This window comes from Poecilia reticulata, chromosome 2 (genome assembly GCF_904066995.2).
Source record: "Poecilia reticulata chromosome 2, P_reticulata-male-v2, whole genome shotgun sequence".
NCBI lineage: Eukaryota > Metazoa > Chordata > Actinopteri > Cyprinodontiformes > Poeciliidae > Poecilia > Poecilia reticulata.
Window position 1 is genome coordinate 38,510,227 of NC_088831.1, and position 108,322 is coordinate 38,618,548.

The 108,322-nt window shown below is 37.8% G+C and overlaps 2 protein-coding genes across 3 annotated transcripts; both read left to right on the forward strand.

The window, feature by feature from the left end:
• The first annotated feature begins 7,316 nt into the window (after positions 1–7,316).
• On the forward strand, positions 7,317–39,303 carry wnt6b (wingless-type MMTV integration site family, member 6b). The gene is made up of 4 exons (XM_081604558.1): positions 7,317–8,638; positions 23,277–23,497; positions 34,126–34,430; positions 35,586–39,303. The coding sequence occupies exons 1-4, from the start codon at positions 8,559–8,561 to the stop codon at positions 36,045–36,047; spliced, it is 1,068 nt and encodes a 355-aa protein (XP_081460684.1). The 5' UTR covers positions 7,317–8,558; the 3' UTR covers positions 36,048–39,303.
• Positions 39,304–57,027: 17,724 nt separating this feature from the next.
• Positions 57,028–90,192, forward strand: wnt10a (wingless-type MMTV integration site family, member 10a). 2 transcript variants are annotated; one of them, XM_008402736.3, is made up of 4 exons: positions 57,028–58,406; positions 59,758–60,023; positions 69,199–69,575; positions 88,072–90,192. In XM_008402736.3, exons 1-4 carry the CDS (start codon positions 58,345–58,347, stop codon positions 88,597–88,599), a joined length of 1,233 nt encoding a protein of 410 aa, XP_008400958.1. In that variant the 5' UTR covers positions 57,028–58,344; the 3' UTR covers positions 88,600–90,192. The 2 variants fall into 2 exon arrangements, with proteins under 2 accessions (XP_008400958.1, XP_081460685.1); XM_081604559.1 differs by having other exon boundaries at positions 57,031–57,863.
• Positions 90,193–108,322: the final 18,130 nt, after the last annotated feature.

Consider the following 108,322-nt stretch of genomic DNA (forward strand, 5'->3'; position numbering starts at 1 on the left):
GCCATCATGTGTTTCTTATTTAGATCTAATTCAAGATGTCAAATAAAATATTAGTCCCTGTGGGATTTCTAATCATTTCTGATCATAATCGCCTGGGAATGTGTTTTGAGGACTTGGAGTATGGGCAAAGCATTTTCTATGGAAACAAAACGGCACATCTGTGGCACAGAGAGAGACAGAACATGGGAAGGAAAAATGGGGTGAAAGAGAATCACATCGAGAGATAGGTGGTGCATTCTGGCAAGCAGTAGGAATCTGTTTCACGCCCAGATGAAACCGATGTCAGAGGGGGAATGTGTGCGTAGCGCTAACATGATAGGTGTGGCAGGACAGGGGTTAGGCCTGTTAGCTTTTTCTAGGTGGAGAAGAGAGGGGGGGGACGCTTCATAATCCAAACCAATGCTCCGAAGATAAATTAACGACAAACCAAAGAGGACACCGCAAGTTCTTGCACGTGAATGTTGCGTTTTTTGTTTTTCTCCGCAGGTAAGTCTGCTCAAGATTTTTTTTACAAGACACAGTGATACAGTCTGCAGTACACTACAGGGTAATTGATTCCATGTGGGAATAAAAAAAAGTTACATTGAAGGACCATAAATTCAAAACAAAGATACTAAAATAGCTATGCCACACATTTAGATGGCATTTTGACATTAAAGACACTGAATGCATATTTGTTATACCCATTGACCTCTGCAACACTAAGAAATGATTTAAGAAATGAGTCATAACTGACATCTAGTTATGACTAATTTTTCTTCCTATTTATTTGTTTTTTGTAATTGTTTTAGACAGACTAAGGTATAAGAAGAGAAAACAGTTGTTTATGCAACCGCACCAGCAGGAGGCCTCTGAAAGCACTGAAGACGTTAAAGAAGTTAGCTTTACAAAAGCGTGAGTCGAACATCAACAGCAAAAGAAGCAATCTGTTTCATACCTTTCATTTAGATTTGTGCAGATTTGGTTTTACAGCAAATTATTATGTTTGTAATATTAGATGTATGCTCAAATTAATTAGCATTAATTAGCCTTAATATAGCATATTTGATGAGAGATGGTAACAATAAAATCTTCTCAAAATGTAGTCAAAATCATCCATCCATCCATCCATCCATCCATCCATCCATCCATCCATCCATCCATCCATCCATCCATCCATCCATCCATCCATCCATCCATCCATCCATCCATCCATCCATCCACTAACACTCACAAGATATTTCCAGATTGGTTCTATATTTGGTCTTGGGATCTTTTTATTTTGTACAGTGAACAATAAGAAACCTTGCACTACCACCACTCCTTTACACATGGTTTGTGGAATTCAGCAAATCCATTTCTAAAACAAAAAGCAAAAAGAAAGTCACAATGTTCAGCAACTTTTTGCAGCGCCCTCACCTCAGGACCCCAGAGTAAACTTTTACAAAGAGGCTAAGAGGTGTGACGCCTTAGTAGCTGGAAGACACTCTCTGGTCCCTTTCCTTAAAACTGGGGCCAATTCCCCTGTCCGTCACTCTACAGGTGTTGTTCCAGTCTCTCATGCAACAGTGAAGAGGCCTCTCAATCACAGCAAGCCAAGAAAAATATCAAGATTTTTTTCTTGAACATTTCTTGAATAGTTTGTCAAGTCTTTGCATTTGCTACTAATTTAAGAATTGCTGCAAATGCTTAGTACTGAGCATAGAATTAAAGTAAGGTTAAGGAGCCGTTTTGAGCCAAATATGTCTCCACCTTGTGGCTCGGTCTGAGTTGTGAAGTACAGCTCAGTTCGTGCCACTGGTAAATCCTTGTTCCACTCCTCCTGTTCTTTTTCTTTGTCAACAACATATTTTGTCTAGCAAAACCCCGAGTTATAAGTTTAATGTAATGACTAAAAAATGCACTGTTGGCAGGTCTTAGTAATGCTCCATATCCATCAGGGCGGTGTCCTCTGCAGTGTTGACCTAAGTCTCCACAGATATATTATACATGCTGGAGGAACATGTCACATATCTCCCCTCCAAGCTGCGTGATCAAAATGAAACAGTGGGGGAGTAAACAAGTCAGGGGACTCTGGCTAAGAAAAAGAAGGAAAGTGAGAGAGAATACACTATCTTAGATGTGGTCCCTTTTGCATTGCTAAGCATCAGCTTTGCATAGAGTGGAACTGATGTGGCTCTGTCTATAATTTTATAATGATAGCATTTAAGCTAACATTAGCTTTTTGGCTAATTTTGCCTCCAAAGCTATCCCCTCTTCAGATGATGATGATGGCAATGGCAATGACGGGGACTTTGAGGCACATGATGAATGAGACGACGAGTGGATCTTTTTTGTTGTTGTTGTTTCAGAGTGACAAACATTTATAGATTAAATGATGCATAGCACAGATTAATAAAAAAAAAACAACATAGGTGCAGCAAAAAATTTACAGTTGACTAATAAAACATTTCTGATTACTATTTCGTAAATATTTCATTAGCAAAAAAGTTTTGCTGAGTGCTCAGTCAAAGTTTGGAAATACTAATGCTGAGTCATTTTTAGGGACTCAGTGCAACTTGATGACCATGATGTCGACGAATGGATCTGCTTACGCACAAGCATTTCAGCAACACATACACAGGGAACAATACAAATCTACTGTATGTGGGCTAATGGCCATCTGGTTGGGAGCTGCACAGTGTCTCCTCCCAGCAGGCAACTAAAGCTGAGCCAAGACCCCAGGCCTAACACCCTGCTGGACTTTGAAATCAGATCTTTATTGTCCATAAAGCCTCAGCCAAGTATGAAGAATCAGCCCTTCCTAACTAAACACACTCACCCAGCAGAAAAGGGGACAAGTCGGGAGAGAAACCACAGAGGAAGGAGAGGGGCAAGGTGGTCGACAGAGATCATTTCGTACAGCTTTATAACAACCTTAAAGGTATTTCAGGATCACTGAGAGAAGGTCAAGAATCAATGTGGCAGAAATGTATTTTTGCGTTTGATTTACATATGATGCACTTTAGAGAAAGAAGGATGTGAGTAGCTGAATATATTCATAAAAAACTGAATGTGAAATAAACTGTAAAAGAGCTATATTAGTCTACGTACATCACAAAGTGTTGTATTTTTATTATAAACTCTCAAAACTTTTGCAACAGCTGGTTTGCAAAATAATACTGCAACCATTGAATGTGTTCAAGCAGCCTTCTCAGAGACTCAAAAACATTTTTTTACAAATCATCAGTAGCAGGTTTTGCTGCCAGGAGTGGAAAAAAATAAAATTTTAGGTTTGGGGCCTAAAAACTAAAATGAGTCTGACTATGAGTGTTTGATATCGTTTGGTATGTGGGTGGAAAAAATAATTCTCACTGACATTTTTATTTGCTATACATATTTTGATATGCATTCAGTGAATATTTTCTTCTCAGCACGGGGTATTCCAGAGAATTTCTTAGGAGACAGTGCTCTATCTAATGCACTGACGACACTGCAAATACCAAAGTGAGGACAGAAAATCGTTATCAAATTTTCCTTTTTCAAGCACATTAAACATTTTATAGTTGAAAGGTTTGAAGAACATATGCAGTTTTTCTCTCCTGTGAGAAATTACAGAGGGATGAACTTGTCTCAGATTCAGTTTGGTTCAGGAGGATCTGATACTAAAAAATATAAATAATGTGGACCAAGAAGAAGGGAACGGAAGAGCTTTTAAGACTCTTTGCTGTTAGATCTGCTGACAAAAATGCCAAACATTTTTGGGAGATTTTCTTACAATAACATTTGAAATTACACTGTTGGAAACATAGTTGGATTATTAATCCAAAACCTGAAAAACCTTGGATGGTTTGTTTGGATGTAGTGGGATTTCAAGAAAGAAACCTCAGTTTCTATACCTCTGCTACAAACTAAGTGGTTAACTCAGTAAAGTTAAAATACTTCAAGAACTTCAAAAGTGTCAACAGTGTAGAAGTTTGGGAGTGGGTCTGTGTCAGTGGCAGTGTTAGAGGTGGCCGCTGAGGTCAGCAGAAAAGACCCAAGAGTGAGAAACAAGACCTGCCTCTGCCTTTAATAAACCATTATTACAAACCCCTGCCGGACAAACCTTAAACCAAGACAGATTTGGATGATGCAGAGCCAACATTTTTGCCAATAAGGATAAATCCTGCATTGACTCTGTTTTCCAAGCATGTCTCTTTGACTACCTAGGCGTCTGTTTGTCTGTCTTATCTGTCAATCTGTCAATAGAAAAGGATATATCTGAGAAGTGTCTCTCTTCAAAGCCATAACTAAACCTCCAATAGATTGTTCAAGCACAGAACAAAGCTTTATTCTAAAGAATCAAAAAGGTCTAACAAGTATCGTCGTATGAATCCATCAATCAAGTTAACCTCGCCCTGCTTGGATTGATTATATGTTGAGGAAAAAAAAACTGCCACTGATTTATTGACTAATGTGAAGTCATAAGAATGAAATCCTTCACATCATGAAACGAACCTGATACGATGTACAGCAGGATAAATGATGTGTTGGGGACACACTCTGCAGTGAAACGTACCAGAGGTGAAGCTGAATAAAACCAGTGGCAAAATTGAACTGATCAGGATCTTCTGAAATCGAAGCTTTCTTAAATAAAAGAAGAACGTCACTTCACGTAGCTCATCATAGTTTGCATCTCAACAAATGGTACAATTGTCGGCAAAATCAGTTGCAGCTGTGTTTATTTGGTCACGTTGTGATAGCTGAATGTAACACTGAGTGCTGGCTAGAACAAACTGTGAAATATACAAAAAAAACATCCAGTGAGATTTTACTGGAACTGGTTTAAGTTATTAGAACTTTTATATGACACTCACTTTAAAGGGGGTCAATATTTAAGAAATGCTTTTTTATATTAAACATCTTTATTTAATTGTCATTATTTTCTAGAACTCAGTTTCAACTTTGACATTAGTGAGGTTTTTTTCTTTTCTATTTTTCTGTCGAATGCGATAAAAAGGGTAAAAATTATAGCAGGTTTTAGTAGGCACTGTAACATTTGAACATAAACAGCAGGGCCACCTGCACAAATACCACCATGATGAATTTTTGGGTAATAAATGCCAAAACTTCTGTTTTGGCAGATGCAACGTTTTGGTAAAAACAAAGTATTAAAAAAAAAAAGAAAAAAAAGGAAATTGTTGCATAGACTGTGTTTGTTTCTAGCTCATAAGTGATATTTCCTTGTGATAATGCAAATATACAAAACCTGATAGTCACACCTTCTGGACCATTTCATATTTTAGCTTTTAAACCACAAGCCTAAATGTATTTTAAGTCTTTTATGCAATAGACTGATAGTATAGCGCAAAAGGAATAAAATGGAAGGGGAATTATGCATAGTTTGAAATTTACAGATTCAATTTGAAATGTGGTGTGTATTTTTATTCACCCCTCTCAACTCTGACAACCCACAATATCTTGGCATCAGAAGTCATTAAAACAGACTCCACTAATTTAATCTTAATATAACTTTAAGCAAAAGCCTCAGAAGGGAACTGCTGAAAGAAAGCCAAAAGAAGCTTGCAGTTTTCTACAAACCCCTCTGATCTTTAGAGACCACATGCAAAATTTTAAATATGGCACAAAAAAAATAATAAAAAAAATAAACAAATAAATGCTGCCACTTCCATGGTAGTGGCAGCATTTTGCTGTGGGATGTTGGATCCTGCTGGAGAGATTCACCTCCTAGCTGCCTTCCAGAAGATCAGGCTAAATGTTTGCTTCTAAGCAGGTAGCTTCAAGTGTTCACCAGATATTTTTAAAGCAAGGCTAAATGGATACATTGACCTGTCATAAATATATATTTTAAGATCCATACTAACACCACATGTAAACAGTCTTCTCCTAACACATTTGAACAATGTCTGCATAGCGACTGCTTGGGGAGCCTCCAGCAAAGAAAGACACAGCTGATTGTAGCTCACCTGTTTTGATTTAACTGCCTGTTAGTAGGAACAAACTGAACTAAGCTAAAATTTTACTTTATAAACAGAAAGTGTCAAGAAGTTGTCCGTAAGTACTCAGAATGAGAAACTGTTGCATTTCAAACATTAAAACCTACAAATCTTTTTTTTTTTTTTCCCTAAAATAAATCCTAAACTTTCAATCAAAAGGTGAACTAACTATGGATTATTTAAGTTAAATATTTGTCTTGTTTTTCAATAAATAGAAAGAAGATCATTATTGAAAGACAGTGGTACATGTCTGAGGCAGTTTGCCAGTGAATGCTCTGCATCATTGCTGTGGAACGAAGTCTGGTGACAGGGCTTTTATGGACAACCACAGTACAGTGGTATTGAGTTTCAGTGCATTTGCCCTTGGCCAGATAAAATGATAGGCTAACATACCCTCATGTGCAACTAGTTATTAATACATGACATAGTACACGTAATTTGTAAAAAAAAAAAAAAAGAAAAAATGAAAGAGTTCTGTGGAATAGCGTTTTGTAAGATGGCCAGTGGCGCTTTTTGATATGGGTAACGTAGCTCAGTGCTCAGGGCGACACGTTGTCTGAGTGGCATCAAAGCGCAAAAAAAAAAAAAAGAATCTGTCTGTAGAGCACTGTGAAATAGTATATACTCTGTTCCAAGTTTCTTCTGATTTTGCTTTTTTTTTGTCACAGATACAAAAATATGTTGTCAAAAGATTTAATTGAAAACGGAAGAACTTTACAAATCAAGCTGTTGCATCGTGACAAAGAAAATTCTCCATAAACCTAAAAACTGGTTGGAGTCAATTCCAGATTGATTGATAACAATGACTTTGTTTCTCATCTGTTCCTAAGTTCCTTTAGATCTGTGTGTGATGTCTAATTTTTAACAATACTTTGGCCTTCATCATTTTGTCGAACAGGTTTTATTTAATTTAGCTCATGCTTATTATACCTGTGTATCTGGGAGTAAATACATGTGGTCAGTTTGAATCAAAAATTAGGTTAAACACAATTACCTGGGTGTAGTTTTCCTTCCTCATTAAGACTGGATGGCTTTTTTCCCTGAAGGAAATCATCATTTGAAAATTACTTTTTGTATTTACTTAGTTTATCTTTGTCAGCTAGTACAATTTATCTGATAATCAAAAACAAGTGTGAAAAACAAAACATAAACATCAGAGGTCACCTGTAAGGGGCAGATACCTGTTACAGCACTGGACCACAGTCATTTCAAAAAGATTTTTCCTCAAATCAGAAGAATGCAAGAGGTGGAACAGATCAGAGGAGATTCATTAATCAGAGGAGATTCATTAATCTTCTCCTTGTTCATTGAGTGAATAATAAATTAAACATAGGGAACATAAGAAGATTATATTGTTTTTCTCCGTTGTTCAAACTGGTTTATCCTAAATAGTAGCACAATGTACAAGCAAAAACGTACAGGTGAAAAGGACTACTACTTTCTAGAAAGTTAAATTTAATCATGTTATTTTATTATGACATAAGGATCACTGCCTCTTTTTTCAAATGAAATTGAACGTGAACACCACAGAAAATGGTAACTATTAGCTGTTGTAGTTACTGTTACTGTGTCCTTCAAGCTCAGACAACTTAAAATGATTCCTCTGCTATCACAAATTTTAAGTTTTTGAAGATAAACATTTGCGAGAGAAGCCACGTGTTGTGTGCTCGTAAAGTTAGTTCGCATATATCTCAGGGCAGCACCTGGTTACTGAGTTTGCCCTCTCTGATCTCAGCCTGGGTTCTCCTGAAACTAATTGTAGTCTCTCTCTCTCTCTCTCTCTCTCTCTCTCTCTCTCTCTCTCTCTCTCTCTCTCTCTCTCTCTCTCTCTCTCTCTCTCTCTCTCTCTCTCTCCCTGAGTTACAGCGAGGATTTCGCCTCGCCCGGAGCGACGTCACACCAAGGTGGAAGAAGACTCATTTTTCCAGCCTGTGTTCATCCAAAAAAAAAACAAAAAAAACAAACAAAAAAAACACGCTGACAAGCTGAGCGGGAGGAGAGTCGCCTCTACCTGCAGCCGGTGGGCGCCGCCAATTATTCACCAACTTTTTCATCAGCGCGTCAGCTCAGAGCGCGGAGAGAGCGCTCCGCATCTGACTGCGCAGGGGCTTTTTCATACCTTCATCTGCGCTTCTTTACTTCTCCTGCCCGCACAACAGTTTAACTGTGACAGAACCCCCGAAAGAGAAGCGAGACTCTGCAGCTTAGTGTTGGATATTTTCCCCGGCGCAGTAAGTCCCGAGTGTGTTCCTCATTAGACCACCTTGAAACCATGTAAGTGCGCTGCGACAGACACAGCACAGCGATAATGAAGAGGTTAACCACACCTTTGAGAGCGGACATCACTTCTCCAGCCACTTGACCGACTTTGTTGCGCATTAAGATGCGCCCGACTGAAGAGGAGGTGGACTTTTGCGCACTCCTTGGCGGACACTTCCCAGAGAGCGTTGACTGATCCGCGCCGTCAGAGAAAAAAAAACAATTGGACCTCCTATGATTTTAAGAAACAATCCCACTCGGTGTTGGCTGAGGTCGTTACATTGAAGTTTGCTGAAGGGGGAGAAAAAAAAAAAATCTCCGTGTGGAATTGCAGAGATCAACATGACGGCTCGTCTCTCACGGATCCAGCTGGCCCTGTTCTTTATTTTGCTCTGTCCGGTCAACATCATCGGACTGTGGTGGTAAGTTAACACGTGGGTGTCCTGTCCCTGTTTCATTTCAGTCTGAGTTTATTTAAAGTACTTTAAGTATTGCATCTATCTATCTATCTATCTATCTATCTATCTATCTATCTATCTATCTATCTATCTATCTATCTATCTATCTATCTATCTATCTATCTATCTATCTATCTATCTATCTATCTATCTATCTATCTATCTATCTATCTATCTATCTATCTATCTATCTATCTATCTATCTATCTATCTATCTATCTATCTATCTATCTATCTAGGATGTTATGGATTTGTGTGGAAGTTCTTTAGGATCCAATGTTTTTTTTTTTTTCAGGAACATATGCTTATTTTCCATCTGATAAATAATAATTTCATAACTGACACAAAACTTTCATGGCAAATAAATATTGGACCGATCATTATTTTCCTACCAATATGTGGGTTTCTTTAAAGTCTGAGCTGCTGGATATGATTTTACCTGCTAATGCTGTTTTTAATTAATTATTCCCCATGAAAGAAAGGCAAAAATCTACTGCCAGTTATTTAAATGTGGCGTGAATTTGGAAGATTAGGTCTATTTAATAAATTAATTAAGGGCATTAAACTAAACTGATGATGCCTTTACTGACCAAGAATGATGGCAGTTCTTGATTTTGATGTATTTAAATAATTAGGAAGGAGGAGTGAGATGTCTTTATATGATGTTTTGATTATGAATTAGAGCCTCTGAGGAAAATGTTTATAAGCTCTGGGATATTATTATATTAATTAGTCTATTTCTTATCTGAACATTGTTATCATATTTTCAATACAATTTTCAAGAATGTTGTCCAATATATTTTAATTATTTCAGGATATGCATTATTTGTGAACTGATGAGTAATCTTTTCTTTTATTTTCTTTTATTTTTTTTTTATTTTATTTTTTTGACTAAAGAAAAATGACCATGACCAATTTCGACCTGGTCTGACTGACTGAATGTACTATTTCTATTTGTTATATGTCAGGATTATAACCCATACAAGAGAAACTATTTAGCAGAAGATTCTTTGGTAGCGGCAGTAGTTTTGCAGATTACCGAGTTTGTCCCTCAACGTGTGTTTCGGATTTTCTTCATCTTATTTTTGTTAAACTCCAATTGGTTAATTGATTGGTGCATCCCATATCACAGAGCGTAAAAGGAACAAAACAGGGAGGTAAAAAAGTATGTGTGTGTGCTTTTTGTTGCCTGCAGTGAGAGAGAGCTGTGAGGTCGGTTGAGGTGTCGTCAATGATGTGTGTGTCTGTGACGGGAGTTCAGGTTAAGGAATGTCAGGTGGCCCTCTAGGCACAGTGGATATGTCATCATAAAACAATCCATACAGGCTCAGCTCAGCAGGATGGGTGACAGTCGAACAGGCAGACGGGCATAAAACCCAGAAGATCTACCAATAACATGTTTTCTAATAATGTAAAGTTTTTCGTATGTGTGGTGCTTTGGGGGGGGAAAAAAAAAAAAGATGTGCACGTCTGCAAGTCATGGCTCCTGCAGACATGCAGAAAAACTTTTGCAACGTTTGATAGTGAAGCTTTGTGGTTTTGTTCTATTGAATCCTCCCACTGTTCATTCATGGCTCAGTCAAGGTCAGTGTGGGATGTAGTGTCATGGGGGCTCGGTAAGTGCACTTGCTTGTTGACTGGCCGAAGGCTCTGCTCAACTTAGAAATTTAGTTTCTCGTACTTAAGATGATAGAGTGAATGGAGGTAACTGAAAACGAACAGGAGTTCAAGACCAGAGGTCTCATTGAACAAAATATTAAAACTGCGCTCTAATAAAAAGCTTGAATGTTTGGAGCCTACATGGAATACACCTAATAACAATATTTGCCCACAAGGGTGCAGCATTATACATGAGCCTCTTGAATTTTGCAAAACCTCTTTTGTTTTATTTACTTGATAATTAAATATTTTAATGAGTGAAAAGGGAGCTAATCAGCTTTATCTTTTTGTTTGTTTCAGTTTAACCTTTGGTATCAAAAAGACTTTTGTTTGGTTCTTAGTAGACATTGCACTAAGACTTAGGTGCTAAAAGGTTATTGGTTTGAGTAATGCAGTAAAAACGTCTTGCTTGAGATTTTGAAAACATTAGATTTCAGACAAGCCTAATGGCTGACAAGTTCTGCCCCCGGGCAATTCTGAAAAAATGTGCAGGAGACAAAAACAACCTCTCCCTCAGAAATGCAGAACATTACTGTGAAAATCGTACTGGATGGAGGTAAAAAAAAATACAGACGTTAAGTTTTACTTTTTCTACTGAGAAGGTTGCTTTTAGGAGAAATGACTCCATCATCTTAGTTGGCATCCAGAACTAAAACAGTCACACACTTAAGTGAGAAACCACTTTCAATTGGCATGCACGGGAATTATTTTAATAAAATAAGTATCCCGATAATGCATTATTGTATTGCAGTATTTATAAAAAATAAAAAAATAAAAATATAAAGCATTACTTTATTTAAGACTGAGATATTTGTAACATGTCATTATTGCTATTCTGATGATAGAGTAAAAATCACTTAACTTAATACTGGTTTTTAAGGGTTTGTTCTAACAGGCTGGTGTTAGTTGGTTTATTAGTAACCCTTTCTGCTTGGTTAGAGCCTGCAGTCATTTGCTTCACTGTGATGCAGCTCATGGTTTGCCAATTACATTTCAAAATCAGCTCCTTTTTATGTATGAACAGTGATGGGTATACTTTACACACCATGGCTGTCTTAATCTTTTTCAATATATTAAAAACTTACAAACACACAAATGTATCATTTTCTTGTAAGCAAAGAAGAATCATAGGACCCTTCTGCTCTGAGGCAGAGGGCAGCAACAGGTAGAGGAGGAGGAGAGGTTTTGTTACCATAGTGCTTGAGAAAACTGCGGTCACTCCTGCACTTCCTGTTGCATTGCAAGTGATGCCCAAAATCATCAATTCTGAAACCAGGCTAGTTTAAATTCATTTAAGTTCAGTTTACTTTCAGACCTGCATTGTAATAGAATAGCATAATTTTACTGCCAAGCTGTTGAAAGTATGACTGAAGTCTTTTCTAGCACATCACTGAACTTTTCAGTGGAGTTAGAGCTTGATGTCCCATGTTTCCTGAGGCTGTCTTTCACAATTTGAAGCCTGATAAATTCTGGCGTAGCCAGCATGTTGATGAACCGTGTGATGTGGTTTTTTAGAAACCATCGCACGTGGGCGTTCAAGGAATCAGAAGCGATTCAATGAGTCATTTAGTGTAAAATAACATCTTGTCAGCAGAAGTATTTTAGTTTGTACAGTCCATTGCCAAAGGGAGACTCTCTTATGTTTCCTTTGATAAAATAAGTGTCCTCTTCACAAAGTATTAAAAGGTCTTGAGGAAAGAAATCTTATTATTGCAAAGTTGTTTCATTTTGTAAAGTAAAAGTATATATAAATAGGATGTGTTAACAAATAACTTTTAAGATATAGCGTACAATCTTTGATTAAAAGAGGGATGAAATTGTCTCAGTGTTTATACCATTCCATGCAAATTTTCCTAATTCACTGTTCATGTGAATGATTTAGAATATTTTAAAACTTTTTTTAATATGTTGAGCAGACATTGCTAAGATATTTTAAACATCTTAGCAAACCGTCCATCCATTTTTTGATTTCTTCTTGGAGTATGGACACTAAGACACAAAGTCTCCTTAAGGAGGGACATGCTCAAAAATGTCCCAAAGGTAGGGGGCGTCCTAGAGGCATCCTGGTCAAATGCCCAAACTACAACAAACAACTCCTTTAGATGTGAGACCACCTAAATCTACCTTCAATGCCCAAGCTCTGTACACTATTTCTTATTTTAAAATCTGTTTTTGGCTGGTGCTAGTGGCCTTTTTTTCCATTTTCTGACAGGAGGTAGACGGGAAATGAGGTAGAGAGAAGGGGGGAAGAGATGAAAGAGTCAAACTCGGGACAACAGCGACGACGTCTATGGCCTGCGCATATGAGGTGCCCACTATACCCTCTACGCCCCACAACGTCCCTTTACCCTAATTCTAAGGTTGCCACATAGGTCCCCACAAAATACCTTAAGGGAGACGGTAATAAGACCTTTCCATATTCTGAAAATACACATGAACCAGACCACCAAACAGCCTTTTATTAAGTTTTCGAATCATATTTTTCATTCAGGATACACCTTGCAAAACTCTATCATGTCCCACAGTTTATTGGAAATTTAAAAAAGGAAGACTAATGGACATATTGTCTGTCAAAATGTATTCAACTTCTTAAGAGTTCATGTCAATGTTCAATTGGCCATGCATTCTAGAGATTTATTTGAAATAAAGCAGAAGTGGATTAAGGGAATCAGCACTCTGGAATCAGCTACTTTTCTTTTATCCTCACTGACATAAATTGTCATCTTCTTTCACTCACCCTCTTGTTCGCTGGCTCCCTCACACACTCACTGACACATTCAGATACACACACACACAGACAGATGCGCACACACAGTGACCGACTGTGATGCAGCGCGGGGTTAAACCACACCTGTGGGTCGCTCGCCGGTCTGCCAGGACAATGATTGGCTCTGTTGAAAGAAGCTGGACATACCATCATACATCGGTCCTTCTCTGTCTCATGCTCATTCCCCTTCAATGTCTCTATCTCTGTATGTCTTCTGAAGGAAAATGCCTATCACACGGATAGGCTGTCGCTGAGGGAAAAGAGAGAACTGCAATGAGAGACGCAGAGTGAGAGATATGAAATGCTTGGAGATAGCTGTCCTTTCAGAGCCTCTCCTGATTAAAGCACTCTAATCATTTGGCCTGAGAGCAGAGAGCACAGCTCAGAGGAGTGAGGAATGTCTTTGCTCTCCTATACTAGTTTTGACTCCAGTGCTCAGCAAGGCCAACTGTGTTATTTGCGTGTGTCTGTGATGGGTCTGCATTGGTGGTCAGATTGCCAGGAACATGCCACAGTGACACAGGTGCTCATACACAGTGCGTGTGTGTGTGTGTGTGTGTGTGTGTGTGTTTGTTTAGAGTCTTTATATATAAAATCATGATTATCGAAAATGAAACATTTTCTTTAAATAAATAATTTTCATCTTTCAATGGGAACTTGTCAAGTGGGTGTACGGCCACTTATTGGGAACAGAAAAATGATGAAGAGGGCACTTTTGATCAATCTGTCATAATACAGAAATGTGAGTGAACATTGTAAGGAGTCTAAGGAAAAATAAAACCCATTACCTAAAGGAAAACAGACACAATGTAATTGGTTACTACTGATAACTTAAGCAGAGAGCAGGCACTCAGAACAGTGAAACTGTTGTTTGTGAGCATGACGTTTATCAGGCAGGAAAGTGCTTTCTTTTACTTTTCATGCGTCCTCTGTCAGAACATCTGCTGACGACCCAGGTAATGTTAAATCAATAATGGTTTTACAAATGTTCCACCTGCATGTTTTGACACAGTGGTGACTGTGTTTTTCTTTGTGTATGAGCCAAATGAACAAGAGAGTTTGACTGCAGCTTCAGTCGGGTTGTATATCAGTATTTTGACTTCATTGTGTCTTTCACCCGTTATCATATATTTAAATTCGGTCATGGACATGAATACAGATCTTATTCGATACAAGTCTGAACACAAAAACATGTTTTGAAGAAATGAAATAGGCTTTTTAAACTTTGTCCTTTGTAATTTTTTTTTGTTTGTTTGTTTTTTGTGTGTTTGTTTCAGTTTGCATTTCCAAGCAGTAGATCTCGGTTAATGTGTTTAGTATGCACTCATTCAGTCATGTAGTTATGGGAGCATGCTTGCACATACAAACTCATTGAGGTACAGTTACAGACTGTACAGTCAGAACCCCCATCCTCACTTGAAGAGGGCTGCATTGTAGCAGATCTTATCTTGTCCACTTCAGTGCTTCTCTGAAAAGCTAAATGTGTAATCAGGACCGGTGAGATGAGAAGAGATAAAGATTAAATGACGGTGCGGGTTTGGCAGTGGGTATAGCAAATACTGACGGTAAATTGTGTGTGTGTGTGTGTGTGTGTGTGGGTGTGTGCGTGTGTGTGTGTGTGTGTGTGCGGGTGTGTGTGTGTGTGTGTGCGGGTGTGTGTGTGTGTGTGCGCGTGTGCGAGTGTGTGTGTGTGTGTGTGTGTGCGTGTGCGTGTGCGTGTGTGTGTGTGTGTGTATTCATGTGCCTGTTTGTGTTCTTGCTAGATGGCATGGGTCTGCATTTTTGGACCATGCTTTAAAGATTTTTTTTTTTTGCCGTCACTTATAATTAGAAAGTTTAAGTTTAGCCCTCAAACATTGATTTCAGTGGTTTAATCTTGCAACTTTGGTCAAATTAGGTAATTTGAGGTTCTGGTCTTAATTCCACTTGCTTATTTACTCTGGCTAACCAATTTTAAATTATTCTTGCTAACAAAATCTTCCTCTAATGCAAAGTAGTATATGCTTAACACTTTGTTTATTTTCTCAAAACTTCATTAGATATTTCGGTTCCTGTAAATCTTTCCTCTTCTATCTGTCCAGCTTGGGCCTGCAGGCTTTAGCATGTATCTTAGCCTTCTTGTTTTTACATGCTTGGTGCGTCATATGTTTTGTTTATCCTGCTTTAGAGATGATGGTACATGCAATAAAAAGTTTGCAGTTTTGGAAAGAAGACCATCTGAATTTGAAGCACAGTTCCGCAATGTTGAAACCATGTCAGCAGATAGTCAGGCCCCATTAACCAGCTACAAAGATTATCCGTTAGCTTGTGCTCCAGCTGTTCCAACACACCTGCGACAAAAGACAATTTATAAGATGCTTAGTCCTAAAGTATTTTCCACTTAACCTATTTTGGTGCTAAAACTTTCTTAGCATCCTTTTTTTTTTCTTTTTTCCAAATTTGAACTTCATCATCAATAAATTGGTGCTACTAAGTTTTTGCTAAGTTCAGGTAGAGAACCACTTTTTTAAATGGTATAACATGAGATAATCTTCTCCTGTGCTTTTTGTTTTAGCACAGTATTTAGTGTTATCTGTTCTCAAAGCTGGCTGCACAGTGGCACAGCTGGTAGAGCTGTTGTCTTGCAGCAAGAAGGTTCTGGGTTCGATTCCCGGCCCTGGTCTTTCTGCATGGAGTTTGCGTGTTCTCCCTGTGCATGCGTGGGTTTTCTCCAGGTACTCCGGTTTCCTCCCACAGTCCAAAAACATGACTGTCAGGTTAATTGGTCTCTCCAAATTGTCCCTAGGTGTGAGAGAGTGTGTGTGCATGGTTGTTTGTCCTGTGTTGCCCTGCGACAGACTGGCGACCTGTGCAGGGTGACCCTGCCTCTCGCCCGGAACGTTAGCTGGAGATGGGCACCAGCACCTCCTGATCCCACTAAGGGACAAGGGTGTACAGAAAATGGATGGATGGATGTTCTCAAATCTTCTGCTTTGAAATCATTTGATTATTTTGTTCCTTTTTGATTTCGTACATTTGCCTTGTTATTCACCTTGTATTTACGCAGCTACAAAATTAAACCGACTTTTTATATAATCTGCGGGAAGTAAACTGTAAGTAAGTGTGCAAATGTGAGTAAATAATATCTTCTAGTTGTTAATTGTATTTTGGCTCATTGTTCATAACCCCTCAAACAGGAATCCAAGTCACCAACAAGGTGTAAAATAAAATTCTGAATTCAGAAAATGTCACAATCTTCAGAACTGATTAAAAAAATAAGAGGAATAAAATGAGATATGATGGTTAACAACATAGTTCAGCTTCAAATGCAATAGATTGGGATGAAATTACAACAAATAGATGGGAAATAGGGATATAATTTGGCAAAAATGCAAACTTAGAGGAAGTGCAACTCAGCTCAGATTGTTAGTTAATGATGACCTAAAGAAGTCTGTACTTTTAACCTGGATCACTCAATAAATACCAAGATTTTAAGTCATCTTCTTTCTGGGAAGAAAGAAGTTTGACCATTAGCATGAAGTGTGTCTTTCTAGATGTTTAGTAGTAACATCTAGAAAGACACACTAGATGCACCTCTGACAAGCATTACTCAGAGATGCTTGTCAGTTTGAGTATTGTCTGGCAACCCAGACAACTGAATAAGGAGGTAGCACCTTCCTTTTCAGGCCTAGGCACATCACAGCTTGCCTATTGGCACAAGGTGATGTCATATGTGCTTGTTAATTGGAAAATGATAGTGTTGTGTCCCCCATCCAGTTGCTATAGGCTACATTTATTTCGGTGATGCTGTGGTTTTATGAGTAGTTGAAGGCTACTCCTCTATCAGCCGAGTTACAAAAAAGCATCACCTTTCATGTCACTTTACAGTCTTTCCTTCTGTAATCTCTCGGTAGTTTTGAGCTCATCCGTGCAACTTTTTAACCTCTTGTGTTTGTCTGAAAATATCCATACTCCAAGTTTGATGTGTGTCTTTTGGCAGCTCAAGCAGTGGGTGTGCCACTGTTGTTAAAGCAGAACAAATGTTTTTCTCATGAGAGATTGCCTTGGTCTTGCTGCTCTCCTGCATGTTACACTAAATTGTTATTCTCTGTGGGGGCTTTGCAAACTGTAAGCGTTGAAACTTTGTTTTCTACAACCAATTTCATTATTATCATCCCTGCTCATCTTTATCTATGCAATAAAACATGTCTGACAGTAGGGACTTTGTTTTCGGCTGGAGAACTGCAAATGATTCATGAAGACATAAAATGTATTCCAAATTTCCTGGGGACACTTTCACTTTAAGTGAAAATAACGATTAGTCAGAAAAAGACTTTCATGTAATCCATATTTGTTGCTTCATATTATCTAATAACTGCATATATTATTCACATATTGAAATAAGACTATATTTGTAGATGTAGGTTTTCTCATTAGTTTATTCAACAATTAATGGAGCTCATATCATCCATCCATCCATCCATCCATCCATCCATTTTCTTGCACCCTTGTCCCTTAGTGGGGTCGGGAGGGTTGCTGGTGCCTATCTCAAGCTAACGTTTCGGGCGAGAGGCGGGGTCACCCTGGACAGGTCGCCAGTCTATCGTAGAGCAACACAGAGACATACAGGACACACAACCATGCACACACACTCACACCTAGGGACAATTTAGACAGACCAATTAACCTAACAGTCATGTTTTTGGACTGTGGGAGGAAACCGGAGTACCCGGAGAAAACCCACGCATGCACAGGGAGAACATGCAAACTCCATGCAGAAAGACCGGGGCCGGGAATCGAACCCAGAACCTTTTTGCTGCAAGGCAACAGTTCTACCAACTGCGCCACTGTGCAGCCCTGGAGCTCATACCACTTTGTTTTATTTTGTGGCAGCATTTGACTAATCCACAGGTAAAGTTGTTGTTGATAGAGTGAAAAAGTAAATACAGTGGATTGCTACTGCGGTTGAAGTTGGTATCAGATTTGAACCAGATATAGTTAAAAAATTTAAAACACTAAACTAAGACAAACTGAGCTGAATAATTCTACACTTTAAAGCATTAGTAAGTCTTGGACATTTTTTAAAGTCTTTACTTTATCTTCAAATCTTTATTTTAAAATAGAATTAAAAGGTGTTTCAATTCTGGGAGGTTTGAGGCGGGTTAGGAACAACTTAGATCGAATTAAGACGTTTCCATAATGAATATTATTATTTCAATATGGGAAGCTTTTTCCAGATGTTGTTTATGAATATTGTTATTTTTTTTATACAAGACCACATTCTTCCACATTTCACTACCAAGCTGAGGTTTTTGATTATCATGCAACCCAACATGTAATGTACCTGTTAAGATGAACAGGAAAATAGTTGCTACGGAAACTTCTTCTCAACTTTATCCTATCATAGGCTTGAAAGCTATGTAAATTTCCAAAACCTGTCCTTTTATTGGCACAATTTACACCAGCTGGTGTCTGTCAATAGCAACTTGGTAATACTCTCTTTATTATGTTAGAATTGCATAGTATTTGGTGCACCGCACCATGAATTTTTAAAATATATTTGTACATAAAGATGAAGTTCATTTTCCATCTTAAGGCTCTTTGTTTTCCTCTGACCATCTCCTCTGTTCATTCTGGTGGTTAAGACACACATTTGTCATGACTATCTTCATCTCCGGCATATCTGAGGGATTAAGGAGGGATGAAACTCACTCGTTTGTGCGTGAAAAAAGAAGGACCTCATACAGTACAGCTCAATGACTACAGTGCCCTGATATCTTTAATGAAACCCAAGATAATGCGAATGCCGTAGTTTAATCTCTTTGTGACCCCTAACTGGAGCCTGAAAATTATTAATAGGGTATCCATTTCTTAATCTGTATCTGTATTTAAAACCTCGTTTACCTTTCTAATTTTACAGATCGTTATTGAAAGGCTAAACCTATCGATGTTGTCCTAAGCCTACAGTCAAGGCTACAATTAAACATGATATGTTAATTAATTTAAGATATCTTCCATGGCATGCAAATAATTACAGCCCAACGCAAAGCATCTTAGTATGATGTAGGCAATGCCAGCTTTAGATCTTGTTCTAGATGACTGCAAAATGTTATCAGGGATTTGAGTCCGTTTGATTCTCCAACTTCTTTTATCTCTTACTGCTATGCAGTTCCTCTACTGAGTCTTTATCATCACAAAAAACTGTTCATGCGAGACACTGTTTCCTCAAACTGATGATATTATCAACCACAGAACATCCTCCTTTGGTTATCTGCTCAGTAGCTGTATTCCATATGACAGAGAGAGGATCAGATTACTGCCAAGCAGAAAGTGAACATATTACTCTGGTCGACTGAACTCAATAGTTTTCTCATTTTTACATTTGAGAACAGCCACAGAACAATTCAGTAGCTAAAGTAGTGACTTACATATATACATTTTTGCTTACTGGGATTTTAGATTAATTTTTCAAACTGCTCTTCTTTTCAATCACAATATCTGCTTGTTGCAGCCTTAAATACTGTATCTCCACACTATACCTTTTAAGGTGGAACACTTGAATGTTTTTCTCTCCAAACAAGGGCACAAAAGGCTCGAGAATTTACAGGAAGTTGATCCCATCATCCTATCCAATCACCCTCTTTTTGGTCTTTTTTTCCAGTGGTGTACTTTTCCACCTGAGTTCACCACAGCAATCCAGCTCTTCAACTCTCATCATGCCCATTATGCGCCCAAACTTCTAAGGAAGTCCAATGTGTGTGGTATGCACACCCAGTATCCAGCGGAAATGTGGCAGAAACCTTTATCCTAAGGCAGACGGGAGGATTTTATGGCCCCCGGGCTACATCCGCTCTCAGTCTGTCCCACCGTGCTTATTGGAAAATCTGAAATTAAACATGCATAAACTGTTAATTCCACATGCATGTCCAAATTTGCCATTTTCACTTTTTTTGCTGCCTCGCTTTGAATGCAACTGCATCACAGGACTAACATCACAGTACATCACAGGACTAACAACCATGCATGCACACCCACCTAAGGGCGATATGGAGAGAACAACTAACCTAATAGTCATGTTGTTGGACTGTGGAGGTCAGAATATCCGAAGAGAACATACAGTGAGAACGTGCAAATTCCTTGCAGAAAGATTTTAACCCAAAACCTTCCTGCTGCAAGGCAACAGGACGACCAACTGCACCATATATAGATATTATTTAAGATAATATAAAGTTTGAACACTTTTATCACTGGTCACATGCCTGATCATGTTTCTCATCCGAATTACTAAAACAAGACAACTCATTTTTTGCAATATGTTAAAACATCATCTCATCGTCTGCAGTTTCCATTTTGGACTCTTGAGTTCTGATGGGTTTAAATGTATTGCTAACTGAACAAACTGCTTTTTGAGCAACAACCCACCAAAACCAATAAGTATACTGTTTAGGAAAACCTAAACTCACAGTTGTAGTGCTTGTTTCGTCTGGTTTCGATTTAGAAGAAAGTGGCACCTTGGTTGTTTGGATTAAGCATGCTGGACTTACTCTTTGTTTAATTTATCACATATCTTTAACTGAAGATAGTCATCAGGATGAGTTTAGCATTTAACTTTACCTGATCACATGGTGTGTTATGAAATGTGAAAAACACTTTTTGATGTGAGGTGAAGTGTGAAAGGAACTTACAGTGAGAAATCACATGTCACTCCAGTTTTAGAGCAGAGCTGTTTGAGGAATGAAAATAGAAAACTATACAGCAATTTCACTACTTTCACAGCTAATACACCTCTCGCTGTAAAATGCTGATGTTCTACAGTGGGCCTTTAATCATTGCTTCCAGCAAATAAACACAAGCTTGAAAGAAACAAGCCAAATAAAACACTTTACTGGAAAATCACTTGACATTAATTTTACCTTTGTCTGAGTTTGTTTCTTATTATTTCTCTCTCTCTCTCTCACACACACACACACGCACAAACACGTGCACAGGCTCAGAATAGTTGTTAAGTAATAAGCGGTTACAGAGGGAGTGTGTGTTGCTAAATATTGTGGGTCTACCTGCTAATTAACACCCACTGACTGTCTGTGTGACTTAATTGCCTGTATGAGGATAACGCTATTGTTCCGTTTCCATAGAAATATTGTCAACACACTCAATAAACCCAGGAGGATTGAAATGGTGGGTGTTCCTGGTGTGTGCGGCTTGTCTGTGTAGACAGTATGTGTTTAGCTGATTATTCTTACAAAAGTATTCACTTCTTTTTCTGTTGCAAAGTGGTAACTTCAAGTCTTTCAAATAAAAACCTTATATCGCAGTGAACAAACTGTTCCTTTTAGTAAAGCTGCAGGTCCATTGGGACTTTGTTTGTTTCACCTTTGTGCTTTGGTAGACTGAATTTTTGTGCATTCTTCTTTGCAAAAGAGCTGAAGTTCCAGACAAATTGGATACATGAGTACACGTGAGCGTTCATTTTCAAACTATCCATAGAATCCCAGTTTGATAAAGGTTTGAGATTTGCCTTGAGTCATTGTAGCAGATGAATATGTTTTGTTTTACACCATTTCATTGTAGCTCTGGCTGTTTAATCGGGGCTTGAAGGGGAACTTCCTCCTCACTCTGAAGTGCTATGCAGCCTCTAACAGGTTTTTATTAAAGGATTGCCCGATATTTAGCTCCATCTGTAAAAAAAACAGCACAGCGTGGCCACCACCATTCTTTCACTGTGTGTTGAGGATATTGATATATATATAACTTTCCTTCCATCATCCAATAAGGTGCAACTTCGTGTTGTTCTATTACATAACATTCAAATAAAATCCACTGGGGCTAATGTTATTATGTGACAAGACGGGAACAATCTCAAAGGGTAAGAATATTCCAGCGAGGGAGTGTATTTGATCAGTTGAATCACCATGCCTGCTTTTTTCTCAACATGACTGCATGAAAACAAGGCCAGCCCAAGCTTTTCTACGGAAGGTGTTTTCATTCTGTCATCCCCCTGACATGTCAGCTTGTCGTATTATTTGTTGGAAACGTGCAACTGTGTGCATGTGTGTGTCTGCGTGTACACACGTCTCGCCGAGCATGAGACCGCCAGGGGAGAGGACTGGAGAGAGTGTTTGCTCTGCTTCTTAAAACAAACTCTCAAGGCAGATGAATGATATCAGGAGGTGCGATTAACAAGGACAAGGCTGAATGAAAAACTGTGAGGTAGAGCTATTTTTTACCCTCACTTTCTCTTCCCCGGCCTGCTTCTAGTGATGAAGGTTTTGATGATGCTTACTCAGGTGAAAGAATTAAAATTAAAATTGTGTGACATGAAGTAAAATGAGATGCGGTGAGAAAAGTTGTTTTGCATGCACTAAGCAGTTAGGATTCTCCTTTTTATTTAATGCCAAAAATGATGCCCCAGATCCTGGCAGTATTTTGAAATATTTAATCCAAGCCTCTTTTCCCCATTAAGAGTTAGGATAAACTATTTATCTATATTATATACACTCATCTGTCATAGCTTTCTAGGAGGTCTGGAGTGGTATTTATACAATGATGAATCTATATATGTGTTAACATTTCAAATATTTACTCTACATGAAGTCAACTCTATTTATTTTTGCTTCACAGGATTTTTTTTTTTTCGTATCCGTAATAAAGTATGTATACTTTTGATTGAGAAGGCCTGAGCTACGGACGTTTTAAAAGGGGGGTGAGTTAGTGGATATGTGTGGTTCAAGTGGTAGAGCTCCTAACTGCCAGGACAACGACTGAAAATTCTCTATCGTCTGGAAATCTAAAATGCCTGCCTTCTGGTTTACCAGAATCCACTTAAGCAGCATTAATATGGCCCTGCTGTTGAGAGGTGTCCAACTATGTGACTTGCAACTTTCTAAGGACCACACAGTTCTTCCACATGCAATCAAACAGCAAAAAATATTATCTGATATCAAAGCAGAGATGCTTCTGGGAAACTGTGTGCTGTCGTCTCCCACGTTCTCATTCAAGAGGTCCATTGTAGCCACAGCCGAGATGCGGTGCATGGAGCTGACAGGTTCTGGAGCAAAAAAAAAGAAAACTTAATTAGTGTGGGTTTGTGGCAGCTACTGATTGATTCCTATCTCAAAAGAACTATGAGAATGTTGTATATCTTGCTCAGAGATCCACTTTTTTTTTTTTTTTCTAACATGGTTACAACTTTTGCAGGGCAGTGGGAAGCCCCTTGGTCATGGACCCCAACAGCATATGCAGGAAGGCGAAGCGCCTGGCAGGGAAGCAGGCCGAGTTGTGCCAGACTCAACCAGAAATCGTCAGCGAGGTGGCCAAAGGAGCGAGGCTGGGCGTCAGAGAGTGCCAGTACCAGTTCAGGTACCGCAGGTGGAATTGCACAAGCCACAACAAATACTTTGGCAAAGTACTACAGCAAGGTGAGTGAAGAGGGAGTGTCTCATTTGATTACATGATGAAAAACAGTTTTGCGTTTCGTTTTGTTTGATGTGTTCAACGGTAGTATCTATGAAATGTTTACACCAATTAGCGGTTTCATTAGTTTTGCTTGCAGTTTTATAAAGAAGTGATTTCGTTTTTACACTTCAGGCAAAACTACTGCTGTTTGAAAACATTTTGGGCACCTGCACTACATTTTTATTAATCTTATGGTAAACAAAATATGGAATATGTATTTAGACGTCCCTTGCAAATCTTTTGTCTTCGTCCCAGGGTTTAGAAATTGTTGAACGTTATGTATCCCACTTCTGAAAAATGTTAGATCCTGGTAAACAGCATCTGGGTAAGAAGGTGGGTAGCACAAAGAAAGTCAGGAAAACATGTTTCTAAAACATTTTGAAATGGAGACCAGGTTATGAACTGCTTTGAACTAGAGGATTTATTTTCTCGTCATTTGCTTTTGGCAAGGCTCCCGTTCACTCCAGGTGAAGACAGTCCTACGATCTCAGTGACAGTTTGCATGTTGCAGGAAACCTAATTTCAGAGTGATGGCAATCATGATGCAGCAGCACTTCCAGGATGTCACTTGCCAATTCTAACATAAAGCTGCCATCACAGGTATCATGTCGTCATTTGAAGGAATCCTTGAGGTTTTCCTATGTATACATGGGAGGTTTCTGAGTTCACCTTACTCTGGGCCGTATTGCTGTATGATTGATTACATTAGCTACTTACAGTGTTATTGCAGCAGATCCCGTAAAGTGGTTTGTTGAAGTTTAGTGAGCTGTATAATTTTTTTAAGGAATTAGTTAGCAGTGTTGATACATTCTTCCTTTTGTGCCTGTTACAGCAATCACACATGTGATTGCAATGCTCAGGCATTTCCAGACATGACTAATTGTTGAACTATTTGTGGTTGCACTTTTAATCAGACAAAGTTTAATATTTGGCTTAAGATTGCTCTTCTGCACCCAAAGGGAAACTGGATTTTTCCTTCGATTAGTGGATTATTTCCCATCAAGCAACATGTTTGGAATCGAAACAATCGGGGCTGACGAATGACATTTTGAAGGGATCACTGAAAGGCCTGCAAGTGTGTCTTTTTCACCTGTAAGTTAGCTCCATGCAGGAAGAAAATCCTTACTCCACTTGTGCTTTGACTATGACAGCCCACCACAGAAGAAATGCTGGCTTCTGAAAATAATTATCAGTCTGCTGAGAGTAAATCAAGCATAATTGTAGGTTTTAGTAAAACTGATTAGCGTAGCTGTGGCATTTTAATGATTGGTAACGATTTACTTATGCAAGACATCCCAGTCTTTCCATCCCTGACCGCATTCTCAATCTACAACAGAAACCTATCACCAAAAATAGTTCAATGCACGACTATCAAGCTCTCTGTGATGTAAAGGCATATGAATCGCAATACCAATTCCTAATCAATCTATGATTACCTCCCTGGAGGTGATATCCGTCATCAGAGTCTTCAAGGCCTCTGCCTAGTCTATAAAAGATAAAAGCACTTGTACCACAGTGACACTGCAGAGAACATGAAAATTCTGGGAGGTTTTGTTTTATTACAATGTAGTAAGGTCTGATCTGAGCGTAAGCTGTAATGGGAAGAGAGGGTGATGTAGCTTTTGCAACAGGAGATCCCTGTTTGACCAATACAGCTTGTAAATATACAAAGCAGTTTAATTTAGGCCAGAAATCTACTGGACACTGAAAATGCATAACGTCAACACAACTTTATTAATTTTTTCCTTTGGTTTTTATTCACCAGTACCTTGAGATTTCAGTTTCCATCCGCTTGAGGTCAGGTCCTTTTCTGACAGTACTCCAACAGACAAGGGCAGCTGTTGTATATCTGACCAGACATATTCACACTTGACTGAATCTCCTCTTCATCAGATTGGGCACGCTTGAAAAGATTACCTAAGATTGCTTTTTCCTATCATCTCCTTTAGGATCTCTTAACATCGTGCTCCGGCTCTTTGAAGTCTCTAATATAACTGACGCTGGGTCACCGCTGGGTCCTTGGCAATTACTGCGTTGGTTTTTCTGTTGTGTGATTGGATTCTTCGAGAGCTGCTTGTCTCATGTTTAACTGAGATTACAGACGACCTTGTGATCGTTGTGTTGAGTTAGCAAACGTGGAATTTAATATTAATTTAGACTGCCAAAAATGTGCCGAACATGTCACAAAACCCATTTTGTTCTTATCGTTCCTTGATGTTACAAAGGTGGCTTTTTTTCTAATTCATTTCACATGCTATATTAAACCAGTCAAAATCATATCTGTCAGCTGTCAAAATCTTACAATTTCTTCTTTTGGAAACCTTTAATTTGTTACTTAACAAGAAAATGAATGCCTTTTTCTAAAAAGAAAGTGAACATTTTCAGTACCTTTCTGGTAAAAACAAACAAGCAAAAAAAAAAAGAAAATTAATTTAGCTGGTTTAAATTATTGTTTTTCTGTCTACTATGTCTACCGCAGCACCATTACTGTTAGTATTTATGAAGGAGAAAGAATGGAGGAGCGATAGATTCAAAGATACACTGAGAAAGAGAATGAAGACGAGAAGGGGAAAGGGGGCAAGAATCTACCAGTTGAAGACAATTAATCATAAATTCCTGCCTGTCTATAAAGGAAGCCAAAGCTTTCTTCTGTTTTGAAGCTTTTGTCCTCAATTACCTGGATTTGCCCCTGATGGTTGTTTATCATAGGCTGGTACCAATAAATGTCAAAATAAGAAGCGCCTCTGTATTTATTCATTCTAAGTGGTTTACTTAACCTCATTGACATCTGTTTAGAGATTTTGCTCTGATATGCTGGTGCGACACTTCTGCTGGCTATGTTGTGACACACTTTTTAGATTTTGGTGCATTTTTTGTATCCATGAGGTGTTGAAATATGTTAACTACTTGATTCTTTTTGACAAAAATACCACAGTCTGAGTTGATTTGTCTTAAGACAAATTGATAATTTGTTGGAATTTCATTGCTGGAGTTTTGCACTCTAAATGCTTTTCCATTTTAAATAGCTGTTTTATTGTGTAACTTCTATATAATGCATTTCCTAAGAAAGGTTAGGGAATCCTGTAGTTTAGCTTTAGACAAAGAAAGCTGAAGTCATTATGTTGTTTTCACATATGGGTGCGGTTAGCAATGTCCTGATTAGGAGTTTTTTTTGTTTTTTTTTTAAATCAGTCTGTGTCAGTATTTGCTAACACCTAGTCCCGGTCCGATGCTTCTTTAAAGCCAATTTTGTGTAAATGCCTGGAAAATCAGTAGCTTTAATAGAAATAATTAATAATTGTGGTGTCTTTATTTAGTATAAATCCAAATTTGTTGATTTTGGAAGTTGAATGGCTGGTGCAAGAGGGGCCCAGACCAAAATGGACTTCTATGTTAAAACTATTCTAAATTTTAAAAAAAGAAACAAAAATCCTTGCAGTTTATGCCTATGATATTTTATTAACTGTTTATGTTATGTTAATGTTATGTTCACTTTGGATTGTTAATCACATAGATGCCAAATATCATTTAGCTGAGGAATCAAGCCAAACATCATGTACTGAATGCTTTTCTTTGAACTCCATCAGATATAAATTACTATTGTTCCCCATACATGGACAAAAGATGTCTATGGGCTCCAGAGTAGGTCATGTGACACAGAAAGACAGGAAGCTGCAGTAGCCAATACAGTCTTTCATTTTGAACATTATTTCATTTGAAAAACGCTTTGGTTAAAGGAAATATATTTCTCCTAACTGCTATCTATAATGCCATTTTGCAAATAGTGTACACACAAATTTGATTAAATAATGGCTATGAGGAGCTGCAGCTGGCATTATAGCAGAAAGCAGATCAACAACATGTATTATGAATTGAGTCTAGTACAGTAATCTGACATGAATCTTTGATAACTGATCTGATACTAGTCGTTGTACCTCAATTATATATTATATGCAAGTCTCAAACTTTATTGATCATTAAGCAACATTTATATGCTTGTATTTTTCTTGTTTTTATGGACTTATCTGTAAAAATTGCCTATAAAAGCTAAAGTTTGTATTTTTGTTCTGCCTTGCAAAAGATGTTTGGCAAAATACAACTTCTTTGTGTGATAGTTTGATAAAAATCTAACTCTTACTCAGTTGGAAACCAAACTTTGCACAAACATAAACGTTACATTAGTTGTTATGTCTGAGAGTTTATTAGATAACCTTCTCCAGAAACATGTTTTTTTTTTGTTACACATTACCAAGTAATGTGACTTTTGTGTTATAGCATATTTATAAGACTGAAACAACCATACATTGTTAATGGAGTGATGAGATTGGAGTGATAATGAAGTGATAATTGTGCAACCAGCATGACTATCTGTGCACATTTCATTCCTTGTGACGTTTGTGATGATCACGCTGATAACGGATGGATCACATTACCAACTGTAGTGGAATTAAGAAGAGCCATTGCACACTCATGTGCCAAGATGCAAATGTTTACTTTTTAACTTGCGTAAAAGCTGGCAGGGAGAAGTTAAGTGTACGGGGTTGAAACGTGTGAGGTCTGGAGTTGTGTATGCGTACATAATAAGGGTTTTAGGTGATTTCACAACATTGCTTAGGACAATTTCACACCTGTATTGCAGGAAATGTGTAGAAGAATGAGTGGACAGGTAGACACAAGACCTCATTTTGCATCTGAATCAAGAATTTATTTTTTCTGGACATGAACCTTTCAGAAAAAAAATCCTTTTTTTTTGTCTTTTCTTTGATCTCGGCTGATAAGATAAACATCCTGATGTAGACTTGACTTGCGGCGTGAATGAGCCAGCATAAAATGATGCTGGTAATCACATAAGGGATGCTGTGGTTCTCCTTTGAACATCACGATAGACTGTGTGAGAGTCTGCTGCAAAATAAATAAAAAAACTTTCCTGGGACTGTACAGTGGTTGCACAGATATAATCATGTCAAGGATTTCACATCTATTATCAGTAGATGTTAAGATAATTTTCAAAGAAGTAAACACCACTTGACTTTTCAGAGTTAATTCTGCTGTGCTTGGTTGTTTTGCAGTCTGGAAAAATAACCAGCGATGCAAACTGTGACCACTTTGGTAGGATTTAAGTTTTTACCATTGCCATAATGTGTCAGAGGTGATATCCTGAGCAAAATCAGATATCAGCTAATTATTAATTACAGTCTGAGAAGGACAAAGTCAAACAGAGACGAAGTTCAGCACACAAGATGTATTGAACTTGCAGGCTGATCTAAAGTTAGAAAATATGATTTCTAGAACAAAAGACCTCTTTGTCGTTTAAAAACTTCTTTCTTTGTGTGAATACAGAATTTGCACACCTAAACCGGAAATAATGATTTGCATTTTTTTGTCTGTTCTACTGAAAAAGGCAAAGATAAGAATATATTTGGGGCACTAGGCCAGTCACAGAGAGAGGATGTAAATGTAAACTCTTTAATATATTTTTTTTTATTTTTTTTTTTTTTTTACAATATTTTGTACTATATAGTGTGATGACAATTCTATTTCATAAAATTAAAATACTCTGCCATCCAAAAGTATTTTCTGATTTTGTCACATTCCTACCACAAATTTCAATTTATTTCATAAATATTTAATGTTGTAAACTAAACTAAGGCAGTGGAATAATGTGCTGCCTTGTTTGTTTATCCACTTTCACTCTGATATTCCTATATAATCCAGCGCTATCAATGTACATCATGTGAGATATTCTGATGTGTTGCTAGCAATTTTTTTAACTCTCCTTCATCAAAATGTATTAAGTGTAGATGGACCCTTGTTTGTTACTATTGCAGTGGAGCTGAAGGTTCAACAGTTGAAGAAACTCCATCCGTCACTCAGTTTTTTGTACAGTGACCATGTGATCATTATAGAACATAGAGGAAGGTTATTCTTTCATCCCGTTTGTCTTTTTGTGTTTCATTCCCATCATATTAAATAACTTTTTTTTATGTAGCTTTGATATTGTTGCACCAAAAAAGCATCAAAGAAATCTGCTCTCTCTAAAAAGGGACTTACTGAAAACGTGCAATGATCTAAACCTCCTTAACAACTAGAATCTCCTCTGTCTTTGCTGGTAAACAACATAAGGATTGTATTTCCAGGCCAATCTGCGGACCATGTGATTAACTACATATCTGTAATCCAGCTGCACCACATCTCCTTAGATAATATTCTGATTATTATTTTCTTTTATCCAGCTCATGTATATGTTGAGGTCATTGTTCACAAACCGTGCTACAAAGTAGTTTGTTAAACTGAACAACGCAGCTCTGTTCTTCTTCACTTCTGCAGATTTCAAGACTCTGCCTTGTGCTGAAAGTCTCGGGTGTATTGAGTGAAGAGAAACAGTGAGAATACAGGCCCCCGGGGGCTTGATTCTACTACTGACCACCCTGTCTGACACTAAACGTTCCAGAATAAAATTCAGAAACAGAAACGTAGCAAAGATTGCAAGGTAGAAATACTTTGAACAAAACTCCGGATCTTGCAGTCTTTGGGTTTTTAGAGTCAATTCCATATCTTGAATATCTTTCTTTGTCATATGATCATAATTCTTGCTGCTGTTTATACTCTTTTTTTTCCTTCTCAGTGATCATTTTTTTCACTCCTAATGATCCTTATGCTGTTGCCTAAAAAGTTGAAACATGATTTGATAAATATGTGCTAAATGCTGCAGAAGGGCTGCATGGAATTAGAAGCAGACATAGGCAGGCCCAGACACCCACCATGGCAGAGAATTTGTTTGGAATTCATGTCTGCAAGGAAAATGTGAAACAGGGTGCCTCAAATCATCAGATTTTTGATAGCCTATTTTCCGCTTCCTTCTTTATTCCTTCAGTCTTTCCACTCATTGCTTGTTTTTATGTCTACTCACTGTGTGTTCTTTGTACTTCCCTCCCTTTCACTTTTAGTGAGATGATTAAAAACAAATCGCAAGAAACCTGAGTAATTATTAGTCAAAATGACTGACAGTTTGCATGTGTTAAATAAAACATACATTCAATTGACGATTTTCTATTTAAAATGTTTCTAAAGTGCGCCTCAAGGACATCTGGACTGACTTTTTTCCTGTGTGGACACTCCTTGGGTTGCTATCAACATATTGTTCTAATAATGAGCTGTGTTCTGATGGTAAACCCACTGGGATGTTTGTGAGATGACATATCTTGATTTCAGTATCTTGCAGCTCCTGAAAGTCTCAGCCCTGTTTTGCTGTATAGCAGCAAGGTGGGGTTTAGTTTAATGGCAACGAAGGGATAAACACAATACTCACACAAAATCGTATACATTTTGCCACACACGTGTTATATATTTACGCTGGACCAAACCGTTGATTTACAATTTGCAGCCAGCTCCAAAAAAGAATAAAAGGCAAGATAAAAATTCCAGATAAACCGAGGAGCAGCTGACCTGTTGGAAAGGTTAAATGCCTTACTTAGAATAGCTGTTTTCAAAATGACACGCGTGCGCGCTCAAACACAAATTTGTCGACACTGGAAACATCTCAGGGTATCATGGTCCGCAGCTGTTATTGATATCAAGGCATGCAGGGGGTGTGCACGTTTCATAGCTCGCCGCCAATTCTTTCTGTGTGTGTGTGTCTGTGTGTGTAATTCATAATGAATCCCATTCACAGAATCATGTGATATGAAGCTGGCATTGTTGACGGCGGTGACTGCTCGATTAGTCTGTTCCATCGCCAACAAATAAAAGACATTCACTTGTCTCCACACTAGGCAGTTATTGTTCTATGGTGGAGTCTATTGGCACTATTTGTGTTTATTAGCTGAAATTCATTTTCAGCTAACACTTAGTCTAAACCAGGGTTGTCAAATTCCAGGCCTCCAGGGTGCCTTGAATATTTTATTCCTGGATCTTCTTCTGGTTCTTCACCTTGTTTCTGAAATCTTGAATTAAGTGGCTGATTTGCCTTCCGTCGTGTTGTCAAGTTCTACAGTTATGCAAATTACCTCATGTTTAATTTTCTGTTTTCAAGCTGAGAATCATAGCAACGTATCAGAGTCTTCCTTACAATTACTGCATTTATTTAGATGCATAACAACCAATCACAATGAGCAAATCAAAATACTTCACCAAGCAGCAGACTTTGGTAACATTTCATATTGTTTATTTTACTTTTCAGTGAGACCAGCGTTATATAGCTCGTTTAAGCATTCGTTGATTAGTGAATTAACATTTAATCAAAGTCGAAATCATTAATATTTATTTTGTGCTTGCCTTCCTCAAGACACTGATGTTGGTGTTTATTGTCAGTAAGGTCAATAAACACATTAGTGTTTACTGACATTACTGACTGGGACAGAATTACCCAGTCATTTTTTTTTTTAAATTTTAAATTTCCACAAGTTTGGCCACTGGTGGACATTATCGCCTCCTCCACTGTGCTTAGCAAATTTTCTGGGAAAAACCCTGCATATTTATGATGATTACAAAACACAACATATTATCCAAGCATCTCAGATGGACTTCATTTAGTATTACAGGGAACCATCATTAACCATTTATTTGGTTTGGCTGTTACTGTTATTATTGTCATTGTAATTTTAATAGCATTTTTCTACTTTTATGTGAAACTGTGCCGTGAAACAGGTCATGAAAAATCCTACCATCGCGAGCAAAACTGTCTGCAAACAGACTGCAGAGAGACTGTGGAACCTTCCTGTATAGCAAGATAAATATGGCTGGTATTTTGTTGTCAAGAGAATAACAATAGCTTCAATAACCGCGGCTAATGACGTGTTGAGCTGAGGTAGGGAGATGATGCTAAAGCCACTGAGGCAGACACACGATCAATTTGCAGTTGTAGTTGAACATTCTTTCAGCAGGGAGTGTTAAGCTCTGCACTCAAAATAAACCACCAGTTGTGGTGTTCCTAAAAGTACGAGTGTGTGAATATATGTGTATTAGAAGGAAACAGCTGTCCTCATAGTGCCACAAATCCATTGATGCTAGAGGCTGTAGCTATGAACCAGGCTTTAAGGGAAAGTGCTTTTATCATGTTCCATGAATGACTGGAGTGGAAGGAATGCTCTTGATTTCTTAGATTAAAAGTTAATGAAATTATATATTATAATGTATAATGAATTAATAAAAAAATCATTTCAGTCTTTATTTTGGTTAAACCCCTATCCCCCAAAAAGTAAAGTCAAATAAATTAGACTGCCATTTAAGCTTAATTCATTTTAACACAAACCCAAATAATGGATAGACATATTATATAAAAACTGACTTAAATTTAGACAAAGTAAATGTCAGCCTGCTGAGAGGTATTCACTTAAAACTGGTTGGGTCTCCATTTGCGTAAAATACTGCATCAACGCAGCATGGCATGGAGGAAATCAGCCTGCGGATGTGTTAGCTTCTTCTATTGGTACTTTTAGCAGTGTTGGAAGGTGATCTCCATCAAGCTTGCCAGCAGAAGGAAATGCTCTAAAATTCCCATCACGAGACCTTGATTTCCAAGCTGTACTTTTATTATTAAAAAATAAACAGTGCAAATCAAGGAATGCAACAGTTGTTGCCCATATCTTGGATACATCCTTGTGTTGCAGGTGTTGAAGTACTGACTCCAGCTGCAGCCCACGCCTCTTTGACCTCTACTAGACTCTTGAATAGGTTTTGGTTCACAGTCCTCTCCAGGCTGTGTTTATCCCTGTTGCTTACAACTTTTCCTATAGCAGTTTATTCCCTGCAGTATACTTTCCCCTAGTGCACTTAAATACACTTTGGTGCTGATCTTCTTCTTGTGGGAAGTGTAAGGGACTGTTTAATGAAAAACTGTTCAGTTGTTGTAAGCCAGAGCAAAGTGAAACCAGTCAAATTCCTTTCTGTGTGTATAAACCTGGTGAATAAATCTGATTCTGATTTATTGGTCACAACATTGCCAGAAAATAACAATTTTATGATAAAAATGTTTTTATTGGTCTTATGTAATATTCTTATTCCTGATAAATTTTGCATTTGCAAATGTGTAGAATAAAAAAAATGAAATATATGGCCTTGGGTATAATGAATATATGCACATAGAATGGAAATACTGAAATAAAAACAAATCTAATTGCACTCTAAATGATTAAGATCCATCTATCTAGAACACCGTGAAGAGGTCACCAGTCCATCACACAGGACCAACAACCATGCAGTGGAATTTGGAGAAACCAACAAACCTGCAGAAAAACCCCAGGCTAAGATTCGAACCCCGGACAGTCTTACCGCAAAGCAACAGTGCTACCAACTGTGCCGCTGTGCAACCTGAAAATAAAACAAGATTGATTTGTAAAAATGACTTTGAGTGTCTTGATTTTTTTTTTTTAGTATAAATGCAAGAAAAACTGAACTCTATTTTTGAGGTTTTTTTTACATTCTTCCAAAACAACAGTCTTGTTTTATTTTATTCTCATCTACCCTTTAGACAGACACCAATGTCATTGTATATTCCACGTTTTCTTAATGTTGTGCAGCATTACCAGATGAGCTGCCTTTTAGCTCATAAACCAGAAACAGCTAACCTGCTCTCTCGTGGTCTGTTCTGCAGATATCCGGGAGACAGCATTTGTCTATGCCATCACAGCGGCAGGGGTGACACACGCCGTGACCCAAGCCTGCAGCATGGGAGAACTCCTTCAATGTGGATGTGAAGCAACCAGAAACAAAGCTCCTCCAAGGCCGCCTTCATCTTCCTCATCTGGGGACGGGGTCAAATGGGAGTGGGGCGGTTGCGGCGATGATGTCGAGTTTGGTTATGAAATGTCCAAAAAGTTTATGGATGCCAAGAGGAGGAGAGGGAAAAGTGATATCAGGACACTCATTAACCTTCACAACAACGAGGCTGGGAGGCTGGTAAGAAACACGCTGATAAGTTCATCTTTTTTTTGCTTAATTATTAGTGTGGCGCGCTTTGTAACTGCTACTGTGTTTAACGCTGATCACATGTTTCAAAGATGTTGCCTGTTCTTTGGAATCCATCCTTCATTCCTCAAACATGCAAAAGAGAAAGACAGCCCTTAGCTGTATTTGTGGAGTACCGTACCGTAAGCTGATATTTTTACAAGAATCAGATTTCTGAAACAAAAAGAGAAGAGCGTGCCACATATTTTGCATTTAAGCCTTCGGGGCAAACAGCTTTTTACCATTTTCACAGTCACTGAAGGAGATTTTACTTCATTTCGCAAGTAATTAACTATCGGTATGGTAGTTTTTTTTTTTTTTTATGCAATTCTGTCTTCTTGTGAAAAAATGTTGCACAAGAGCCACATTCAGTTAAGTTAATTTCAAAGGAAAGTACAGAGGAACGGAGGAGACAAAGGTTTTTGGGATGTGGTCCAATTAAAGCATTAGTGACAAACCATTTTGAGCATTAAAAAAAGGCACACTAATTCCCAGAGGCTGAGAAACAAGCGTGCTGCGATGCGTTCACATTTCTGTTTGTGTGCATGCATGCATACACCTTTACCCCTTTAGTTAGTGTGTGAGTATATGCCTAAACGGACAGGTGTGTGCATGTGTGTGTGTGGCTCCATGTGTGCGTCCGCGCATGCGTGTGCGTGCCTGTGCGTGTGCATGCGTGTGTGTGTGTGCGTGCGTGTGTGTGTGTGTGATGGGTTAATTATGTGCAGTATAAGTGAATGATCTGTTGTCAAGGCTTGTTAGATGTAGGAAGGCCAGAGGCAACATGGATGGGAAGGGGGGTGGGGAAAAATTCCTTTGGAATAGCGTCTGCTTTTATCTTACTTATCTATCAGTTAGTGTTTGTGTGTGCTAGTGTGTGTGTGTGTGTTTGCGTGATCTGATGGCTTTGTGTGTGATATATTATGTCAGCACAATAATAAATTTTAAATTCCTTAGTGGATTTGTCATTTGTCTGAAGCAAGCGTACCTCTATTTGAGGTGCAAGTTATTTATTTTTTTGTGAAGTTTTTCTCTCTTGAGATTTGTATTTTTTTTTTTCACCTGGCTGCCGTCCCTCACTTCTCTTTTCACACCTTTTCCCACTAGGCCGTGAAACTCCACATGCGGACTGAATGCAAGTGCCACGGACTGTCAGGCTCATGCACCTTGCGCACGTGCTGGAAAAAGATGCCTCATTTCCGTGAAGTGGGTGACCGCCTGCTGGAGCGCTTCAACGGTGCTTCCAAGGTGATGGGCGGCAACGATGGGAAGACACTGATACCCGTCGGCCAGAACATAAAGCCGCCGGACAAGCAGGACCTGATATACTCTGACGAGTCTCCAGACTTTTGCCTTGCAAATCGGAAAACGGGCTCGCTGGGAACAAGGGGGCGCATGTGCAACAGCACGGCCATGGACATCAGCGGCTGTGACTTGCTGTGCTGCGAGCGAGGCTACAGGGAGGAGACGGTGGTGTTTGAGGAGAACTGCCTGTGCCGCTTCCACTGGTGCTGCGTTGTCCAGTGTAAAAAGTGCATGGTGCGAAAAGAGCTTAGTCTGTGTCACTGATGAACTGAGGTAAAGAGTATTCGTATACTTTAATTATAACCACTTCTGTTACTTTTAGGTTCTTGCTTTTGTATTGTTGATGTGAAAGAAGGAAAGGATGCAGACTTCCATGGTTATCCATTTTATATATATATATTTTTTTTACAGTCAAATAACACACGCGACACCTTTGATTTGACATTTAAAACATTGTTGTTGGAGTTCTATGAGTTTTGAACAAATTGAAAACTTTCCAAACTACCTACTATCTGTTTTTGTGGGGGAGGGGGTTCCAATTATTTTTTGTCCGCGGACCAAAGAATGTTCTCTTCCATTAAATAAAAAGTAGAATACATGGAGGATCTATTATTGACTAGCTAGGCATGTTTAATGACTGGTTCACATGGTGAGATTTTCAAATCTCAGAGACTCCTCTTAGGTAATAACAGGTTTGGACCTACATTGTGTAGCATACTACAACACTGCAAACACGCCACACAGACTTCACTCACAAACATTCAAATGTCAGATGGAAAATCCCTCAAAACATAAAACATGGCTGACCGGGAAGAACCAATGGCAGTAGTTTATGGATTACATTTAGCAGAGAAAAAAAACAAAACATCTCCAACTTCTGCCTGTCTTTCTGGTGTACTGTGGCAGCTTCGTCTTCTGTATTCAGAATTCTCCTCCATGTTTCTGCCACCTTTCGTTCTGATTGGCTACATGTCACATTCAACGGGCTGCTTATCCACGGTGAACACCCTACATCACAAGTTAGAATACTGTGCCAAGACAACCCAACATGTTGAACTTCCCCGATTTGAGGTCAATGCAATTCCAAGCAGTCTAGATCACCCTTAACACACCACACAATGCAGAAATATCTCATCATATTATCTTCAGAGCCACCACAATATCCAGAGTCTTTAAGATTGTCAGAAGGTGGAAGATCAGGGCAAACATTTGCATTAATATCTTGCTGTGTGAACCAGGCCCATTCTCTTCCTTCCACAACATTTACAACAGATCTCAGTGTAGCTGTTGAACCAAAGAGGTGTCTCGATCAGTAAAATGATTTCTCTGATGTATTCAATGCAAAATGGCAAAGAACCACACCAGTTATGATATAAACTTGCAAGGTTGTAGAGAGTCTGTTTTGTACTGTTATTTAAATTTCTTCATAGACGTTGTGGTCTATTTTCAATATGCTGTAGGGTAATAAAAACATAAAGCATTATGAATATTAATGTTGACGTTCAATTACTTTGTTTATATTGATATATGTGTTGATGGAATTACTGGTATTTAGCATTTTAGTAATTTTTTGTCTTCTATAAATCACAAGTAACCAGAAAAACTCACATTTGACAGTTGAAAACTACATTTATCAGATTTTTTTATGTTTGGATTATGTACTTTTCTCATTAAATATTTGCAGTGCAAAAGTATTCACACCCCTTGAACTTTTACACTTTTGATAATTTTAAAAATTGACTTCATGTATTTTGGCAGAAATTTTATGTGATAGACCAACACATATTAGCGCACATTTGGAAAAAAAGGTACAAAGATTATGCATTTTCAATTTTTTTTACAAATACAAGTGCTATTTTTGTGATGTGTATTTCCATTTACCCTCCTTTATTCTGATACCTCTAAATACAGTTAAATTCCACCAATTGCCTTTAGAGTCCCCTAATTATTAAATAGTTACTTGTATGTTATCTTAGTATAAAGATGGTCTTTATGTGAAGACCTTGAAGGTTTGTCATAGAAAAGTCTGTTAGTTGTTCACTCCACAAATCTGGCTTATTTGTGTGTTCGAAAGGTCTAATTAAAGTCCACACCTAACTCTAATTCAGAATCTCTGACAAAATTGTTGCTGTTAACAGTTTCCAATCTGACTAAGATTGAGCTATTACAAAAAATAATCAACAATCTCAGTTCCAAATGTGCACAATTAGATATTTACCTCAAAACCAAGCTGATTTAAACTGTAAATACAGTGATAAGTGGTTCTTAAATGCATGACATTTTTTTTTTCAGATTTCAATATGTTTTGCTTTCCATCCTTTTTCAAATCCTCCACTTTAAGTGTCTTTGTGTTGGTTTGTTGCATAAAATCCCCCAAAACGCATTTTGGACTATAACACAACAAACTGTGAAGAAATTCAAGAAACATGAAACAAGGATGATTTTCTTTCACCTACACAGCAAGAATTTCTTCAAAAGACAATGGAAAGACCAATCGATTCCCATCTAAACATCTACAGTTGCGTACATATGGCAGGATTTGTGTGTTGGGGTTAATCAAATGGTCTAACCAAGACTGACTTTCAGCATCTTTTGTTTTTTAAGGCTTTATGGACTAGAAAAGTCATGTTTTTGATATATTTCTCCTGCAAGGACTGATCAACCTCAAGCAGACCAAACAAGTGTTAGGTGGTGTATGATTCAGGATCTCAACAGAAATTTGTATAATTTTCCCGCGCATTTTAGCCGGGACGCAAGTGGAAAAACTTGTCACCTACAACTCTCTCAGAAACATTTTGAATAAAGAAAATGTCTCAGACTTACAACTCTTTACATTTACAAAAACATGTAAAGTTGGTGGTTTCCTCAGAAGTAAAAGCGGAGCCCTTATTTTCTTTATCTTGTGGCATCAAGAAATCATTTCTGATGGTTATTTTACATTTGATTTACAGAGCTATTAAAATAATGCACTTTGGTTGTTAGCTGTTTTTTGAGACTGTGCATAATGTATGTGTGTCTGTATGCTTGTGTGTGAGAATCTGTACTAAAAAAACCTTCCCACGACTATAAAAGTTGGCCAGTTTTGAGCATAATCTTCTGTGTAGATAAAGAATGTGCTAGTCACTAAAAACACACCTCCCATACAGAACAGGACACGTTTAATCGCTGATTGTTTCATTAGAAGAGTGTTTCTCATAAACATATTATGTCATGATATTTAGACCTTCATGGTCTGTTACGTACACAATGTACACAATGTAATGTATAATGAACCCATTGTTTCAGCTTGTTTTATAAAGGGTTTCTAAAGTTGGTGTGAATGTTTCATATTATTTTACCATTAATTAGTCAGTATCTATTGTGTTTTCTTCTCATTGGTTGTGTATTATGACTCATATTTGAATGATGGTTTGAAGTTTTATTATTAGAATCACACAGAACCATTTTGGAAGGCCAAAAATGATCAGCTTTGTTACAAACGATTGATTATCCTGCTATTAAAGTCTATTTTGTCAATTAACTGTTAATGTCACTTTAATTCAAGATTACCAGTAGTGTTTATTTACAAGACTAACCACTGACTATGATAATAACTTTAAAATAAACCCTGCTACTTTAAGCAAATTGGGTTGATGACACAAGGCACCAAGGATAAACATTTATATGCAACACTAAACAACAGACAGCAAGGTTTGGGTATCCTGTATGAGTACACAATGTGATGGACAAATTGTGTGCATCGCTGGGGTGGAGGGAGGTGCTTACATCACCAGTGGTCGCTAGTTAAGAGGTGGGGTACACCCTGAACTGGTTTCCAGTCCTTCACTGGGCAACTTATTCATGGTATACCAACACCCACACATCCTCACACACACAAGGACAACTTAAAGAGATCAATTATCCCAACAGTCATGTTTCTGGACTTTGGGAGGAATAAGACTACCTGCAGAAAGGTGCAAGGCTGGGATTTGAACCTGTGACCTTCTCACTGCAAGACAAAAATGCTACCAATTGCTCCTTTGTGCAGCGGAACCATTTTTTGTCTAACATTTAATCAGCTTAACTTTTTCTTTTTTTTTAGATCTGTTAGAATAATCCAAATAACACAAGGAAAAAGTAGGAAACTAGTAAGCCTGAGTACACAATCCCATCATTGACGTTTGGAGATGGAAGCATCTCCTTGAACCCTGCATTTCTAAATAGCTGCTGAGTTTATAAACATGGTCATAATCATAGCATTTTATGACCAATGTGCTAGAATTAATTGTTGATTTTTTTCTCAAAAAAGACATGAGAATCCAATGTCACCAAACTCAATCTGCTCAGCTAAAAAGTGGTAAAGAAGGAAATTGCCGATTCTTTTTGGAATAATAAGTCCAGCTTAACAGCATGAGAAGATGTGAAATAAGCAAGACATGTCACATAGCTAAAGTTCTTCTGTATATAAAAAATATATCCATCCATCCATTTTCTTTCACCCTTGTCCCTCAGTGGGGTCGGGAGGGTTGCTGGTGCCGATCTTCAGCTGACGTTCCAGGCGAGAGGCGGGGTCACCCTGGACAGGTCGCCAGGCTGTCGCAGGGCAACACAGAGACACACAGGACACACAACCATGCACACACACACTCACACCTAGGGGCAATTTGGAAAGGCCAATTAACCTAACAGTCATGTTTTTTGGACTGTGGGAGGAAACCGGAGTACCCGGAGAAAACCCACGCATGCACAGGGAGAACATGCAAACTCCATGCAGAAAGACCGGGGCCGGGAATCGAACCCAGAACCTTCTTGCTGCAAGGCAACAGCTCTACCAACTGCGCCACTGTGCAGCCAGATAAAAAATATATTTCTGCAGTTATTAAATGTTGTCAATTTTCAGATTTTAAAAACGGGATCTTTACATTCACAAACCACCCAACAAAATGAGATGTTTTTAAGTGTTTATGCTGCAGAAATGAGAAAAACACAAGGTCATGGAGGATGGGTGAGGTGGAGGGCAGCAGGCCTGCCTCTGTTTGAGCTGTACAAGTTGACACAAGTTCATATTTTCAAGGAATTTTCTGCTCAATGGTGTGTCACACTTTGGCCAGGGGTTGTGCTTAAGTCATGGCAATGAAGGCCAAAAGAAGAGCAAAATGCCAGGGGGTACTTAGCTTTGACTGGCCTCTCTAACTCCTCTCCTCCGGGCTTCAACCTGCACGAACTTTGAGTGTTGCGTAGTCAAAGCCAGAGAAAATAGACAAGCGAGTGGATAGATTTATTGAAGCGTTGGTATAAATATAGTCGCCTGCCGGCATCTGTGTGCATATGGCTGCCTGTGTGTGTGCGCGTGTGTGAGTTTAAGTCTGTTGGAGAGTGTGGCCAGGCCATGCTGGGAGTATTTTTCCATGTGGCCCTTTGAGGAATGCACGCTCATCCCTAAGAGAGTTGAGTTTTTGTCTCCACCTATGTTGACTGTTAAGTGCTTGCATAAAAACATTGGCTCACACAAAGCATTAATGAAGGGTTGCCACTGTAAATGGGTGTACAGTATTATGTGGAGACAGTAAATCAGTCAAACAAATAGTGGCTTGTCATTGCTTATCAGCCACAGTGTAGCCTTGGTGGTCTGCTTTTGTTTTCCGTGCGCTTAGACCATAAAATGTGTATTTACCTGCTTAAAACAATGGGAGATGTTCACATTTCTTGTGAAATGAGTGACAAGATTAGTATCAATAAAAATAAATTGCCTCACAAATGTTTTATTGGAATGCTTCATGTTTTTAAACCGATATGAAACATCTTTTGATGTTTCAAACATGTGTGTGGCAAATGTTAGAGACAATTTTTCCAATTCTTTTCCTAAAAGAAGAGGTCAAAGTCAGTCAGACTGGATAGAGAACATTTGGGAACATACATTTTCAACAAATTCTCAATTGGATTTATGTCTGAACTTTGACTGGGCCATTAAAAAGTACACTGTCCTCGAAACTGTTTCATTAACTGTTGGTTTGTGTTTAGGGTTATGGAGATGCTGGAAGGTGAACTTCTCACATGTTTTCTTCCAGGTTTTTCTTGCTGGGTAATAATGTAAGAGACTATCAAAGATGATTTTCGTCAAAGGATAGAATGTTATCCTATCAGCAGAATCCTCCATCTGAAGTGTGGCTGTTTGTAGCTCCTCCTGAGTTACCATTGGCCTATTGGATGATAGATGTCTAGAGGACAAAGCAAAATCCCCAGTGACTTGAAAGCTTTGGATCTTGTTTAATAACTTAACTCTACTACTAAGTTCTCCACAACAAAATCACTTGTTTTATTTAGGGGTATCAAAGTAAAAGGTGCTGCACACTAAGCTCCACACATTTCTTTCTGCAATCACAATTGTGTGCTCCTTTGTGTTGATCTGTCAGACAAAATCCCATAGCAATACATTGAAATCAGTGATTTTCTAACGAGACAAATTGTTCAAATGATCGAGGAGTAAGAGGGCTTTTGCAAGGCACTGAAATAAACGAACCAAAAGGGGAAAATGAGTTTAATACACAGATATAAAGAAAAACAGACATTGACAGAGAGAGCTGAGGTAACTTAACACTATAATGCTCCTCTGTTTGTCTGAACTCTCCCCCAATGCCTTATCAATCTAGAAGAGAGATGTTGCTTACACAAAGGGCACATCTAGAGATCAGCTCTGTGTGGGGCTTAATCTGATACCAATGACTGTAATTACAGGAGTGGGAGAGACCGACACACACTGTGAAACATGTTTAACACGAGCTGTGAAATGAAGCAATCTTGCGTATTTTGCATATAAAAAAAGTGCACTCAAAGTTGTTTCAATCATGAAAAAATACAGACGTGCACCTCCTCAGAGTCACACACGATCAAACTAATGCGCGTACAAAACCTCCACGTTGGCTTGCACACTTGGAAGAGACAGTGATCTTTATGAGTTAATGCAGGCCCTGGAGGTGATGGCTCAGCTGCTGCCTAAGTTCCAGAGCCCACCCAAATAGGTTTCCAGTGCTTAGAGACATAATAGTCCATTTTCTGCACAACGGTACGTCTTTAACTTTTAAGCAGTGCTTTGCCTCGGGATCCTGAAATGTCATTTACTGTACACCCAAACACGTCTTGGGGATTGGACTTGACTTATCTTGCACAGGGCTGTTCCTGAACATGAGTGGCGTGCTAAGCTGGATAAATTGCTTCTCAGATAAAACCCAGCTAAAGTAGTTTCAGTTTAAAATGTACTTTGGCAAAGTCGCTGCAATCATTTTAGAAAAATCCTATATGGGAAAAATGTGAGCGGTTTCCTCAAGGAACCTGTCGCTGTTGCAACATCCTGAAACAACACTCGCAGCTCTGAGAAAGACTCGCTGACCCACATCATTGTGGTGGGTGGACAAACAAAGAGATGACCTCGCAATGTATCTTTTTTTACTCATCCTCTTTCATTTTTCTAACTCCCCTAAAAGCCCCCATTTCTCTTTTGATTTTGTCTCTTTCTCTCTTTCAATTGAAAGCCCTCCATTAAATTGCGCCATTTATCAAACTCTATCTTCCACCCCAACTTTTCTGCTCTTTCTCTGTTATCTAGAGATGTGAGTCCGCTGCTGCCAGAAGTTGGTGGGAGACCGAGGGCAGCTGTTGTCAGCTGTGGCTGGTTTGGCTCAGGGTCCATTCCTGTGTGAAGACGGGGCAGGCTTCTTTCACTCCTGGACAGAGATAATAAACATCGCTGTTTGTGCAAAAACACACTTGAAAAGCCTTGAAATGAAGCGAACAGAAAAAAGCTCACCAGAGTGCTCGCACATGTGTTGGGGCAAACTGTGATGAGCACAAGAAGCATCTTTTCCCAATTTTTCCCCAACAGGGTTGAAGATAAATGAGCAACAATCTCCAAGAACAAAGAACAAAATTCCCTCTGTGTTCACTAAGAGTCTGTAACAGACTCTGCTACTTTCCATACTGTCTGAACTGCACAGTTTATTTCCAGTATGGCAAGGCACTAGCTTAGCAGGGCTAAATCAAATTCATAGATTTACATCCAGACATTTACATACGCTCATCATCAGCATTAATCGCACAACAGTTTGGGACTTCTATTGACGCATTTAAGCTGAAATATTAGTTATTTAAAAAAAAATAAGAATCAAGTGCACAAGTTTGAAAAATTGTGGATTTTTTTCTAATCCCCACAGAAATGAAAGCAAATCGCACATGGGCCACATACTCGATGTAGCCATCATTAAGCTTCCAGCATAATTGTTTTTGAGTATTTGACTGCTCTTTTACTCAGAATTGCGTTTTCAGTAATGTAGGAACTGGAGCAGTTTACAGTCAGCTTAATCTCTCTGTCCAATCCAGAACCAGCATTGATGAGTGTTTAGGATCGTCACTTGTCCTGTCGGACATTTGATTGTATTCAACTTTGAACTATTCTGCTTGTGATTTAAAGCAAAATGTATGATTCTGAAGGGCAGTTTATCAGTTTTCAGCTGATAAAGGCTGGATATTTGATGGCTCTTCTTGGTAGAATCTGGAACATTTATTTAGATTAATTAGTCTGCTGGCACTACTACCCCATGTTTTAAGTCTAGTTTACAAATTTTCAGTATAGTTTTGGTCGAAGCTCTTCAAAAGCCGAATGTTAGTCATCTTTTATTTCAAAACCCCTTCAGAATCACTCTCCAGTTGGAATACGCAACTTTGTCTATGTTTTCACACTATGATCTAAACTACAACAAAAAGATAAAAAGGCACCGGTCAATGGGGGCTTTCAAAACTAAAGCATGGTGGTGGCGGCATCATGCTGATGAACTGGTTCACTACCAGTGGTGCTTGTGAAGTGTAGAGAGCAGAGTTCACCTCAAATCAACAACTGCAGTCTATGTCAGAAGCTGAGGGACCACTGCTCATTCCAGCACAATAATAATCACATAAATAATTTTGTTTTAGAATATACCTAAAACTAACCATCTGGAATGGTTCTGACCTCAGCCAGGTTTAAAAGGAATCATGTTTAGATGTTGTGTCTGTGTCAGGAAACCTTTTTAAATGAACTCTGCATTTTCTTATAAAATGAGTCAACAAACATCCAGCCAGCATGATCCCATATTCATATTGATCATCATAATAGCAGTGAAATATGTACATTTTTGAGTCTGTATGTACTAATTTGTCCCAGAGTAATGAAGAAAAAGTTCACAATAAATTCAAATATTAAGACACAATTCTTTTTGTTAATATTAAGGTTTGTTGATAATGCAACTAATACAACTTGGGGAAAAAAATCTTCCTTAAAAATCTAAAATTAATATGATATTTTGGTCCATGTTGAGTGTATTTACAGTTTTTATCAGCACTTTATATCATACGCTTTTAATAGACCAAATATGTGGAGTCAATTTTGGTGTTTGAACACAAGATGGCAGCCTAGGAGCAGAAAGCTGAACTACAGAAATGTTTGAGATTAGGTTTTTCCAACTTTACTGACTAGATTATAATAATGGCAAAAAAACAACTGTTGGATATCATCTAAGCTAACATAAATAGAAGTCAAATTTAAAAATTACTAAAAAAGTGCATCCCAAATGCAAATACATATCTGAGGCACGATTGAATGTACTAAAGTTCAGCATTGTGTGCTCCAGGAAAAATAATTGATATTTTTTCATCTTAGTTACCTTCTGCATCTGATGTAAATGTTATTTTTTCTGTAATTATAATAAAGATCCTACACATTCTTGGATCTGCTGTAACTTCTACCTTGCATACCTTTAGAGGAGAACATGCACGCACACAAAAACACATGTGTGTACACACCCACACACACACACACACACACACACACACACACACACACACGTACACGCACACACGCACACCCCCACCCATCCCCGCGCACACACTCACACGCACACACACACCAACACACAGATTCTAAGTAACAAACATTTTCAGATAACAATAGCACGCAAACATGCTGCAATCATCCCCAATTAGGGATGCCCTAAGGTAAGTGAGGCAGCACGAAAAACAAGCACATCTCATTTTGGTGAGTGCGAACGTGTGGGCTCGCATGTGTGTGCATAAATTCATCCATATGTATAGGTTTTGTACAATTTACTTGCAGAATAACTCAATCAACGTATTTCATTTAATGATTCTGGTCTCCAAACAACTACAAGACAGCTTTATGTTTAAATCTACCAATGCAATTTTAAAGAAAGCATGTTTCTGTGCCACATTCTTCTTTTTACCAGAGTGTTTCCAGACGCCTGTTGATAATCGTGTTCAGCACACGAAACGGTTGTTTTTAACTCTGTAAAAGTTTCTAAGTCATTATATGTTGTTAGTGGTGAAAAGGAGACGATAAGGAGCGCTGATCTTCAGAGGTCACATACTGAGCTACAGGCGAGGCCATACAGTGCACTTCATGATTATGAGTAATCCTTTTGAAGATGTGTTAGAAAAAAGCAAAAAAAAAAACTTGAATTCATTGTGTGTTTTATTTATCTTTTCAGTGTTTTCACACTGAAATTATGAGAATAACCAAAATTTTAATTAAATAATTTAGTATGGAAAAAATGTCTTATCATTCATCAAACCACTAGTACTATACTGGTTGGGAATTTTAATAGTTCCTATAAACTGTAGAACTTTTCAATGTGTGATTTACCATTTTAAATGAACATTTTATCAGTAATTTGTAACTCATAGTTTCCTTGAAATATAAGTGCAATGTGATAAAAAAAAATGGCTATTTCCTTTCACCACTTCCCAAGATAGAAAAGACAAGACATCTTGCCACTAGATTTGGCTTTTCAGGTACAAAGACGCCAAATGATTCTGGTGTGAAGCAAAAGATGAATATATGAAGAAGCCTGAATTCATGATCATGTTGGTATGTTGGAGAATGATGAGTTGCTGTGGGCCCGTTTCTTTTCCAAAGGTCCTAGAACAAATATTCTCACATGCTGTTGGAAGGACTACATTTTAAATGAAAATCAGATAAATTATTTTTAAGAGACTAACAATGAGTTCCTAATAATGAGTGTCACTGGGTCATTCTCCTTGATGTTGGTCTAATATAAGCAAATCAATGCAGAAATTGTTTATTAGACTTGAAAACAACAAACTGTGGAGTAAGCAGCAGAGGCAAGGAAGGACATAAGAGAGAAAAACAAACGTAAGAAAGTATAGAAAGGAGTGAAAATTTGTAAATGCGTACGTCATATCTTGGAAAACTGTGCTGTGTGCTCTGCTATGGAAGAATGTGCGTGCACAAAACAACATATCTAAATAAACGTTATTTGTGCTGCTTGCTTTAAGAAAAGATAAAAACTGAAGTCGAAAAACCACAAAAAATTAAACAAGCAAAGCAAAAACAAAACCGAAATGGGAAGTTGGTTTGGTCATTTTTCTGCAAAGAATACGACCTAAAAAATATTTTCATTCACCAGGGGAAAGGAAGAGCCACAGAAGTTCAGAATCCTACTTTGATGCCTATTTTGTTAAAGAGAACCTCTGCAAACCTTTGTCTCCCCTTGGATTTGCCTTCCTCTGTGCATTGTGTCAGTCGTTGGGATTATCTAAAATAAGGCCAGTTCACACTACCCGAGGATATTTTCATTCCCTCCAAAGACTAACTAATTGGTTGGAGCCACACTGAGGCCCCCGAATGGGATTGCAACACAGATACAAGACATAACAGAGAGAAACAATGTTTGTTCCTGCTTCTAATAACATGCATGTGTTACTGGTGCTGAAGAAGTACGGTGTGTTACATCTACAAGAAAGCACGCATTGGTGTTTACTTAAGAGTTTGTCAATAATAAATTGAAATGGAGAGAAACACAGGATGCAGAAGTTAATATTAAATGTCAGATACAGTGAAGAAATGTACATCCCTGCTGATTTACCTGCTGATCTCTCCCTGTTCTCAGGAAAGACAAAGTCATACAGTGTTACTTGTTGCTTCAGTTCAGTTGTCTAGGGAGACAAAAACGGGGGAGGAAAACTTGACTCATAGGAAGAAAGAAAAAAAATGAGGGGAAGAGTGTTAGAAAAGGTAAGCTGAACTTTCCTGTCTGTCTCTTTTTATCTTAAACCTTTGTTTTAGTGTTTCCCCAATGCTTTTACAGTAATTGAAATTAAATTTCCTTCTTTCTATCTTCATGACACTATAAAAGGTGCTATGAAAAAGTTAAAAATGTGTCACTTTAAAATGTTTCAGATCATCAAACAAATTTTTAACACAGCTGACCCCCAGCTGCCCAAGAAAAGTTCAAATCCACAAATTTAGACCTCTGTATCTAGCCAGTGAGTGTCAATAAAATTAAATGACCCTCCTTGATTGGCTGTTTGCAAATAACAGACAGAAATGTGTCAAGTAGCACTGTGCCTGGGTATTTCAGGTTCCCTAGCTGCATTTTCTTTAGATTTTTTTCAGATATATTCTTTGAAAATCTGTCTACAGTTGGCTTTTCTGCAAATAGGTGAATATGCTGTATTAGCTGCATAATCAATAACCTGAGTAACTACAAAAACTTGTTTTTTAAATGACAACATCATCCAGAACCCAGAGCAACATCTAATGCACACAAATACAAGACATAACAGTGAGAAACAATGTTTGTTACGTTTGTTACGTATCTCAGTTAAAGTCAGAGTTCATGATGCACCAATAAGAAAGAAACAGCAAGAACTTAATGCTTTAAAACCACTTAGTGTGGATGGCTAAACATTTTTGTGAAGTTGGAACCAGAATTTCTATAGTGTAAAAGACTGATTACTTGTTGCAGTCACCCGATATAGTCGGTGCCATGAGGAGTGACAAGTACTTACAGTATTAGGGAGCAATTACTTTTTAATATTGAGTCAAGTTGATTTGAATAGTTGTTTCCCTTCATAGTTGAAATCATCATTTGAAATTTTACACTTTTACACTCAAGTGATCTTTATCTGATGCTAAAATGTATTTGATGTTTTGAAACATATGAGTAAATGAAAAAAAACAAACAGTTTCTTTGGGGGGAAATACTTTTTCACAGTTTAATACCTTCTAAGCATTGTTTGTGTTCTTCCATCTGACTTCCACATTCTAAAGTCACTCGCAAATCACGTGTCAAAAACATACAAACTTTAACAATGACAGGCCCATCCTCCTACACTATTTATGCACCTTTCATATTGTTTATGGTCTGCAATGTTTAGTACAGAAAATGTGTGTGTTAGAAGTTTGTTACCAGAGTGCAGGCTTGTAATTGACAAACCTCTGTCCCCGCCACGCTCCTCCGCTTAGCTTGTTTTCTTCGGCTTGGTCCAAAACTCTCCAAGAAACATGACCTGAGCTTGAACCTTCCTCTCAGAGAAACGAGACCAAGGGTGGGACAAACATAACTTATGTTATGAATGTCAAAAACATCCAAGGCGCTCGCTTTTAGAACAATAAAAATGCCTTCATTTTCATAGCATTGCCATCTCGACAAATAAAAACTCCTTTCTGCTCACAGTGTTTGTGAAGTGTGCTGCTTAGTGTTACTGGTCCATTTGCTGAGGTTACTGGAGGCTAGGACATGCAGAGAGAAGCCTAGGGATCTTGCAAAAATCCCACAAGCTATTTTTGAATGTCAGTATGTTGTAATTATTTTTGACTTTATCATAAATTCAATCACAGTAAACCACCTTCTGCCTAATTTGTGGGAGGGTTTGAGTTTGGGATGTTCCTGTGCTGTAATAAGTGGAGACAGTAACCAGGAGTTCACTGATATTTCAGAAACAATGAAAGTACTGTTTAAAATGCAAAATCACAATGCAATTGGATTTTTCTACCCTTTAGAAGGGGGTAATGCATTGCTTTTGCATTCAAACATTACCTGTTGCTTTATAAGGGAAAGGCACAATCAGTCAAGTTGCCATGAGTTTTAGCCATTCACAGAACCAGCTGCTGCTGAACGTCAGCGGGGGAATTTTGTAATGTTGCAGGATCCACCCCTGCTTTCGCTTTAATTATATCAGAGATATCCCAGTAATTTTCTGAAGCACTCACTGATACATTGTTAGAATTTATGGTAAATTCTACAAAAAGTGAGCTTGGTGGTTGCTGCAAACCATGACACCTCCAGCTTTATGCTTCATAGTTGGTAAGAGGGTCCTTCCCTCAAACAATGTGCTTAGTTTATGCCAAACGTCTCAGCTGCTCTGGTAGTCAAATGATGGGAAGAAATAATATTCCAAAGGTTCTGGTTGTTGTCTAGGTTTTTTTTTTTTCTGTACAATTTCAATATGACCTTCATATTTTTGAATATCAGTGTTTTCCCCCTTGCAGTCCTACAATCAGTGCTAAACTTATCCATCAAAACATCAATACGCTTTGCTGTAGTACTCTACTTTTCTCATCATATTGACTGCTCAAAGTGCTATGCATTTGAACAACACTCACCCAGTTGGGTAATGTGGTTCACAGAGGACGGTAGGGTAAAGTGCTTTGCACAGAAGCACTTTTATTATTATTATTCTATTCTATTTTATGTCAGAACAACTTAACCACATCACAAAATCACAGAGGACATCACAAATAGACAATTAGTTTGTATAACACATCCCACTTCTTAACTTCTTGCAAAACATGACGTGACATATTTTTACACGTTAAAACTGAATGAAAAAAAATCTTAGAAGGCTGCTATAAATTAGCGTTATGTACATAGAGTTCCTATTAATAAAACAAAATTATTCACAATGTATTTAATTTCAAACCGCAAGCGTTTTACTCAGTTGCTTACAGTGAAGTAAACTCTCCAGCTGTTTGAAAAACTATCTCTTATGAAAAAAAGTCAGTGTTTTGGTTTATTATTAAATTAAATGCTCTTCAGTTTCACATTCCAGCTAACAAAGCAAAGGAGAGAGACAGCAGCAGGGAAGACAAATATAATTTCTTTCCCAGGAAAATCATGTTAAAACCAAAACTCTTGTGAACATAACTAAGAACTGTGAAATGAGCTATTTTCTCAAAAATTGTCTCAAGAGAGAGGAGTGAAGTTGAACTGAAGTATTTCCCAAGTTATGCTTAATAAATAGAACTGGGCATGTTGTCTGTTGAGCAGATGAACATTGTACAAGTTTTAAAGTGAAAAATTGGAGAGAAATCTTAAACAAGATAAATATAAAGTTAAATGGGAAATCTAAACGATATAAAATGGACACCAGTCCAAATGTAGGTCATATGTTTCAGAATGTTTTTTTTGGCAAACAATTTCCCAATCATTTTTAAAATGTTAAGATTGTGTGTGTCAGAGTCGATGTCAGCTGCTGAGATGCACACTTGTCATTATATTATATAAGACTCAAAAGTCATCATGTGTCATCAAACCTGTGTTTTAAGATAAACTAAGTATTTTCAACATACATGTCAGACTACAGCTTGTAGTGGAAGCTACAGATTTTAATTTGAGTTTGTATTTTATTGTCTTCATTGCTCTAATAAAAAGGACAATTTTTATGTTATTTTTTTATTGTGTCTGTGAATGGGTGAATGCTTTGGGGGTCCAATGGACTTCATGAAGCAGTATATAAGTACAGGCCATTTACTATTCACCATTTCATTTGTTTATTATATTTCAGTAGGGCAAATGTTTTCACATATTTGTCTTAGAAGACATAAAGTAGCGTACACATCCGGGATCTCGTTCTTCCAGGCATGATTCATATCTAATGACCGTAGGTGAGGATTGGCAATGTAGCTTGACATTGAAAGCTTTGCTTTACTGTCATTGCTTGTGAACAAGACACTTAGATAGTTAGGCTTCGTTTACGCAAAGATGCTCCTCAGCTGAACCATAACATTATTTTTGGAATCCAACCACTCGTTTACACGTCATGAGCACATGGTGCGAATCTCTCACACCAGCACTTTTTAAAAGTAGGTCTCACAGTGAAACGTTTCTTTAACCCCCACAGAGTTGTGCAGTACACTGCAGGTGTGAAAGCAAAGGTTTATTCTACGCATGCACAAGCAGATAACAACAAAAACAATGGCTGGTAGCACTGTGCTGTGTTGTGCTACTTAACCTGTTTAATTCAACACATTTTCTGATAAGTTAGTTATTTGTTACATTAGCACAGTATTCCTGGGAGACAGAGATGGGTCAATGCTTACAATGAGGTGGAAGCTAGCTAGTGGGGTGAAAGCAAAGGATCAAAAAAGTGCATGTGCGTTCCATGAGATGCTAAACTCACAGCGCCATATAGTGGCCTGGTTTGACAACTACACACTTAATTCAAACATTAAACACTTTCCCAACTAACTTCTGAAAATACCCACAATTTCTAACCAGCAGTCTCATGTAAACTTAGCCTTAAGCTCAACTGCTTGACCCCCAACTCATTGAAAAGGGGCAGCCCTTTTAACGCAGTCCAACATGCACTGTGACGAGAAAGCAGACATAACTCTCGGTTTGGGCATACGAGGATTAGGTAACCCTTAAAAGCAACCGATGTACCACATACTCTCACAGCCACCCCTGCAAAACATCTCAGTGGACAAGGTTGTAGGTGTTCTGCAGATCCACAAAGGACATGCAGACAAGAGAAGTGTACTCCATGAACCCTAAGAGGGTAAATATCTGGTCCAGCCTTCCACAGCAAGGACGAAAACCACATTTCTCCCCATGGAGATTACACAAGTCTCTCGTGTAATCCCTCAACAACTGGAACGCACTCTTTGTTCTCCTTTCTTAACTGGGACCACCGCCCCAGTTTGCCACACCAGCTGGGTTATAATGGTTCGTTCTCCTTGTGACACTGCAGAGGCACGTCAACCATGACAGCCTGACAATGTCCAGAACCTTCAAAATCATACCACTTGCTCGGTTTGAGTGCAATCTTGCAAACATTTAAAACAGTGACTACTTAGTCTCCTGTGTGTCACAGGAAGAGCAACTCTCCTAGAAAAACTCCAGTCATTACTGAATAAAAGGTCTTGATCAGGTTGAGCTGTAGGAGGGAAGAACTACTCCTGGCTTTAGAGAGAGAAAGAGATAGAGAGCAATACGGTAGATAAAGATTGAAAGGTTGAGAGAGAGTAACAAGAGAAAAAGAAAGATATTGTTTCCCTTAGGAATGTTCTATCAAATATGTAGACATATTCATGTTACATTGATTACAGCAATCAATTGCGCTACAGAGTGGTTCTGTCATCAAAAGAAAACAAGGTTATTGTAACTATACTGTAATGTGCATGTTGTTGTGGCTGTAAAACAACTAAAATAAAAACAATTGATCGCAAAAAAAAGAAAACAAGGAAAAAAGTCTTTCTTAAGTGCTTGTCTTTGCCAGACCAAATCCCCTGGGGAAACACTGATATGGGAATCGTTTCTAGTCAACAGTACCTGGGAATATAGCTGGATGGCGAGCTGGACCTGACCATTCTCATGGAAAGGCTGTAAAAAGGCTGTTTAGGATGACTGAGATCTTTAAACATCTGTAGACCAATACTGTGCTCCTTCGACTAAATCGTGGTGACTATGTTTTTGTTGTGGTTTGCTGGGGAGAGGCAGCCCAAACAGCTTACAACAGGATACATAAACAGATCTGGAAGGCAAGTTCCAAATGCGGGGCACTACTAGAGACAGTTCAGCAGGTGGCAGCGTTGAGAATGCTCCTTACAATTAACTCAATCATCAATCACACCTTCCACCTGCTTTAAGCTTTGGACATTTTACAAAGAAACACATTCAGCCCTGGGCTGGTCCTTCTAAGGCGCTGGACAGAAGGCTACGGGAACTGCTAGCAGACATTAACCTCTTTTACAAACATTAATACCTGTCTACTGCATTTGCTCATTAATTCAACTGTATATGTGTAAAGATTATTGATGAATCCATCCTTCTTGAATAGCTAGTGTTTCTTTTTTACTATTTGTTTTACTATTTGTCTTGTTTCTGTTTTATTTTAAATGTCTTCACTGATGCTGTTGTAACACAACAATTAATGATGTACCTACCAGTCAAATATAATTGGAGTGGAAATGAAAATGATTATTCTATTACTGAAACAATTGTCAACCAATCAGTCAGTGTGGAGTATGAAGACTCTAAAAACATGCAATTTGCTGAAAGAACAACACCTTCAGAACAGTAATTAAGCCCAAACTGTACAAAGAACGTAAACGTTTTAAATGTCAGATGAAAAATCTCCTTTGTCTGTTATTTTTGCTTAAGTGGGATAGTTTTACCTTCACCTAAAATAAATAAATATTATATTAAGCACCCTTTTCTATCTTATTAACAAACAATTGGTTCATAGAAGAAAAATAGTCAACAGCATTAACCTATTCTAATCTTTGTGTTAAATCAAGAAGGTTTTTTTTAATATTACCTTAGATGCATCTCTTGCTCCAAATGATAAGTGCAAATGAGTGCATGGTGCAGAGTGTTAATGACATAAATAATTAAATTGTAAATAATAAAATACAAAAATAAATAGATACATTACTGTGAAGATCCACTGATTTTAAAGCTGCACTAACAACCTTTATTATGATGAGTTTTAAACATGCAGTCCACTATACAGTCGGTAACAAATAGCACTAACAACTGAGTTTTTGTTTTGCTCTGAGAAAAGGTTTTGATTAGCTAAATTGCCATTTAGCTTAGTATTTCAGCAAGGTCTGCTAAACATTATCCAATCAGATTTCTAATTATCTACTTAGTTTCTTTCTAATTTCTCATCAATAATCTACTTTTTATAGGTTCATACTTGACCCAGACATAACTCACATAAAGAGTACAAAACAGATCTCTGTAATAAGCTCACTTTTGCTATGCATTACTTGTTTTTTTAGCGCTATTCATAAATTATTGGCTAAACAGACCAGCTCACATTTTTATAAATGTTTTAAACACTTGACTCATACTTGTCCCTTCTTACATTCATACTTTCTGAAGATGTAGACTTTTTACTCCATAAGTCTTCTGGCTGATGTCAGTTTTGTCCTGTGGCTCTTATTTTTCTGTTTCAAAAGTCAAATCTTGATGCTTTTTGTTTCTTAATCTTATCTTCTTGATATGTGTTCTTTGTTTTTTGTTTTTTTCAGAAAACTTTTTAAAATCTTTTCCTGGCAGTTGCGCTGTTATATGAAAAGCCCCACTAAACTCTGACATATTTTCACATCTTGGACAACTCTGACCATGCCTGACTTCATCGCAGTAAATGTTTATTCTGTTTTTCATTACCACAGTTGAGAGCATGGTTGAAAATATCTGCCGTGTTTACAAACATCTGTCACTCATAAGGGGATGTTATTTTCCATTATCATCTGTGACAGAGAAGTGTGGATGTAAGCATATAACATATTGTGCTGTGGAGCTGAAGTCAGAGTAGCAAAACCACAGAGTCAACACAATATCCAACTTTTCTCAAACATCTTGAAATAATTAGGCACAAATTTGGCAACTCTCTCCCAATCTTTCAGGTCAGGGTGCATTAATAAATTCCTGTATGAGATTTTCTTTTTTCATGGGGTTTGTTTTTCTTGATCTTCTAAATTTGTGTATGGCAACTTAATTACGTCTGAATGCTAAACCCATGTTGTGTTTTACCACTCTGGTGACTCCACACTGGCAGAATGCTCGCTTCCCTGCACTGGTGGGGAAAGCCTTTTTATTTGTGGTTTCTAAATCTTTATTCTAAGCTACTCATAAAGCACCAGGATGAGTGATATCATGTGGTATTCATCAACATGGTAGCTTTTTTGTTGTACTTTATATTCATTTAAATAGGGAGATTAAAGACAATGACACACAAAGGAGGTTGAGCAGCAAATGGAACCAACAATTTAATTAGTCCTCTTTTCTTTTTGATTGTTTTTACTCACAGAACAGAAAGATTCTCACATTGACAGACTTAAAACTTTAATTATTTCTTTTCTTTTTTTTATTGAAACTAAGTGAACAAAGAAAGTAATATGAGTAACTGAAATAAATCAGAAATATTCTCCTCAATTTATTTTACTGATACACTGTCAGAAGAGAGTCTAATTAGAGGAAACGTGAGGAAACAAATTCAGCCAGTTTACTTTATTTGTATACAGTGTTGTGAAAATGTAGTTAAAAGAGTTCAAAGTCAGAGTTAAGGGTTTTTGATCAGCAAACATTTTTATATATATAATTTGAGAAAATTATAAAACCTGATAACTGATTTTGCAAAATAATTTTGTGACTATGTGCCGGACAACTTTTCCAAGTGCATTATTGTGTAGGCCATACAATTTGATGGTCAGAACATAAACCTGAAGAGTCTGTATAATATAGAAATATGATGTGCCCCCCTATTTAAACTGAGTTGGCTAAATAAATAAAGTTTTAGTTGATGTTCCAGAAAAATTTCAAGAACAAAATTACATCCTAAAGTAAACTGTTAGTTTAGTCAGGATGATGTTACAGAGCCATGGAGTTTTGCACAAACAGACATAAAAAAGTATTTTCCTCAACTACCAGAAGTTTCCTTCCCATTTAGTTCACATAAGCTTATATGGTTAACAGTGAAATATTATTTTAGGCATACACAATAACATTTATGCTCAGAATAATATTTGTCACACTGTTTTTTTTTTTATTTTATTGCACTTCTTGTTGCTAATTCTAACGTTGATTTTACTTTTATTCAAGTCTAATTCAGTTTTCATATAGTCTTGTATTGTAGTTTATCCTTCCTGTGTTCTTTTTATGGCTTTTTTTCTCACACACTCTGGGGCTGTCACACAGAAACAATTGTAGACAGTGGCATCAACATTTCTCTATCCTGAAACTTGATGTGCACCAACCGATCTGCAGATGCTTCAACAGGCCATGTCTTGTTTCAATGATTAATACTTAACGAAAAGATGGAAATCATCACTTCTGCAAAATGCTGGAGAAGTGTTGCTGTCAAAGGACAAGATGGACATGTCTACATCTGTTTTAAATTGTCAGAAGAACTGTTTTCAACCAAACATCAAAGGTTTTTAAGCCGTCAGTAAATAGTTATGTTACCATAGGCAACATTAACACCAAACAGTAACTAAAGCTGAACTTGTAAAAGTAAATGGACTAAACTTAAAAGTAATAGTACACCATAAAAATTTGAATTTTACTTTATGGCTCATAGTTTTTCTGATATGAAGTCATGTGTATCTAAATTAAGTCTGAATGATAAATCTGACAAACGCCAGTAACCAGTAACCTCCAAGTTGAAAACCAAGACATTTCAGTCCACATCAGTGTGGAACTGATCGCAGCCTCTCTTATCTGAAGGACAAAATCAACAACTACAAGTTATTAACAATTATAAAGCTGCTTACTGAAGAAACAGATGATATCTGGATGGATACATATTATCATTCCTTTCCTTTGTGCATATCTACACCGATTCGCTCCTATACAAACCAGGCAATCAAGGTCTTCCCGAAACATGATGGTACATGAAAGTGGGACCCCTCTCGAAGCAGGAATAATGAGCTTACCCGGCCCCCATAAATGCTACAAGCGCAGCTGCTTTTAATCTCTCCTTGCTCTTTTGTAAATTGCGTCGTAGTGCACAACTTTAAACAACGTGATAAGCTCAGGGTAGATGTGTTTTTAATTAACATTAAACATAAACATTTATTTTTGTCCAGTTTTTACATCCCTGTGCCACGACAACCACTAAATAGCTCGCAAATTGATCAGTTATTATAAACATAACCTAACATGCTAAAAAGGGCAAAGAACGAGATTTATAATTAACTTTATAATTGGCGCCCAAAATAAAAACCTCTAAATACCTAAAGTAAGTTTAAATCTGCGCTGCACCTCTTTGCTTCATCGTTCTGAGCATCATCGTCCCTCCAGAGAATATATAACTGCTCTGCTTCACAGAGGGCGCAGGCTAAGTGTTTTTGGTGTCCTTATCTCGCAGGATCTCTATCCTGCCTTAACGAGGCACTTGACCTCCCTCGACGCTCCTCTACTCCCCGAGTGACGCAAAAAAAGTGGGCTGGCAGAGCGCTAAGAGCAGGAGTTTAGAGGACTAAACATCACTACTCAAGCAGACTTCATTTAGGGAAGCCTATAGGTAAGAAGCCGTCTGTCTGTCTTATCTCGGATGTTCTCTCAATGAAACTCCTCGTTGGCGGAGACACCGGCACGAGCGCGGATGTATTCGAGAGCGAAAGAACTGACTTTTCTTCAAACTTGTAGCAACCAGCGTTTCCTGCCTGTCAGTGACTTTAGAGCTTGATGAAACTTTTTTTTTTTTTTTTTTTTCTTGAATGAGGCTGGCACATCTGGACGCAGGACTGTCGGAGCTGTCAAGTCCAGCGCAAACTTTTAGACGGACGTGACTTTTCTTTTATTCATCCCCAAACTTAGAAGAGTTATACTGGAACCAGTTTGAATTGAAAGCTCCTCCTGTAATTTTTGCAACTTTTATTTACTTTTCATTATTATTATTATTATTATTAGTATTATTATTAATATTATTATTATTATTATTATTATTATTATTATTATTATTATTGTTATTATTATTATTATTATTATTATTGAGCGTAAACATGGAACACTCGGTCCTCAGACTGACATGCGTTTTGGTGGTTATCTGTCTGCTGGATAAAAGGTGAGTTGCTATAAAGTTTTTTTTTTTCACAGTTTACTTATTTTATTTTATTTTTATTACCTTATTTATTTATTTTAATTTAAAAATTATAAGCTAAAAACACCTCCCTGAAGAGATAGATTTAATGTTCAGTAAATAGTTTGCAACTTACCATAAAAGTTTTCATTTATTCTTGCAAGTAAATGATGCACAAATCTGCTTATGTTCAACGCATAAGCAAAAAATGTTAATGTGATTTTAATCTCTGCAAAGTGAGACTTTTGCAGAAACCCCAACAGGTAGCATCTGTATCTGAAAGCACACGGTTTGGTCAGTTGTCAAAACTTTTGAATCATGTACGTCCTGTTCAGATAACATGTGGCCAGTGAAGTTCTGTAGTAGTTATAAGTTGAAACTTACAAGTATAAGTATTATACTTGTAAGTATACGTATTATAAGTAAGAAACTTACACCGAAGTGGCGTGCAAAGTGGCTTAGTTGTAAAAGCAAGTGTGCACTCTGCCTTACTCCAAAGTATTTGCATGTTAAGGTGTGCTAGAGCAGTTGCTGATGTGTGTTTGCCAAGAGCTACACATGTCGGTGACTTCAGGAATATCAGAGTGAGGCACACAGAAGCACACAGCCTGTGATTTACACTTAATGGTGATGAAAGGAAAAGCTGGACACCTTTCAGATCTTTCAGCTCTCAAGTTTTTCATTCTCGCTGCCGTTATTGCTTCTTTGTCGAGTTGGAAAGAACTCTGAAAGTGCCTTCGGCTGAATGCTGTTTCACATGATTGATCTGCATCACAAACTTCTCTCGGCTGAAAATAACTTTACGGTTAATTCGAAAATGTTTGCTAAGTTACAGTATATCTCCAGACATGATTTATGAGGAAACATCACAGGGGGTTTTCCACTGCTGTACTAAAAATGACACTTAAGAATCGTTGGTTTGTTATATGACAACCATCTCATTTTATTTAATTCCAGACTATTTACATTCATGTAAAATAAGTTTCATGATGTATTATTACACTTACAAACTGCAACACCGCTAAAAACTATCATCTGAGTCACAAATAAAATAAACAAAGCAAGAAAGTGCTTGAAAAGTGGACACATCTGGAGCTGGTTTTGTGACAGTTAATCATATATTTTTTTACGTTTTACACGACCCAGCCACAATGGAGACTGTGCACTTGAGCCATCTTTGTGTTACTGTGGGAACTGAATATTGGGATCACATTCAAGGAGACTTGGTGATCTTAACTAGACTTTAGTGTCTAACAAAACCTGGCCGAGCGGAGGCAAGAAGGTCTGGACCACAGAGCCGTCCTTCTAATAACTCCCAACTTTGTGCTCCTCACAGGGTGGATTCCAATGAGATCTTAGGTCTGAAGCTTCACAACATCGAACCCATCCTGAATGCCAACACAGTTTGCATGACGCTACCCGGTTTGACGAAACGCCAGCTGGAGGTGTGCATGCGCAATCCGGATGTGACGGCTTCGGCAATCCAGGGGATCCAGATTGCCATCCACGAGTGCCAGCACCAGTTCAGAGGGCACCGCTGGAACTGCTCCAGCCTGGAGACAAGAAACAAAATCCCCTACGACAGCATAGTCTTTAAAAGAGGTCAGTTTTACTTCACCCTACTGAGTATTTTGCTTTTTCTCTCATGTGGCTGTTTGCATCCCAATTAAAAAAAACTCTTAGAATTATGAAAGGCAAAATTTAGAAGTTTTCTAACGGAAGTAATGTTCAAATTCATAAAAGATGAAGTTTAGCAGTCAACACAGAGTACCAAAAAATTTAGATTTCAAGTGGCTTGTGGTTTTCTCCTCAAACACACTTCAATGAAGTCCCTTTAAAGCACAGGCTTACAGAGAGATTAGCCAGTACAGCAATACAAAAGATCCCAAACAACGGTTAATATAATATTGTTCTTCAAAGCTTCAAAAAAAAAAAAGAAAAAACTGCACAAAGAGATCATTTTGCATTTTCATCAATGCTGCCTTGCAAGATGCCGTCCAGTGGTCGGGTTATCTCCAGTCACCAGCAGACCTTCCCAACCACATTACTGTTGCTCCTCAAAAACCGACACAAAGGAGCAGATAACTTCAAAAGAAACTAGTCAACTTCTGATTACCAAACCTGCTGCAGATCGGTTTTCTCCGATGCTTTGTTGTGCTCGGAGCTTTGCGAGTTAGCCACAAAGGATGAAAGGGGATATTTTGAGCGGAGAAGCCTTCAGATGGTCTCATCCCAGGTCATTGACTGGAAAAGGCATCAATTTCTTAGTAGCCGGAGCACCTGGACAGTTGGAACATGTGGCTGATAGTTTCAGTTTTGGGTTAGGTTGGCTTTCAGGTAATTTATCCCTAAAAATATTCTTTTCAGCATATAAAAAGTGCAAAACAAAATGAAAAAGAAAATATACTTGACAGTTATATATTTGGAGAAGTGTTTATATTATTATTTATCCAGAAGGTCCCTATTACTAAACAGCACTGAGTTTTGGAAGAAAACTTAAAGAAAAGTAAGATTCCTTTTAGTTTAGTGAAAGGAGCATTTTCTGTTAATTTATTTTGTATGCCAGGTCATTTTGCCTTATTTTCCACAAATATTGATACAACATTAGTGGATAATGTATTTTGAAAACTACACTTCAATGCATTTCATTTAGATTTGAATTTGTTGCCTTAACACTAACATGAACAATTTTTTTAAGTGGCATCAAAAACAAAAAAAATCTCATTTAAGGTTTGTGACTGTAAATCTCTGGTAAAATGAGATCAAACTTTAACATTGTGACCCATATGCAAAAATTGTCTGTGTGAAGGAAAACTTAAACTGCTTTTTACCGTAACACACCCTTTCCCACAACGGAACATGGTAGTGGCAGCATTACGCTGCCACTACCATGTTCCCCTCATGTTTTTCCTAAGTGTGCACAGGAAAGCTGGTCATGGTTGACTGGATTATGAATGACGCTAAATACAAGTCAGTCATGGAAGAAAAAGCCATTAAAGTTTGAAGCAGACTAGCAATTGGGGCAAAGGATTCCCTTCCAGCAATTCAATCACTTTAAATAGACAGTCAGGGCTACAATGGAATGACTTTTAAAATGACCCAGTTAAAGTCTTGTCTGAAGTACAGGTGAGATTCTGTAGCGACTCTTGAATGTTCCAATTTTACCTAAAATGTGCTACTGTGCAAAAATGAAAGAAGGTGAACATTTTTTTTTCTAAATGCAAAAAAACAACAACAAAAAAAAACAGTTGTACCCTGCAGCGAAATGCAGCGAAATGAAACCAAATTAATGTCACACTTCTGAGATTCTTATTTTAAAGCCATAAATCACTTTCCTTTCATTTCTTAATTGTATGCGCTGTGTTGAAGTATTACGTAAGAAGTTAATGAAAAGCACTGAAGTTTCAGTCTTTAAACTGAAAAAAAATGCAAGAAAGTCCAAGAGCTATGAATACTTTAGCAAGACACTGTGCGCATTTCATCTCTAACATTCATGCAGATCTTTAGAGTTTCAGGCTTAAGTAAGTTTGTGCTGTTACTGAAAAGAAACTTTTTTTCATTGCACTGTACGCTTGCGCACCGCTGGCCTTACTTTCCCTCATAACTGCCTCATTCAAAGGCTGTTTGTCATTATTAGTGCAGGCAGTTGCTACAGTAGTTGTCTGGCATCCCTGGTTCGCCTCGGGTGCAGAAACTCCAAACCACTGACATAAACAACCTCTTTAAATCAGATGATTCATCTGTTGCATGTTGATACGATCCCCTCCACAGAAGCTGAAAAATGGATACAAGTTAACATGTTGCAGCCATTATTGCGTGCAGCTACTGCAGAGCGGCGGTGCTTTCAGTGAGACATGTTTACAGACCCGAATTAAATGAAATCTGGCATGCTTTTCAGCAAAATTGCCTGTAGAACTAGACATGACTGACTTACATGCACGGAGTAGGCCAAACCAGAATTGTTTAACTAACTTTATTAATAGTTTTAAAAAGCAAGACATGTCATTGGATAGTACAATATAAACAATTTAGAAGTCTAATTTTGCTGCATCAGAAGCTGTTGGATCCTCAGGCTGCGCCACAGATCTCTGCTGATGGTCTCCTGTGAATTTTCTGGGCTCGTGTTCATTCTTACTCAGCTTGCATTAAAAACTAGGCTAAGGAGGAAACCAAGCAAGACGTGGATCAACAGAAGTAGGAGAATCGGACAGTCTCACTCTGTCATTCTTTCGTTTTGCCTCTCCTTATCTGTCACTGTGCCTGCTCCTAATGCTTTTACTTCCCTTGCCAGAGCGAGTACTTGTGAATTTGCTCTCAGCACTTTCCCAACTCTCGAAGGCAAAAGCATAAACCTGTTTAGTCGGTTTCTGTAACACAAAGTGACAGTTTCCTTTGAAACTTTAATTCATTTTGCCACTTCCTCTGCCATCAGTTCAGCCGGGCGTGCCGCAGCCGGTGAATTATTTGTTAGATTGATTTGTTCCCAAGTCTTCCGGGGACCCGCGTGGAGGAGCCCAGAGCAGAGCCGGACAGGAGCTAAAACAGGCTTTCGATGTATGGGGGTGTGCCTAAGTGCCATCTCTCCTCTCCCACCCTATGCAGGTCAAATTGTTAGGGTAGAGGTGGCAGATGGGGAATTCCTTCGAGTTATGTACATGAGAGTTTAAGTTAGAGTATTATTTCTCATAATAAAAAAAATAAAACAATAACCAAAGATGGCTTTTGAATTATTATAATTCACCTGCAACTTTCAGAAAAAAAGATGGCAGTTTATAATTTATAAGCTATAGAACTCATTTTAGATTTTGGTTATAGAAAATCACACTTTTATTTTGCCTCCAACATGACAAAATGCAATTTTTGATACAATAATTAAATTATGATTTATGCCATGCTTTACACTGTCTTTAGTGACAGTGACTACGAACTTTCTTGGCCTCCATTAACATAAAACTGCCTAATGCAGAAATACTTTAAGTATTCATTTAGTTCATAATATATAAATGTAACACTAAAATGTTCAGTTATTGACTTTTTATGAAAGGTCTGACCTTGGACAAAGCTTGCTTACCTCCATGAAGCAGACATGTGAAAGCAGGATTTGCCAGCATATTCATTGGTTAGACTGGGGTACTACTCTTACCACTCTCAGTTTCACACCTACCCACCAGCTTGTCTTTGTAAGTGCCTCTCTTGGCAATTCAGAGGCTTAAAAGCAGCAGGTTGACTTCAAGCCCTCATGCCACCTTGCTCCTTACCTAATTCACACCAAGACAGCAAAAGGTTGTCTCAGGCCTGGCTTGCAAGTGTTTTGTGAGAGGTACTTAAGGTTCTGGGATATGGCCCCCGTTTAAACCACCTTTGATCCATCCCACATAAACTAATTAAACGGGCGATGCCTCGACACGATGTGCTTGTACCTTCATAAAATTGGCAGTGGAGTTATAGCAGTGCTATTGATTTGATTGAAGGAATGCGGTCGCCGCCTCTGACTTCATACCTACTCGTCAACTTGGCTCTTTTGCTTCATAACTTCCTGGCTCCGAGCCATTAAAGAAGGCCATTTTAAAAAGACTGCTTTCAAGCCAGCCCTAAAAAAACCTTTTTCCTTTCTCTCTGTTTTATGTAACAACCAGTGTGGTAGGGGGGTTAAGGTAAACCCATCGCCCTGAGCTGCCAATTAAGCAAGTTGCAGAGCACAGAGAGTAGCTGATGAGATGTTAAGAGTGGGTGAGCCGCACAGCACTACAATACAACCAACCACATTTCTTCCCAAGGTGTTATGAAACTATATGTGTTGTCCTTGACAAAAGTATTCATACCCCTCAAACTTTTTCAAATTTTGTCACGTTGAAACCACAAACCTCTGCGAATGTTATTATTTTTTTATAAGCCAAAAGAAAGTAATGCACAATGAAACAATTTAAAATGTAATAAACCTGTTTAGTCAGTTTCTGTAGAATAAAAAAGTCTACATTGACATTTTAAATCTAGAAAGTGAGACATACATATGTATTTATTTATTTAGACCTTTGCTCAAAATTTGAGAAATAATTACAGTCTTCAGAAGGCATTCAGTTTGTAAATTAAATCCACCTGTGTGTCATTAATTTCCCATTTTCAGTTCTGTAAAAAAGGATTTTAAGAAAATTCATTACTTTTATCTTTTATTTTTGGGATTTTTAGTCACTCTTTTTTTTCAAAATCTCTTTCTCTTTCTTACTGTTTATTCAATGTCACATGCTGTTTTTATTTTTTTATTTAATTAAGTAAAGCACCTTGAAATGCCTTGCTGCTTAAATGTGCTATACAAATAAAATTTGATTGATTGATTGACTCAAATGTTTCACTGCAGAAATCAATCTGCAATTCATCAAACATCTTTTAATCTAGTTTCTGGAACCATCTTAATACACTTGAAATAAGACAAAACTAACTTAAAAGTAACCTTTCAGAAACTATAAAGTCTATCTATAGGAGCTTGTTTTAAGTCAATAATTTCTTAATATTGTCAAATGACTAGTTCCACTAGCATATTATTTCACTTATAACAAGACATTTTTCCTGTTATAAGTGACATAAAACCTGCTCTTGTATGTTTTATGTTTGGAAAGTTACTTTTAAGTTAGTTTTTGTCTTATTTCAAGTGTACTAAGATATTTGCACTAGAAACTAAATCTAAAGTGCTTGATAAGATTTGGCATTTTTGCAATGTTCAAAGGGTTTCTTATCAACAAATAGAAACCCTGGATAAATACAAGAAGTTATTTTCAAATAATGATGTCATTTAAACATACCCGTCACTTTGAAAAAGCAAGTGTGTACAATAAAAGACTTCACAGTTAAAGTTATGCAACAAAATCTGAATTTGATCAAAGACCAGACTTTCACTAGGCCATTTCAAAACTTTTGTTTTGCTTATGTGGTCTGAGCCATCCAGAGGTCAATTTGCTGGTGTACTTTGAATTACTGTACTCCGATTCAATTTGACAGCAAAACTTACAGTTCCAACAACTTACAAAATTTATGCAAGTGCTAAAGCATCACACACTACACACACTCTATACATAATTTGTATGAAGTCCTGAGAGTTTTGGTATCTACGTGAGACAGCTCAGAGGCTTAAAGAAGGGTTCTTCTTTGCAGCCAAAATTGTTGAATTGTTTTCATAAAAAGTCTTTGAGGTGGATCCGCAGTGAATCATCACAACCCAGCTTGAAGGTGTTTGCATGAAATTAACAAATAAGTTTGATCTTCCAAGTAATAAATCAACACATGCTAATAACGACATTTTGGTGATGACAATTTTTTTTAAACACATAAAGCTCTTTGGGTGAAAGTTTTATGTAAAATCCAGAAAGATATTTCTGGCTTCTGATTTTATTACATTCTTAATTGAAATTCAAATGTTAAAAGGTAGAGAGTTATGTTCAGAAAAACCTCACAGACTGTTTTTTTCTTAAATATTTTTTTTCCTGATTCAGCCTTTTGCATATTGCATTTGTAATTGCTGACATAAAGGGTGTCCCTAAAACATGTGCAATTTGTTTCCAATCCATCTGCATGAGTAAAATGCTTTAGATTTGGTTTAGATACTCTGAGAACACAAAGTTTTAAACCTTTTTGTTATTGTGCCATTGCAAATGACTGTTCTTATTTTGCACAAGACTCTCTTGTTTAGTCCTTATACGACTGCCTTTGACATTTTATGTGTTCATCATTAGGCTATATATGCTGAGCAAAGAATTTCAGTACGGCAGCAACTGCGTCAAACGTTACACCATATTATTGCAAAAACAAAGCAGTTTTACGTTTTCTGACATGTGTAGAAAGAAGGAAGTAACCTCAAACTGCACTAAAAAGGGAAGTTAATAGTTTTATATGACTCCAACAAGCAGCTTGGATCATTTCCCCCTTTCAAACTGTTGCACTGTAAACCCCTGAGTGGTTTCTTTTCATGTTTGCTTTACAAGTTTCCATTCTAATCCTGACTGTTTTCTAAACCAGTAAGTGAATCCCAGTGGGGCTGCTTTTAAAGAAACTGATGGCACCTTCATAGACAGAAAGCTCAGATCTAACAGCAGAAACCCCAGATGGGATGGGTTAATATGTCTCCCTTCAACACGTATTATTGAAGAGTTCCATACATAAATATAGATTTTTTTCTCACAGTGCAAATGCATGCACACATCTGTTTGTGCAAAGTAAGACTGCACCTAAAAATGACACATTAATTTCCATTTGCTATCAAGGAGAAAAATGTGTGTGTAGCTGACGAGGTTACATCGGTTACACAGTCAAGACAATCCACACACAGGTATTGAATCACGTCCCGTTCTTGCAGTGATCCTCCGAGCCAATTTGGCTCAATTACAAGGCAAAAGCCGCAATATGGCACAAGCAGCTTGTCTAGAATAAACAAGTACATTTTTCATTAAGTTTTCAGTACCACATTTAAAAAGATGAAAGTCAGAGGAAGAATCAAACTAGATCATCCAGAAGCACAAGTGAGTAATCAAGCTGACTGATGATTATGATCTGTACAAGAGATCAAAATAACATAAGGAGTAGGTTAGGTCAAAGTCAGAAATATTTTTATCCCTGACTTCTTATTAGTGCTGGTTTATTTAATCTCCAAGCAGACCTTGCAAAAACATTCATAGGTCTTGATGTTTTCCACATTTTGTCATGCTACAACAACCACAAATTCAATGTAGTTTGTTTGGATCATATATGATAGACCAACACAATTATAGCACAGTTTTGAGAGCTGGAAGAAAAAATAAATAAAAGGTAAAAATTGTGTGTTGATTTGTGTGTTTTGTTTACTTGTAATTTGCCCTCTTTGTGATGATCCCCCTAATTAAAACCTATTGCAACAGTTTAACTTCAGAAGCCATCTAATTAGTGAATCAAGCCCATCTGTGTAATGTTATGTCGATATAAATGAAGCATTTTGTGACATTCGAGGATCATTAGTGAACAAAAACTGCAACATGACAACCAAGGATACACACTATCGATACTCTGAAACATGATGACAGCAGCATCATGCAGTGGCATGATTTATTTATTTTTTTTCAGTTAGGAAAATTCCATTAAATATTTAACCACAGGAACAAGTGAGTGGCTTATGTCAAAGTATTTTCATTTGTCAGAATATTCTCTCCACAGAGATGTGACTTTGTGGCACAGAAATGAACGCTGATATTGTCATGCAGAAAAGGGCAACAGTTTCAGTGGTCCGATTTCCAAACCTTATAGCTACCAACCAAAAAGTCTTTCAGCTGCAATTATTAAATAAAAATGGGCTGCAAAAGCATTGACATAAAGTTTAAAATGATTCCGCACTTTTCAGATATTTTGTCTTCAGTTAAGAATTTCTGTAAAACCAGCTAGATTTTAAATTTTTTTCGGAGTCTATCACATATGATCTCGGTGTGGTTGTAACTTGACATTGTGATAAATGTCAGTTGGTTTGACTACCTTTGTAAAGTGCTGTATATCTATAGCAGCAGGACAAACACAAAAAGACACAAGCCACATTTGTCACGGTCGGTGATTGCCTTTTGTGTTGTTGAATGGGAGTGGTAGCAGTTTGTTCATGTTCTTCTGGTCTACCAGGAGAAACTACTTAACTGATATTGTCTCTTGTATTTCCTCATGCATTATGAGTGTTTGCTTGCTTAGTGATATGATACAAGAAAACAATATCTCTCATAAGGCATGCAAAGCAGTTGAGTGGTGATTTGCGCAGTCATTGAGTGTCACGCATTCTTTCCTAAGTTTCATTTGGTGTAAAGAAAATGTTGCTTCTTTGAATATTAGAATATTACATCTTTTTGGGCTTTGTGGCTCACTGTTACTGGGCAATATGGTAAAAATGAGCCCTCAACGTTGCTAATGGTACTACTGCATGTACTGATTGTACTGAAATCATACCATTTTCTTCTCAGCGATACTGCTAGCAGAATGTTGTGAGTCAACATCCTGTCTCATTCAGCTTGCAGCTCGCATTTGGCGATGTCGTTGAGAAATTAAAACTATCCCAACCTGCGCTGTATGAATATGTCAACAACTGAAATGCAGCAAGAAGAACTTACAGAGTTGTTTTTTTCTGTGCTTTGTCCCCCGTCATTTCTGTCAAATGGGAGCAGTGATCGTCACTTTGTTTACATTGTGCTTGCAGAAAAGCACAATGTGAAAGCAAACCCCATTAAACAAACTGACAAAAAAGTCTGCCTTTAGTCCAGAAAATAAAGTGGACCAAAAGACTGTCCTGTTGTGAAAACAACCTAAAATTGCATATAAGCCTAAATACACTACACCCATAGTATAGCATAGTGGTGGTACAGTCATGAAGTGGGGTTACTTTTCTTTGAAAGGACAGGGAAGCTGGACAAGGAACAGGACAAGGAAGCTGGTTTGATTGAGATAATATGAAGTTATCTTAATACATACTTGTTTTCAGACTTTAATCTGAAGAAAAAACCAAAACAATAAAAAACGATGCATTTTTGTCTTACCCTTCACAATAATTAACTTCTTTTAGCTGGTCTGACACATGCAATCCTTATTTAAAAAGTATGTGTTTTGCTGTGTTTGTTAATTGTTCCCTATGCTTTCATTTCTGTCGTTCTGATGCTATTCTTTCCCAAGCATTAGTCATTTGCAATGAAATTATCTTTTTTCTAAACATATGCTTTTTTTTTCTTGTTAAAAGCTTATTGTGTCCTTCAGCTTGAGCCTTTTACTTATAAACTGACTGTACCCACAGGTTTTCGAGAGAGTGCCTTTGCATATGCGATTGCAGCAGCTGGGGTGGTGCACGCGGTGGCCAATGCCTGCTCCATGGGAAAACTGAAAGCATGCGGCTGCGACGAGAAGCGGCGCGGGGACGAGGAAGCATTTCGACTCAAGCTCAGCCGCTTACAGCTGGAGGCCATCCAGAGAGGGAAAGGGATGGTTCACGGTGTGATGGAGCACTACCCCGCCGAGCTCTCCGGACTGCAGCCAGACTCCTGGGAGTGGGGTGGCTGCAGCCCTGATGTGGAATTCGGGGAAAAGTTCTCAAGGGACTTCCTGGATGCCCGCGAAACCTACAGAGACATTCATGCAAGAATGAGGTTGCATAATAATAAAGTTGGGAGGCAGGTGAGTGTCTGCACAACATAATACGAAGGGCTCTTAAAACTGTTTATATAGCAATTTAAAGATTAATTACTACATAAATCACAAATAATGTCAGCCACTGGTTTATGGATTGCTGCGTTGAGGCTTGCAGTTTGCCACTTTGTTGTATCCATCTTGAGTTTTACAAGCCAAAAGAGAAACGTAAAAGAATCTCTGAGTAGGGACACAAAACGCAAGGCATGTCCAACAAAACTGTGTTGAAACGTTTAATGTGATCTACTAGCACACTGAGATTTATAACTTAATGTGTGGGGGTAAAATTGCATATAAACAAGTCTTTTAAGAAGTCTGTCAACAAATAATACAGGACCCTCCCAAAAAAATAGCATGTTTTGTTCCCTTGTTTCTAAACAGCTAAGCTTTTCTTGGCTAGTAGGTTGCTCTAACATAAAAATGTATGTTGGAGATTAGATTTGATAAAACGTGACTTTTGATATTTGCACACTAGTGTAAGGAGCTTTATTTCTTGGTCACAGCTAATCATACCCCCAATACGCCGTGCAAATACAATTGAAGCCAGGTATTTACGTACACTGAATGAAAAGACACAATTCCATTTTTCCTAACTTTTTGAAGTTGAATCCGACCAAACGTTTCTTGTTTTAGTTAGAATTGGTCAGTGTCAGGGATAGCTGTCTTTAAAACTCTATGACATGTGGTCAAACCTTTTGGGTTTTCTTTCATAAACTTACAATAGTTTGCTTGAATTCTGGCCCATTCCTCCTAACAAAACTGGTGTAACAGAATCCATTTCATAGCTCACCTCACTCACACATGCCTTTTTACATCTCCCCACATTTTCTCTCTGTAGGACTGAGAACATTGACTGTTTTGTCCTTTAGTTACTTTTAGCTTTTCCTTCCTGTCTGATGTCTTTAGAGGTCCCTTCAATGTTTCTACATAATGTTCTTTCCTCATGATGCCATCTATTTTATGAAGTGGACCAGTTCCTCCTGCAGCAAAACAGTTCCACAACATGATGCTGCCACCCACATACTTGGCAGTTAGCTGTGGCAACCATCCCTGTTTTTGCTCCAGATATAACAGTGGCAATTATGACCAAACAGTTCAACTTTATTTTTATCAGACCACAGAACATCCCTCCAAAAATTAAGATATTTGTCCCTGTGTGCATCTGCAAACTACAATCTGGATTTTCATGTTTCTTTTTAAGTAAAGGCTTTTTCCTCTCTGAGAGGCCGTTCAGCCCATGTCAGGTACAGGACAGTTTGACTGTGGATGATGACACTGACTTACCACAAGGTAGTTTTTGTTCTGGAGTATATCTGCACATTTGGGAACAAAAGACGTTAACCTCTGGGACACAGAAACCATCTTCATAAGCATTTTGATGGTTGGACATTCCGATCATGTCAATACTTGCATAAAATTGTTTGAACAGATGAACGCGGCACCTTCAAGTGCTGTTAAATTGTTTCAAACGATGAGCCAGACTTGTGCAGTTGCATAATTCTCTTCCTGATTTGTTTTGAATTTCCAATCGCGTCAAACTAGGAAGCTGTGTGTTCCAGGCGTGGCCTTAAAATATATCCACAGGTGTGACTCCAATTAAATTAATGTGTCAGTTAGCCTGTTAGAAGTTTGTGGAAGCCCGAAAGGTTTGGCACAAAGCAAAAAAATGTATAAACGACAGTTTTTTAAAATGTATCAGGTGCATACATTTGGTCCCTGATTTGGACCAAATGGATGTAAACTTTTGAAATTGATGGAAGTTCCAAAACAATGTTCTCTGTGATTTAGCAAATAGACATAATTTTGGTTAAGTCGAACTAAACTAAAACAAGAAAAGTTTGGTCTGATTTAACTTCAGACTGTGAGAAAACAATGCATTTGTCTTTGTAATCAGTTTATGTAAATATCTGGTTTCAACTGCATAATGCTAATTGCTACTATCTTCATGCAATATTTGCTGTGTTCTGTAAAAACAAAAACAACAATTTTTGGTTCAACACTGCAGTTTGTTTCTGTGCTCACCTTTAGAGTGTAGCCATTATGTGGTTTGGTTTTATAACAAAAGATGAAATGGCTCAATTGGTCAACAGTGCAGAAAAGTTTCAGTGCAAAGTTGCACACTACCTGTTGAGAATAGATTGCAAAACATAAAATCAACAATTCTTACTGCTGTCACAATAATATATTCACTATTTGGAGCTATGATGTTTACATTTACATTTCTTTATTCTTATTTGCAATTTAATACATAGACCTGGGCATTTAGTTTCAAACAATACATGCAAACATAAGAGACTGCTGATTTAATAAGTTTTCTTTTCAATCTCAAATAGTGAGATGGCCTTTTTACTTTTCATTTTCTTTATAAACGGATAGCATCATTCCTTTAAGTTTCAATGATATGATTTACTTTCTTGTAAGCAAGGGAGGTTTTCAGCAGTTCAGCACAAAAAGGTGAAGTGATGTTTTTGTTTGCTATCTTGCCTAATATTCTTCTTCCGGTTAAAAATATTCAATTAAATATACACTTTAAAACCCCACAGCCAGATGGATGCACAAACGTTTTGTCATAATTGCATCACATCATTATGCATCAAAGTACACCTACTTTTCATTTGTTCCTCTAATTGGTTCTTTTACTACATTACATTGATGCTCAATTTTGTGACTGTCCAACAAATTAAAACAAACAAAATAAAAACAATGACATCTAGAAGACAAGACATTTCAGGTCTGATGCTAAGTGTTTCCTACATGTGTCTCTTCATTTGTGTGACACTAATAATTTGGTCATAATATTTCCAGAAGGATAGAGAGAAAGTGGCAAAAATATTTATTCATGTTGCTAAATAGTTAGTATAATAGAACTAGTACTTTTCTTCATAAAACAGTAAGTCTGAATGAAAATGCAGTGAACACGGTTTCTCTGTTGAGGAAGTGGAAATTTGAGATTTAATTATTAGGAGTAATAGACAAACATTAACATCCATCCCTCAGTAATAGTTTCTGGCATCTTTAAGTTTCCCTACTTCTTCTAAACTCATAATTTCTCCGTTTTTGTCCAACGCTTAATGTGTCTTTTCTGTGTAAATTTATTGCAATTTTCAAGTTTTTTCTTTCACATGCTACCAAAAACTTTGGTATGTGTTAATGGATAAGACAATATCCATCCATCTTCTTGCACCCTTGTCCCTCAGTGGGGTCGGGAGGGTTGCTGGTGCCCATCTCCAGCTGACGTTCCGGGCGAGAGGCGGGGTCACCCTGGACAGGTCGCCAGTCTGTTGCAGGGCAACACAGAGACACACAGGACACACAACCATGCACACACACTCACACCTAGGGGCAATTTGGAGAGGCCAATTAACCTGACTGACTGTGGGAGGAAACCGGAGAACCTGTAGAAAACCACGCATGCACAGGGAGAACATGCAAACTCCATGCAGAAAGACTGGGCCCGGGAATCGAACCCAGAACCTTCTTGCTGCAAGGCAACAGCTCTACGAACTGCGCCACTGTGCAGCCCAGATAAGACAAGTCGAGTCTAAATATAAAGTGCATTTTTTAAAGAATATATTGAGATACATTACATTTGCTGTTTCTTCTAAGACTTCTAAGACTGGATCCGCTGATCTTGTTTACACAGAAGCTCAAAATTCAATGTTTTTTTTTTTTTCTAACAGAAATGATAATGATATAAGATTGTCACACTGGCTGTCTTTTGTCAACACATTTTTTACTCTTGATTAATGTCTTTTATGACAAGATTAATGGAGGTGCAAGAGGTTGTAATTAGTTGAGAATTTTGCCAGTTTAATTTTTTTTTTTTTTTCAAAGGCAACCATTACAACCGCCACCGTTTGAAAAGACATTCAAGCATTGTTTTGATGACTACTTCTAAAGGATTTGCCCTTGGGGAAACGCAAGAAAAAAATGTAAATGACATTGATAAGCTGGGTAGCGACCAGCTCTGTTGTGGCAGAGAGTCAAGTAGCAACCGTAAATTGCTCATTGTTCCCCCGTTTCCTCCAGAGTAATTTGGGATCGTATCTTTTCATCAGTTTACTTCTGGTTCCCTTGATTTTGCAGACAAAACACAAATGCGATCGTCAGCTGAATGCAACAACAGCTGGCCTCTCTGCTGTAGGTGGACATTAGAGTTAGTCATATTCACATGTATTTGATGTTATTTTTGTATTTAGCCTTTATTTCACCAAGAAAATCCCATCGAGATTAAAAATGTCTTATGAAAGACAATCCTGGCCAAGACTGGCAGCTTGTCAGATTGATGACAAAAGGTTTCTATTAGTGAGGGGGAGTTGATATAACATGAGTAATAATGAATTGCTAAGCTAAACAAAGCCTATATTTTACTCTGTGAGGCCTCTTATTTTTTTTAAACAGACTGACTCGGTTTCGGTTACACAATTTCTGTTTTGATTTGAATGAGTGCTTCATCGTAATTCAGGTTTTAAAGGAGGCAAATTGACTCAGGCTGTCTCACGGCACAACATGCATCTTTGTTTTGTTTTGTTTTCTTTGCTTATCTTCATAAAACGACACATCCAGTTGAAATGCTCATTAACAAGACACATTTTGTTAATCTGAGATGTTGTATTGTTAAAATCTTCCATTACCATTCACTGGTGTACAATTTGAAACAACACATCTGCAGAATTCAATATGCTCTTCGTTGCAGCTTTACAATTCAAGTTACAGTGATAAAGATATAATTTGACTAATTAATTTTGATTATTATGTTATCCCCTTGTATTGTGACATGATAGTTAATCAACATGTAGTGTGTTGGCATGTTATTTTCGAGGACTTCTTGCCGACTGATTCAAAATATAATTTTGGTCAACAGTTTTTACATATTTAACTTGTGCTGGACAGTGGCATAGTTAGTAGCAACGTGGCCTTGCAGCTAGAAGATCCTTTGTTCAAATGCATGGAGTTTGCAAGTTCTCTCTGCGAAAACTATAATTTAAGTAACTTTAGCAAAAATATGTTTTCTCCATATTTATTAAAACTGTTACCATGTTGTGACAGGATAATATGAGACAGTCTGTGAAAAGACCAGGCTCCTCCACCTTCTCCCAATGTCACTAGCTGTCTGCAAAATTACCCAGTCAAAAACAACCATTCAGAGTCAGAAGGAGCATCTTAGTGCCGTCAATCAACCTCATGTACATGGCGCTAAATGTACTAATGACAGAGAAACAACGTATAGGAAAACCAATTATCCAGCATCATCAGTAACTAGCATTCATGGCAGGAAATTTTGTGGTGAACCAGTTGGAGCATAGCAGAAAGCAAGGCAGAGGGTTTTAGAACAAGAGTGGCTGACAGCGCTAAAGCCCTCCCCCTGGCTCTAATTATGTCTCACTGGATGGTGTATGTCTATACTGGGAGGACTGGGAGAAGGCAGAGGAGCTTTTTTTTTCATAGATTTTCTGTCTTATGCCATACCACATAATGATAATTTTAACAAATATATTTAAGCTATTTACATGCTGCAACTTTTATGACAGCACTGGGAGAAGTAGTATTCTATCGTAAATGTTTTGGGTTCCAAAACAAATATTTTTCAAATGTGAGGGAGGCGCGTTCCCTTCAGACATAATTACTGTCATAGAAAACCTTATTATAATAAAAATCAATAGACCAGATTAACATTGCAGCAGTGGGGATATTTGTAGCTTATCTATATAAACTATAAAATAAAATAGGGTGTAACGCTGGCTCAGCAGGTAGTTGACCTGTAACCAGTAGGTTGCCAGTTCAAATCCCTCCTCTGTCAGTCTCAGTGGTCATGATGGTTTTAGACTCCAGGCCCCTGCTTACTGACAGGACTGATGGCCTCTGATGACCTTTGTAGAGATAAAGTGTTCTTCAAATGTCACTGTTGTTAGACTCAGATCTCCAACACATTAGTTAGAATGCAGAGCACATAATCTTAATTATCTTTTAAAAAGCACTTCATGGACTCTTCTCTTTGTGTAATGAAGGAAGTTAATTATTAAGTACCACACCAGCTATATATTGAGTCTGCTCTCCAACAGGTTACAGGTGGCCACAGGCTGGAGAGCACTACTTCAGTGAGCACTAACAGTAGACAGAGCCAATTATAGGTGAAGGTAAATAACTTAGGGGAGAAATAAAGCAGTAAAAGAGAAAAAAGCAGAAGGTGGAGGTGAAGATGGAGAAGCAAATGAGTCAGTGAAGAACTGCAACAGCTCACATCTGATCACTTCAGTTGTAAAGTACAATAAAGCCCTATTAAAAACAAGCCACAAACATGTACATGCATACACAAGGTCCCTTGTATAAAACAGAAAACACTGACAGGTGGGGCTGTAAAATAACGCCTACCCATCTCTTGTGTCTTTTCCTTCCAGCAACCTACTGCTATCACCACCTCACCTCCCTCCAGCCCGGTCTTTCCCCTGTCCCACTCCCCCCTTCAGAGGAGTAGTCTTTAAGCAAAGGAATGTCGTGGGTTTTTTTTTTTTTTTCTTTTTTTTTCTCCTTTCACGGAGTGTGCATGTTGCCTCATGCCCACCCGAGGGTTCTCACGACGTCCCGTCTTGTTTTTAGCCCTAATTAGTGACTGCTGGCAGTTTGGAAACAGATGTTTAAAACCCTGCAAAAGATTTTAGACTTCAAACAGCGGGGCGGAAAGTAGAAAGAGATTCGCCCTTCCTTCCCTCATTTCTTTCTCCCCTACTCTACCTCCTCCAACCTCTCTCTGGCAGAAACTAAAAATGACAAAGACAATTTGTGGCATCATATAAATAACTCTATTACGTAAGCTACAAGTTTTGAACAGGTTTTAAAACAATACTTTTTGCTTTTTAGTGCTGAGAAAAAATCCATTCCACATCCATTTTGCTGCAAAAACACACAGTCCAGCCTTCCTCTATTGTTAAGCAGCTGTAAGCTGCACACATGGCTGTTCAGTAGTTCACAGTTTGAAGTCAATAAAACATAAGCAGGCAATAAATGTCTTGGCTAAATAGTTTTTTTTTGTTTTTTTTCCCCCTTGGAGTATCCTTATCATTTAAAGAGCTCACTTCAAAAATGAATGTTTGGCACACTTCTGTGTGTTCATGTTGCAGATTTAAGAGCCATGTCAAGGTTCTGTTGAATCCTGTCTTTTCATTAGGTAGGCAGGTGGTGACAGTGCCGGCTACACAACAGTCTGCTGTGTTACTGGCAAGCGTCTTGGTAATTACGATTTACCATCAGGCCCAGACTGCAGGGGAGCAAAGAGAAAGAAAGGCTGCAGCTTTGCAGGAAGGCAGCTACCTGTCTCTACTCCTTTTTACCACTGTTGCATAAATATCTGTAGCTTGTAGCTCAACATCTGAGTGATAGCTTATATCCATGTTTTTTCTTCTTCTATGTTTTTAAGTCAAATTTGACTTGCCTTTAATGTTGAAATAAGAATATTCAACATTTTCATTTTACTCCACTGTAGGTGGTTGAACAAATGTCAACTGTGATTACAATCTAAGCAAACTACTTACAGTGAAAACGATCAGAAACAGCGCCTTGGAGAAGCGCTCATGCTTATGCTATCTTACTTCACTAACTCCATTGAATTTTAGTGACAGATGAACATGACCTAGAACCTAATTATGGGGTGAAAGAAAAATGATTGATGCTTTGTAATAAATATTTACACAATTTTCATTTACACATACATGAAAATTGTGGTGTGCAGTTGCATTCAGCCTCTGTACTCTGATATACCAAAATAAAATGCAGTGCATCATTAGTGAACAAACCCCATCATGAAGTCTATGACAGGTCAGGAGTAAAGTTTGAAAACACTGCCCCAAGCTCTGGAGATTTCACCGAGTACCATTCCATCCATCATGTGAAAATGGAAAGAGTATGGTGCAATAGAAAACCCAGAGATATGGTCATTCATCTAAAAACAGTCAGGGTGAGGAGACAAGTGCACTAAACAAATATGTATTTTATCAAACAATGGTGGGAAGAAAAAAGATGTTGAAAGACATTTGAAGACCAGTTTCCAATTTACCACACACCATTTGCAGTAAATTGTGAAAGAAGGTGCTCTGGTTAGATGAGATAAATACTGAACTTTCTGGCCTGCAAGCAAGAAGCTATGCATTGCATATTAGTAACACTTAACAACAGAGGTTCCTGGGTGTGATGGATGGGTTGAAGACAGCCAAACAGAATATGGAGCAATAATTCAGCCTTAAATCCAGTTAAGAACCTGTGGACTTAAAATGAACGTTTCTCCATCAAATTTGATGGAGCTTCAGTCAATTTGGAATTGACTATGAAAACTATTAAGCATTGAATACTAATGCATGCTATATTTTGTATTTTTTGGGGAAACAAAACAATAAAAATCCATCTATTACACCTTCATAAACCTCTGTGTTAGTATTTTTGCTTACCATTAGATTGACATAGATTGAAGTCTGTGGTTGTGATGTGAGAAAAATAAAAAAATAAAAACACCCAGGGGATGTGAACACTTTTGCAGGACAAGTCACATTGTGAATGAAAGCATTGCTTTGTACCAAAATGCCAAACTCCTCAATAACGGAAAGAGCTGGTGATTAAAGTTAATCAGCCACTTTAGAGGAGTTTTAATAGAAAAACTTGTTTTTGTAAAGCAGATGTTTTAAAGCAATCGAGGACTAACTTTGTGTATGTGAGGGCTTAACACAGCTTTAACTGGGGCTCTCTAAGATTTATTAGCAAGTCATAATGAATTTGAACGGCACCCCTTTGAGATCTGCCCAAACCAGCAAAACTGGGACGTTTAATGGCTAATTTAACCCATGAGCAATGATAAACTGCTCATAAGAGGCAATTCAGGTTAATTCACTTACTCAGAAACCACACAAAAGGAATCGACTGTTTGATCAAGAAACTTTAGTGCTGCATTATTCCGGCAGTTCTCAAGAGGACATTTTATATCCTCGGTGGCGTGCAGGCCCTTTCTGAAGATACAGAACAAGCAGATCAGTACTCGCACACACTGTGCAGATACTAGTAGAGTACATGTGTCTGCTTTACTCATGCACACACACACACACAAACACACACTCATGAGTATGTGCAGAGGCAAATGATGCACAGTAAAAGCTCAACAGGTGGAAGTGCTTATGTCTGTAATAACATTTTATTAGAGTCTTTAAATGAGAGCTGGGGATACTGTGTGTAATTAACAGTGAGTAAATGCTGCATACATAGACACAACTGCACACACAGTCTAAGATTGCCTGGCTGTATACGTTTGCCCTGTAACTGCATGTCATCGTGTCAGCATGTGTATTCATATGCGCGTGCTTAGCTGCTCTTTTGAAGCAAGGCGTTTGATTTGTTTAAAGTGATGTCTGGGTTTAATGTGTTGCTGTGGGATTTGTTTGTGTGCTTTGATTTTGCCCGGGCTTTCTGTTGGGCTTTAGGGTTCTTTAGCAGATCTCCTTTGAACTGGCAAACACAAGGCTGCGAATGGAGTCTGAGCTGTTTATCTGTCAAGAGGGGTCGAGCATGGGACACGCAGACGTTAGATTTGGATTTTCCCAAAAGAAGTTCTTGTTAATGACACAGGGTTTAGTGCAATGATCAAACTTAAAGCAGCAAGCTAAACTAGGAATAAGAGGTTAATTTTTACTGGCACAGTAGAGCTGGTTGTTATTGGCAAACACATTGCTCAATGTGTGTGATTCCATATGCAGAATACATCATTTACTGCATCCAGCCCGTGTTGCAACTTATAAATGTGTTCCTAATTGTCAATTTGAAACATCACTTAGAAAAACAACCGCATTACCTTGTCGGGTTTTCAGATTAGTCCAAGGTGGGAGGCACAATAATTTACTGCTTAAAGAAATGAGCTGTCAGGAAAGACTAATTATAACCACATTCAATGTTTTTTTTGTTTTTTTGAGGTCTTCGTCATGCTGCTGGAGTTTTCCTCATATTCTCACTACTGGTCATCACCTCCTGATTCATAAATGCAGAGTTGCCCATTGACTCATTCAAACCTTAATTGAAGTGACAGAACTAATAGCGTGTACCAACACTTTTCCTTTGGCATACTGCAGTCCTGAGTCTTAATATCTGTTACGAAATAGCTGCAACAGGCAAGTGCATGCACCGAACTGCCTCATTAAGTTTGTATGTTCTGAAAAATCATCACTGTAATTATTGACTATTGTCAAGAGGCATCCAAAATTTTTCATAGGCAAATAACTGTAGGGCTCTGAAATGCAATTCTTTCTTCAGCTATTCCTTCGTTTTACTCTGTGGCTTGTATGTAGTTTCCTTTGGTCTACTGTGTTATGTCGCCTCCAGTCCTAGTCTGCCACCAATATGTTGTATTTGATCTCTGTCTGGGGTTGTTTTATAGATGCCTCTGTCAACTCTCTTAAGCCCATTAAAAGTTGCCAGATGTCTGTTCTAAATATGGTACACAATTGACTTTCTTTGTAGTGTATAGGTGTTTTTACTTTGCTTATATATGCCTATGATTTTTGTGGATCATATTTTGTACAGATAATTAACCTCTGATATTGAGAGGCCAGATCACGAGAGGTAATTTGAAATAAATTATAGTGCCTTCCGGATTTAATGGCTCCCCATGGCGAATCTTTGGATCTCCCATTGCAGCCATTTGGTGAATTAACGCCTGCTTCTCCAATGCGAGGCTTATTTCCCCAAAGCTCGGACTTGGATCTTCAGTCTTCAGCTGAACTCCGGTCCACAGAGCTCCCAGACACAGCTCCACCATGTTAGCAGCAGGGTAAATGGGGAAATACAAAAAAAAACAAAAGTGCTTGTCTTATGCTAGCTGGAGAAATGGCTCGCTGTTTGATGTGGAGTGAAGAGGAAGCAAAGGCCCTCATACTAGAGAAATCCTACAACTGCAAAAATTTGATGCCACTCCATTTTTGTTTTCATTTCGTGAAGAAGGAATTTGGACTCAATGTCTTGTCCAGAGGTTTTTGTGTCATTTCCTTCAGTGGCCCTTGGTGTCACCACAGGCAAGGGAATAATAAGGTTGTTTGGATTGTTTGACACAGTTCAGTGCGAAAGCGAATCGGACCAGTTGAAAATGTACAAATGTTTCAATTTTGGTCCCCAATCGCACCGACTGTACCAGACTATCAGGTGTGAAAACACCATTAGTAGGGAGTAAGCAGAAAAGCTTTAAATGATCCTACAATTGACGGGAAATCTATTGAAAGGGTGAAGCATCCATCCATCCATTTTCTTGCACCCTTTTTCCCTCAGTGGGGTCGGGAGGGGTGCTGGTGCCCATCTCCAGCCAGGGTGAAGCATAATTCTAACAAAAGATATCAGGTTATTCTTTCTGTTACAGTGATAGAAACAACATCTTAATACGTCAGTACCTCAAAACGTCTTTGACACCAAAGGCCACAGCAGAAAACACATAACTGAAAAACGAGAAAGTTGGGATTCGTTTATGTGACAGGTTGTTTACACTAAATATCAACTGTTTTTCTTTTCTCAACTATCCATTTTTCTCTCTATCCAAGCCTTTGACCTGTATTTGTTAATCCTGTTTCACATGTCTAAGACTCTCAAGCATGGGATGAGATTAGGTGTGATTACGGAAGCAATATAATCTTTATGGCAAGTAACAGTAGGCAATATCTGAGCTCAGAGAGTATCAGGTAGATGTAGAGGTGATTTGCTGATAATACCAACACACACAAATTAACCTGGCCTGTAATCTCATTTTCCATCTGTCCTAAATTTAACATCAATATTTTTAGGGTTAATTTTCGGACTCTCCAACTGATTTTCTGGCTTTGCTCCAAACATACTCATTGGTAAAGATAATGTGAAACAGGACTTTTTCTGTTGTTTCTAAAAATCACAATCTTTCCTGTGATCTTCAATCAACCTCCTCGAGTCTTTGAATGCTCTCTGTCGGAAAATATAAAGCCACAAAGTTTTTAGCTCAGACAGGAAGTGTTTGATCAGTCATCCAATTTTAGCCCATGTCTTTATTTCCTCTTGTACTAGATACTCATAGCTAATGCTCTTTGTTTGATGGATCAAATCACATGTTTTACAGGCAGACCACTTCAATTAGAGCGAGAGCAGACAGCTTCCTTATTTCCTGTCACCTGTTAATGGCCCAAATTTTACCTTTTTTGTCTTTCATCTACATGCCAAAAGAGTGTTTCCTAAACACCTAGAGCACATTTCACTCACAGTTCTTTTCTTTTGTTGAGGTTTATGGGGTTTGCAGACTCTGTTTTAAACTTTGCCCGTTAAGGGCGTAGGGTGTGCATATGTTAACAATGGGTTTAATGAACAAATATATCCCACAAAAGATCTAACAGATGGTATTCCTTTGATGACACATTGACAGAAGTGTAAAAATTGAAATCAGATGCAATTTCTGTTATTTTGAAAGAACTTTTTTTTTGTATTTCTATTCAAGTCCAAACCTCAGCTGTGAAGGAAGAGACTATAAACTTAATTGGCTATGACGTGCAGAGTTTGAAGATATAAAATGCAACATTCCCTTTGCCTGTGGTACATGTTCCACTGAAAGTAATCTGTTCTGCTTAGCTGTTTGGCAGAAATAATCTCTGAGTCTGATTCTTCCACCAGTCCATCTTGATTAAAATTTATTTTTCCTTCTTTCTGTTGTTTTGGAAAACTAGATTAAAGATCAAGTCTTGATCGACCATGAAAGGAATTCCTGGATTGTTCATTTCATAATTTGATGTTTCGGAACTAAAACCGAATTAATGTATCAAGATGATTGTGAAACTGTTGGTAATGGGCTTAGACAGTCGATTGAAGGGTCAGCTAATCACTTCCTACTGTCTCATGCATGGTTGTGGTAACCAGTAGTCACACATAAGCATATGGAAGTAAGTAACATTGATCTAACTTGCAAACTATTTTCTTACAGAAGTGGTTTTTTGCTGCTTAAAGAATTGTACTGATCCAGTTTATCTTTGGCATTAGCTGCAGCCACACTATTTCTTATTGTTCCACACATGCTGACTAAGTGCAATAATGTTTTATGACATATGATTATTTACTGATACACCAGAAAAAATTTTAAATTTTTTGGCAATGCCAACAAGACAAAGTATTTGGCATGCTGAGATTAGGGATTCTTCATCAATGCATACAGAGTTTGTATTGCATGGTTTCAGATCGGGTAACATTATTATCAAGTCATTGCTTTGCTATTCATTGTGAAATTTGTTGCTGTGGTGCTTCTGTCTAATATATAATGTCTCAGTTTTTTGGCAGGCCCAAAAACTCTGTGGCAGCCTGGAGACCAGATTCTGTATAGTGAAGAATGAGATGCTTGAGACCCCCATCTGAAAATGCTTATACCTATCAATCTTTGTAGTTCACGCACCAAAAATGTCCATCATAAAGCAGTTTCCCATCATTTTCTTGGAACATATATTTCTGAAAATATGATTTGGAGATCATAAAGCTTTAAATCTGTTGATTATTCAGAATACATAACAAAAAAACACTTCCTCAATCTTGTTTAAAAAAAAGAAATACAATTTTTGTATTGTATATGAAAGATTTTATGCATCCAAATACCATTAGAATAACACTGCACAGAAGCTCTTTTTTCTAGTTCTACTCGTCTTTGAACCCCCTATCCCGCTGTGAATGACCCGTCATCAAACAGTAGCAATGTGGATGCAATTATGACTCCTAGGTCAGTTTGTCTCTTTAAGGTTTAAGTGGGCTGGAGCGTTTCATGATTACAGACTTTGCTGTGTGTTTAAGGCCCGGACGTTTGTGATTCTGGGGTTGCCTCTGACTCTTTCTAAAAACTTGCAAAGCTGCTCTCTAAACTCAGTGCAAGTGCTGTTTGAACTGTTTTACTGTTGTTTATCCTAAAATCTTACAGCCTTTATTATCCACTCTCCACTGATCACAGCTCCTTTAAACTTTCCTTTCAAACCTCTAAATCAGTACAACATTGTTTAAACAAAAAGTGCAATTGTGTGTTATTTTTTTTTATCTCAACAAACTGTAACCAAATCATGCAATGATACAAAAATATTTTGCCATCTTTTAAATGATCATTACAGCATTCACTCTACAAGATAATGCCAGCACTTTTAAAATCTATTCATTTGCATGACTTGTACATGGATGATATGACAATAATTAATTTCCCATTGGAATAATGAAGTATTGTTGACTTAAACCGAATTGATCAACTGGATCTTGAAAGTGTAAAAACAATCTTAGCATGTCAGATTGTTGGGTCTTAAGAATACAACATGATTGAACTTTTTTTCCTATCTTTAATGCAATATGTATTTTGTACAATCAAAATAAACATATTAGCTAAACCGGGTGCAGATCTTAGGATTATTTGCCTGCTTAGACAAAATCTTCTGCAAAAGAAAATCCCTCCTCATGAGCATGAATCAGTGGTTTTTGGTTGCTAGTGCACGTAATGCACCAACTAGTGATTTAACTCTCTCCTGAACAAAGATGACAACAATGATCAAACAGTGTTCAACATCTTGGGGAAGAAAAATCATTCTCTGTGATGGCTGCTGTGATCATCGTCTGATTCTTGTCCTCATTTGCCCAGCTAAGAGAGCTTCTCCTTTCCTCCATCCACCTCTTAAACTTTTTGAAGTATGAGGTTTATATTTAGCTACCGTATTTTCCGCACTATAAGGCGCACCTAAAAACCTTCAATTTCCTCTAAAGCCGACAGTGCGCCTTATACATGGACTAATATTGAGCCACAACAGGTCTAGCAACTACAGTAAGCAGCCGCCGACTTCATTTTCCCAGTAGAAGAAGAAGTGCGCGGTGCATGCTGGGATAGTTGTCAGAACGCTGGTTTGTTAATAAAGTTTGATAATACATTTAAAGCCATGGGGGGCAGAGGGGCGGGGGAAGAGAGACATAGACTGCGGCGGCAGCGTGTCGGTTGGTCTGTGTTACCCAGAAAGCAATTGGACACAATATCGCAACACCAACACCGTGAGTGAAACAATGACTGGGGCAGCTACTATATAAAGTATTCGGGGACCACTTCTTTACAAATGTGGATGTGTAATAATAGAGTACGGAACAAATTGGCAACCCAAACTGTAGCGTCTATTCTATGCGCCTTATAATGCGGTGCGCCTTATATATGAAAAAAGTTTTAAAATAGGCCATTCATTGAAGGTGAGCCTTATAGTGCGGAAAATACGGTAATTCACACGAGAAATGTGACGTCCACTCATTGTTGAATCTCTGATGTAAATCCACCAAAGCAGCAAATCATTATGTCTGACATCTTCTACTATAGTGGAAGAGGAGCTATCGAGACTTTTATCTACAACTTCATAACACAGACCTGAAGGTTTTGGGTCAAAACTGGTAGTCTGGTATTTATAGTTGTTTGGTATATCATCCTGCTCTACAAAATATCTGATTTCATTGGAAGAAAATTTATCCCACAGCATGATGGTGCTACTGCCATGCTTCACTGTCATGAAGTGATGTTCTTTTGGTGATGTGCTACATCATTGTCAACAAAGTTCTTGGAGATTTTAACCAGGACTGGATTCTTTCTTTAAAACTTTAGAATTTCTTAGTAAATCCCATCTCTATATTGAGAGATTGTTACATGTAGAACCCATCCAGTACAATGAGATACATGAATAAGTTCAGGTAAATCCAGTCACTCCAGTACGACTAAAGACAAGAATGCCATCAAGAGAAGAAAAACAACCTAGCGTGAATCAAACCATGCTTCAACAACGCATCACTTTAAGGATGTGGACATATATGCAAGCAGATTATTGAAGCTTTTAGTATTAATTTTCTATTTCTTTTCTAAAAATTATTTTTATTTTTCAGTTTAATTATATATTAACAAAACAAATATATAAACAAAACAATTAGATACAGTTTTTACTTGCCAAAATTTGCCATCGTAATAGTATGTTACACTTCTGAGCGCCACTCTAAATAATTCAACTGATGGTGAAATAAATATATCCAAACAGGAGCTACAATGTACCTATAAATGTCATTTAAGTAACAAATATATCTTTTGACTGACACTTTGTGAAGATCTGCTAGTGTGCCCCGACCCAGAAACCTTAGCAGGAGATTTTAAGGGTTTTGTTCTAACAGTGAGTAAAACAGATAGAACCAAAGAAACCAGTGGCGTAATTACACCAAGAATGTTAAAAAAAACACACAAAAAAAACAATTGCCATAGTAAGATTTTAAGTAGGTCAGGTATTAAACATGTGACCTTCTCCCACTTTCTCTGAAGTCACTTCATGAGGAACTGCATGGTTATTCATAAATTATCATTGTGAAAGGGTATATTTTGTACTTCATGGCTATGCCTGCTTGTGATATTGCTGCAAGCCATTTGTTATCAAGAAGAACATCTAGCACATTTGTTGGGAACATGCAGAACTTTGCAAAATTTTGTTTTTGGCACAGTGAGAAGGAAAATGAAAATGCATCAGTACATTTCATTTCATTCAGGCAAGGGCAGTACTTCTCTACATGCCTCTGAGCTTTGTTGCTTAGAATATCTTTAGTGCCCGACATGTGTGTGTTTGTGTGTAGGGGTGTGTGCGTGTGCGTGCGTGTGTGTGTGTGTGTATGTGTGTGTCTGTTGATAGGGGCGGCAGCAGTAGCATCTGTCAGTACTCTGGGTGGCCTGGTGTTCCTGTTGGTAATTGGATCTTAAAGTTTTGGACTGGTGCTGACTGATAAACACCCACCAACACACATATGTGCACACATTACAAAAATGGACATGGCTCTTGTAGGACTTGTTTCTGTTTGTTTACGTCTGCACCAAATGAAATGAATGAGGTTATATTTATGCATCAAGATCCTGAGTCGAGTTACCTACAATTATTTTCAAGCATTGTGATAGTTTGTTTGTGTGTCAAAGAGTAGTTTAACCAGCTTTATCAGAGCCTTCTGCACACTTAAAATGAACATCGACTGTGTCTGGCATCCTCTTAAACCGTTAAAGTGAAAATATGTAAATACCACAAAGCCCTTATGTGTGTAATGCTGTTACATGAGGGTCATCCCTGGAGTCATTACTTCATGCCAAACCATGAATAATGACAGTGCTGTCTGTTTGGGTAACACCTGCATCCACTGTGTTATTTGATATCAGTAGGTTTAACCACATACTCAGAGTCAGACCACCTGGATTTCCTACTGGGGAGCTGTCTATTTCTGTAATGGTTTCTATGGCATGCATACATAGGACCTTGGAGAAAAAAGAAAAAAAACACACACAATTCATACAGTGCATGCACTGCCTTGTGAAAGTACAGTACCTGCTGAACTTTTTCACATTTTCTGATTTTACTATTATAACCTTCAATTTATTTATTTATGTAGTTGCATTTTATGTGCTAGATAACTATAAGGAAGTAAAGTGAAAAATATATGCATGTTTTTTTTCATGTTTTGAATTAAAATCAAACACTTAAGTGTAAGCATTTTCCATGAGGATGTCCATTCATGATGATATTCACAGTCCAATAATGACGATGTTCAGCTATGATTCATCTGCCAATTGCACATTCTTTACTGCATCTTGTTGCCCCTTACATGGGTTGTGGAAACATTATTCTTTTCAGGATTTATTTATCTCCATTTAGTTTCCTTCGATGTGAAGTGTTTTGTATGTTCTCCAGAAAGTTAAATATTGGTCATATCTGACCAGAACACCTGCTTCCACATATTTGCTTTGTGACCTGCATGGCTTGTGGCAATCTGAACGTCTTGTGGCTTATTTTTTATCAAGTCATCTTCATAAAACCAGATTTGTGGAGTGCATGAGTAATCGTCAACAGATTATTCCAGCTGACCTATAAATCTCTGCAGCTTCTCCAGAGTTACCAAGGTCAGCTGGAACACTTCTCCGATTCATGCTTTCCTAACTTAACTAGTAAGTCTGGGTGGGCAATCATGCCCTGGTAGATTTACAGTTGTGCCATATTGGTTTCTGACCTAACAGCTTTAATCTTCTCCTAAACTTCATCCCAAGATATATTATTTGCTATGTGTGAGGTATTCAAATATCACGTACAGTCTGTTTATACGGAAAATTAGTTGCACACGTTTGGACTTATTTACTAAGTAGGTGACAATTTAGCCAACATGAATTTTATTTAGGAGTATAAGGATGAAAATAATTGCTACATGTCTCAAATTTGTATTTGCAAAGTGAACATTCTGTATAATTGTTCTATCACCTGATAATCATGCGCAGCTTTGCGTTGCTCTGTCACATAAACCTCCAATAAAAAGCATTTGCATTTATTTACTAGTGCCTAAAACTTTAAAAGCCAAAATCATTGAACAAAATCATTAATCAACCTTATTCTTGTTCTTCCTATCTCATCTTCTTCTCCCTCCTCCCCATTTTCTCGTCCTGTCGTCCTCTGTTGTCTTCCAGGTGGTGCTCGACAACATGCGAAGGAAATGCAAGTGCCACGGGACGTCAGGGAGCTGCCAGCTCAAGACTTGCTGGCAGGTCACTCCAGAGTTTCGGCTGGTGGGTTCAATCCTAAAAGAACGTTTCCACATTGCCACCCTTATCAAGGCTCAAAACAGGAATAACGGCCAGCTGGACCATTCGAACCATAACAACCACAACAACCACAACAACCACAACCACCATCACAGTCATCGAGAGAACCACCACTCACATCGCCGGCGGCTTAACATCAGGGAGCTAGTGTATTTTGAGAAGTCGCCTGATTTCTGTGACCGGGACCTTAGCTCAGACTCGGCGGGCACACAGGGACGAATCTGCAACAAGACCAGCCCGGGGATGGACAACTGTGAGAGCCTGTGCTGCGGGAGGGGGCACAACATTCTGCAGCAGACGCGTAGCGAACGCTGCAACTGCAAGTTCCATTGGTGCTGCTACGTGGTCTGTGAAGAGTGCAGGATAACAGAGTGGGTCAGCGTTTGCAAATGAAGAAAAACACACTAAAAGTCACCAGACATAAGAATTAAAAGACAGACAAATGCCCCAATGTTTTTTGTCATGGACTGCAGTTTTTTTGTTGCAGAGAAGTCATGGAAGGACAGTGTGACGCATTTGATGCGGCAAACAGAAACCTGTGTTGGTCGGTGTAAAGCGTGCACATGCAGGAGGTGCCTGAAGCTGCCACACACCACCCTTCTTTGGAGACTATGGAACATAGTTGTAATCTCAACCTTACTAAGCAAAGAGGATTGCTTCAGAAAGAAAGTAAAATTTCTTCTTAGCTTTATTGGTTTAAGATCTATTTGAAATTCTGATTTGCTTTGTATATTTTAAACAATTCATACACTAAGCAGCGCAATCAGCAACTGATGACAGTGCTTGAATCCAGCCATTTTCATGTCGCTTGACCACTATCTAAACACACAAGTGTAGAAAATTAACAGAATTATTTCAAAACAACAAATAATATTTCAGCACTTGCAGATTTTGTGCCTTCTTAAAGGGCAGTTGAGGAGTTTCAATATTTATTTATAGCAGCTGTCATGTTGCACATAAGACAGAGCAGGTTTAACTGATACTTTGTAAATCCTCCCATCAATGTTGTTATGTTGTGTGTAATAAAGTATAGCCCTGAAAACAACTATGACATCCCTCAAAGAACACGTGACAACTGACAGGCGGAAGGTAAAGTCAACCAAAAGACAGCATGTTGTTGCTGTTGCTTTATGGGATTCCTCATGGCACACCTTCACCTTCTTCAAAGGGAAGAAATACAATTAGCTTCCAAGTACCACTTCTAAACACTAAGTGTGTGGACCCACTTAAACAATAACCACAGACACAAATTTGTGCCACTGTTTTCAGACCACCAAATAACACAGCACAGATATGCAGTTCTCCAGTGTGTCATGTGTGGTCTGTATGATGTGATACGTGATGTACGAAGATGGTCAGAATGCACATTAAACCCAGCAAGTCCACATTTTATCTTTGACGTGATCTAAACAGCACTGTAAATAAAAAAAAAAAAAGAGTGATGCTGCACAAATGCCATCAATGATGTTCGAGTGTGTCAAGAAATTGAGCGCACATGAGCGAGCTCCAGTTGCACACACACTATGAACATCCTTAAGTGAGATCAGGCAAAGTCTTTCCTGTCTTGTGACGCAGTGTCTTGTGTGCAACACTGTAAGCTTCTTGTTGTATGTACACTCACTCGCTTCACAAATTATCAGTGTGTACTATAAAGATATTCTGATGTCAGCTGCAAAGTATATATAAGGAACAGTTTAAGTAAGCTACTTATCAGATGGTGTAATTTATTTAAAGCAATTTATTTTCTGTGTTTAAAACAGAAAAACCGAAATCTGGGATTGTGGAACCAGTATAACTGATAAGTAGTTTGCACATACTAAACAGTGTCCAGCAGAACTTTGAAAGATGTCAGCATTATGTATTCTAAGTGTTAAATGTAATGTATGTTTGTATTTTTTCTGTTTTAATATGGTTATTATCTAAGTTATTTTATTTTTGTGGATAACTTAATATTTGTAAGACAATAAAAACAGACTGTTCATGAAAGAGGCTTCATTGTGATCAGTGACGACATGAATTTGTCATACTATATTACAAAAGGTGCAGCTATTTACAGCACGTAATGATTTATGTTTTTTACTAATATTTTCAGTTTTTCAAGACAACTAAACTCAAGCATTTTTTATTTCCTAATTTAGGCTTAAAATATGTTTGATATATGCAACATTTTAATAAAACTCACGGTAACAGTAACTTGGTTGTGATTTAAGATATCTGAGTTTGGAAATACATATCATCCTTTAAAATGTATACATTTGTATTTATTTTATGTCATTATTTTGAAGAAAACTGTTTTTACTTTGACATTAAATTTTGTAAAGGTTATGAAAGGGTAAAACATCCGAGGGGGTCAATGCTTTTCATAGGCACTGCATGTCACTGAATTAAGACCACTCTTAAAGAAACACCGTTGTCTGAACAATTGGGTGGCAAAAACTTAAAGATGACACAGGTATTCAAAGGCAGCCCTAATTTGAATCTACTTAATCTGAACATTAGACATAAAAATGCTGAAAAATGTTCCCACTTTATATAATTTAGAACCGCTATTAGAAATTCTTGTCACAAATGATTCATGCATTTAGCTGTGAGTTTTGGATATTTCTAGGTGTCACATGGCTCACCTTAGCATTTCTTATTAATCATCAATGTTTTTCTTCTACCTGGTCAGAAACCTAGAAAATCCATCAAGTGTTATTTTTGCTGCTGACTGACACTATAAATTTGGTAGAGAAAGGTTAAGCTTTAACTTCAAAATAAGGGTCTTTATTTACAGGGTTCATATATTTAATTTTTAACTTTACGGTGGCCCAGAAGAGTCAACCAAATGCAAATGTCACAACACAACAGCAAAAGCCACAAAGTATATTTAAACCGAATAATAAACTTGCTATGATAAGTCTCCATTTTAGCATAACTTTTTGTTGTGTTGTGACTTTTGCATTTTGTTTATCATTCAGTGGCAACATACTAAAAAGTTCTATCACGTACTGAGCTCTAAATGCAAGACTTTATTCATGTTTTTCTTACTATTGCTGCAAGAGTTATTGACAAAATACCCTAACCTTCTGGATGAATGCAGTGTGTATTTTATGGAAATATTCCACAGTACATTGTGGCTAAGGGTAAGCTCCGCCAAGTTATGTTACTCTCACTGAGAAACCAAAATGACAACAAAAAAGACAATATTTCATTCTGTTTGCCTTTCTGTTGTAATTATAGTTATTGCAGCAATTACTCCTGACTTTGCTTGACCTGAATGTTTTGTTAGGAGTCTTCGGATATACCCAGACCAGATAAGACCACAGGTTTGTGGTCAAGTGCAGACCCTCCCTTACCAGTTGCTACTTGCGTGCAGAGAGAAATCCTGTTGAGTGTTCTGACTTACTTGTGTATTCTGTGCCTCAAGGGATGTGATGAAGTCACCAAGTGATGTGTAAAAATGCAAGAGATACACTTTTAAAGTAAACAGATGTGAAGTAAAAATGTGCTATTCTGGACTCATGCGAATCTATTCTTATCCAAATATTCAGCTGCTCTCTGATGCACCATATGGACACTGGATTCAACATGCACACTTCATCCTTAAGTGCGCTGATCCAAGTGAAAATGCTCTTAACAGCCCTCTCTTTGCGTATAAATAGTTTATGTGTGAATGTGTGCTCGGAGTTATGCTGTGTGTGTGAATTGCACGTGCGTGTTTGTTTATGCAGCCATGTCTGTTTCTTTTGGCGGACACATGCGTTTAAGTGACAGAGTGGGCGTATGCACGGTAGTATTATGTTTTCACAATGGCCTGAAACCAAGGTTGGGCAACCTGCTGAGATTGCTGTATGTGTTATTTAACCAGTAGGCTTCACTGGCTGCCAAGTGCAAGTTCAAATGGTGCTGGACAAAACCTGGAGCTCTTCACCTCATGCTTTCTGCCCTGATGTTTTGATTTTAAATAGAAAAAAGACAAAGAGAAAACCCTCATATGTCTTAAAGACTTGCTAAATTTCTAATCCCTAAAAATAATTATCACATATTAAATTACTTGAAAGAAAAAAAAAAAAGAAACATTAATCTTCATGAGAATGGTTCTTGCCTGTGAATGTGAGCAACACCAGGTCTGAACTTGTGTGCTAAGTTTATTTGAACAGTGACTGTTATTTTGATAGAAAACAGGTCACGAGTGACAGAAGATTTGGGCTGAAACAACATCATGCTGGTAAGTTTGGTTTATTTTGTTGTGACATGAACAAGCACGTCTGAATCACTTGTTAAATATGCTTTAATGTTTTCAATGTAAAGGTCAGAGCGTGGCTCAATGACGCCCAAGTGGACTTACATATAATCACAGATGATACTTATTGTTAATCACACTGTTTCATAAGCCTTTGATTTAAAAGAGAGAAAGAAAAGAAGTAAGGAAGGTAGAACACAGATGTGCACACTATTTCTATAATTTAACATGCAGGTTGTGTGAGCTGACCAAGACACTACTTTAGCAGAATGCATTACTGTGATCTGGATCCTCTTGACACCTTTCATTGAATTAGACCTGGGATTCCCACATCCATCTTCCAGTTTTGCTGACAAAGAGAATCTTAGAACAAAAGCTGTTCAAACTGATCTGTGACAGGGATGGAACAGCTGGTTTGTCTGGCCTAAGTTGTCAGCTGTTTTACACTTTGAATGACTAGAAATGCAATCGAAACAAATAAAAAAAATGCTTCTAAATAAAGTTGCCAAAATACTCTGAGCAGAAAACTGTATGGGGAAATAAAATTAGCTGGAAATTCATACAAAATTAAGACAGCAAAGTCATAATTTTGGGTGTAAACAGTCTGTTATAGATGTAAAAACGGGGGTGCAGGACACTGAGCCATTTTCAGAAACCCACATTATCAAAATGTTCTCAAATGTGCAACATTTTGGTCACAGTCCCTTTTTAAGCATTATTATTATTTTTTACATGTTAAAAATAATAAGAAAATAGTGACAGATGAGAGATGTAAAGGTGCATGATTATAGAAAACAATTTTCAAGCTAAGAAAAATCCAAGTTTAAGGTTTGTCACATATCATTAATGTGCTTAAAATCCAACCTCACTTCAAAGTTCAGCACATCAATTTCTTTTTGTTTATCAAATTAATCAGCATTCAAATTTTTCCCTGTCGATTTATTATGTCGTCAATTATAATTGGATGTTTGTGATGACATCATCATATTTGTAGCACCATTAGCAGGAGCCCAATGGGCTCTTAATTTTGCAATTTTGTTAGAAAAAAGAAAAAATATATATGTTTAAGTGCTAGTTGATCTCTTCTAAAATATTTCAATTATTTTTTTCATTAAAACTTGAGCTTTCGTTTCCATTCATAAGTAGACAAGCCCAGTTAGAGCAAATTCTGCAGGAGGACTGGTACACTTCAACAGAAGGCATCACAAGGTAAGAATGCTATGTAGAAATATTAAAGGAACATTTCAAAACATCAGGCAGGAAATTAAAGCTTGGGTACATATTGGTCTTCCAAATGGACAATGGCTCAAAGCATGCAGCCAAAGCTGCTACAAAGTGGCATTACCATCTTACCCTGATCTCAATCCAAAGGAGAAGTTGTGATTAGTTCTAAAAAGGTGTGTGTGGCAATCCAAACCTGACTGACTTATACTAGTTCTGTCAGGAGGAATGGACCAGAACTCAAAGTCATACACTTTAAAAGATGATTATCCCTGTTAGGGACCAAATGTATGTAAACTACTGAATTCAAATAAAGTTACAAAAGTTCTCTAAAAAAATGTCAAAGTTTTCTGGCATTTAGCAAAGAAATTTAATTTGGATAATTGACTAACTTAAAACAAAAAAGTTTCGTCTGATTCAACTTCAGTCAGTGAGAAAAAAAAACAGTTCGTCTTTTTATTTGGTGTATATAAATATCTGGTTTCAACCATATATAGACCAACAAAACCAGAACTACACTTCACAATGGAGTGTGAACAATAACAATCTACCACAAAGTGTGAATCATCTCTCCATTGCCTTGGTGCATTCATATGGAGTGCCACTACATCTAATTGCCTTACGCCTTACCAGAGAGCACCCCTGAAAAGTTGAGCATGCACAAAACTTTCAGGGTGTGATTACAGGGGTTTTCGAACAGCTGCTTGAGTATTTCTTGTTATACATCTGAATTTAGGTCAGGGTCAATCACCTACTTGCTGCTTAAATGCATCTTTTGGTAAAGTTTAGCGCATGCCAGTCCCTGATCGTCAATAGGCCACATCAGATCATGGCTGACCAAGCTATGGTTGGATTAGAGAAGAACAAATACAACTTCAGTACCAACCTTTTAAAGTTAAGTTAAGTTAAGTTAAGTTAAGTTAAGTTAAGTTAAGTTAAGTTAAGTTAAGTTAAGTTAAGTTTAAAGTTAAGACTTTTAAAGTCTTCAGAGTTATCTACTATTAAGTGAGCTCAGTTGACTAATGACGGCTAAGTATGTTTTCTGGATGATCGATCTCTATACTATGCTGCATTATTTTCTGAAAAATAAAAGGTAAGCTCTGTCTCCAATAGTTTCTTTATATTGTTTTAAAAAATTTGGTCTCAAGACGGGCTTGGTTTAAAATAACTAATTCATCGGGGTTTTTTGGGTTGTTTTTTTTTACCTTGTGGGATTTTGCTGTGATCTAAATGTGATGTGACAGGAACAGAGAACATGCAAGGTACATCTACATGATCTCATAGGGCCCCTCTTGTATACCGTCCTTTCAGGTTCTTTACAAATACTTGATCTGCGCTAACACTGCAGTTTGATCTGTGTTATTTATTCATGATCTTTTCCACCAGGGAGGGATCGAAGAGGAAACATGGATCATTTTTAGTGAGCTTTTTCCTCCATCAATTTTTGACGAGGGTAGCCATGGAGTACATGCTTTTAACACCATTTGCAACATATTCCGCTCGACCTAAACTGACTCTTGCTCCGCTGGATTTGAGTTCCACTTTCTCGAAGCCTGACAGGGAGCGAGATGGTGTTGAGAAATGTTATGGTCCCGCTGACGAATTCACTTTAACTCAAGCCTCACACACATACACACTCTACATGCTTGTCATTGTCAGCTTTGAAGATAGGGAGTGACACGAGGAGGAATTATTGTAAAATATTGATCAGCAGGGGTCAACCATTTCCTCACAAGAGGTGCTATTTGAGGAAAAAAGACAAACCTCTATGGTCCAACGGTTTTCCCTAGAAAGAACCTCGAGATGCTCTAAAACCAGCTGAAATGTAACACTTTTCGAATGAGAAAATTTGAAGATATCACTTTGCTTGGTTGATTCCAAATCAGAAACTAAATACTAACTGACGATGTTGTAGACATTTCAATAAACAAACAAGGTGACATTAAGACAACTTTGAGAAGTGACTTTCCAAAAATTCACTTTCAAGTGAGATCTTCTAAATACAAAGTTTTCTTTTTTAAATTTTTGTCATCTAAAAACTTTCTGATCTTTATTTGCCCAGTTCTTTTTTCTTGTCCTAAAAAAACATCACAATATTGAACAGTGAAGTGCAGGCAGGTTACCTGAGTTAACTACCCTGGTAATGTCAGCTAGTATTACTCACTGAGTTTATTCATAAGGAGCATAACTGCATTCAGTTTAAAATACAGCTGACTACAGTAAATAAAATAAAATAGAGAAACTAAGATAAAGTCTGTAGTTCCTAAAATGGTGTCAGTCTGTCCACTGCAGAAACAGTTAACTGATAACATTCTCTTTTCACTCAGACAACAAATACCTCACTTTCTAAAACTATTCCAATAACCTGAGAGATTGAGCACCAAAGTCAAAAAACATCTGAGAATGTTTGATATCTTGATTGTTGCTCTCTGACAAAGGACTCGACTTAATGTGCCATTGGTTAGTCTTTTATCGCCACATTCTTTCCTACTCTGTTATACATTCTCCAATTTTCCTAAAAATGCTTCTAAACCCACCATTTTGACCTCAACACAAAGAGTTCACCCTTTCTGAAGAACATTAAAAAACAGATCATTCATATATTCAGTCAATAGAGTTCCACTTTTTTGAAGGGTTCTCCATTGTTTTTTTTATTTGTTTTTTTTGCACAAATAACTTCAAGAATAAGTCAAAGCATTACTTTGGGTTAAAGGGTACCTGCAAAAAACAAAAAAAACAAAACAAAAAAAAACATATTTAAGAGGAAATATGAAGTAATTTTGAATTACATGGTTTGGCTCTGTTTTAGGGCATGTTGAGCCTATTCTACTGTACAAAAACACTCTAATAAAAATGTATATAGGAAACAAGGGAGGACGTAACAAACCACTGTGAAGACATAGTCCTTTAACACCTAATATTTGAGCAAGGAGCATTTTAGTGATCTCGTTTTAAACTTCACTATAGTCATTTATTTTTTGTAATCTCAGAGCAAATATATATAATATACTTTATGTATAATTGCAGAGTAGGCAAAAAATATCCTCCACATTTCAGATTTATGAGTAGGTCTTCTACGAGCTCAACCAAAATGTCTACCATCTTAAATATATCTTAACTCTTTACTCTCAGCATGTTGTATCAGCCCTCTCCTTTATAAGCTTGTTGGCTTTTGGGTTTTAATCAGTTATCTGCCTTAAACAAGTAAAAACTGCTGCCTCGTCCGCCAAACTGTCAAACTTCTAAGACAGTGAAATTAGTAATTCCAGCATTAATAACATATTGTGGGACAAGCTACGGTACCCTTTAATCTTAAACTGTTCAGCGGGCTGATTTATGTCCTCTCCACTTCCTACCTTCTTTTTTTATCTAACTGACCCATGACAGACTGCAACCCACAGTCTTCTTCAACCAGACCAGGCTTTAATCATCAAGGGGTGTGTATGGGTCTGAGAGATCTGAAAACCAGTGATGACCCAAATATTTTTGTAAATTTTTTGTTTATATTTTTGTAATTATATGATGACAGAATGAGCACACAAAATTATGATTTTGTTACTGGAGAGTTGGTGGTTCATCCTGATTCAACAAAAACAACAAAAAGAGAGAGAGAGAGAGAGAGAGAGAGAGAGAGAGAGAGAGAGAGAGAGAGAGAGAAAGGTTCAGATGTTTTCTGGCAGACCAGGACTGCTCAGTGTCATTTGGGATTTATGAATATAGAGTCACATTTATGCAATCTCAAATTTAGATTATGAAATACTAAAACATTATTTTCTTTTTTTTTGTCCTAACGTGTACTTAGAGCTCAACACTTGACTAGATGAAATGAAACTTGCATATGCAAGAAAAAACATTAGATGTGCATATACTTTTGGCTTAGTTCAATCAGGGCTCAAAATATTAAGGTTTGTTGCACCTTTCCCAAGAAGCTAAAAGACTACTTTCTCAGCTGACTGGAGATGACAAATGACATTGAGATGATCTGGATAAATTAATATGGTAAATTGACTAAACTTATTAATATTTTTCTACAAATTTTGGTCAAATGGTGCCTACCATATGTCTGAAATTATCTATCAATCACTTGAATTTATGACTGAAATATTTTCACTCAGATTATTTATTTTAATAACTTATCAGGAAGCAAATTAGAAGAAAAACTTCAAATCATCCACAAAAGAAAACTAAGCTCAAATAAACTCATGAGATCAGTTATAAACAGTTCAAAAAATGAAAGGATAAAAACACCACCACTGAATTCAGGTGTAACAGTCCAACTGGCAAAGGGCCTAAAAATACAAAATGAAAAAAATGCCTGTTGGCAAGCTTTATACTGGTAAAATTACAGTAGCTCTACAAAGGCCACATATTTTCGCAAGTTGCCCTGACAGCTATGAATCAGTGTTTTTATGTGATCTTGAGTGAAAGTGTCCTTGGGTAAGACAAGGAGCCCTCACATTGCCAGTGATATGCACACCAGTGTTTGAAGAAGACACAACAATGCAGATGAGAGACAACAATACTGGTGTTTCGTTTAAGGGAAATTACTCTGAAATCCTTTTCACAACATGGGGTTGGTATGAAAGACATTTACCATATATGTATGCTATTAGTTTTTTCACAGAACTTGTTAGAAAGTAAACTATGAGACAAAAACAAATTATACATTTATCATCATTTTCATTTCAGAGCTTACTTTTTTCAGATGCCAACATTTTAAAGTCCTTCCTTTGTGCTGGAGGTATTAAATGCCTTATTTGTGGGAGGTTAAGTGAGAGAGAGAGTTGGGACAGTGTCAAAGAATGGGTGTGAGAGATGATGATGAGATTAAGGTTAATCAGTAGCAAGTTATTTGTGCAAAAGAAGAGAAAAAAAACATATCCCTAGGCCATCTCTGCTAAATTACCTTGAGTTCACTGCACATGCTGTCTTTGTACAGACCTGCCAGGTTGATCTCACCCCTCATTCCTCACATTTTTTCTTCCTCTGTTCTCTCCTGTCCAGCGCTCCTTTCTTTTCCCCAATGATCCCAGAGGGCAATGCCGTAGACTGACACAGCACTGGCAGCTACGTAAAGAAAATTTACATCTCCTGGCCTGCATGCATACATGTTTACATGTGCAGGCTACTTGTAGATGACCTAATTATTGACAGAAGCTGACTTTCTGTCATGCCCTTCTGCAGTCCTTTAATGGAAAATAGAATTCCAGGTATATTTTGCATAAGCACACATAAAACGCCATAACATTTTCACGTTAAAGGATGAAATTGTTTTTCCACGTGTTTAACTTAGTGAAGACTGTAAGGTATGCTAACTAAAACTTTCACCTTCTGTTCTGTGCAGGTGTGACTGGGGCCACAGCTCCTATTTTGTCTCAAAGCTCACACACCCCCATCACCTGAACCCTCAGGTGCTGTTTCCTGCTTTTACCATAACTCAGAACTGATTTACTGGCCCAGTTCTCTAAAATTAATTGACACATTTTCACAAAAAATGCTCAGAATGCAACGATTCGCCTTCCTCTATGCATTGTACCAATTTTAATGTGACAGACAGAGGTGATCAAGTTCAGATGAGACTTAGAATTAGTGATGTGGACAGATTTGGACATGCAAAGAGGGGAGTGCCAAGTCGCTAAAGCTACAGTGTTCTAACCTGCCCCATGCTGAAGGCAGGAGTGTGAGTGGGAAGATGCATATGTATGTGTATGTACATGCATTGACACATTTTTTAAGTATGTGCAGAATTTCCACAGAGGTGACCAAGTTAAAGAAGCCTGAGCCACAAGAGGGCAGTCTTACAACTGCAAGAGTGATTATTATGTTGGGGGTGGGGGGTTAGTTCTTCATCAAACATATTTAGCCAGTTTTCTTTGTAGTCTCCACATTAAGGCATACATATTATTTCATTTAATGTGAATCTAAACATGAAGGAATAAATAGCTTTTGTAAAACAATGCAGTGCCAGTGTTTTGCATAGTGTGAGTGAATTGGGATCAAGGGTGTAAAATGCACTCCACAATACTAAATAAGGTTACAGTAAGGATGTGTTTGCGGTTTTCTTTTTTTTGATGATATCCAATTAATTAATCAATTAAGTTTATCTGTATAGCACATGTCAGCAACAAGTCAGTTCACAGTGATTTACATAATAAAAACAGTACACTAGTTAAACAGTGTTGCCATTGTGAGAATCTACACAAGCATATTATGAGGAGTGCAACATAATATGTTTTACATTCTTCTCTGTAACCGGCAGGCCCAGAACACAACATATCTGACTAGGCTTCATCATGACCTGTGAAAAATGTCTTCTGAATAACATTCTTCTTTGTATGATGCAGCTTATGTGTCACCACCTCTCTGCATCAGATATGATCTCCCCTTGTGGGTATGTGACTCTCAGTTGTGTGGTGTAACTGAGAATTATCCTTGTTGTAAGTGAACATTCATTCATTTTGAGTTTAAAGCCAAATGCATGACACACACTTCAAGCATCCATGCTTTTATTGGGGTTGTGACATTAGGAGTATACTTTTACAAGGATCAACAAACAGCAAGAGTGTGTGCATGTTTGCACAAGTGTGTGTACTTGCAGAGTCTTGCATTCACTTACACGTGTTAATGTATTTCCATTCAGTGACGCGCGCTCCAGAGTAATGAGAACAAAGAGATCACACAGATCAGACGCTGGGCAGGAGTGTTTAAGAGTGCACCTACCTCCCAGTGTCACAGCAATAGCCTTCATCTTACCTACAGAAACCACAACAGAGGAGAAGTGGGATGCCTCTCGGGAACATGACTGATGGCTCCCGCCCAAAGGGGAATTCCATACTAAGACCAATGTCATGCTCAGGTGAAATAAATAACCCACCGCGATAACATTTAGTCTATTTTCTGCTTTACACCTATATTAAAGTTAGCAAATGACACACAGGTCCTTGCAAAACTATTCACTCCCCTTGAAATTTTCTACATTTTGTCATGTTCCAACCAGAAATTTAAGTGTATTTTTATGTGATTTTGTGCAACAGATCAAGAAAAACTAGTGTACAATTAAGAAGGGGAAGAAAAATACAACTATCGCTGCTGTTTTCATAAATAAAAGTATGAAATGTGTGATACACAAGTGTATTTTGCTTCCTTTTACACTGATTCACCTGAATAAGTGAAACACGTCACAGAGAACTGTTCAGTTATTCTCTTGAAATAAAAAGAGTATGTGCCAAACATGTCTCTCTGGAAGGGCGATTAAGCAGATAAGAAGGCAAAAAGCCCTCTCTAGCTCTGGAACATCTGGAACACAGTCCCCCCATAGTAGTAGCAGAAGAAGGACGGCTGGCCTGCGAGTCTAAAGCTAGGGAGATACAGGAAGACAGTGTGACTTCAGCTTGTGTGACAAAGGAATGCCTCAGCACTTCGCTGCTATGTCTATTACAAGGAAATAAACATGACAGTTTTGATGCTGACTGGTTTCTGGGCCCCGCTCAAAATGGACAGATCCAGTTTTTGGCATCGGGCTTCACAACAGCAGCTCTGGGCTGACGTTCCACCATGTTGCAAGTTCCTGTCTGCTAGTGACATTAGATGCACGCTTTTGGTGGCTTCATGAGCATGAGAAATTTCAAAAGCATGGGTGAGTGTTGTATGTTACTGCATCACTTACAAAAATACTGCAGAATCAGAAGATGGACCATATGAAGTTTTCAATTCATCCATCAGGAGACGGTAGTCCCATTTGGAGGAGTGAGGCTTTCTATGGAAAAAACCCTCCATTGTCTCAATTTGGTTGAATTTCAGCTGGACTGTCATTGTCTGTTTGGACCAGTAGTTGGTTTTGGCAGAACTCTCAAACCTTCCATTGTGTTGTATTAACGTAAAGTTGAGACCCACCCCTCTAGGATAAACCACCATCCTCACGGCCAGATAAGGGTTTCTGCAACACAAAGCGGGGTTTATTTGTTTTTGATCAGGTCTGGTGCTGTGCAGGGGTTTGCTTAAATAGATCATGGGTTCATTCAGGTTACTGGAAGGTATACATTGCACAGAGCTTTATGCCCTTGAGGTAAATGGAGCAGGTGTACAAAGCTATCCTTGTGAGCAGAAGAAAACGGGTTGGAGTCAGAACAGTAATCTTTCATTTGTAGTGTAGGGGCTGGATAGATATGCACATTGATGCTTGTATTCCCCCCATAAGTGTAATCTTGACATCCGGCATCAACAAATGGGTTTGCACAGCTGTGTGGCACTGTGGTGAATGGGTACATCTTTTAACTTTTGAGCTAACACAGTATTTGTTAGAAGAGGGTTACCATGTTCACATTTTTTCCACAGTCCTGTCTTTAGCAGTTTCCCTGCACTCAGTTCCCTCAGGAAAAGTGTTAAGTATCATAAACGGGTTATAATAATTACGTTCAAGCCTATAGTTTATAGTGGTGGTGGTGGGTGAGAGCCATCTTGGGGTTGCTTAGCTACCAGCTAACACACAGTCACTTATTAACATCTTTTATCTTTTTACTCAATCACTCATCCTACAACAAGAGAAAGTCCCTTTGTAGTTGTCAATATTAACCTTTCCTGCTTCCATCTCCTAATTGTAGACAGGAAACCCGGGAGAGAAACATCTTCCACGGCCAAAGTTAATGTCCTCCTCTGGGTTAACTTAAGGTCACACAGACTTTTACTAACTACAACAAAAACAACTATTAATGGGCAGTGTTTTGTGTAGTTGGAAAGAAGGTGCCCCGTCCTAACCACAGTTATCTTGGGTTTGAGAGCATAGCAAAGGCTCTCATGCCTTCCCCCTTCTTCCTTTGCCTGTTTCCTGATTGGTAGCTTTAAATAACGGCTACAAGTGCCACAGATTATTTTAAAATTCTCAAGACAATCCTTAAAAGTTTTTGATTCAAATGGAACATTTGTGAATAATTTCAAGGTGTATTACCCTGTATAAATATTAAGTTTTGGATTTCAAAGCCTCCAGAACCAATTAAGGAAGACTATTATTTCTGCAAGAAATGTACATTTAAGATGTCCCCCTGGGTGTTTTTAATCGTGCATACTGTAAAATAAATACATTACATGCACTGACAGTTAAAAGCAAAACAAATAACAAAACAAGGGCATTTTTGCTGTATTTCCAAACATTTTTGGCAGGTGTAACAATTGTATTTAAGAGGCCCAGGTCAAGACTTCTACTACTATTCATCCATCCATTTACTCCTTCATTCATCCCATCCATCCTGCTAACCGCTCAGTAAGGGCATCCAGTGCAGAGCAAGCCTCTAATCTGCCGGCCCGAGCAGCTGCTGCTTTGTGGTCGACAGACAGCAGGGCTCTTATTATTATACACATATGCATGGGCTAACACACACATATGGGAATACTCACACATGCAAATACACACATACATACAACATAACTCTCTAATGTGGTAGGCCAGCTGCCAGTGGCGTGCCTTCCCTTCACCAGTGTGACCCAAGCAGTGCGGCTGCAGCTTCTGGTGCTACTGGTGCACTCTGGGGGAATTTCCAGCTCAGAGCTGAAACACAGTGGTTGAACGTGAGAAAAACATTTTGAGACAAAAATTAAGAAAATAACCAAAAAGATGTTGTGAAAGTGATATTTAATCATTGTCTACCCTGTTACAAATACTAACATGTTGACTTTTCTGTTCTGTTTGGGGCTTTTATAGAACCTACAAATACATTTTCAACCAACTTCATCCTGAAACACCAAAATAAAATCTAATGTAAAGAGGCAATTAATACGTTTAAGAGACTCCATTTACTCCACATGTGATTCTGGCTTTTCTCTGCATCTTAACCAAGAATGTCAACAAGATTGCAAACTGCTTAGGGATAAACATGTAGAATTATGCCACCAAATTGATCAACGCATTGATGGGAATATCCATGCAGTTTTAATGCTCCCACTCTTCTTTGCATTCCCATCCAATCTTGCAGACTGCACATCTGTTGGTGAGGTCAACTGTTTTTTTCCCATTGCAGAAACATGACGATGATGGATGTGCTGGCCACAGAGGGTTTCGCTGTGGTTTTTTTCTTTAGCTTAGCCCCAGTCCTGGTCTTCCTATCACTCAATTCCTCTTTGATTAATCAGTTGCTTGCCTAATCACTATAGCCATTCTCAATCTTGGGAATGTTTCATTTCTTTACTCTTTTTAAGTCTTCTGATGAGTTACAAGTTATTTGCCTTACAACAGGTCTTTGATGTATTTTGGTGTTATCCCATTCAATAATTTATAAGCTATTTTAACGTCTATTAAAATTTTAACGTCTATTCTCTGAGATACAGGGTGCTAGCATAAGGACTTTCAAACAGGGATGATGTACTGTATATTCTTAGTTTTGATGAGAATGCAAGTAGCAGCATTGTGGAGCAGCTGTCTGACTTTTGCAGAAGGGATAATAGAATCCTGATGGAAAGGAAGCGTTTACTATTTGAATCAGATCATATATGATGACATGCAGAATTTTCTTAAGGAAAGTTGTGGGTAGGCTATCAAAAGAAGGAGGTTACTTAATTTAAAATTCATGGCCGAGTAGGTAAAATTCAGCAATGTTATCTACACTTGTTATGTTTGGCCTTAGTTTGATAATGTGGAGATTTTTTTTTTTTTCAAATTTTCTCTGTAAAGAAGTTGGCAAATTCACTGCAGGCCTTACTAGGATGGAGTTGAGATGCTACAGCCACAGAAGGGTTTGTCAATCTGTCAACTGTGGCAAACGGAGCACGAGTATTGTTTACGTTTTTGTTAATGATTTCCGCAAAGAATGTTTCCTTTCCATGTTTTAGTGCTGAATGACAGGTTTCCAGTTGATCTTTGTAGATTTCATACTGAACTTAGAGTTAAGTTTGACGGAATGTATTCCACGTATTACTTGAGTAGTACTTCTCCATCAGTAATAAGTCCATTCATACCATACACAGACAAATACACATACACACAGTGTCCAGCTGTATCTGCTCATGGGAAGTGATGGTGAGATCAAAGCAGTCGTCTTGTCATCCTTCCTACACTAAGCCCATAAAACACTCAACCACACTCCTACACACCATTCAGGATACTGTTAATCAGCACCAGCCTGAGCTGCCAAGAGTTCAGAAGGAATCAGCAGCATTTGATTTCTTAGTGCTTTCTAGTGCTACCGAGTAGTAGGCATATTTCTGTTTTTGTCCTTTAAATTGACTATGTTTGTTTTTCCTTGCCATTATAAACATCAACTGATTCTCAGTTCAAAACAATGAGTACATGTCAGTTTTGAATTATTTGAAAAATAAATTCAAATAAGTAGTTGAAAGAATTCACAAGTCATTCTGAACCCTTAAGAGGATTATTGTGCCTTTTTCAAATAGTGACTTACTTTGTTACAAGATAAAAGCTATCCATACCAATAAGAGAAATAAAGTTATTTTCCCCCTCAACCTAATGATTTGTTGAGCAACTCTTGGTGGCAACAATTGCCACCAAGTGACAATGAGTATTTTAATTGGTGTGTATAAATGTTCTTTGGAGACATGTTTTAATTCAGCAACAATAGATTTTCATGCATCAATGGTCTGTTTAAGGTCTTAACAAAAGGATCTCATTGTGACTGAAGGCTGAATTTTACTAGACCACTCCAAAACCTTTTTGTTTCTTTGTTTTGAGCTGTTTGGAAGCGGAATTTTGGATCACTGTCCTGCTTGAGCCTGGGGTCAATAGAACGTTTCCCTTCAGGTGTTTCTGGTAGAGAGCAGAAATAATTGCAGTTCTGTTCCGTTTTACTGTTGCTGATGCTTAGCTAATTCTAAATGCTTAGAACCAGCTAAGCATTTAGCTGTTTTCTCATCAGTGCAAAGAATATCTTACAGATGTATCTTACAGTGTCATAGGTCTTGATGTCTAGAGCAGTGGTTCTTAACCTGGGGTTCAGGGGTTTGATGAGTCGGTCTCAGGGGTTCGGCGGAGCCTCTGCCACGGAGGTAAAGACACACTTGTGTAAAGTCGTGATGACGCCCCGCTTTGCCATCACTTGCTGCAGAGGATCACGTTACATTGCTTAGCCAGTCAGTGCTGCGGAGGAGCACCGATTGAAGGAGCTCCACTCTCAGCATGGATTTGAACTTGTGTCTTTAATTACTTCAGCACAGCTCACAGTTTTTATCAAATTCTGTAGCTTTCGGTGTACTTCTAAATCTGCTCCTTAGTCGCATCTTTTCGGGGTTGCTACTGCCTCTAGTGGTGTGGGGGTGGTACACAACTAATATAATTACATTCCTAAATCAGAATACCGCAAAGTCTTTATTATTTATTATTAATGTTTCATTCTCTTACGAATGTAGAGCTAATTAAATAATCTAAAGACCTTAAAGTGGTTACAGTTTCTCTCGATGGCCAACCTGTTGAAACTGTGGCAAATTTTAAATACCTTGGGTCGTTCCTGGACAGTCACCTCAACTTTGCTGAAAACACTGACTATATTTTGAAGAACTGTTCTCAGAGACTCTACCTTTTAAGAAGACTTAGTGATCAAGGGGTGACCCAACTAGACCATGATAACATGTCTTGAAAAGAAGGGTTCAGTGAATGCGCATATGAAACTGGTGAGTTCGGTACCTTAAAAAAGGTTAAGAACCACTGGTCTAGAGGATCATCAAAATATGCTTAAGCAAATGTGAGACTGTCATTGTCAGCACTGGGTTCAACCTTGGAAGGAAGCAATTTTTCCCTGTCCATGTCACATTGTTGAAGCATGAGCATTGAACTTAGATGAACCAATTAGGCCTGTAGTGCTAGATCAGTCTTTCTCAAACTGGTGATCTGCGGGCGCCCCCTAATGGTCCTTAAAGTATTGCATGTAAACAACCGTTTATTTGCCGTGACGTGATCTCAAAGTGCGACTAATACAATTAGTTTTCCAAATAATTCTGCTTGGAACAAAAACAACGCCAGGACTACTTACAGTATAACAGAAGAAGCTGCTGAGAGGGATGCAGAAGAGGATTTTTGTTTATGGAAAGCAACTGAAGTCTATTTTTCTTTTATTGTGTTTCAAAATTACAAATGGCCCTTAATGTCATTAATGCACACAACACTTGGTAGTAATTAAACACTTATTTTTTTAATTTTCCATGTGTTTGACCTCATTGGGAAGATTTGAATCCACACTTTCAGAATATGTAGATAACTCAAAATGCCTTGAGTAGACGTGTTCATGGTTTTGCCATGGCCAGTCACATTTGCAAAACAACATGAATGAACAAAAAGAACACCAACAAGCTCATTAAGAGACTAAAATTATTATATTTTGACATGTGTTATTGTGGGGCAATGTCAAGTTAGGTGGTCCGTGAGTGTTTGGAATAAGTGGTACTGAACCTGAAAAAAGTTTGAGGAATACTATGCTAGATGTTCTATGTTTCTTTGTAGACTCCTGAATGAGACATAGAAGCACTCTTTGGGCTGTTTTGCTAAGAAAGGTTTACAATTATTTTCTTCTTTTGTGGAGAATAGCTCTCCAACTGTAGATCAAGTACCAAACCCTTAGAAAAGGCTGCAATAATTTCATGATGTTCATTACTTTGCTCCTCTGCTGGTCTAAAATTTATTTTGAGACATCTTGCATTTCAAGATATCTTAAGTTCTTTTTGAGGGAATGTTTGATTACACAAGTCTGAAAGTAAAGAGGCTTGGGTGTGACTAGTAAAACTGAACCCAATACCAAGTGTTTCATCACAGTGGATTTTGTAAATCACCTGTCACAGTTTTTTGTTTTAACCTGGTGACGGGAATGTGAGACCCAAGTTATGGGAAGTTATTTTGCCTGTCTGTACTGAGTCATTATTCTTTAGCCAGTCACAAAGTGAGGTCAGAGGTTAAATCAGATTCTGTCATTTGCAATGGAAACAACCACATTTCTGCAATCGCAACCTTCTTGTGAGGTTCCAGGGACTTGATACAAAGGAACCAGAGAGGAATTGACCAATGAGAAAAAGCTTCAAAATGTAGGCTTATCATTGGGGTATTTAGCATACCTTTAATCTGAGACAGGAGACGGCTGTATTAACTCAATTGTATCCAGATGATTACAATCTGGAAGGGAATCACTTTAAAGTCTTTCCCCACATAACCTTACGTACTTTCTACCTGTGTCATGCAAATGTTCTAAGACTTAACATTTCTCTTAGAACTTGTGAGAAGTATTTTAATGTGTTATACGTTTTTATTGATATGAGAATATTGTTAAATAGAGTTTGTTAAATGTTTTTATTCTTGGCAATATAAATATAAACCTACCCAAACCTTAACCCTACCCAAGATTAACAGAATTAGGCATCATTTGGAAAATTAAAATGTTTGTTTTGGTAAAAAAGAAAATAATATATTATGGTAATCTATTTCACAAGAGTGATATTTTGATTTTCAGTTTTACAAAACAAATGCACAATTCATATCCAGTTGTATAGATCAACCCCATTGGGGTAATTGGAGTGATTTTGTTTGGGGTAAACAAAATCACCCCAATTTAAATTTTGTACAAATAAAATCACACGTTTAGACTCAAGTAATGACTAAGTATTTTTATTTTGCATTAAACGTATATTGCATATCACTTAAGTATAGAACTAACAATCTCTTATATACACTGGTTTCAGGAAGAAGAG

Coding starts and splice junctions, on each gene's coding strand:
- wnt6b (XM_081604558.1), top strand. CDS start 8,559: ATGACGGCTCGTCTCTCACGGATCCAGCTGGCCCTGTTCTTTATTTTG. Junction 8,639..23,276: donor AACATCATCGGACTGTGGTG/GTAAGTTAACAC, acceptor CAACTTTTGCAG/GGCAGTGGGAAGCCCCTTGG. Junction 23,498..34,125: donor TGGCAAAGTACTACAGCAAG/GTGAGTGAAGAG, acceptor TCTGTTCTGCAG/ATATCCGGGAGACAGCATTT.
- wnt10a (XM_008402736.3), top strand. CDS start 58,345: ATGGAACACTCGGTCCTCAGACTGACATGCGTTTTGGTGGTTATCTGT. Junction 60,024..69,198: donor CAGCATAGTCTTTAAAAGAG/GTCAGTTTTACT, acceptor CTGTACCCACAG/GTTTTCGAGAGAGTGCCTTT. Junction 69,576..88,071: donor ATAATAAAGTTGGGAGGCAG/GTGAGTGTCTGC, acceptor GTTGTCTTCCAG/GTGGTGCTCGACAACATGCG.